The sequence below is a fragment of the Saccoglossus kowalevskii genome, chromosome 1 (genome assembly GCF_978046115.1).
Source record: "Saccoglossus kowalevskii chromosome 1, keSacKowa6.1, whole genome shotgun sequence".
Classification (NCBI taxonomy): domain Eukaryota; kingdom Metazoa; phylum Hemichordata; class Enteropneusta; family Harrimaniidae; genus Saccoglossus; species Saccoglossus kowalevskii.
This window is the reverse complement of record NC_140641.1, coordinates 32,248,681-32,370,576: the sequence shown is the minus strand read 5'-3', so window position 1 is coordinate 32,370,576 and position 121,896 is coordinate 32,248,681. Positions and strand designations below refer to the sequence as shown.

The 121,896-nt window shown below is 36.8% G+C and overlaps 11 protein-coding genes and 4 long non-coding RNA genes across 22 annotated transcripts; 9 read left to right on the top strand and 6 right to left on the bottom strand.

Moving 5' to 3' along the window:
- The first annotated feature begins 271 nt into the window (after positions 1 to 271).
- On the top strand, positions 272 to 9,948 carry LOC100377829 (protein phosphatase 1L-like). Its single transcript, XM_002736504.4, has 3 exons — positions 272 to 723; positions 5,099 to 5,267; positions 6,257 to 9,948. Exons 1-3 carry the CDS (start codon positions 352 to 354, stop codon positions 6,787 to 6,789), a joined length of 1,074 nt encoding a protein of 357 aa, XP_002736550.1. The 5' UTR covers positions 272 to 351; the 3' UTR covers positions 6,790 to 9,948.
- A 3,481-nt stretch (positions 9,949 to 13,429) lies between these two features.
- Positions 13,430 to 15,490, top strand: LOC100377679 (heparan sulfate glucosamine 3-O-sulfotransferase 5-like). The gene has a single exon (XM_078010773.2). It carries the CDS (start codon positions 13,437 to 13,439, stop codon positions 14,694 to 14,696), a length of 1,260 nt encoding a protein of 419 aa, XP_077866899.1. The 5' UTR covers positions 13,430 to 13,436; the 3' UTR covers positions 14,697 to 15,490.
- A 2,690-nt stretch (positions 15,491 to 18,180) lies between these two features.
- LOC146750844 (heparan sulfate glucosamine 3-O-sulfotransferase 5-like) lies at positions 18,181 to 19,849 on the top strand. Its single transcript, XM_085493032.1, has one exon. The coding sequence runs from the start codon at positions 18,221 to 18,223 to the stop codon at positions 19,442 to 19,444; it is 1,224 nt and encodes a 407-aa protein (XP_085349158.1). The 5' UTR covers positions 18,181 to 18,220; the 3' UTR covers positions 19,445 to 19,849.
- Positions 19,850 to 23,524: 3,675 nt separating this feature from the next.
- On the top strand, positions 23,525 to 33,899 carry LOC144355700 (uncharacterized). Its single transcript, XM_085500897.1, has 6 exons — positions 23,525 to 24,262; positions 25,494 to 27,186; positions 29,959 to 30,253; positions 31,204 to 31,285; positions 31,563 to 31,805; positions 31,910 to 33,899. Exons 1-6 carry the CDS (start codon positions 23,596 to 23,598, stop codon positions 32,059 to 32,061), a joined length of 3,132 nt encoding a protein of 1,043 aa, XP_085357023.1. The 5' UTR covers positions 23,525 to 23,595; the 3' UTR covers positions 32,062 to 33,899.
- Positions 33,900 to 39,310: 5,411 nt separating this feature from the next.
- LOC100377525 (uncharacterized) lies at positions 39,311 to 48,411 on the top strand. Its single transcript, XM_085500896.1, has 6 exons — positions 39,311 to 40,134; positions 41,415 to 43,107; positions 44,211 to 44,505; positions 46,371 to 46,452; positions 46,745 to 46,987; positions 47,081 to 48,411. The coding sequence occupies exons 1-6, from the start codon at positions 39,468 to 39,470 to the stop codon at positions 47,230 to 47,232; spliced, it is 3,132 nt and encodes a 1,043-aa protein (XP_085357022.1). The 5' UTR covers positions 39,311 to 39,467; the 3' UTR covers positions 47,233 to 48,411.
- A 4,134-nt stretch (positions 48,412 to 52,545) lies between these two features.
- LOC100376929 (uncharacterized) lies at positions 52,546 to 56,676 on the bottom strand. 3 transcript variants are annotated; one of them, XR_013421276.2, is made up of 3 exons: positions 56,524 to 56,676; positions 53,440 to 53,637; positions 52,546 to 53,166 (listed from the first exon to the last, which is right to left on the bottom strand). It is a non-coding gene; the product is annotated as an uncharacterized LOC100376929 (long non-coding RNA). The 3 variants fall into 3 exon arrangements; XR_013421275.2 differs by lacking the exon at positions 56,524 to 56,676 and adding an exon at positions 53,797 to 53,892; XR_438394.3 differs by lacking the exon at positions 56,524 to 56,676 and having other exon boundaries at positions 53,440 to 53,784.
- Positions 54,297 to 56,441, top strand: LOC102800970 (myomesin-3-like). 3 transcript variants are annotated; one of them, XM_085500883.1, is made up of 3 exons: positions 54,297 to 54,635; positions 54,837 to 55,131; positions 55,625 to 56,441. In XM_085500883.1, exons 2-3 carry the CDS (start codon positions 54,881 to 54,883, stop codon positions 55,707 to 55,709), a joined length of 336 nt encoding a protein of 111 aa, XP_085357009.1. In that variant the 5' UTR covers positions 54,297 to 54,635; positions 54,837 to 54,880; the 3' UTR covers positions 55,710 to 56,441. The 3 variants fall into 3 exon arrangements, with proteins under 3 accessions (XP_085357009.1, XP_085357013.1, XP_085357004.1); XM_085500887.1 differs by lacking the exon at positions 54,297 to 54,635 and adding an exon at positions 54,644 to 54,733 and having other exon boundaries at positions 56,058 to 56,441; XM_085500878.1 differs by lacking the exon at positions 54,297 to 54,635 and adding an exon at positions 54,644 to 54,733.
- A 746-nt stretch (positions 56,677 to 57,422) lies between the features above and the next one.
- LOC146750843 (uncharacterized) lies at positions 57,423 to 59,064 on the bottom strand. Of its 2 annotated transcripts, none has more exons than XR_014929871.1 (2): positions 58,607 to 59,064; positions 57,423 to 57,851 (listed from the first exon to the last, which is right to left on the bottom strand). It is a non-coding gene; the product is annotated as an uncharacterized LOC146750843 (long non-coding RNA). The 2 variants fall into 2 exon arrangements; XR_014929870.1 differs by having other exon boundaries at positions 57,423 to 57,854; positions 58,607 to 59,053.
- Positions 59,065 to 59,415: 351 nt separating this feature from the next.
- Positions 59,416 to 65,201, top strand: LOC100376779 (uncharacterized). The gene is made up of 3 exons (XM_002736497.4): positions 59,416 to 59,570; positions 60,676 to 60,947; positions 64,983 to 65,201. The coding sequence occupies exons 1-3, from the start codon at positions 59,552 to 59,554 to the stop codon at positions 65,010 to 65,012; spliced, it is 321 nt and encodes a 106-aa protein (XP_002736543.1). The 5' UTR covers positions 59,416 to 59,551; the 3' UTR covers positions 65,013 to 65,201.
- Positions 65,202 to 68,285: 3,084 nt separating this feature from the next.
- Positions 68,286 to 71,746, bottom strand: LOC144355699 (uncharacterized). Its single transcript, XM_078010771.2, has 3 exons — positions 71,403 to 71,746; positions 69,266 to 69,460; positions 68,286 to 68,837 (listed from the first exon to the last, which is right to left on the bottom strand). The coding sequence occupies exons 2-3, from the start codon at positions 69,423 to 69,425 to the stop codon at positions 68,770 to 68,772; spliced, it is 228 nt and encodes a 75-aa protein (XP_077866897.1). The 5' UTR covers positions 69,426 to 69,460; positions 71,403 to 71,746; the 3' UTR covers positions 68,286 to 68,769.
- Positions 69,599 to 71,321, top strand: LOC146750842 (uncharacterized). Its single transcript, XR_014927009.1, has 2 exons — positions 69,599 to 70,342; positions 71,058 to 71,321. It is a non-coding gene; the product is annotated as an uncharacterized LOC146750842 (long non-coding RNA).
- Positions 71,747 to 72,296: 550 nt separating the features above from the next.
- LOC146750841 (uncharacterized) lies at positions 72,297 to 73,948 on the bottom strand. Of its 2 annotated transcripts, none has more exons than XR_014926994.1 (2): positions 73,387 to 73,948; positions 72,297 to 72,725 (listed from the first exon to the last, which is right to left on the bottom strand). It is a non-coding gene; the product is annotated as an uncharacterized LOC146750841 (long non-coding RNA). The 2 variants fall into 2 exon arrangements; XR_014926979.1 differs by having other exon boundaries at positions 72,297 to 72,728; positions 73,387 to 73,930.
- A 251-nt stretch (positions 73,949 to 74,199) lies between these two features.
- Positions 74,200 to 84,855, top strand: LOC100377232 (uncharacterized). 2 transcript variants are annotated; one of them, XM_078010768.2, is made up of 4 exons: positions 74,200 to 74,336; positions 75,683 to 75,954; positions 81,854 to 81,907; positions 84,517 to 84,753. In XM_078010768.2, exons 1-3 carry the CDS (start codon positions 74,318 to 74,320, stop codon positions 81,860 to 81,862), a joined length of 300 nt encoding a protein of 99 aa, XP_077866894.1. In that variant the 5' UTR covers positions 74,200 to 74,317; the 3' UTR covers positions 81,863 to 81,907; positions 84,517 to 84,753. The 2 variants fall into 2 exon arrangements, with proteins under 2 accessions (XP_077866894.1, XP_002736546.1); XM_002736500.4 differs by lacking the exon at positions 81,854 to 81,907 and having other exon boundaries at positions 84,517 to 84,855.
- A 4,800-nt stretch (positions 84,856 to 89,655) lies between these two features.
- LOC100377081 (solute carrier family 25 member 44-like) lies at positions 89,656 to 92,436 on the bottom strand. Its single transcript, XM_085500863.1, has one exon. The coding sequence runs from the start codon at positions 92,213 to 92,215 to the stop codon at positions 91,268 to 91,270; it is 948 nt and encodes a 315-aa protein (XP_085356989.1). The 5' UTR covers positions 92,216 to 92,436; the 3' UTR covers positions 89,656 to 91,267.
- Positions 92,437 to 95,068: 2,632 nt separating this feature from the next.
- LOC100376629 (uncharacterized) lies at positions 95,069 to 101,024 on the bottom strand. Its single transcript, XM_006818659.3, has 7 exons — positions 100,900 to 101,024; positions 100,531 to 100,662; positions 100,371 to 100,443; positions 98,063 to 98,542; positions 96,600 to 96,956; positions 95,651 to 95,988; positions 95,069 to 95,262 (listed from the first exon to the last, which is right to left on the bottom strand). Exons 3-7 carry the CDS (start codon positions 100,441 to 100,443, stop codon positions 95,206 to 95,208), a joined length of 1,305 nt encoding a protein of 434 aa, XP_006818722.2. The 5' UTR covers positions 100,531 to 100,662; positions 100,900 to 101,024; the 3' UTR covers positions 95,069 to 95,205.
- Between the last annotated feature and the right edge of the window lie 20,872 nt (positions 101,025 to 121,896).

Genomic DNA, 121,896 nt, shown 5'->3' with positions numbered 1-121,896 from the left:
TAAATTCTGGTGTAAGCACCATATGAACTATGAACAATGCATGTGAAGCCAGCTGTGGGGTATATTCAATCCTATAGATTTCTCATTGTTTGGTAACTATTTGCTGCAAATGCAACAAAAATCAATATAAAAAATATTACCCACACAGTATCCTACAGGTTACTTGTTTATTGTATAATTTAATTTAATAATAAATAATATATATAGATTATATGTGAGTCATCTCCAAGTACTCGTCACCTTCCCCCCTGTATATAGTGGTATTACCCAAGATGGCTGTCCAATGCTAGAGGTTGTCGAGGTCGGATAGCTGTGTGAAATATTCACTGCTTATTTTGAAACAATTACAAGATGACTTTTGTGGCTTTACTTACGCGGTACATTCGTCAGTTGTGTCTTAAGTATGAAACATGGCTGCTTGTCATTTTATTCGTTTTAATTTATAGCTACATTTTTCACACTGATAGACTACGTTCTGTTATTCGCGGTGCCCAGGAGCAGTTGCACTTACGAGGCGATCGCCGAGAGGAATACGATACCATCGATGCCACGGACACCAGTACACCTAAAACACCGTCACACTGGGATATACGACAAAACAATGTTGCACTGTATGCTATTCAGGGGCGAAGGCCTCGTATGGAGGACCGATATGATATCGTCCATGATGCGGAACACACAGGGCTTTCTATGTACGGCATATTTGACGGTCATGGCGGAGAGGTAAGCCCTTAGTCTTCCGGTCTGTTCGTTTCATTGTAACGACGAACCACCCCAAACCCCCCAACCCCACCCCAGCTCCTGCCCCTATTAACTGAGTTAAATAGTTAGCATCGTATTGACGTATTACCAATGACGCACGTTGGTCAGCGTGTGATCCAGGCCGGGGTCCAGTCCTCACATGTATCATGACAATATGTACGTAAGAACCAAAGAATTTATGACTTCAACGGAGTTCCCAACGTCATTCGCAGTTAGTTACCTATTACGGTCCTGCTAGATAGTTATTATTATTCCATGTGATTAAGTTTTACAAATCAACTTTAGCCTTGGGGTTTTAATGATTGTAATTATATTGACAAATTAATTGTAGGGTTATTGGTCAATTTGACATTTGCTTTATGCAAACTTTGAATGACACCTATGAAGTTCTTGACCACGCCCACTGACCACGCCCACGTTGCTATCCAGAAATTACCAATACATGTAACTGCTAATTCTTAAATTTGAGAATAATACATTATCAGCCAAATTATTTCTTTAGAAATGCCCTTGTAAGTTAAAATAATAACAATTTCCCTGTGGCCAAGCACAAATGCGAATTTTGATGTGGTCACAATGTGCTTAAACCTGGCACAAATACAGATGCAGGACACTAAAACTTGAGTACCCAACATTAAAAATGGGGCTAAAATTTTTGTTTCGTTAAATGTAAAATAACTACCATTTTCTGTTACTAAAATCAAGAAATTATACCCTAAACAACTGTTGTATGAACAATATAACACAATATATTGATTTGTTTGATGCAGACTGTTATAGAGAAGCCTAGAAAAGAGGTGTTTTTTGTTCCTTTTCCAAGTTTCTCAGTCTTTAAATATTAAAACATGGTAACGTAACCATTGCTTTTGGAGTATATCATGCTCAGAGGTAGATCATAAATATTCATCTGTTGATCTTTGAGTATGCAACCTTGAATGTAGCATCCACCTGTCTTATTTTCAAAATGTAAATTTCATAAAACAATGAAAACAAACTCCATATCGAAAAAGTATCAGACTCACTCAAAATATCTATTTATAGATTGTTTTGGATTGCAGATTTACGTCAGATAGAGCAACTCATAGTACGTTGGCTCTTCTCGGTATAAAGTTTGATCTGATATAAAACGTCATAATCATACTCCAACCTGAGATAAAATGTCATGACTGTGCTCAGGTTTTATTCTATAATAACATTTTTGCCTTGCATGTGTGCTTCTATGGATTCACTTCTAATAAAGCACAGTCATGGTGAATCAATCATAAGTAACATTTTACGAACATGGTACAAATTTGGCTTTTTGTGCAAAATTGAATTTCTCTATCAAGTGACAATTTTAATGCGCTATCCTGGCATCAACCAGGCTCGGTCGAACACAAGCACACTGACTTTAGCTCCATGCCTTAACCAAGGTTCCCCCAAAGTCGCATTAGTTAGTGAATGAATCCCGGCCAGTGGAATAGACCTTCCCATTGAGTCTGTGGCACACTCACCCAGGGTAGGGGTCGACCCTTTTGATGTTCAGCCAAAGGTAGGATTTGAACTTGGGTCTACCGGTCATGAGTCTGATGCGACAACCACATTAAGCTACCAGTGACCAGTTTCATATTTTCATTCATACTAAGGGATCTCTCATTTGAAATCATGGGGTGATTAGTAAAATTTTTTTCACAGTGTCATATCTGTGCATTTTTATTTTTGTTGATTGCATGTGCAAAGAGTTTTTCCCCTTCAAAACCTTGCATATCATTTTTTTCTCATTCTCTAGTTTGCAAATTTTTGTTTTGTAGCAAATCTTTCAGCCACTCCCAATATTTGAAATGGTTGGTCCCTTATGTGATGTGATGACATCATGGCAGGAATTCTGTGTGAAATATAATCCATTCAACCTTATGCGATGAGTGCAAAACTAAATGTAACTGAGACAACAAGAACAGCTCCAAATAAAACATGTTAACAATAAATCTGCATTTACAATCTGTTTTTGTTTTTTTTTGCCAAACTTTATAGTCTCACAACACAAGATTACATTCATTGTATGCATGTAAGGTGTGAAAGGTTAAGGTACATGCTTGTCTGAATTACTTTGATGGGGTCTCATATTACTTGTTCTAGTTCTGTAAATGCATTATTATTCACTGAAATTCAAACACAGTAAATCAAAATAGTGAAATTAAATGTCAGTTAAAATAAATGGTTTTACAGTATTAGCTGCACTGTAACAATGCATGCTCACTGCAAATAAACTATTAGCAAGTGTAGTGTTTCTAGAATAGGGGTTTATAATTGGTTCAGCAGACATGTATTCTTGATACTTTTTCAACCCTGCTCAAGTAGAGTAACTGCATTTTACTCATTTACAGTTCAACAGCTGTTGAACTTTGTAAGTAGTGTTTTATTAATGTTTAGATCTGTCATCTCTCTTCAGCTAAAATATTATAGCTTATGAGTAGCCATAGTTGATTGGTGACTTAGTACTTATAAAGGTCACATATGTCGTTGTGTTGTCACAGGAAGCGCTGTTCCAGCGCAGACCTGTGTCATATGACGCCTTACTAGCCGATTTTGGCTAAAATTACGCTCCGCCGCCTCTTTACAACAGTGTTTATACGCGGAACTTGATATTGCTTTTTACAATTTGGGTTGCCTTTGAATCACATATTTTAGTGAAATATTGTTTATAGAGTGAAATATTATTGTCATACATAATTCAATCTTTGAAACAATAGAAACGAACATATAATAACGATAATCAAATTTGTGTTTGAAGTTCAAAAGTAGTTGCATTATTTCCGGTTTCAACTAGTTCGAAAATAGAACGTCCTTGAGCGCAATAAAATCCATCCGAACCAGACTCTAGCAGCGTAAACTTATTGCAATTTGCGCAATTTGGGTCCAGTTTGTTATTACAAGTGTTCTAAGTTTCATTTATCATTATTTAGTAAACAGGTCTCTGAAACGATTTAATATATCCGTAAAATACGTGGCAATCGACGATTGACTTTGAAACGTTCGAACAAACTCTCGGCACACCTTGCGCGATATGCGTCAGATCAGTGTAGAAGACTCCGAACTGCACCGTCAATGTAGAAGACGCCGAACTGCAGCGTCAATGTAGAAGACGCCGAACTGCAGCGTCAATGTCACATATGTACTACAATTAAATTTGCCATAGATAATCATGTAAAAGGGCTATTTTATACAAAGAACCAAAAAGTTAGGTACTAGTAAAAAGTTTTCTTTGTCAAGTTTATCTGTTGTTAGTACCAATTATTAAATTTCAATCACAAACCTTAATGGCTTTGAGGTATAACATTAAATAGAACAGTTGAAATACAACATGCCAGCCTTTGCAAATAATTATTTCCAAAGAACAGAGGATTACATTAACTATACAATTATACAGTTATGATATATATAGTACTACTTTTAATTAATAAAACATGCTGCCATTTTTCAAATCTATAATGACAACAGCATTGCACATATCCGTAATGTCAATCATTTCTTCTGGAAAATTATTCAATTCCCTGTGTGTACAATGCCATAAAAAAACATGCAGCTGCGTGTGTGTACAGTCGTATTAAAATAGCTACATGTATTGAAAAAAACGTTGTTCAAATGTCATGATGAAAGTAAAACAGAAATTTTATTAAATTATTTTGGCACTGTTATGTAAAATAATGAATATCTGTCATCAAAAATGAGTACATAATGGAAACTTTATAATTGTTCTGTATAAACTTCAGCCATGCTTTGAAAATGCCAATGATAAGATAAATTAATTAAACCAAATAGACATATTACTGGTAGTAATTGCATGTCATATTACTATATTGTAGATGATTTCATACTATTACCTGGGTCATGGAAAACTAATAATCTTCTGCAACAGGGGGATTATAATTAAATTAGATAACTTTATTAACAACAAATGTTGCATTTTAAATTAGCATTATGATATACTTTATTTATAAAGATGGTATTATATACAGTTGATTTTTTTTCAAGCTGATTGTTTTGGTTAGTCAAATGTCTTCTTATTTTATTCCTGCTGATTGGTTAAATCCATCCATTCCATCTGATTGGTCAAATCCATCCATTCCATTTGATTGGTCAAATCCATCTATTCCTGTTTGTTGGTCAAATCCATTCATTAATTCTGATTGGTCAAATCCATTCATTAATTCTGATTGGTCAAATCTATTCATTAATTCTGATTGGTCAAAGTTGCTTTATGTACGTACATGTACTCCAAAAATGTGTGTGGTTGTGAACATTTTACCCAATTTATTAATATTTCTTCTTTACATTTCTCTCTATATATATTTCTCAGTTTGCATCAGATTTTGTTGAAAAAATACTTTCCAAATCTGTGTTGGCACGGGAGATGGAAAACACCATGAATAAAGGGATACACGGCCACTCACAAATATTAACAGAAGAAATCCTTTCTACAGACCACCAGTTACTGAGTGTAGCCAAGATTAGCAACGATGTAGCAGGTATAATTGACATATCTTATGATGTAATATCATGCAAACAAACACACAAATTACAATATGCAATAATGTCATGGTATTTAAACATACTGATACTAAGTGAACCTTTTAAATTATTTTATTGAATTATTAATCATAATATGATATTTAACCTACTGATACTAGTTGCAATGCTCTGAAATATTCTATTGCACTACTACTTAATGCATATTATGATATTTAAACATACTGATACTACCATAATTGAAGCCTTTAAATTATTTTATTGGTTTATTGAAAACATAATATGATAACCTACTGATACTAATTGCATAACTCTGAAATATTCCGTTGCACTATTACCCAAAGGTTATCGCACAGAGCATGTTTGAATTTCATTTAAACAAACAATATATTTTACACATGTTGTGTACATCACTCATCGAACAGGATGTGACACGCCGACCACCCCGCTTTAATACATATAGTGATATTTAACATACTTATACTAATTAAAACACTCTGAAATATGTAATACCCTGATATTTGAAATGCTATATAATACAGTCATTATTATTATTACACTTTCTCTCAGTGTGAGAGATGGTTTTTCCATGCTTTAAGCCTCTACATATAACAGAGAATTAATTTTAATACTGTAGAATACTTTATTTTCGCTTGGAATTTATTTTCGCCATTTTCGCTGAAGGGAAGATTCCGTGAAAATAAAATCCAGCGAACATACTTTTTTTCCTATATTTCACATTAAACTCATCAAAAATCAGTGAAAATAAATTCCATACAAAAGGCCCAAAAAGCCTTTTCAGCGAAAATTAATTCCAGCGAAAATAAAGTATTCCACAGTATATTGCTAAATGTGCAATATTCCTGTGAAGTATGAGTACATCAGTACTGACATATACCCAACTATGGAGATATATTCTGTCTGATTTCAGTAAATCACACAATCATCCGTACTCATTATACTGTAAATGCATTGTTATTTTCTCCAGGAACTACTTGTCTCTTTGCCATGTTGGATGACAAAAACAAAAATTTGATTGTTGCAAATGTTGGGGACTCAAGAGGAGTGTTATGTGACCACGATGGGAAAGCTATTCCACTGTCATACGACCATAAACCACACCAGTTAAAAGAAAGAAAAAGAATTAAACGAGCTGGTGGATTTATTAGCTACAATGGAGTGTGGAGAGTGGCAGGAATTCTAGCAACATCAAGAGCACTTGGTGATTATCCTCTCAAAGAAAAAAACTTTTTAATAGCAGACCCTGATATCCTAACCTTTGACCTTGACGAATTAAATCCACAGTTTATGATACTTGCCACAGATGGATTATGGGATGCCTTCAGTAATGAAGAAGCAGTTATGTACATCAAAGAGAGGCTAGATGAGCCTCATTTTGGTGCTAAAAGTCTGGTGCTTCAAGCATATTACAGAGGTTCACTAGATAATATTACAGTCATGGTAGTGAACTTTTTGAAGACAAATGGCAAGAATTGGGTCAAAGAAGAGCGGAAGTTGTAATTTCAGCTATGTGTCCATATCAAAAAAGTTGTATGTTGACTGTAACTGTATGTCTACTGCATTGTGCAGCACCTGTGTATAGTTGTATAGTTAGATTTCACCCATAATTATGTTCTCCAATATGAAGGCATTAATGTATGAAATAGAAGTTATTTTGTCATCAACACAAATGGTTCTGCAGCTAGTCACGAAGTATGTCATTAATATTAGAAATCTGTCATGCAGAATTCAGAATTATTCTTAGATTTTTATAGAAAAAAAAGAGGACAAAATAGGCGCAGACATTAAAAGAAATCCCTAGCTGTATCTACATAGTGTCTCTTTTTGTCATGATGCTGCTCAACTTTGATTAATGGCTTGATGACGTTGGAAAGAAGCGGTCAGCAGGAACATAGAATCCGCTTTGACTTGAAGTTTGGTCAAGGAATAAAGGTGTCCTGAATAATTTTTAATTTGAATTGAATGACTGTTCAACATTAGCAAGTTTTGTAATAAATGTCACGGATGAGATACTCTTTTATTTTAGGCACTTTTTAATTAAAACATTTTGAAGTGTACAGTATTATGCTGTGAAAATTTTAACTCTATTTTCAGTAGAACAAAAAGTCAAAAATGTAATTTTTTAAGACATAATTTATACAACTTCATGTGTTTTACAAATATCCATCTACATGAGAAAAGTCTTCATAAAGTATATAATACATTACTTATGAATGGACATTAAAATAGTTGTTTCAATTTGTGTAATTATCATTTGAAAATGAAACTCCGGCACGAATAATGTGATAAGGCAAATTAGCATACTTTAAACTACTGAAAATTTTTACTTGGAATTTATTTTCATTTTTTTGCTGAAGTGATGAAAAATATCTTTTTTCCATATTTTACATTCAACGCATTAAAAATAATTGAAAAGAATCCTTAATACAAAACAGCCAAAAAGCATTTTCAGAAAAAATGCTAAAAGCTAAAATAAAGTATTTTACAGTATATCTCTGTAAATTTCTGTGCACACTCAACAATTTAAAATAGTTTCAACACCTCTTGTCCGATTGTTTTGAAATTTTGATTGATTGTATCAAAAGAATAACCAAGACAAACTTACCCTATCCCGTTTTTATCATCATGAATGGATGTTTCAAATGATATCAGACAGCACAATGGATAAAAAGTGTTAAGGCTAATTTTTTATGATTTTTGACTAGAATTGGTGTATTTGACACAAAAATCAAGCCCATTTCATGAATCACACATAATTACTGCATTTTTGATGAGCTGCCATATCCACCTTTCTGAATATACCGCTATATAACATGTCGTATCTCTATTAATTGCATCTGTATTTAAAAGTTTGGTTTGAAAGGTGCATCTCATCTTTAATTTGAGGTAAGCTAGGCAAGTGTACATTTAAAATTAGTTTTCATTAATTATAATACTGTAAAATACTTTATTTTCACTTGGAATTAATTTTCGCTATTTTCGCTGCGCTGAAGGGTTGATTCAGTGAAAAAAAAATCCAGCGAATATACCTTTTTTCCTATATTTTACATTCAACTTGACAAAAATCAGTGAAAATAAATTCCATACAAAAACACCCAAAAAGTCTTTTCAGCGAAAATTAATTCCAGCTAAAATAAACTTTTTTTTATTGTATTATAGTATTATTTTTTTATTTTTGTGTGCCAGGTGACAGTTCTGGACATTGAATGTCATTGTTGTCTTTCTCAAATTTTTTTTCAAGGCCAAAGTGTTGACACATAGTGCATTTTTGCCACAGAAGCCATATTCATGTTTGGGTCTACATGACAATGACAATTTAGTGCGTTAGTCCAGCGTCAACCAGACCTGTAACAAAGGCACCCCCAAAATTGCATTTGTTAGTGACTGAATCTCAACCAGTAGATTTAGCCTTCCCATTGAGTCTGTGACACACCTACTCAGGGTAGTGGTTGACCCCATTTGGTGATCATGAGTCATTTGATGATTTCTAGATGTGTGCACACTGTCTACTGGTTTATCCTGATCGCTCTAGCATACATTGCTGTAAAATTTACTTTGATTAATGTTCTATTATCAGCAGCTGGTATACTGGAATTCAGGTCATGGTTATTTATTTATCAAATAGATATGATTAGATGAATTTCTACAATTTAACTAACAATGGTTCATAATGATGATTCAGTTAAAATCATGTAATTGCAAAATTTTAGGTTAACTTTCATCTTCATATACTACTCAAATCTAAACAGGTTCACATTTTAGTTTGAATTGAATGAAATTATTTTAAAACTTATGATAAATAAAACTACAAATCTTGTTTAATTATCAGACACAAATTTCTCACGTAGACTTGAATCGTGAAAATCTTGTCAGATAATGCTGAAGTTGCTTGGTGTGGTATTTACAGTGATTGAACTATTAGTGTAAATTTTACTTGTGCATTGAATGATTACAGAGGCTGTAACATTCTGTAAGTAGAGTGTTCAAGGCAGTGCACTGATAAATAAATCAAACACCAGCTGCTGAGGTACATGCAGGTCACAAGTGATACGAGAAGAATTTATTGTGGGATAGAAATGAGCACAAAACTTTAATATTCTTTTAGATATACGTTATATTAATTTCATATTTCATACTTCAGCATCTTGCTTGAATCTACTTAGTTGTAATTGTTGTCAGAGATAATTTATTGTTTTCTTTTATTCACGTAATAAATTTACAAGAATGATGCAACACTCTATAAATCGTGTTAAATCATGGTATAAGGTCACATCATGAATGTGAATACATGTAACAGTTGAGTTTATTATCTGTCTTGGAGGCCAAATGGTGGGTTATATGCGTAGTGCCTTCAAGAGCTAACATACTGGTCAATGACTTATTTTGTGACAGTTGTACATCAGCCAATTGCACACAAACTGGTGTGTATTCCCTTAACTTATGCAAATGTCTTTATAATTATGTACTATACTCAAATATTTGTTTGTTTTATGATTCTTGTCTAGTTCAGTCATTGTGTGAATTCTTTGTTATCTGTGTTCAGATGTTCAGTTAGATTGGTGAAAAATTATTATTTGTATTATTTCACGAATTTTTGTAGCTATAGATATTGTCTGACTATACAGGTGTACATTAAACGAGCATTCTTCAAACATCTCATTTCATGTGTGTTCTTCCGTTTGCCCGCTTTCCCAATGCTGCCTGGGTAGGATGGGTGTAATTGGCAGCAACTTAATAAACAATACAAATTGCAGTCTTTCTGTAGTTTTTATAGATTATGGCATCGCTAGCCAACACCAATTTGGTTATTAAGATATCATCTAAATACCTGGTAGACAAATATGGGTAGGAATCCCACTGTTGAAGCAGACATGTAGGCATTTATGGAAACAGACATCTGTGTAAGACAAAGTATAAAACAATAATTTAATACCATAAACACCTTGAATCATAATCCTACAAAAGCAAATAGATATAGAAAAAGAGCACAGTCCTACTTTAAGGTAGCCTTGGCCCTAAATTTGTTACCTTTCGAATGTGATGCTTTTGAAATACATGTAATAACCAAAACGTGACTTTAATAAAAATGGCATCACATCTAAATAAGATAAATACATCCTTATATTGGTCCAATAATAGTAACTTAATTAACAATACCCCAGAACTAGTTTTGATTATTTGATTCGTAGCATGTCACAGCATTTACAGTAAAAGAAAATTTATACTTATTTACTGTATTTTGTTCGCTGGGTGTGTTTACAAATATATATGTAAAAACAGTATAATCCATTTTTGAGAAAACAAGAATTTATAAGCACTGTGATGACGCAATGTGTTGATGCGACTTTCAGTTTGTATTAAAGCTGTGAAAAATAATGACCATATAAATTTGAAAATAAAAATCTGGTTTATTATGAAGTACTACTCGACAAAGTATTTGGGTAAGAACATTAATATGGAATGATACTGTATCGTATAGGTATGCCGAAGGTCTCATCGCGTGCGCCCGCTGTGGTGGAAATGAAATAAACTTTCTTCACAGAGAACTAGGAAATCATCATTTGGTTAGGCATGTACATCGGCCTACAACACGGCGTTTGTACGCAAAATATTACGGCAAGCCTACAGAGAGATCATTCGCGGAGTCTCAAAGCAGAATTAAGCTCTGGCGGCGATAATATTCATGCAAAGTACAGTCCCTCAACACCTCTGTGCAAAGCAAACCGTTTTCGTTCGAGTTTCGCAAATGTGAAAACGCGCCCTCTATCAACATATACTGCGTAGCTCGCCAGAAAGTTGTGTTTCTCCACGTTGTTGTAATAGTTTAATTCAATATTATATCGCAGTTACCCAAACGACCAAGAGGATGGCAACAAAACACGACGTTCTAGAGTGACGTCAGCAAGATATCGATTTGTGCAAGTTTGTAAAGTTCTGATTCACAATGAGAAAGCCCGGCCTTTGAAAGCCGGGACTGCCTGCAAAGAATTCTTCACGAGTGCAGCCAGCGAACAAAAAGTTTAAAAACATGAACATTTGCAAACATATTCTAATCTAACTACTTGACAAACTAAATTAGAAAGGACAGATTTATTTGGGGGGAAAAAAGCTGTTCATTTCTGCCCTCCACTAACAATACACAGTTTCTCCCCCATTTCCTTTATCAATATAGGATCTTCGACCCGTCAATGTTTCTTCTAAACTACTGTAAAATACTTTTTTTGCTGAAGGAATTATAAAATTCAGCGTATATTCTTTTTCCTTATATTGACGTGCAGGTGCAACGTAAATCGACGTAAGGGGCGTACCATTCGTGCTTTCAAAGTTTTAACGTGAAAAAAGCAAGGTGTTAAAATTAGGGAAATAATGCAATTCCAGCTCATATAATGTTAAACCAATCTTCCCTACATCCTACTCGATTCCCCGCAATTGAGCTCTACCTGATGCCCACTAATCATATGAATATAAGGAAAATAAAATCAATCTGAAATGCCCACTGCCCTATTAAATAGTGTATTTTCCTCCTGCCCTGCCCACTATAAATTCTAAAAAATAACGCCCTACGCCCACCACCCTTGTGTTTTTTTTTGTTTTTTTATTGAGACCATTCGTCTTCTAGTGCGTTCGTACAGGTATTTAAAAACCCCACGTAGCCATATTGTTATTCATATCTGAATATCGTGGAGGTAGAATGGTCATGTAAAACAACACGGAGCTGTACACCAGGTGTGGCTTCTAACAGGCCACAATTCCTTATGAGAGAAAAAGGGCGCTCTCACATACGATTCCTCAACTGGCTATATGAAAATATTTTTGTATGTATTTTGTTCAAGAATTAAACATCTGACCCAAGACGGTCGCAGGGGATGCAAGTAATTTTAAGACTCTTTTTTTTTGTTTATTATTTTTTTTATGTTTTATTTTTAGAATAATCTAGTTGACATGAACACGTTAGATATTGTTCCCAGTGTAATTAAGCGAAATAAGGCTTGTTCTATATTCATGTGCCCATAGAGGGCGATGTTGCGGTTACAATGATGTACAAATGCACACTGGGTGGTGAACACGCCATTATTTATTTACTAACTATTCTCTTATTGTCACACGTCACTTTAATAAACAATACTACTACTACTACTACTACTACTACTAAAATGCAAAGCGTATTTGATGAATTTGTATCAATTTATTCGCGTGATACGCCAACATGGTGGCATGAACTTATACTTGTTTACGTGTAGTTTATAGTTGTATTTGCGTGGAAGATATCAAAATATGTACAAACCGTAACGGATGGACCATGATTTGTATGGGTTACAAGACCCAATTTGTATCTGTAGATGATATTTATATCGTCGAATTAATCAAATGTATATTATGTGTTTATTAGATTTAGCTAGCTTAAATATCATAGACAATATATATATATATATAGCTTAGCTATTTCTATTCGAAAGGCACTATTGTAGTGATTATCACACTATCAGTGTGATTGACCTGTCGACAGGCTTTTAAGGGTTGGGTTTTCTTAGAAATGTTGTTTTACTTCAGATGTGAATCTAGCCTGACAAGTTGGCGTAGGTGGCGCCCTGGACTGCTGCAATGTTGGTGGGGATCGCAACAGTCCAGGGCGCCACCTACGCCAACTTGTCAGGCTAATGTGAATCAATAATTATAGTTATGTAATACTATACTACTTTATTCGCGTTCTCATTATGCACGTGATGATGAGTGTGATGCTCTTAATTAAGTGATCAATACCAATTAGAAATACCAGTATGCCACACGAACATTCTTTTACATTATGCATTATTTCACCCACGTCAGTGTTTTAAATGTTCGAATAGGGAACCGCTAACATTATACTGTAACTAATCAGGCAGGATTCAAAATGTTGTTCATATAAGCAGTGGTTATTGGTTAGACACCCTAAATCGAAATCAATCATCATGTTTAGGATGTGTGTTTTATAAGGCGGCGCATTTTACCACGATGCTAAATCATCGTTGCGATGTGAACGGAACCATTGTTGGAACTTACAAATTGTAAATTGATTTATTCGTGGCACCACCTGTCACCATGGTAGTCGCTTTCTTTCATATTGAATGCCGGGAGCTGAAAATTCCAGCAACAGTGGACTCGGCAAAATGGTACCCAACACATCTGAGGAAGGTATTTCTCAATATTTCGACGCAGGATGTTTCACTGTGTTATTCGCAAAGCGGTTCTTCGTAGCTGTCTTTACTATTACAAGTATATTTTTTGTTTTGTTGTTCAACACATGGGCTTACCCGGACCTTGCGCCGCGGTCAGTAGTTGACACCGGAACGAACTGTCTGTGCCAAGAAAGGAGAGAGGTCTTCGAATCACCGCGCCTGGGTGAACTGAACGGAGAGATGGATGTGGATAGTAATATCACTAACCAACATATCAACTCTACTATGCCGTTAGATATCAAACCAACATGGGAAGCAAGTCATAACGCCACTGCTTACTACCAGGAAAGAAGAAAACATTCTTGTTATTACCCTATCAACCCAGTATCCATGTTTTCAAAAACAGTTCCTTCGAAAGAATTCAAAGAAAAAGGGTGCAAGAAACGGCTTCCCGAAGTAGTTATTGCTGGAATGAGAAAATGCGGAACTGGAACCTTGATGAATTTTCTCAATTTACATCCAAATATTGCAATTACCAATCATGAAATACATTACTTTGATAATAATTACGATCATCACGGCGACACAGAATGGTATCGTGAACAGATGCAATATTCTTCTAAAACACAAATCCCGATCGAGAAGACTCCAACCTACTTCTTCCGACCGTACGATGCTCCCATGCAAATGACAAGAACGCTAACGGATAAGGTCAAGATCATAGTCATACTATGTGATCCGGTAAGACGCGCAGTTTCTGATTATCTAGAGTTTGTTCGAAAGTTTGATCAATCATCCCTCGGTAATATTTACTCGAGAAAATACTTAGCAGAGACATTCGAGGAATCCGTGATCGACAACAGAAACGAAATCCAAGTTTATAACGAAATCGTTGACGTTGGAATTTACGTTAAATATGTGCACCGATGGCAGGAATATTTTTCATTTGAGCAATTACTGTTTCTTGATGGAGATCAGTTTAAAAAAGAACCCACCACAGAATTACGAAGAGTCGAAATATTTTTAGGACTGGAACCGTTCTTTCGCAGTGAACATTTTTATCTAGACGAAGACAAGGGATTCTTCTGCGCCAGTTTCCCACAACCAAGTTGTATGAATGCTTCAAAGGGACGTTCACATCCAGATGTTGATCCTGATGTACTGAAACAGTTGTGTGAGTTTTACAGGCCATTTGACGATGCTCTCGTGAGAACGACCAACCGCGAGTTTTCGTGGATTGGGAAATGTTGATAATAGGCCATACGCAGGTTTTTGATGCACGTCATCGACGTTTAAGTATTTGGTTCATCACACACATTGCTGTCCAGTCATACAAACAAATTAGGCAAATTTTGTTCAAGATATTGTGCTGTTTCAAACCAAAATTTCACCTACCATCACCTACCAGTGATTATTACAAACGAAACAACATATTGTGAAACGTACACTATCACGAGATACTGAAATCCGTAAGTCGTCTGCGAAAGAAGTCGACGTTCTCGGCAGCATGACAAAATAATTAATTAATTAATCAAGCTAACATTTCTAATTTCCTATTTCTCTTTTTCACCAATATTATTTTGGTATGTCATGTTATTAGACAGAGTTACAACTGAATGTGGTCGTTCTCTTTGTGGGTCTCTTGCGACGTGTACAATGAGTGTAATATACATTATTTGTTTGACCATAAATTCGATCGCGTGTTTCTCTGCGACCAGCTTCATTCAATCGAAGGCAACAGATCCTAAACTTTCAATTATTGCCTGATAGTTACATAAATTGTTTTATGGCCTAATAATGATTAATTAACACGTCGGCAAAGGAACAGACTCAGGCTGCCACATCGCTGGTTATTATTTTTGTGTTCACACCTTATTGACAAATAACACGTGAAATAAAATAAAATCATGCGCAATTCCCACGTGACACCATAGACACGATGCGGTTTAATTACACGCTGCTTCATGAAACTTTCTATTATTATTATTACATGTATTATTATTTTATTTTGTAAAGATGAATGAATAAAGTATAAATTACCAAAAGTCACAAGCCTGGTAATAAATGTATAACAACATCTGAAAATAGTCCCATTTCTGTTTTTATTTTCCAATGATATTGATTTCCCCCAAAATAAATAACTCTGAATGATTAGTCTCTATTTGTAATCTGATCACATTGAAAGAGGGCAGATAATCGGCTGGCTTCGTCATATTTGCACGACAGATTATCATGAACGATATGACAATTACAAGTTAGGACAAATCTACCATCTGTTGCCATGCCATTAATTGTAAAAAAAAAATGTATGATTAGTTGGTGCCACATTTTTCAGGACAATATAATGCGTAAATATCATATTTACCAAGCCCTGATTCATCGCCATAATGAAATAAGGCATACGTCATAATGAAAAAACAAAACAAATCATCTTAAGATTTTCTATTCGTGTCGCTATTATTTCGTGAATTCTGTATATAAAATACCTATTTCGGTGTTGTATAAATCACATGCTAAGATAAAGTGCATTTCATCTTCTTGTTGTTTACAATGTTTGCAAAGTTTATCTTGAATTTGTGTTTTTTGGCCTTTGGTGACGACCGATTCAATTTGTAGGTTGTGGCTACCAGTTGTGAAATAGACCATTTTCCGTACATTGCGAGAATCACGCGTTATGCGTGAAATCGAACGTAAAAACAGGACAAACAAAGGTCATAGCGTCGTAGTGGCGTCAAACATCGCGTGGGATTCGACAAACGCGAAAGTATTTTGGGGACATTTCCATGCTTAATAATGTGCTGTCCACATTTGATGATAGGCAATTTCGATTAAGTAAGGGTATTCGGAAGCAATATTCTTCTGTCGAAGATTGGCCGGTCGGTGTGAGCTACGAAATAAGGAAATTCGAGTTCAAAATCAAATCGTTCGATTTTTGCAGCAGACGTTCGACGCGCGTCTTTCATGCATCTCGCGAGATCTCGCAATTGTACGGAAAATCACCTATTAGTTTGTTATCATTCGTGATGTTCAATACATTTAGGCAGGATGAAATGTTGGTGTCAGTTTAAAAAAAAATATATTTTCTAATTGTGAGTCCTCTCTTCTAATATCAGCCATCCATATATTTTTGTAGTGTTCATTTTATAATGTAATATTTTGAAATTGTTGTAGTGTATCAGTGTTGTAGTGTTTCCTTAATTTGTGAAGCCCTTCCTATCATGAGCCAATATACCAACGTTGTTCAAGTTTCTTGATTTCATGGTAGTTAAAACTTATAGGATTGTTGTAAATATTTTGATAATCTTTAATTGCCAGAATTTGAAATCAACGAGAGTCTCCCAGTTTTATGTTGGCATACAATAGCATTTTTTCTATTGCTTGTTTTAAAAATATGTTTGCAGAACTTTAAATGAACTTTTCTGTTTTTGTTTTCTTCCACTCGTTTATATTTATGTGATACATTATGTTATGCGCTGGGGATATGACACCAAATTGATTATTTTTGTTTTTGCAATAAATGTTTTAATGTCATTACATTATACATATGTTATATAATAACTGGTGCCAATATCACGTGTGTCCGTATTGTGTTCACTGACTTTGTTATCATGGACAATTAAAACACACTGATTATGACAAATTCAAAGTATAATTGACTTGCATGACAGCTGATACCGTCACGGCCTCGTCAATGACCCCCCCCTCCTATATAAAAGCCTGCAACATTCGTAAATATCGTCATAAATACTCACAAATAAGTATAGTTTAAAATCATCGTTTGCAAATCACAAATATTTATTATGATGTCGAACCCAGTGGTGGACGGGCATATATAAGCATATTTCGTTCAGTGAAATCATTCAATTCAATTTAATGTTAATATATTCATCATGCAGCTGACAAACACATCTTGTTAGAAAGTATATTGACTGCCACAACAGCCGTAAACGTGGACATGTACGTGTTGTTCTTGACCAATATATCGATCAGATCACAGCGAATCTGACGGCACCAGGAAGTCATAATAATTGTTATCTGATAAGCGCATTATCGGCATCATTTAATGGATATTGTACTCGACCACAATGTTTGTGTCAAAGATTAGTACAATAACCGTACTATGTTTGTGTCAGGGATTAGCCAGTTTCATACCAATATGACCTTTACTGAAAAGAGAAATTGATTCCTAACATTGGTGGGTCTCAATCTATTAGCTACACATCTACAGGTGCCATGTTATAGACTGTTTTGTTGACGAACGACATCGACATAACTAAAAGTGCCATTTTCGTCGTAGGCGGTTGTCTAGATTTTTCGATGAGGGTATTTCAGTTTTAATAATATGAGCGAAATTGAAACAACACTCCAAGTTCGAGTCGTGCAATTGTAAAAGTGAAAATGCGTGGGATTGTTTCATCAGATTTGGTCATCATTCCGTGATTCATCAACCTCCTGGAGGAGCTTAAATGTTACAAAAAAATTACGAACAAAAATTAATCAAATTACACTGGCTAAGAGTTTAAAGAACAACAAATAACAGGCTCAATAACATTGGTAACAAAAACTAAAAATAACAAAACAAAGATTTTATCAAACTTACCCCCGAATTCCACCAGCCCCCGTCCTTTATGAAAATGGAAGCTCCCTTAAACTGATATATTCATAATACGTGTTTATTCTGCCATACAAAACGAAATTCGTGTGTGAGGGAAGGTAACGAAAGGTAAAACAGCGACTCGTCTAGCATATCAATAACTGTGCGGCTCATTACGAATATGTTACTTCCAAGGTCTTTCTACATATATATCTTCGCAATTGCCGGTATATTTATTGTTTTTTTGTTCAACACGTGGAACTACTCGGACCTTGCTCAGCGGTCTGTAGTTGAGACAACAGCGGATAAGAACAGTTTATGCCTAGAACCGCTGCATCAAGAAGGGGGAGAGGTCTTAGAATCACCGCGCCTGGGTGAACTTAACGAAGAGATGGGCGTGGATAGTGATATCACCGCTCAACATCTCGACTCGACTACTAGGCCGTTAGATATCAAACCAACGTGGGAAGCAAGTTATAACGCCACTGCTTACTACCAAGAAAGAAGCAAACATTCTTGTAATTACCCTATCAATCAAGTATCAATTTCCTCAAAAACTGTCCCTTTGAAAGAATTCAAAGAAAAAGGGTGCAAGAAACGGCTTCCCAAAGTAGTCATTGCTGGAATGAGAAAATGCGGAACTGGAACCTTGATGAATTTTCTCAATTTACATCCAATTAATGCAATTACCAATCATGAAATACATTACTTTGATAATAATTACGATCATCACGGCGACATAGAATGGTATCGTGAACAGATGCAATATTCCTCTAAAACACAAATCCCGATCGAGAAGACTCCAACCTACTTCTTCCGACCGTACGATGCTCCCTCGCAAATGATAAGAACGCTAACGGATAAGGTCAAGATCATAGTCATACTATGTGATCCGGTAAGACGCGCAGTTTCTGATTATCTAGAGTTTGTTCGAAAGTTTAATCAATCATCGCTCGGTAATATTTACTCGAGAAAATATTTAGCAGAGACATTCGAGGAATCCGTGATCGACAGCAGAAACGAAATCCAAGTTTATAACGAAATCGTCGACGTTGGAATTTACGTTAAATATGTGCACCGATGGCAGGAATATTTTTCATCTGAGCAATTACTGTTTCTTGATGGAGATCAGTTTAAAAAAGAACCCACCACAGAATTACGAAGAGTCGAAATATTTTTAGGACTGGAACCGTTCTTTCGAAGTGAACATTTTTATCTAGATAAAAATAAGGGATTCTTTTGCGCCAGCTTTCCACATCCAAGTTGCATGAATGCTTCAAAGGGACGTTCACATCCAGATGTTGATCCCGATGTACTGAAACAGTTGTGTGAGTTTTACAAACCATTTGACGATGCTCTCGTGAGAACGACCAACCGTGAGTTTTCGTGGATTGGGAAATGCTGATAACTAAGAATTGCATTTACTCGACGCCATCGCTTCACAGATCACAAGAACCCATATTCTACACTGGACATGGGTCGTACATGAACAGCCAATATTTATTATCATCACTCAGCTCACCAGGCAGTGGATACATAACTCATTTGACGCACATGTTGCTCAGTGTATTTGATAAGTGATGAACCACGCATTTTACGCAGTATTCAGGGTAAACATGTTATATTTTAAATCGATTGTAATATTATGCATATTTTCACGTGCCAGCCTGTGGCTGTTCATTGTCATACAATAAAAGCTCATCAAATATGGCGATATGGTGTACAATTATGTTTATTTCCGACAAATATCATTATTTGTCAAACTGATATACTAGTAATAAATGATAATGTTTGCTCTTCCTGTTTATAATTTGTTCAGACAATTCATTGTTTTAACTGTAATCTCCCACTTATTGTACATGTTATGTATAAACATTCAGTATCACCACCGTGTGTTTCATCCCACCGGGTTGGTTGCTGACGTCACTCTATGTGAGGGTTTCAGGTTCAAGTGGTATTTTGTTCGAATACGTCAAAAAATATGCTGTCTCGATCGCGGCCGGTCGTACAATTAGTGATTCATCGCCTATTATCGCCGGTAAATGTTAGATTTGAAGTACAGCCAAATACGATGATGTCATACTTTACCCATAATCCTTTGCTGAAGAATCAAGATGGCGGTCTACATATATTGATGAAAAATTGAATATCTAGAGAATGAAAAGTGATATAAAAAAACTGTAAATTGCATGTTCTTACATTTGCCGAGCTCTTTCATCGAGGGGTATTATGTTGTTAGCCGAGACGTGTGCGTAACGAGACAGGACACCACGCCCCCAGAAATCCGTAAACGATCTGTTAGCATACATTCTAGTGAAATATGTGATAGTTTTTATTTGCAGATTGCATGAGCAGGTGCGGACTGTGATTGTAAGAATTGTGTTCGATCACGGTTCGATTTGGTCAAAACTATCCGACAATTCAGTATAAATGGTATTGAGATTTGGTCTATGGTCATGTGTACCGGTTTCGGGTTCTAGGATTCTTTGCGCAACTATATACGCTATCCCAAATATACAAGTATCCGCCACCATATTTTCAACATAATCACATGATAACCATACATGATAATTACAATATAGTTCCGTGATAATGTTACCCCCTATTTTAGTCTTTGCCCTAGCCTGAGACAGAGAACCTTTCCTGGCGTATATGAAACTAAAATTAGCGGCGTTTGTAGTTGAAAGATAATTTCAGTTTTCAATCAAAAGCATTGGCGTTTTAGTATGTTTTGATGAAATTGAGCGCATAACACATGAGAATATCGTTTTTGTCGTAATAAAACACTCAGTGGGTAACAAATGTTTCGATGTTCAGTTGTGTTTTATAATAGGGCATTGAACTTAATTTTCACATGACAGATTGAAAAAATATTCCTGAAAAAAGCGAGAAATGAGAAAAAATAGAATGAAAAAAATCGCAATCACTCCCAACACTACACTATTTCTTATGTTAGGCATTTTCATTTGTTTTATTGTCGAAAACTCAACACATACTGTGACCTAATTTATTAATCGTTTCACTCTTACTTTGCGTAACCAACTAATTAGTACAACCGGAAATTGATTAAAATTAAAGTTGTTATCCATAAGAAACATGAAACCATCAAAATTGCCCTTATAAACAGCCATTTAATTCACATTGGCGTGGGAGGAATAAGACGGTACTTATGTTTATTCCTGTTGACAAGTTTGACCACCTAGTTTGCCTTTCACCATGACCATTTGCATACAAACAAAAGCTCTAGCAAATCCGATTTGACTACGTGTTCTAAGGTGTGGCACTTGGAAATAAGTGTTGTGAAATGTGGCAAATGTCCAAATGCTATGGGTAATAATATCGGCTAAATTTCCACTAGAAACGAGTATACATGTATACCCTTATGTACGAAACCTATGAATTTGATTCAAGATAAGGAAACTGCATTTATTCATATAAATACAGAGAAAAGAGAATAATTTCTTGGAACACTAAATATGACAATTGCCTCACTCTCCGATTTGGATGCTAATCCTCCAGCCACATAGCTCCCGACGAGGAGATGGATAGTCAAGAAAAACATTGATTGAAGCATTGCAAAGGACTGAACAGCTATCACGGTTTTACATCACAACCCCCAAAAGAACACAATATGCAAAGCAAGGAATATCCACAAACATATCGAAAAAGAGATTGCAAGACCCCCCTCCCCCAAAAAAATACAGGCATATACTAACTTTCTATGATCTTTATTTTCTCCAAGTGATCCATAGTAGAACGAGATGTTTATTTTAATATTCGATGCAGCCATAACTTGAGGGGAGTTAACACATGATTTGCAAAATGCCTTGATTAATAATTGCCTTGATTAGCGTCTAAGTTACAGGGCAACATTATTTTGATTTGTCAGTGGAACAATAAATAATATAAAATATAAAATATAAAATAAACAACAACAATTAAAACAGTTGTTAACACTTCCCTGTCAAATTAATGGTTCATGCTTATTCAAATCAGACATAACAGGCAGCAAGACGCTGAATTGTTACGGATATCGAGTTACGAACACCGAGCTATGAAAACATCGAGTTACAAAAATGACCACGCTTAAATTTTAAAAAACACTCCCACTTTTGAGAAACCATGTTCAAACTGTTACTCGGTGATCGATTAACAGTTAACAGACGTTCGAGTTACGGGCGACATGAATTTATGTTTTTGTTGAACGTCCACGTTTAGTAACTCAAACTTTTAATAACGAACTTCGACTTACGGGCGTCATAGATTTTTTATTTTGTTTAACGTTTTATGTTTTCCGTAATTCGAACAGTTAATTAAAATTGAAATACGAGTGACTAAATTTGAACGTTAAACAAAACGACAAATCTATGTTGCTGGTAATTCGTAAATAAAGTGGGCATGGTTTCAAAAGTATGGGCGTGGTTATTTTTGTAACTTAATGCTTTCGAAACTCGATGTCCGTAACTCGAACAATTCTGAGCATCTCCCTAAAACCATGGTTACTCATACTCAATAAGTTTTTTTTTTCTTGCAATTTTTGTAACAAAATTGTCATTCTTGTGTGATTTGGCTGAATCTGCTAATTTAAAATGATTTTTTTGTACCGCTACCTCCATAAACTAATTATAATAATAATATAGAATGAAGTATACATGCTTGCTCTCAAAAATTCCAGTAATATATCTAGGCAAAACTAGAAGAAAAATACTGGCCAGCGTTTTGAAAATATTGAGCTAGCATATCAGATTAATGCACTACTAGTATCTAACAACATATATTGGAAAGCATATTTCCAACATCTGGTTCTAATGATCAACAACCTGAGTATAAATGTCTTCATTTTATGTCTAGCAAGTGTTTACGCATATCGTGAAAATTCAAGTTGTATCATCAATTTCGAAAAAACTTTCCGTCATAAAACTGCCTGGACCTCGCTTAAAATTATGTTCCCCGCAACTGAAAAGTGAATCTAATTTGTTTCACGTAGAAGTATTAAACCAAGTCGGTGTGTATACTACTGTTTTCTGTGCCTAGATTGGTAAGTGTTTATAGACAGCTGTGCGAAATATCCGCGTTGTTCATCCCGACATAGAAAGGAAGTTCTCATGATGGTCTCATGCCAGCAATTAGCCTATCAACTTGAAATCTTATGGTTGTTGTTAACCAACGGGTTTTCTTTCACCATGTTTTGTCTGAAACGCGATGTATGAGGGCGTACTCCAAATACCGGTACGTCAGCTGTTAGACTTGTGTGTGCAGGTTTGTTTACCCAAACGCTAACAATGTCGTCTATGGAGATCTAATTTGTGGTATGAGACCTGTAATGACTTCACAACAACAACCACGCACGACATTGTGGGAAATGTTGACCCGGAAATAGCTTTTGTAATTGTAACAATGAGTCAAAAGTTATCAAAGACTGGCGAGTCGTTTACTATGCCGAGGTTTGAATGAAGGTCAATCAACGACTCGAGGTACGGAAACAACGGTTTGTCGAACGTGCGTAAACACGCATTTGTTTCGCTTTTAATAGCACAGTCGTCGTGTTCTCGCCTTATGCATACGACTGCCAATAAAACCACCATGGACGTCGATAAGGCAGCAGTCGGAGTGGATCAATACCGACAGTTATGTTTTGAAATCGCCGAGTCAATGGTAACATCAGAGGTACGCGATGACCTTCAGCGTGCGAAAACATTCGTGAAAGGTGACATTGGAGATGTGAGATACAGGAAAATCAAGACGCCATACGAACTACTGGACGCCCTGGAAGAAGTCAAACTAATACGCGAGGGCGACGTAGAATACCTAAGAGTATTGATGGATGCAATTGAACGCAATGACCTAGAACTCGAAGTTAAACGCTACATGGAAACATCCGACGTGATGAGAAAGAAATCAGCTTGGCCATCACTCCGGGAAGGACTCTTTATCGGTCGGGAGGTTACAATAAACAAGATTATCCATTCAATCAACAGTGGACCCCATATCAAGATGGTGTGCGTGAGTGGATTTCCCGGAATGGGTAAAACACGACTTTCGAGGGAGGTGTGTCTCAGGATAGGTCTTCAAAGACCGAATCCTTTCAATACGTATTTTGTAGAACTCAGGGGTTTGATGCATATTGAAAGCATATTTTTTGCAATCGCCAGTAAACTTGGACTAAACACAAAGGATTACGATCCACACGTATTATACAATTACATACGGGAGTATGAACAAGGTAAGAAAGGATACTTCAATATGACAAAAAATTAAAAATAAGTAAAATGCGCAAAAATGAAATATTAATAACGCTATACTGTTAGTAAATTTGTAGCCACATCGTATGCTTCGTAGAATGTGTTAGTTTGTTGACAAAAATGCGCCCTCTAGCGATGAGTGTGTAGATGCGATTTTATACGACACCCCTAGTTGATAATTGTAATGGTAAACAATTACCAATCAGTGACACTATTATTTAGTAAAATGACTTCGTGTCATATTCAGAACACTTCCTATTTGTTATTGTGATCACCATGATAAACAATAAAATGGTTGGTATAGCAACAAATCATGAAGTATTGGAAGTGAAGCTGACCTACATTTGATAGGAGTAAGGTCGTAGTGTCTAATTGTCGTAATCACTCACTTGCAATCAGGCCAAGTGCATGTGTGAATTTCAATGTTTGGATTGCTTACACTATTTTTTGAGGCAGCTTTTAAATTCATGTTCGGGATTATGTTGCCCTTGCGATTCTTACAGGTGTCAATGAGAGGATTACTGTAGATCATACAAAGTGTGAATGTGACCACGTGACTAAAGACCAAGCAATTTAAAAAAGGACCCTTAACCATTTCGCTGACGGTTTCCACGTTAACCATTTACCAAAAAAATAAAATAAAAAATGATTATACATTACGCATTACTGTAAAATTGTCACTGGCATTTACTATTACCATTACTATTTCACTAATCCCGATATTGCAGTTTTAGATTCACGAATTTGTCAGTGAAACAATGAGTTCTTTTGTTATTTCACAGGTTCACCTGTCACTTAAAGCGCGGTGTTCGTCGCGCAGCGCGTGTTCGAATTTCATGTAAATAAACAATGTATTTTACACGCGTTGTATACGTCGCTATGAGTCCCATATCGAACAGAACAAAAATAGCAACAATAAAAGTCAATGAATAATCGATGCATTTACATGGCCCATACACTGTACTGTTTATATTTATCTCACTGTCTCTTTGCAAACCCACATCTTGCATATCATGTCATTCATATATTATTTGAATAATGTCCAATCTGGGAATGAATATTTTGTATATTTTAATTACACACATAAGCTAAATAAAAAAAATAATATTAATAAAAACACAAACATATATTCCCAACAACTTGACTGCACACTATCGGCGATTCTATTTTTGCTGTTTATTTTTTTTACCAACATATCATTTGTATCTACAGGTCCAGCAGTGATTGTTCTTGATAGCGTTGACAGACCACTGGCGCCGGGATCTCCAAGTGCACCGAACATATGTCTCGAACCTTTCCTAGAAATGTTGGACACATTTAATAGAATCGAAAATCCGCTTGTGAAATTTATAATTACAACTAGATCCAATCTAAGTCACACCGAAATGAAGTCATGTGACGCAGTACAAATTGTAACGTTAGAGGAAGATGACCTCACGTCAGATGAAGCGATTCAAATCATCAGATATCATGCCGGCCGTGTTGAAATCGATGACGACGACGCCCACAAACTTGCAAGGAGTTGCGGCAAGTGCCCTTTAGCTCTTAAAGTTATTGCTCGTCGACTTCAGGATCCGGAACTAGGAATATCCGTCAGTGAGATGGTTCAAGCATTATCAGAACGATTTGGCAAACTTAGCAAAACAATGAAAACTCTTTGTCATTTCGGTCTAGCTCGAGATGAAAGAATTGATATTTGCCTCATGGATACATTTGATCAATTACCAGAACCAGAGAAAAAAAATATAACCATGCTCTCTGTGATCCCGGGAACATTTACTATAGAAGCAGCTAAGGCAATTCTAGGTCACAGAAAAAAACAGCTCTTTGATACGAAATGTGAGCTCCGCAATTTGAAGAGTAGAAATTTACTAGAGTCTGATGATATTCGGGAAGGGGTTGATCCCAAATATCTGAGGAGCAATCTCCACCTTCTGTTACGAACGTTCATACACGAAATAAAAGCAGAACAACAGAAGGAGGTACGTGATTGGTGTGAACAGGCCAAGAAGAGGTTTGTCCGTTATTATATGGACGAAATGGGGGACATCTCCAAACGGTTTGATGAGGATCACACAGATGCAATGCGTCAAAAAGAGAACGACCGCGTGAATTTCTTGTATCTCATTGAGCTGTTAAAACAGCGTAGTGGAGTTGAAGAAGATGTTCAAAATGTAAGGGGTATGGAGAGGGTATTACGCCTCCTCGTATCAGCCAAGGAGCGCCGGTCTTACTACAGAAAAAGGGCTGATGCATCAAAGCAAGAAGGCAACACAAGAATGTACGCCGAAATGAGGTGCCGTGAAGTTGTGCAACTTGTTCAAATGGGGCACAAAGTCACAACGTTGATGCCAGCTTTGAATGAAGCCCGTGATATATTGGAGCATCTGCCTGACATTGAGAGCTCGAATGTTCAAATTAGTCTTGCAACATGTTACCAATGTAAAGGTGATGTTTACTATGAAAGGATGCACTATTCAAAAGCGGAAAAGTGGATGTTAAAAGCTCTAAAACTAAGACAAACGTACTTGGGAAATCACTATAGCACAATTAACTCACTGGCTTCCCTAGCTGCTACAAACCTAGGGCTAGCCTTCAAAGATATAGAAGAAGTTCTACCCACTGGAGAAGTCACGCAGAAGTGTGAGTTTCTGTCAAGCAAAGTGTACAGGGCGCTGGGATTTGCCGAACAAGCATTGTCGATTGCTGGAACAAAGAAGCATCTCGATGTACCAGATATCATTTTGAACATGGCTTCTGGCTATCTGTATCTCGAAAAACACAGTAAAGCAATAGAACTCTATGAAGAAGCTTTGAAATTAGAACGAGAATTACAGACTGGTGGTTTTGAGGCTACCCAAGTTTTACTGAAGAATATCGCTATGTGTCACTTTGAAATGAAAAGGTAACGATTGCAAATTATTTTATAGCAGTATTCGTTTGTGGACGTGCTAAGATTTGAATCACATATACACATATTAGGTAAATCTAGACCGCATGGTTATTGAAGTTTTGTAGTATTTCATTGAACTATTACTACTACTGTACTGCCAAAACAACCTTTTTCATTTTATGATATATCACATGCTTTTATAGCATTTTATAGCAGTATTTGTTTGTTGAAGTGCTGCGATTTTAATCACATTTGCTTATATTAGGTAAATCTAGACCGCATGGGTATTGACGTATTTATTATTTAATTTCATTGAACGATTATCATATGATTATCATATCATATGAGTGATTGCCCGTCGGCGTCCATCGTCCGTCGTCCGCCGTCCGTGTCAACTTTTTACTTTTTCGATTTCTTCTTGGAAACTACAAGTCTGAATGCTTTGATACTTGGTGTATATGTATGTACCTTGGGAAGACCTCTCTTAGATTTGTTAATTTTATGATGATATCTGCAATTCTCTAATTTTGTGATATTTTCGACTTCTTGTTAAAAACCGCAAGTCCGATTGTTTTGATATTACATATATTGGTACTACATGTGGACCTCTTTCAAATTTGTTCATTTCATTATGATATCTTCAATTCTCTAATTTTGGTGAATATTTTTGTCATTTTTGGAAAAAAGTGATAATTTTGCGTTCTTGTTAAAAACACTAGGGTTCTCTCAGATTTGTTCATTTCGTGATGATATCTTCCATTCTCTAATTTTGGTAAATATTTTTTCATTTTTGGTAAAAGGTGATATTATATATATATAGGTACTACAGGTATATCTCTCTCAGATTTGTTCATTTGGTGATGATATCTTTAATTATCTAATTTTAATGATTATTTTTGTCATTTTTGGTAAAAAGTGATTCTTGTTGAAAACAGCAAGTCCGATTGCTGTGATACTATATATATTGTTCATTTTCTAATGATATCTTCAGTTCTTTAATTGAAATATGCATTGCTAAAAGCGGAGCTATCTCAGCCGACAGGCTGCTTGTTAAGATTCTTTTATAGACAATTTACTCAAATAAACTTCGAACCACATCAACATAATAATAAATAATAATAATAACTTTATTTAATTAAGCGCAACAATTCCAACATATGAAGATCAAAGGCGCTGATACAATAAACAATCAGTCAAGTATTAAAAGCACATTTAAATAAGTGCGTTTTCAGTCTTGATTTAAAAATGTCTACTGAAGGACTAGAACGAACAGACAGAGGTAATTCATTAAAAAGTTTAGGACCTAAATTTTCAAAAGCACGGTCTTTGTATAACACCTTGGACTTTTTACTACACATCTGACGAGTTTTAATAAGAAACTTCGATTCAGATCTTAAACTACGACTCGGTACATAAAATTCGATTAATTCACATAGATAATTTGGGGCAAAACCATACAAAGATTTATACACTAGTAAAAGTAATTTGAAATTGATTCTTTGTACAACTGGTAACCAATGAAGTTTAATAAACATGTCTGTAATGTGGTCATATTTTCGAGCACGAGTGACAAGGCGGGCTGCTGCATTTTGTACACGAATAAGAGGTTTTATCTTAGTTACAGGGAGACCAGACAATAATGAATTACATCTGTCTAAGCGAGAAGATATGAAAGCATGTACCAACTTTTCAGTATCAGATTGGGATAATGATTTACGAATACGATTAATATTTCTTAGATGGGAATATCCAGATCTACAAATAGTGGAAATGTGTGTTTCCATAGATAGCTGCGAATCAAACAAGACACCTAAGTTTCTAGCACTTGACGAAGCACTAACCAATTCTTCACCAATTGCGATACTAAACAAAGGATACGAGTCTTGTGAGAATCTCCGAGACGACATGCACACAAATTCAGTTTTCGACACATTCAAAAGTAGGAAATTACAAGACATCCAATCGCTAGCATCTTGAATACATGTCTGAAGTATCACCCGGGCGAACATGGTATGGAAGTGTAAGGGTATCCTTTCCCCTCGGAGACTGTATTGTTACTGATTCACTACTAATTTATTTTGGAATAACAAATAAATTTGTATGGTATACAATTATTAGCTGTTTATTTAGAAATAGTGGAAGCACCGAATAAACTAAACTATCAAGTACGAGTGTTACGTGCGTGCCCGACCAAAAGTTGCTGAACTGACCTCGTTTATGTTATTCGTTTTAATCTAGAATTATGTAAAAATAATATCCTTAATTTGGTCACGTTTCTCTGGAATTAAATTGTATTTAATCAAATGCAATTGTATGGTATATTCATCGATCGGTTTTAACATGTTAATTTATTGTATTATGTATCACGTAACTAAGAATGCAGGTATATAGGGATATAGGATATAGTGTTACGCTTACAAAAATCTTTAAATCTGACATTATTTTCTTGGTGTTTGTTTAAAATTTGATTATATTATTATTCGAATGTGGTGATTCTGAACTAACAGCCATTGTAGTATATCGTCATGATATGGTTCTACGCATGCGCATCATGGCAGAAAACCCCACAAAAGCAACACAGTAAAGTAATGACAGAAATGCGTTTTTTGTCATGCAAATCCGAAATTTGATTGTCACGAGATCTCGTCAGCAGCCTCATATTGAATGAAGTACAGTTCAAGATTGGGAGATTGGCACGTTAATCAATTAATTATGCAGGGTGTGATAAAGCACAGCTAACAATTATGTATCAGTAATATACTTTTACCATATTTTGCATTTCAGGTATGACGATGCTATAATTTATGCAAAGAGGGCTATGCATAATAGAAAGCAATTATTGGGGACACATCCTAATACTGCCCGTAGCATTTTCTTTGTTGGGAACATTTACTTAAACATGAAAAAATACGATGTAGCAAGAACGCACATGGTTGAGGCTCTTAACATGGAGGAGTGCTTAGTAAAATCTGGTAAATCTTTAAGTGCAGATTGGGTTAACTTGAAGACCTCACTTCCTAATGTGTGTCTCGTTTTAGGGAGAAATAGAGAGAGAAGCGAGTATTTTCGAAGATTTCAAGTAAGTACATTTAATGTTGGTTCATTTGTGTAAGCAGTGCTTTTCGCGTGTTATTTATGGAAATATAACTTCGGTTAAGGTAGAGCTATTGTCTCATGGCACCATCAAATTCTTTTGTGTGTTACAGTATTGTATTTTGAGAAACTTGTCCTATTTTCTTTCATAAATCGCCATTTTAAAAATAATTCCTTAGAACACAATGTAAAAAAAATTGTATTTTTTGATACTTTTTAAATCCCAGGTTTTTAAAATAAAACAAGACAACAAAAAGTATCACATCATTCACACTATAATTTAGAGATATGGCATAATATCTTTGCCATCGGAACCTGTTGTGAAAGCTTTTTAATACTCACAAAATGGCCACTACCCACTAAATATACAACCATCTTTTTCTCGAAAACTATGCTGCACCTTTTCATATTGCCCGGGAGTACAATTTATTGCAAATGGTATTGGTATTTGCATTTCTGAGAATTATGGAGAAAGTTGGTCATAAATCTCATGACAATATTCATTGATGTAATAATGTCCTAATAATTTTCAAAAATTGTTATTTTCATAGAACACAATGTTAAAGAAAAATTACAGCTTTTAGCACTTTTAAAACCAAGATTTCTGAACTAATTCAGAATAATAGGTATTGCCCCATCATTAACAATATATTATTTGTTCACCCTATGTTGCAGCCTACAATTTGAAATATAGCATAATATCTCTTGCATCGAAACCTATGGCAAAAACGTTATAATACTGACAAAATGGACACTATGTATATTTTAATATAATCCATAATTTTCTTGAAAAAAATCAGGCTGGTGACCCAGACTTTTTTAATGAGATATACTTATAAAGCCCTGTCATATACCTGTCATACAACACATGCTGAAGGTGTTGTATTAATGATTAAAGTACAATTCATTTCGTAATTTCATTATAATTTCATCTAGGAAATCGAAAAAATGAAAGATGAAAATTTGCCACCAGTTGAAGAAAAAAATAGCAGTGATGAAAAATTCTCAAATTCGGATGGTAAGTGTTATAATGAGATCCGTGACATTGTACGTTTTCACTGATTTTATGTCAAAATGCAGTATATCCTCCCAATAACAGTGCATAGATGGCAGACGGGATGACGTTGTCAGAACGTTATTTATTGTGACTTATTGGACAGCAGAGTTTACAATTTACCGTCTCAGGCTCTAAAACAAATCACTGGGAACATGTAGAAAATTTGAATGCTAGTTCGATACAGAGTTTGAGCAGATTGTAAATAATTGTGACTTGATATTTGTGTTTTTCTTCCAAGACGAAGAACAATCAACTGAATCAATCGAAGGTAGTAATTATAGCGAACAATCGAAAAACGCGAAAAGTTCTTCCGAGGTGCAATTAGTAAACAAACAGCGTGATGAAGAGTTACCTCATGGCGAAGACAGCCTAAGGAAGGAAGTAGTGAAGTCTTTGCTACGGAACCCATCTCAATCCTCAACTGAAACATCGGATGAAGAAATCATATTTGAAGATGAACACGAAGAACCTTTACTGCCAAGTAAGTAACCGGAGTACAATCACAGTCTCAGAAACGACTTTAAACAAATTTTATTTGCTATTATTGACCCCTATACACCGAATCTGATTTTTTTTTTACTGTAGGACCACACACGAGATCTCGTCTTTTGTTGTCGAGAATAATTTGTTGCCAGAGACTGTGTAGCTGCTGTAGATATCTGACTCGAAGACCTAGAAGTTTCAAGAAAGATGATTTCGATAATTGGTTTCCCATTGAGCCTATGGATACCGATTGATGACGTCACAATCACTTCATCTATACGTTAACTTCTCGTGTATTTAGGTGCTAGTTTTGCGTATTAAACGTCAAATGGACATGCATTTTCCACAGAATAATACGCATAACATAACCTTATAAATTATTCACCGATCAATTTTGACGATTGTTGACTACTTACTTTTACGAAAGCACGCAAATCGATAACAAGGACTTTCACCGTCCCAAATTTGTAAATTGTTTATATTAAAATTGCACCACATCCAATTATAAATTAATATATCCTTTAAATGTTTACAACAGTTTTCCCTTTTCCCCAAAAATTAGGTATATACCCAAGAAATTGCCAAATAAAACATAATATATAGATACATAATGTTTACATATGTGTTATAATATTGAAATAAATAAACGGCAAGTTTTTAAATAAGTTCCCTGGAAATTTAAACCAATTAACAATAACAAAATAGGAATTGGAATTGAATAGGAATTAACGAATAAAGTTCACACCACTACAGGTTTACTTGTTGTTCATATACCTTAAAATACAGGTCTATGATAGTTTCAACGACCATAATAACAATACATGGCCTATATAAAACCGCATGTGGATAATTTAAACGTATTAACAGGGAAAACGAGCTAAAATGTTTGTGATTCAGACATTTTCTACACGCCGTGACGTTACTCAGCATGCTACTGTAACAACCTATACACCATCTGAAAGCTTAGATATATGCGAACGCGGAAGTGCATAAGCCGCACGAATGTTTGTTTTAGGGATTTCCTGTCGGCTAATTTTACTATTGTGCCTTCTTAACCATCACGGCTATCGAAGACACCGCTTTTTACACATTAAATTGTGCGAATGACCTGTGAATTGCGCAGGACCTTCGCGGCGACGTCACGTGGACTAGACGATCGCCGTCACGGTTTATTTTTATCCGCACTTAATTTAGCTACGACAAAATAACTACAGACACGCTTCTGACAATCCGTTGGTTCCGTCGCTTACACACTTTGATTTGTGCAACATTCGAAGTTTTTTTCTGTGGGTTCTTTGTACAGATGTGTGCGCGTTACGTTTTGGTAAATTTGGTCAATCATCTCGTTCGTATGATACCCATATCTGTTGTATGCGTGGCGTGACGACCAGTGCCATGTAAGGACGTTCACGGGCATTCGCCTTTTTAGGTAAAAGTGAAAAAAGTATCACGTTTTCGTTTGAAAAGTAATACATAATTGTTAATTTAGTGTAGTTTTTATCATTTTGTTGGGAGTGAAAGTGTCTGAAAACACGCAGAAATGGAATATTTTGGAATTATTACCGTAGAAATTCATGTTAAAGCCATTGCTGGAGCAAATATAATTATAGAATGATTACCACGTGATCCACGTAAAGGTATTCAGTTCTTTGTCGTCAGTCGTCAATCGGTCGTCTTGGTTCGTCGTCGTTGTACAGCCAACTCAGATCGTGTTAGTTCATTTCCACATATTTTACTGCATCTATCGATTGATGTGTCCTACTAATAAATGACATACGTTATAACTAGACTGAATTGAATTCTCTAACACCAACTGAGTACAGTTCATACTGGTACAAAAGTTTACAACTGTGTTACAATTCAAAGAATATATTATTTGATGTTAGAAGAGTTAGCACGGAAGCTACATGTAGACATGTAGAAAATTGCCGATTAAGGAGCAAATCTACTCGTTCTTTTCCCTGAAACCGAATAGGTGGCATTGACATATTTAATCTTTGGCATTGTTGTTCAAATAATAAATCTTTTTTTTTCAATAAATCGATAAATTAATGTCTATTGTGTCATTAAATTACCGGTACGTAATATTAAATCAATGTGTTTGCGTATTGAAATACTGGTACGTGCTATTATATTTCATGTCAATGTGTATTAAAATATTGGTACGTACAAATAAATAAATGTGCATGCGTTTGGAAATAATGGTATGTAATATTAAATCAATGCGCATTGAATTACTGGTACGTACTATTAAATCAATGTGTTTGCGTATTGAAATGCTGGTACGTACTAGTAAATTAACGTGCACGCGTATTAAATGAATCAATCAATCAACTAGGCCCGTATATCAAGTCAATAATAAAACATCGTCGCAAACCACGCCCTCTTTCGGCAACTGATGGTTTTGAGTGGGCGGAAAATATACTCTGGCGGGCGAGAATGTAATAAAAAGAAAACGCGCTCATTCACAAAGCATGATTATAGACAATTGAACAGTGGTACATCATTTCGGTTTCTCTGTCATTCAACTCTACTCCTTCCAATTTCAACATACATGATACATTTATAACTAGTATACTGCGCATTTGTTTAGATAACATGACTTGGAAATAGATAACATGTGAATATTCTACAGATAAAATTCAAATTTGAATCAGTAACTAGTAGAATGGTTAACTAATGGTGTACTTCTGAAATGGTTGCTCCCAAATCAATATCTGACTAAAGGGCGCCATCAATGGTGGTCATATCCTGACGGTAATCGGAAATATATTGTAAATAATTATCGACGGCTTTGTAGTTGAGCGATAAATTCAGTTTTCAATCAAAAGCATTGGCGTTTTAGTATGTTTTGATGAAATTGAGCGCATAACACACGAGAATATCGTTTTTGTTTGTTAAAAACACTCAGTGGGTAACAAATGTTTCGATATTCAGTTGTGTTTTATAATATGACATTGAACTTAATTGGGGAGTATTTCAAGACATCAATAAATATTCTAATCACTCACCTAAACATTATTTTTAATAATATCTTTGACTCTGATAATTTTTCACATGATTTGGCTAGAGCAATTGTTGTACCCATTCACAAGAAATGAGATTCAGACGACCTAGGAAACTACAGGCCGATTTCGTTACTCAATGTTTTGGGAAAATTTTTACTTTCATCTTAAATAAACGGCTTTATTTCTGGGCAGAGGCCCTTCGAAATGTAGGCGAGGCACAGGCGGGATTTAAACGTGGTTATTCCACTTTTGACAATGTGTTTGTTTTTCAATCTATTGTCCAGAAATTTCTAACAAAAAAACGGGGTAAATTCTACTGTGCCTTAAGTTTGTAAACTTTTCGAAGGCATTCGACAGAGTAGAGAGACAAAGACTTTGGTATACCTTATTAAAAGGGGGAATAAGTGGTAAAATTTTGACAAGTAGGTATTATAATGTTATAATATATTATAAGTCATGTGTGAGGACCGTTGGTGGTTTTACAGATTATTTTGAGTGCTCAATTGGTGTTCGCTAAGACTGTATGCTGAGCCCTTTCTTATTCTCCCTTTTTATCAACGAGTTGGTAACTGAACTGGAAACAACGGAACAACATGGGATTCAACTTTCCCCGCATGATACGGAATTATTTTGCTTATTATTCGCGGATGATGTAACAATGTTCTCTGATTCAATAGTAGGGTTGCAACGTTTATTTAATAAACTGAATTTATATTGCGAAAAGTGAAAAATGGTAGTAAGCATAGAAAAGACAAAGGTTATAGATTTTAAAAATGGCGGTCATCTATTCAATTATGAGAAGTTGTACTATGGGGGCCAGCCCATAGAAGTAGTGTCATACTACAAATATCTAGGTATTGTGTTTTCCTGCAGGTTGCAGTGGTCTTCGGCAACTAACGTTTTGGCCCAACAAGCGAAAGAAAACTGTATTGCCATCTCAAAAAATACAAGTAAAATAGATCCCCTGCCCTATAAAACTTTTTTCAAAATTTTCGATTTAATGATCTTGCCAATATTAACATACGCGGCAGAGATATGGGGTTTTAGAAAATATGACACTTTAGAACGAGTCCAGTATTATGCATATTATTATTATGCAGACGATTTCTAGGCGGTTCAAACAGAGCTCCGAATAATAGTGTTTTGGTGAATGTGGGAGATATAATCCCATTTACTTTTATACAGCAAAGCGGTGTGTGAAATACTGGGCGAAATTGGTCAATATGCCACCTTCCAGGTATCCACGCAAATGTTACAATATGTTGTATAACATAGAAGAGTCAGGGTTGAGATCAAAGAATACATGGGTAGCTGAAGTAAAAAACTTATTTCTGATTAGTTATTTCTATGTAACTTAGATGAAACGTGGCATGCCCAGGAGGTTAAAAATATCAATATATTTATGGATGTTTTTTGCGAACGATTCAAATATTTCTTGCATTGTGAATGGGTTGGGGTCATATGTACAATGAATAAATTAGAAAATTACAGAGAATTCAAAACTACAATTACACCCGAGCATTATATATTTTCAGTTAATATCTTTAAACATAGAAGCTATTTATCAAGATTCCGTTGCTCAGCCCATTGTTTGCCTATTGAAGCTAACCGAGAAAAAACGGAAAGAGATCAAAAGGTTTGTGCTCTCTGTGACTTGAACCAAATGAATGAATATCATTTTCTTTTAGTCTGTACATTTTTTTTTTTACAAATCTCAGAGACAAGTACTTACCGTATTTCTTTTATAACCCACCTACTTTTAATAAGTTCATTGACTTAATGAAATCAGAAGATAAAAATATTTTGATGCGGCTTGCAGCTTTTGTATTTCAAGCCCTAAATTTAAGGAGCGAAATTACAGAATTGTTGTAATATTATTATGATGATTGTAAATGTACATGTATATTATTATTTTGTTTTCAAATAAGCAACCTGTACAACTTTTTTGGACTATGGCCTTGACTAAGTGAATAAAGACTCACTATAAAAAATGAACTTACATGACAGATTAGATTGAAAAAATAGAAAAAATATCCCTGAAAAAAGCGAGAAATAAGAAAAATGGAATGAAAAAAACCAACCAACACTACACTATTTCTTATGTTAGGCATTTTCATTTTTTTATTATCGAAAACTCAACACAACTGTGACCTATTGCGTAACAAACTAATTAGCACAACCAGAAATTGATTAAAAGTTGTTATCCAAATGAAACATGAAACCATCAAAAGTTGCCTTGTAAACAGCCATTTAATTCATAGAAACGAGTAAACCTGTATACCTGTATGTACGAAACCTATGAATTTAATTTAAGAAAAGGAAACTGCATCTATATTTATATAAATACAGAGAACAGAGAACATTGTCTTGGAACACTAAATGTGTCAATTGCCTCACTCTCTGTGATGATTTTAATGGTAAACCTCACTTTAAATAAGCCACTCCAGCCACATGGCGCCCGACGAGAAGATGGATAGTCAAGAAAAACATTGACTGAAGCATTGCAAAGGACTGAACAGCTATCATGGTTTTACATCACAACCCCCAAAGAACACAATATGCAAAGCAAGGAATATCTACAAACATATTGAACAAAAAGACATTGCAAGAACACTCCCTTCCCCCAAAGACAGACATATAAATACTAAATTTCTATGATCTTTAAGTAATCCACAGTAGAACGAGATGTTTATTTTAATATTGGATGCAACCATTATTATATGGGGGTCCACGGGTCATAACTTAATGGGAGTTAACACCTATGATTTAGAAAATGCCTTGATCAATAAGAGTCTAAGTTACATGGCAACATTATTATGATTTTTCAGTGGACCAATAAATGCATTTGACAGGGTAATATAAAAACTCTATTACGACAGCAATTAAAACAGCTTGTAACACTTCCTGTCAAATTAATGGTTCATGCTTATTCAAATCAGACATAACAGGCAAATTCTATAACGTCTTGCGAGGCTCAAACTTCTATTCAATTAGAACATTCCAGAATAAAGATGACTCCGCACAAATGCTAGAGGGCGCTAAAGCCAAACATTTGGCATTATTTATAATATTAAAACCCCTAAAACGAGACACTGAATCGTTACGGATATCGAGTTACGAACACCGAGTTACGAAAACATATATTAAAAAAAAACACGCCCACTTTTGAGAAACCATGTCCAAATTGTTACTCGATGATCGATTAACAGTTAACAGACGTTCGAGTTACGGGCGACATCATGAATTTCTGTTTTTGTTGAACGTCCACGTTTAGTAACTCAAAGTTTTATTAACGAACTTCGAGTTACAGGCGTCATAGATTTTTTTATTTTGTTTAACGTTTTATGTTTCCCGTAATTCGAGCAGTTAATTAAAATTAAAATTAAATACGAGTGACTAAATTTGAACGTTATTATTATTATTTCTCCTCATATATCCAATAATGCAATATGAAGATGACACCATTGTTTAGCTGTGTTTCTTTTAATAACTACTCGTGCATCCGTTCCTGTGATCTTAAAATGATTTGATTTATTAAAACGCTTACATTGTTTCTTTGAGCTACGATTCCCAACATTATATATCCACCATTTTTTATTATTGTTCATTATTGTTCACTCAAACCATGTTTTTTTTTCTTGCAATTTTTGTAACAAAATTGTCATTTTTGCGTGATTTGGCTAAATCTGCTAATTTAAAATGATTTTTTTTGTACCGCTACCTCCATAAAGCATACAAGTATACAAACGCTCACAACAAATCCAGTAATATATCTAAGCAAAACTACGAGAAAAATACTGGCCAGCGTTTTGAAAATAACGAGATTGCATATCAGATTAATGCACTACTAGTATCTAATAACAGATATTGGAAAGCATATTACCAACATCTGGTTCTCATGATCAACAACCTGAGTATAAATGTCTTCATTTTATATCTAGCAAGTGTTAACGCATATCGTGAAAATGCAAGTTGTATCATCAATTTCGAAAAAACTTTCCGTCATAAAACTGCCTGGACCTCGCTTAAAATTATGTTCCCCGCAACTGAAAAGTGAATCTAATTTGTTTCACGTAGAAGTATTAAACCAAGTCGGTGTGTATACTACTGTTTTCTGTGCCTAGATTGGTAAGTGTTTATAGACAGCTGTGCGAAATATCCGCGTTGTTCATCCCGACATGGAAAGGAAGTTCTCATGATGGTCTCATGCCAGCAATTAGCCTATCAACTTGAAATCTTATGGTTGTTGTTAACCAACGGGTTTTCTTTCACCATATTTTGTCTGAAACGCGATGTATGAGGGCGTACTCCAAATACCGGTACGTCAGCTGTTAGACTTGTGTGTGCAGGTCTGTTTACCCAAACGCTAACAATGTCGTCTATGGAGATCTAATTGGTGGTATGAGACCTGTAATGACTTCACAACAACAACCACGCACGGCATTGTGGGAAATGTTGACCCGGAAATAGCTTTTGTAATTGTAACAATGAGTCAAAGGTTATCAAAGACTGGCGAGTCGTTTACTACTGGTATGCCGAGGTTTGAATGAAGGTCAATCAACGACTCGAGGTACGGAAACAACGGTTTGTCGAACGTGCGTAAACACGCATTTTTTTCGCTTTTAATAGCACAGTCGTCGTGTTCTCGCCTTATGCATACGACTGCCAATAAAACCACCATGGACGTCGATAAGGCAGCAGTCGGAGTGGATCAATACCGACAGTTATGTTTTGAAATCGCCGAGTCGATGGTAACATCAGAGGTACGCGATGACCTTCAGCGTGCGAAAACATTCGTGAAAGGTGACATTGGAGATGTGAGATACAGGAAAATCAAGACGTCATACGAACTACTGGACGCCCTGGAAGAAGTCAAACTAATACGCGAGGGCGACGTAGAATACCTAAGAGTATTGATGGATGCAATTGAACGCAATGACCTAGAACTCGAAGTTAAACGCTACATGGAAACATCCGACGTGATGAGAAAGAAATCAGCTTGGCCATCACTCCGGGAAGGACTCTTTATCGGTCGGGAGGTTACAATAAACAAGATTATCAAGTCAATCAACAGTGGACCCCATATCAAGATGGTGTGCGTGAGTGGATTTCCCGGAATGGGTAAAACACGACTTTCGAGGGAGGTGTGTCTCAGGATAGGTCTTCAAAGACCGAATCCTTTCAATACGTATTTTGTAGAACTCAGGGGTTTGATGCATATTGAAAGCATATTTTTTGCAATCGCCAGTAAACTTGGACTAAACACAAAGGATTACGATCCACACGTATTATACAATTACATACGGGAGTATGAACAAGGTAAGAAAGGACACTCCAATATGACAAAAAATGAAAAATAAGTAAAATGCGCAAAAATGAAATATTAATAACGCTATACTGTTAGTAAATTTGTAGCCACATCGTATGCTTCGTAGAATGTGTTAGTTTGTTGACAAAAATGCGCCCTCTAGCGATGAGTGTGTAGATGCGATTTTATACGACACCCCTAGTTGATAAGTGTAATGGTAAACAATTACCAATCAGTGACACTATTATTTAGTAAAATGACTTCGTGTCATATTCAGAACACTTCCTATTTGTTATTGTGATCACCGTGATAAACAATAAAATGGTTGGTATAGCAACAAATCATGAAGTATTGGAAGTGAAGCTGACCTACATTTGATAGGAGCAAGGTCGTAGTGTATAATTGTCGTAATCACTCACTTGCAATCAGGCCAAGTGCATGTGTGAATTTCAATGTTTGGATTGCTTACACTATTTTTTGAGGCAGCTTTTAAATTCAAGTTCGGGATTATGTTGCCCTTGCGATTCTTACAGGTGTCAATGAGAGGATTACTGTAGATCATACAAAGTGTGAATGTAACCACGTGACTAAAGACCAAGCAATTTAAAAAAGGACCCTTAACCATTTCGCTGACGGTTTCCACGTTAACCATTTACCAAAAAATAAAATAAAAATTACATTACGCATTACTGTAAAATTGTCACTGGCATTTACTATTACCATTACTATTTCACTAATCCGATATTGCGGTTTTAGATTCACGAATTTGTCAGTGAAACAATGAGTTCTTTTGTTATTTAACAGGTTCACCTGTCACTTAAAGTGCGGTGTTCGTCGCGCAGCGCGTGTTCGAATTTCATGTAAATAAACAATGTATTTTACACGCGTTGTATACGTCGCTATGAGTCCCATATCGAACAGGACGCGGCGCGACGACTGTCGCCCTTTAATACAATTTAGCAGATTTCGAATATCAGTAAAAATAGCAACAATACAAGCCAATGAATAATCGATGCATTTACATGGCCCATACACTGTACTGTTTATATTTATCTCACTGTCTCTTTGCAAACCCACATCTTGCATATCATGTCATTCATATATTATTTGAATAATGTCCAATCTGGGAATGAATATTTTGTATATTTTAATTACACACATAAGCTAAATAAAAAAATAAATAATATTAATAAAAACACAAACATATATTCCCAACAACTTGACTGCACACTATCGGCGATTCTATTTTTGCTGTTTATTTTTTTTACCAACATATCATTTGTATCTACAGGTCCAGCAGTGATTGTTCTTGATAGCGTTGACAGACCACTGGCGCCGGGATCTCCAAGTGCACCGAACATATGTCTCGAACCTTTCCTAGAAATGTTGGACACATTTAATAGAATCGAAAATCCGCTTGTGAAATTTATAATTACAACTAGATCCAATCTAAGTCACACCGAAATGAAGTCATGTGACGCAGTACAAATTGTAACGTTAGAGGAAGATGACCTCACGTCAGATGAAGCGATTCAAATCATCAGATATCATGCCGGCCGTGTTAAAATCGATGACGACGACGCCCACAAACTTGCAAGGAGTTGCGGCAAGTGCCCTTTAGCTCTTAAAGTTATTGCTCGTCGACTTCAGGATCCGGAACTAGGAATATCCGTCAGTGAGATGGTTCAAGCATTATCAGAACGATTTGGCAAACTTAGCAAAACAATGAAAACTCTTTGTCATTTCGGTCTAGCTCGAGATGAAAGAATTGATATTTGCCTCATGGATACATTTGATCAATTACCAGAACCAGAGAAAAAAAATATAACCATGCTCTCTGTGATCCCGGGAACATTTACTATAGAAGCAGCTAAGGCAATTCTGGGTCACAGAAAAAAACAGCTCTTTGATACGAAATGTGAGCTCCGCAATTTGAAGAGTAGAAATTTACTAGAGTCTGATGATATTCGGGAAGGGGTTGATCCCAAGTATTTGAGGAGCAATCTCCACCTTCTGTTGCGAACGTTCATACACGAAATAAAAGCAGAGCAACAGAAGGAGGTACGTGATTGGTGTGAACAGGCCAAGAAGAGGTTTGTCCGTTATTATATGGACGAAATGGGGGACATCTCCAAACGGTTTGATGAGGATCACACAGATGCAATGCGTCAAAAAGAGGACGACCGCGTGAACTTCTTGTATCTCATCGAACTGTTAAAACAGCGTAGTGGAGTTGAAGAAGATGTTCAAGATGTAAGGGGTATGGAGAGGGTATTACGCCTTCTCGTATCAGCCAAGGAGCGCCGGTCTTACTACAGAAAAAGGGCTGATGCATCAAAGCAAGAAGGCAACACAAGAATGTACGCCGAAATGAGGTGCCGTGAAGTTGTGCAACTTGTTCAAATGGGGCACAAAGTCACAACGTTGATGCCAGCCTTAAATGAAGTCCGTTACATGTTGGAGCACCTGCCCGACATTGAGAGCTCGAATGTTCAAATTAGTCTTGCAACATGTTACCAATGTAAAGGTGATGTTTATTATGAAAGGATGCACTATGCAAAAGCGGAAAAGTGGATGTTAAAAGCTCTAAAACTAAGACAAACGTACTTGGGAAATCACTATAGCACTATTAACTCGCTGGCTTCCCTGGCTGCTACTAACCTAGGGCTAGCCTTCAAAGATATAGAAGAAGTTCTACCCACTGGAGAAGTCACACAGAGCTGTGAGTTTTTGCCAAGCAAAGTGTACAGGGCGCTGGGATTTGCCGAACAAGCATTGTCGATTGCTGGAACAAAGAAGCATCTCGATGTACCAGATATTATTTTGAACATGGCTTCTGGCTGGCTGTATCTCCAAAAACACAATAAAGCAATAAAACTCTACGAAGAAGCTTTGAAATTAGAACGAGATTTACAGACTGGTGGTTTTGAGGCTACCCAAGTTTTACTGAAGAATATCGCTATGTGTCACTTTGAAATGCTAAGGTAACGATTGCAAATTATTTTATAGCAGTATTCGTTTGTTGACGTGCTGAGATTTGAATCACATATACACATATTAGGTAAATCTAGACCGCATGGTTATTGAAGTTTTGTAGTATTTCATTGAACTATTACTACTACTGTACTGCCAAAACAACCTTTTTCATTTTATGATATATCACATGCTTTTTCCTCTCAACGCAGTTATTTAAATATGTTGGAAAATACACATTCACATTGCCTTGTTAGAATTCTTCTATAGACAATTTACCCGAATAAACTTGGAACCACATCAACATGGTATGGAAGTGTAAGGGTGTCCTTCCTCCTCGGAGACTGTATTGTTACTACTTCACTATTAATTTAATTTTGAAATAACAAATACATTTGTATGGTATACAATTAGAAATAGCGGAAGCAACGAATAAACTGTACGAGTGTTACGTCAAAAAAGTTCACGGTATTTGCCGTGTGCGTGCCCGACCAAACATCACTAAACTTGCCTCGTTTACGTTATTCTGATATGCGTCTTTGCATCTAGTATTATATAAATACTATAATATCTTTTTGCACTTAAATGCAATTGTATGGTATAAATATTTTCTACTCGAGCCTGAGTAAGAACGCAGTAGTATATCTTGAATATATATTATCATTGGCCAATCGTATCGGTTTTAACATGTTAATTTATTGTATTATGTATCACGTCACTAAGAATGCACGTGTTACGCTTTTAAAAACAAAAATCCTTAAATCTGACATTATTTTCTTGGTGTTTGTTTAAAATTTAATTATATATTTATTAAAATGTGGTGATTCTGAACGAACAGCCATTGTAGTATATAGCCATGATATGGTTCTATGCATGCGCATCATGGCAGAAAACCCCACTACACAGTAAGTAATGACAGAAATGCGTTCTTTGTCATCATGTAATTCCGAAATTTGATTGTCACGAGATCTCGTCAGCAGCTAGAAACCTCATATTGAAGTACAGTTCAAAATTGGGAGATTGGCACGTTAATCAATTAATCATGCAGGGTGAGATAAAGCACAGCTAACAAATATGTATCAGTAATATACTTTCAACATATTTTGCATTTCAGGTATGACGATGCTATATTTTATGCAGAGAGGGCTATGCATAATAGAAAGCAATTATTGGGGACACATCCTAATACTGCCCGTAGCATTTTCTTTGTTGGGAACATTTACTTCAACATGAAAAAATACGATGTAGCAAGAACGCACATGGTCGAGGCTCTTAACATGGAGGAGTGCTTAGTAAAATCTGGTAAATCTTTAAGTGCAGATTGGGTTAACTTGAAGACCTTACTTCCTAAAGTGTGTCTCGTTTTGGGCAGAAATAGAGAGAGGAACGATTATTTTCGAAGATTTCAAGTAAGTATATTTAATGTTGGTTCATGTGTAAGCAGTGCTTTTCGCGTATTATCAGTCCCCGTTCAAGCGAAGCCTGAATGGGGAGTACTAGATTTACTTTCTTTCTCATTTTCAAGTTATCTCTCACATTTTCTCAGAAACTCTGCAGCAGATGTCAATGAAACTTGGCAGGTTGATGAACAAGTCTGTGTTACATATGCACGTAATTTTTTTTCCAGATCTGAAAATCCTAAGTGGGTCTTTTTCAAGATTTTCAGAATAATTGATTCTGTTAAATTCAGATTCAGATTCATGAAGTCCTGATTTCTGATTCACAAGTTTTACCTAATGTATTCGAACCTAACTAAATGAAACTCAGAAACAGAAACTCAGTTTGCACTATATGTCAAAAATACAGAGCTGTCACTAAGAAACCAAAAACACTTTGTGTTACATAAAATATTCACAAAAATTATGAAATTACAGCATGCCTTATATTCATGAATTTAAAATTATTATTACATATTATGTACTGTTTAAAATAATAAAAACTTTTTTTTTTGAAAAACATAATTTTTTTTCCAGATCTGAAAATGAGTGAGTGAAAGTGAGTCTTTTTCAAGATTTGCATCCAAAATTCCCTCTCCCTACTCATAATAAATGATTAGCTTAGATTGTAATGCTATTGTTTTAGTGATGTCATGACCTTGATCTGAATCAGTGACAGATGGGTCGTAACATTACCAATCTCAGTGGAAAATGTTGAGGGGTGTCAGGGCTACATTTTGATGGGAATTATAGTGGTGATAATAAAAAAAAAACCAGGTCATGGTAATATTAAATTAATATTAAAGAATTGAAGTTGTTATTAAAAGTACATCAAGGTTTACTCAGATTTATGAATGCAGTTTCTTGAGCATTTATGAGACATAGTTTGGTTGCACTTGTGTGCTCTGAGATTTTGGACAGGGTACAATGAAAGTTTTCAGTTATCAGATTAAGGGAAATCACTTTATGAGGAGTTGCACCCACATAGAGTACACATTAATTCAATTGTTTGCAAATGTTCCATGTATTATTTTAACATGAGTATTTTATAATTAAATAACGGGGACTGTGACATTTATGTCTTGTTTATAGAAATATAACTTCGGTTAAGGTAGAGCTATTGTCTCATGGCACCATCAAATTCTTTTGTGTGTTACAGTATTGTATTTTGAGAAAATTGTCCTATTTTTGACACTTTTTAAATCCCAGGTTTTTAAAATAAAACAAGACAATAAAAAGTACCCCATTATTCACAGTATGATTTTGAGATATGTCATAGTACTAGTATCTTTGCCATCGGAACCTGTTAATACTCACAAAATACCCAGTAATATACAACCATCTTTGTCAGGAAAATTAGGCTGCAGCTTTTTATATTGCCCGGGAGTTATTGCAAAATATTTGGTATTGGTATTTGCATTTCTGTGAATTTTGGAGAAAGTTGGTCATAAATCTCATGACAATATTCATTGATGTAATAATGTCCTAATAAAATTACAGCTTTTAGCACTTTTAAAACCCAGATTTCTGAAATAATTCAGAATAATTGCCCCGTCATTAACAATATAGTATTTGTTCACCCTATGTTGCAGCCTATAGCATAATATCTCTTGCATCGAAACCTATGGCAAAAGCGTTATATTGACAAAATAGCCACTATGTGTATTTTAATATAATCCATCATTTTCTTTAAAAAAATCAGGCTGGTGACCCAAACTTTTTTAATGAGATATACTTATAAAGCCCTGTCATATACCAGTCATACAACACATGCTGAAGGTGTTGTATTAATGATTAAAGTACAATTCATTTCGTAATTTCATTATAATTTCATCTAGGAAATCGAAAAAATGAAGGATGAAAATCTGCCACCAGATGAAGAGAGAATTAGCAGTGATGAAAAATTCTCAAATTCGGATGGTAAGTGTTATAATAAGATCCGTGACATTGTACGTTTTCACTGATTTTATGTCAAAATGCAGTATATCCTCCCAATAACAGTGCATAGATGGCAGACGGGATGACATTGTCAGAACGTTATTTATTGTGACGTATTGGACCGCCAGTAATAAGACAGCAGAGTTTACAATTTACCGTCTCAGGCTCTAAAACAAATCACTGGGAACATGTAGAAAATTTGAATGCTAGTTCGATACAGAGTTTGAGCAGATTGTAAATAATTGTGACTTGATATTTGTGTTTTTCTTCCAAGACGAAGAACAATCAACTGAATCAATCGAAGGTAGTAATTATAGCGAAGAATCGAAAAACGCGACAAGTTTTTCCGAGGTGAAATTTGAAAACGAACAGCGTGATGAAGAGTTACCTAATGGCGAAGACAGGCTAAGGAAGGAAGTAGTGAAGTCTCTGCTACGGAACCCATCTCAATCCTCAACTGAAACATCGAATGAAGAAATCATATTTGAAGATGAACACGAAGAACCTTTACTGCCAAGTAAGTAACCGGAGTACAATCACAGTCTCAGAAACTTTAAACAAATTTCTTTGCCATTCATCTATATAGCGAATCTGATTTTTTTTACTCTAGGACCACACACGAGATCTCGTCTTTCGTTGTCGAGAATAATTTGTTGCCAGAGACTGTGTAGCTGCTGTAGATATCTGACTCGAAGACCTAGAAGTTTCAAGAAAGATGATTTCGATAATTGGTTTCCCATTGAGCCTATGGATACCGATTGATGACGTCACAATCACTTCATCTATACGTTAACTTCTCGTGTATTTAGGTGCTAGTTTTGCGTATTAAACGTCAAATGGACATGCATTTTCCACAGAATAATAATAACCTTAGAAATTATTCACCGATCAATTTTGACGATTGTTGACTACTTACTTTTACGAAAGCACGAGAATCGATCGCAGTGACTTTCACCGTCCCAAATTTGAAATGATCACGAAAATATGACTTGTTATATTAAAATTGCATCGCATCCAATTATAGATTAATATATCATTTAAATGTTTACAACAGTTTTCGTTTTTCCCAAAAATAATTAAGTATATACCCAAGAAAATGCCAAATAAAACATAATATATACATACATAATGTTTACATATATGTTATTTTTTAAATAAATAAACGGCAAGTTTTCAAATAAGTTCCCTGGAAGATTAAAAAAAAATCACACACAAAATATCATCGTGGGCATAAACAATACTGTTGATACTACAGATGGAGCTGTATGACGGATCTATTGTAAAGACATGATAATAACAAAGTTGAATAGGAATTAACGAATAAACTTCACACCGCTATAGGTCTACTTGTTGTTTATAACGTGACGCAATCCATATATAGATTCATAGACCTTAAAATACAGGTCTATGATAGTTTCAACGACCATAATAGCAATGCATGGCCTATATAAAACCGCATGTGGATAATTTAAACGTATTAACAGGGAAAACGAGCTAAATGTTTGTGATTCAGACATTTTCTACACGCCGTGACGTTACTGAGCATGCTACTGTAACAATCTATAAACCATCTGAAAGCTTAGATATAAGCGACTAGCATAAGCCGCACAAATGTTTGTTTTAGAGATTTACTGACGGCTAATTTTACTATTGCGCCATTTTGGCCATCACGGCTATCGAAAACGCCGCTTTTTACGCATTAAATTGTGGGGATGACCTGTGAATTGTGCAGGACTTTTATGGCGACGTGAACTGGTCCATGAGCCCCAGCCTTTAAAAGTAAAGGTGACCAGTTCTTTGTTGCCAGTCGTTAGTCGGTCGTCTTGGTTCTTCGTCGTTGTACAGCCACCTCAGATTAGTTAGTTAGTTCATTTCCACATATTTTACTGCATCTATCGATTGATGTGTGCTACTAATAAATCACGTACGTTATAACTACAATTACCGTGTGTCATCAGGTGAATTTAATTCCCCAACAATAACTGAGTACAGTTCATACTGGATGCTAGCAAGGAAGCTACTGGGAGACATGTAGAAAAATTACCGAAACAAATGTTCCCATTCCCCTGCTACCGAATAAGTGGCACTGGTATGGACATATTTAATCTTTGGCATCTACACAATCTTAATTTAATGTCCATGGTGTCCATCGAATTACTGGTACGTACTATTAAACCAATGTGTTTGCATATTGAAATGCTGGTACTTATTATTAAATCAGTGTCCATGCGTATTGAAATACTAGTACGTACTATTAAATTTATTGTGCATGTGTATTAAAATATGGTATGTACGAATAAATCAATGTACATGCGTTTGGAAATAATGATATGTACTATTAAATCAGTGCACATTGATTTACTGGTACGCACTATTAAATCAATGCACATTGATTTACTGGGACGTACTATTAAATCAATGTTCATGTGTTTTTAAATGCTGGTACGTACAAGTAAATCAATGTGCATACGCATTGAAATACTTGTACGTACTATTAAATCAATATGCATGCGAATTGAACTACTGGTACATACTATTATATCATTGTGCATGTGTATTGAAAAACTGTTACATAATGTTAAATCGATTTGCTTGCGCATTGAAATAATGGTACGTACTATTAAATCAATGTGTTTGCGTATTGAAATACTAGTACGTACTACTAAATCAATCTGTCAATGCACACTAGCATAGTATATATAATACTGTTTTAGTGTGCGGCGAATTGTTTAAGTTTCAGTAATAAATACGCATGTCTGGCAATATAGCGTCTATATTAATAACATGTAATTCATCGGTTTTATGTTTTTTCAGTGTTTTAGAAAAAGAAGGAAAGAAAAAAAAATCTCATGGAAAATCTAAAATTAAAAAGTAATGTTTTATGACAGTTTTAGAATAAAAAGAAACCCCCATTAATTTTTGGGAACAATTTGTTGGGTTACTGCGTTGTGATACAAATAAACGCATTATGATGAAAATATTTATTGTGTCATATTCAGTGTTTACTTGATTACAACGTAAACAGAATACTGTAAAACATGTTTAAATAGCTACATACCATTTTAGCGAATTTGACTCAATGTATCAATTAACTGAATCTTAATTTAGCTAAAGTGCCAACAATTTCATTGTGAGAATATACTCTATTTTAAATTAGCGACATCTTGAATTACCGAATTAAATTAATGAGATTAGCTAAAATAACATGCTAGCTAAAAAGACATGTATGTTGTTGAATGGATCACATCGTAACATAACGCATTATAATCAGAGCATTCATTGTATTGTTCTCAATTACAGCAGAACAAGACGCGATGAAAAAACAAAATCTGTCATATAAAAACGAAAGTATAACATACATACCTAATCTAACAGTGATATGGGGCGCCACCAACGATGAAAGAAAATTGTTTGTTGCTGTTACATCTCTGATGGTTCTTAGTGACAGCGTCAACTTGGCCCGTATATCAAGTCAATAATAAAATGAAAACACGAACATTCACGAAGCATGATTATAGACAATTGAACAGTGAGACACCATTTCGGCTTCTCTGTTATTCAGCTCTATCCCTTCCAATTTCAACATACATGATACATTTATATCTAGTATACTGCGCATTTGTTTAGATAACATGACTTGGAAATAGATAACACGTGAATAGTCTACTGATAAAATTCAAATTTAAATCAGTGACTAGTAGAATGGTCCACTAATGGCGTACTTCTGAAATGGTTGCCCCCCCCCAAATCAATATCTGGTTAAAGGGCGCCATCTATTGTGGTCATATCCTGACGGTACTCGGGAATAAATTGTGCATCGACAACTGATTCGGATAAACGCCTTCTATAATTGGCGAACATACATACATTAGTGCAACGTGCAATACGATAGGTGATATATATTGTTACCGGCAATGTCAAATCAATGCAGTAGACGAAATAACATTTATGTGTAGGCAGAGACTCGAAGGGACGCTCGCATAAATCTTGGATACGCAACTTTGTTTAAAAAAATGGGTAGTCATGTTGATCAGAATTTGTAAATTTTATTGTGACAAAAAAAAAACACGTTTAATGGAAGTTAGTTACTAACTCTAACCCTGACGCATCGTATGGGGTATTACACCTACGCATAGTTTAAACGAATAATGAATTAATTTGTACCCTCCTTCACAATCTGCATCAATGTGCAATTTACGATAACTGTATCGCTTTAGCTGCTATGGGTTATAGGAGTAGATTATCGATTACAAACAGATTTGCAACAATGGAGACATTTATCTCCGAATTCATTATAACTCCCGTGTTCATTGCAGAAACAGCATCAACACATTTTCATGTTGGTTACACTATATACCTTACACCAGATTGACCATGCCATACAATAATTAGCACACACTTATTCCAATGCAAATATCGATACAACTATTAGTAAGATATTGACTTACTTTTCAATAGTACACCCTTTAATCTATGTACAATTAATAATTTCATATTATAGAAATGTGTCTGGACAAATACATCATCTTTATTTCCTGGTCTTGTAATTATGCATATCTGTTACTACATTGCTCTCAGGGGGGGGGGGGGGTTGCATGACACGATTGGTTGAAATAATCGTCTTATTTGCATAAATTAATATTCATGAGAAATGAAAAACTCGTCTTTTCAGTAAAATTGTGCCAAAATGCTTTCCGATAGCATACATGTTAGTTCTAAATTGACTGATTCTATCGTTACGAGCTGAACAAAATAATCGGAAAAAAGATGTAAAGGTATTTTTTGAGACACGTTTTCGATCGGACTCCAGCTAACTGTTGAAAGTAAGCACAAGTTTTCTCTTTACCATGATCATAGCAAGTTACGAAATTAATGGAGGATGCAGAGGCACGTTTATATTTCACTTTAGTACTATTGCTCAAAATTGCTCAAAATGTTTTCGGTGACTTTTATCAGTGACAAGTTACCTAATTAGTATGCATTTCGAGAAACTACAGTGTGTGTGCTTGCGCAGTTTGAAATGGAACAGTTTTGAATGCAATAAAATCACGCTAGAACTCGGGCTCCAGCAAGAAATTGTGGCGTCAAACTGGTTGTCGGTTGAATTGTTTTGCGATAGACATAATTTTGGAGCCTGTATTTGTCTATAAAATGTTTCTAAGTTTTGTTGAGGATTATTCTGTAAAGAAATTGCTGAAATTATTTCATCTGTTCGTAAACGGAACGTTGTTGCTTTGACGGTGGGCTACGGACGACTGACGTCGAAACGTTTCATTCATATCGGATGGCGCCCTCTCGTGCCAATCCCCCCCCCTGATTGCTCTGATGAAATTTGGTATAAATGATTAGGGCGCCTCCTGAGTCTGCGCTTAACAATCTCCAATAATTGCAGCTTCTGATATTTGGGATAGGCGACTTTAAAGCGAAGAAATAGAACCATGGATAGCACGGATTATGTTGTCAGAATAATGCCATTGATTTAAATAATAGAATATGCTAGTAATTTTAGTTCTTATATCTACGATTTGAGGGAACTTTCATTAAAAGCCAAGTCTCGAAAATTACTCTCCAAAATCCGGTAGTTTGGTTTATTGTCCTTTTGTAAAAAAAGGGGTGACACGTAAACATCCCCATTCAGACACAACAGGTGGTGGCATTTAAATAACACAATGTTCTCCGTTCTTTGCTTCAAATACATATATCCTTGGATGGCATATTGTTATCATCCACCGTGAGTCATCTCATGCCATAGCAGGCTACTGCAAAATCCCCCTTTGCATAATCGGTGTATTCCTTCAGTTACTTTTTTTTAAAGAAGTAGATCTTTATTTGAGCTGTCGGGAATCTCACACATCAGATAATATCACGAACCTCGAAATAGTGTTGGGGGAGAAGCGGTGTTTCACAAACGTAACTTCACCATTTCAAGAACCTATTATTGAGTCCAAACACACAGTCAATGGGACGCGATTGAGGATTCAATGGAATTATCAGTGATTGGAATATGTTTGTTGATCATTAAAATGTTCTTTCATTGTCGTTAGACATAAGAACACTGAAATGAATGGATCTGTGTCTGTGTAAACTTTCACATTTATTGAATACTTTAAACTCGTGCTTTTATTCGTAACACTCATTTGAAAACTGTCCAGTCTAGTAGTAATTATCCTTCATTGGTGCAACTATTGAACAGAAAAATGAGAAATAGTAGCAATATTTGCTGTGTTACTTAAAACTTATTAGTATCCTCGGAGATACTAATATCATGACTAATATGACCGGGCTCCACACATACACAACTAGATAACGCAATAAGACTTGTCTTGTATTTCTTGTGCACATAGTTTTAATAATTAAGGTTGGTCCAGCAACAACGTACATAGAACAACACATTTTACTTGTGGGCACGATTGAAATATGTACAGTCAGTAACACGCCGCTAGTCGCTTCGACAAGGGAAGCTGCATTGGAATCTCCACACTAAAAGTTGTTCACATTGACATTACAAAAACTGTCTGTCACAAAAAGTTCATTACCAGCACTGGATAGTTATTAGATTAGTAGTCAATGGATTTGAGAGAAGTGGTCCAATATATATCATCAGTGTTCATATGTAATTGGAACAGCGTCAATAAGTTGGCAGTGGATGTACACGTACTGTATTGTTTCTTGGTATCGTATATACATTCAACAGTGCTGTGGAAAGAAATATAGAGGGTAAATATGCGTCTTTGATTGCGTAAATTTCGATGAGATTAATTATGAGAGGGTCACACTTTTTGCTCTGTAAACACAACCAGGGGAATGTACTATTAAATAAACGCAGTATTCAAACGATAGTATATATAAGGTATAATACGTTTCAGCAGTTTTCGGGATAAGGGATTGCAGCCTGCCTAAATGTCCACTGAGTTTATATATTTTAAATTACATGAAATTACATTTTGAGGGATATTGCTTTACACTAACCTCTTCTAATATCAGCTTCGACTTCGTGATTGTTGATAAGTTTCCGACATCTTACTTCATGACGGCGTGAACCACTCCTGAATTCTGCTGCACTTTCTTGAAGTCTATTAATAGCAGTGCGTCGACTGTTGTCCTTTGAGTTGAGTTGGTAATCGGCCATCTTGAACAACGTTCACGATAGATCTCAGCGAAGGTATGCTGTCGAATGAATACAATCAGAATATGATATACTTGCAATGCTAGTACCCTACCGACTGTTCTCAGTATTTCGTATCTACGGAATTTCCCAATCTATTCATGCCACATATGAGTGTTCTGGAAAGAACCGAATTACTAATTGATTAAAATAACTAGTACATGGAATATGATTGTGCAATTTTTATGACGAAGCTGTTGGGTTGTTGATCGGTCTGCTTTTGTGTGATTGGCTGGTTCCTTGTCAGTCATTCTGAATAGTAGGTGGGCGTTTTATCCTGCTTATTTTGGTGTACAGAGGGAGTGTGTACAGTGAGTTAACTTGCCATGTGTCATGTGATTTTACGAAGGATCTGCAGTTACACATGTTGGATACAACCTTGTGGATGATTATTAACTCCGGCCATTGGTATGAAACATGTCCGTATTACTACTATTACCGCGTTGTGTACGTGCGCACATAGTGTGAGGCCCAGTATGTGATTCTTTTCTTTTAAAAAGAAAGTTGGGTGTGACGAGCTAATCCATTTTTTAATTTATATATATATATTAAGATGTGAAAATAGTGAAATATACGAAAGTGGCCAAAATCTCAACAGGAACTATTTCTTGATAAGAACAATAGACGGATTAGACTATTTTTAATATAGGTAGGTAGTTCACCCAGGCGGACCATATGGGTTTACAGTCGGAATTTCACTCCGTGTGCGCAATTTTAAATTATCAACACTACTTTTACATTTTCAATTTGTTATGCAGTTTATCAAAAAAGAATCTGTCACCGCGATGGCTTTATAGAGTTAAATAAACGAAAATCTGAAAAAAAAAAAAATTTCATTTAACTCTAAATGTCATTACTTCTTATTTACAGGCGCCAGGGATCTTTTACCTGCAGCATAATGGACTCTGCTGGGACATTTGTGGGAAAGGAGTATTGGGAAGTGAAATCACAGTGCGTAGGGATGAGGAGGGTATTGGAGATATAAAACACGTCGCACCAGGTAAGTCCACTGTCACATTTACTTAAAAATTTGTCGACTACAAGTGATAATTAAAAACTAAAAAATGAGCGGATCGCGGTTATTTGAGATACCTTTGAGTAAGTTGATTCGTCGGACAATTCGTTGCTAAATACGTATTGAAATGATCCACACTGACTCTATGTGCATGTTCTGTAACATTCTTATTTCATTTGTTTACAGGAAAGCCAAATATTAGAAGAAAATTACCAGATGAATATTCTCCGATGCAAGGGCAGACGGTCGTACTCGAAGTAGAGTATGATGGAAGTCCGGAATTTGAAATAGATTGGTTTTGGAATGGTGACAGTAGGTATTTTAACGACCTTATCCGACGGATTGTATTGGAAAGCCCTCTTCGAAAGGCACGACTAACGATCAACAATTACCAACCAACGGATAATGGAATATTTTGGGTTCTGATAAAAAATCCTCATGGAAGCGACTATAGCGAGTGTCACATTCCATTACGAAGCAGGTAATGCATCCTTTTCAAATTAATGAATCTAATGGATACGGACGTAATCATTCCTTTGAAGTTTATCCTTCAATTGGTACTGATATGTCGCGGGTGGGGAGGGATTGTATAATTGCCATTGATGTTTATAATAACTTGTCCCACATATTATATTTGTTCATCGTGTGTCGCGTTTTGTACGAGTCGGCGTATATGCTGGCCCTATATTACACGGCAAACAAAAATCGGTTATTTTTAGAAACTTTACGTTTGTATTGAAGATAAGAATAAACGAAGTTGTTGGTATGTTTTCCCCTCTGATGACTGAAATATAGACTAGAAGTTCACGAGCAAAACTGGTATTGCCTTTTTAGATTGATGTATTTTGTCTGTTCTTGTAATTAAAAACTGTTTACATGAGTACTGTTAGACGAGTTTAATATTTTTACTTCCAGCTCCAAATATGAATTGTTGATTGTATTCACGGTGTGGTTTTCCTTTTGTTTTCAAATAGGACACCAAGTCGTGGGAGAACGATAGACAGGATTACCCTTACAATGCATAAATCTAAATCTGTAAACTTGACACACATTTTATAAACAGTGTAATTTGTCTTGCCGAAATAAATACCTAAATATGTGGTGCATACAGAGCGACCTTCCCCAGATCGAGTCTCAAAAAGTAGTGACGGGTAGTTTTTGTGTTCAGTCACTCAATATAGCTGAATTTATGCGCATGCGTATGAACGTATATTCTACAAATCGCCATTCGTCGGTTATTTCCTCAATTTTTGACGTTTTAAATTTTGTTTTTATTGAAACCGAAAAAGTGAAACTGAATAAACAGTAACGTATAGTAATGTTTAAGTCGAAATGCCTAATAGAAAACTGAGGATAATGTCTTTGAATGACAGCCAGTTTTACACTGTCCGTTCTGTTTTGTCTCAGTTAATCTTCAGCAGTAGACGGTAAACCTATCTATAATATCAGGACCATCTATCATCACGGGAAAAAGGAACATTATAACCCATAGTAGTGGGTGATGGACCAACTGAAGATTAAGATGTTTAAAACTCTCATTTATAGTTCCGGAGCTATTTTAAAAATTTAGAAAATATAACACAAAATAGACAAATGTTTGATATCATACTAATGGTGATGGACATTTTAATTTTAATTTACTGTAGCTTATTTTAAGTATTTTATCAGTTAAAGGTTACTTATTTATTTACAATTTTAGAAACAGATGTTTGTACTTTTATGCTCAGAATGACTCAAATACTATTGAGTATGTTATTCAACTTCAACATTAAATTACTTTTTTCTACGTAACTCGTGGTATTGTATTATGATGTCCCGGGACTCGTCATTGGTATTACGTAATAATGCATGTCAGACGTTGTCGAATACTTACCAGATCAGACCAGATTGGCAAGAAGCAGCAGATAATGTCATAGACAAAAATCAGTTACGCACTGCTTTTTGAGCCAGCTCTTATAATTGTGTGGTAACCTGGGATGGCATATATACGATACTGTTATCATCCACCGTGAGTCACCCAATGCCATAGCAGGATACTACAAAACCCCCTTTGCATAATCGGAGTATTCTTAGCTGCAGTACACTGCGGACGACAGTACCTGTGTGGCATCGAACATGCACCGACATATTCACGGAGGGAAATTTGTCCAAAATATAAATAGAATTCGCGTAATTCATATTTGTGTACGTTTTAAGTGATTCACAGGGACTGTTGTCCGCCATGCGTGTGTTTGTTTGCGATTTCTTTTTAACCACATAGCTACTGAAAATAAACTCATTCAGACCCCCTAAAACGAGATAAAAGAATCCGGAATGTCCCTGGAAATCATAATCGATAGCTGACTTATAGGGGAAATCCACAAAAAGGTCATTGAATCGGTATCGATTAGGTCATTTCGATTTACAGAATTCCCACAACATATATCTGTAAACTTTAACTAGGGGAATAAACGACTAACGATGGGTTTAGCAGAAGAGGTCAGCTCAGTTCAATACAATACGCTGGCTGACGATGACCAGGTGACTACATGGCTGCTAGATTATGTTCTAGCATTGTGTAACGAGATATATTAGTTCGAAGTGGCACAAATATATGTGTGGATACTTAACAAATTTGAAGTTTCGTATAATTTGGCCGAGCCGCCGCGTTATACATACACGGGGTCACGGGGTCAAGACTCATGAATATATATATATATATATAGGCAATACATATGCATGATCATCACTACTGGGAGGATTATACACTACAGGACAGAACATACTTAAAACTAAGTAAAAAAAAAACATTTCTGTTTTATTTTGTGAAAACACGTTCGATGGTACACAGAATGGTAACAACTATATCTCCATTCGGTAAGTTGATATTAATAATTCTTTATACATTATATATTAGTGTCAATTTCACAATTGTTTTTTTTAGTGTGCGTATGCTTTCGCTTCCTCGGCGGTAATAGTTAATTGTTTCATTTCTGGGTCGATTGAATACTTCCATCATAGCCAGGTGTAAGGTCATGGTCATACATAGCCTGAGAATAAGTATTCTTTAAAGTGACGAGTTTTCGTTTTAACAGAACGAACAGATGACACGCCATTTGTTTATCATCCAGTATTCGAATCACAGTCATTTCTTAAATGCAGACTACTAGGATTATTCACTGCACCCCTGCTGCTCCTTCAGACGCTTGGCTTCTTTTTCTTCTGCTACAAACAAATAGACAAGAAAAAATATCACAATTATTTTCTCACAAATCAGTTTGCCACATTTATATTGATATTTCGAGGTTACGAAAGTTCAATGGTTCCTCTCTCTGTTGCTTTTTTCCCCACAAACCACTACATTCCCTTCATGTTTATAAATATTTATAAAATTCACAATTCAAACTGAAACGAGAGGTTGGGCCCCGTGTTCTTTGAATTGCTGGTTTTATAAATAGTTATAAAGATAAAGGAATACCTTTGCTATGCCAAGAGTAAACAATGAACTGCCATGTGTTGTATATGATATGATGGTATTTATTACTAGTGATGTTTTACAACTTGAACATTGATGTCAAAACTCAAGACATAATTTTCCCAAATCGTTCAAATCAAAATATAGAAACCATATTCTGGCGTACACAAGTTAGAACAGAAAAATATAGAGTGTATGCCATGATTTACACACCAGCTTGTAAGCTACGAATTAGTAAATGTTCGGCTAACACACACAGACACACGCACCGCGACACCTACACACACCACGACACCTACACACACCGCGACACCTAAACACACCGCGACCATGAAAGGCACAAGCACATTATAGGCGCTAACACGGTACAACTTCGATAGTGAAAACAAATTATATAAATGTGTAAACTGAATACTAGTGGGATTGTTGCTGGTAAAAACACCGATAACTACATTTACAATTTAGAACATGGCAGACAGAATCATGATTGTAAAAAACTTACCTCTTTGGATATCTGCAAGGACCTCTGGATTATTGATAATCTTTCTTTGGCGAGCTTCACATACACGATTGCGAGTTCCCGCGTCTGCTGCTGCGGCAGCCAGTCTTTTCATGTTGTCAGACTCCCCCTTCTGTTGCTTTTTATCGTCCGCCATTTTTCGGAACTGAGTATAAATGGTTGTTATATACGTGTGAGCGTTGTCGCTGACGTCAAATTGAATCCACTGTCCTGCTTTCTCTTGGTGCCACAACAGTTATCGCAACAGTCGAATTGATGCAACCAGATCGTAGTGGGTTGAGACAGCAAATGAAAAATCTCGTATTTTTCACAATACGTGAGTCATGCGACGGCAAAAGTAGTCCGGCAATGCTATTTCTGGCGAAATGACTACAAACGTAAATTCCGGCTATCGCGTTCTGTCGAACCTGGGTAAAACCCGACACGCAACTGTTTACGCCGAGTAATAGGTGGAATTTACTATGGGTTTTACCTTCCTGACTCGGCATTAGGGCGCGTGATAATGAATAATATGTATACGATAGTACATAAATTAGAATATTCCACTTACAAACGTATACGTGTCAGTTCAGCGTTTGACAATTATATTAAAATAGGAACTACGTATATGGGGGATTCACTTTCTGCTTGTAGCTAATGACTCAGGGGGAATGCTGTATTGGGAGAGTTGCTATCTTGATCTATTGCAAAGTCGATCACGAGGTTACACAGGCCCTCTGTGACGTTCAGATTCTCCTTCGGTGGTAATAATAGGTCTGGAAAACTCCAGACATTTTAAGCGAGTCTATAAAGGGGCTAGCAAACCACATACATGATCATTGGGGTAGTTCGGACTCTCTCTTCCCATCAATATTGCTGATTGTGTGTCAACCACAGCTTTTCTGTTCGGTTATTTTATCTCAATTGCCGTAAGACACTTTCACAAAAATGGGTGAGCCGAGCCTGCGTAAGTATAAAGTGTTGTGTGGCGTTAACATTGAGTTCCGCAGCGACGGAATCGCTGCGTGTACTTTTTCATTTTTTCCCAGTCAGCGATTGTATATTACATCGAATATAGTTGTAGATATACACATAGAGGATTTAAAATTTGTGATCTGTGATATTTATTTTTTTCGTGTTGTATTTTTTATGTTTTAGGCCAGACTTTTATTATCCCTTGTTTCGCGAACCCACCGAATGAACAGAAGCCGAAAATGACTCGGAAATAAAAATAAATTTTATTACAGCGTAATTTCTTGCGCCCGCCGACTTGTAAGTGCAAAAAATTGCTAAAACAAACTTGATTTTATCTTTTTTTTATAAATCTGATATCATAGGCCACGAATTTTGACTTTCTGTCTATCACATGTATTCGATTCGCAACTATTTTCTGAAAAGAAAGTATAGTGACTTCTGTTATTTTTGTGTGCGCGTCCGATTAACTTGAAAAAATAATTCATTTAAAATAATATATTTCTAGTTATAGCAGTACAAGTTAGCAACCTTTCGCGCGCAATTTTGTGGTAATTCTATCAGTGGTATCACGCATTTTATGAGAGATAGGCAAACGGAACAGTTGAAGAAAGAAATCTCATGCGTTGCTGAGATTGAGAGAATTAGAAACGGCGATGTCCACAATTTCGATATTAAAACGCAAAATAGTCATTTGGCTGGTATCTGAAATCATATATGTATATAATCATGTATATTGCGAAAACATTCGAATTTACCGTATTTTAAACAGTCATGACCAAAATATATTCTGATCTCCTAGGGGATTGTTAGTCGATTACGTCATAGTTTCAAATTGCGTGCAAGGACCAATCAAATTGTCGATGAAATGTGTGATATTGATGGTGAATATATCTCATGGCTTAATCACATGGTTTTTTGCATGACACATGTGATAATTCTGTATTTAAAGCGCGGTGGTCGTCGCGCAGCGCGTGTTCAAATTTCATGTAAATAAACAATGTATTTTACACGCGTTGTATACGTCGCTATGAGTCCCATATCGAACAGGACGCGGCACGACGACTACCGCCCTTTAAATATATCTTGTATGTTTGCAGATGCTCCCTTCATAATAACTGATATTGATGCCTACAAATGGGTAAAACATGGAAGTAAATTCGAACTTAAAGTGCACTTCGGTGGGTCTCCACCATTAGATGTAACATGGGACAAACCAGATTCTCCCCATATAAAGATTGAAAAACCCAACCAATTCACATCAATATTACGGGTAAGCAAGGCGAAAGATACTCACACGGGGAATTATCAAGCCAACGCGAACAACCATTATGGGGAAAAGAAAAGTGAGCGGTGCTGTTTACAAGTTGAGGTATGATTAATTATTTTAAAATGAATGTATATATTAATGAGAAATTATACTGTCATATCAAAATGTGTTATTGAAATTCATACCATTTGCAATTCACAGACAGATAACACTGTTTGCCAATATGTTCACGTCAGTTGTCTAATCAACTAACGCAGATCGAGACAAAGTCTAAATTGCTTTAAGGGAAGCCATCATCGTTTAGGATAGTTTAGAAAGTATAACATCGGTCTTACATTAACGTTTATAATTTAACAGCTTCCCAATCCTTTTCGTGTTTGCCTTTTAAAGTTGAGGCTAGTGTACATTTTATTCCGTTAATTTAGAATAAAATGAAACGGAGGGTCGTCCTGAGCGACGATAACAAATGCTAAAAACGCAAAAGGCCGCGTGTAGACGCTTGTTTGTAAACAATGACATGCTATGGTCATGTGACGCATGCGCAGGTGACGACTCCCCGCTTTGAATAGTCACACACAGTTTTTCAATAGAAACAAATAGTAAATGACTCGAAAATCCCCATTTTTATGAGTCTTTTTGTGCAAAAATTAGTAGGTGACCATACAGTGTTGTGATAAGATTTAATGACAATCAACTACCTTGAGCACAATTATATCCGTGTTCGAAATAAAAACAGGATACTGAGTAGTTTTAACTGGGTTGTTTTTCGGTGCTAGGGCGCTATGTCACGCTACATGTAGTTTCACCAACCATATGTGATCGAAATCATATGCAGGCATTTTAATTCAATAGGAATTCTGTACAGATTGTTAAAATATTCTGTTTGCCAAAATCGAGTAGATTATGCCTTATTTAAAAGAAAACAAGTGTTCATAGTTATTACACAATCACCGTTGAGGGCAGCATACCGCAAGTCAGACAAAAGGCAAACATTTAGAACAACACAATGCAGAAACCAAAGATAATGCATGATAATCACACCCAATGTTCATTAAACTGTCGTACCATGATACGCCAAAGACTTCGTTTATGAACAAAACAAAAGCAGATTTCTAATATTCGATGAGTAGATATAGTTTCTTTCAATCATAGTTGTCAGTCATGCCTGTGTAGTGTATAAAATGGTGCATATTCACTGTATCAACACTTATATAACAGTTTATTTATGATGTAATCATATAACTAAAAACAAGATAATTTTGAATATTAATAATATCGATAATAACAGCTTTAATCTTCATGAGAATGTTCATTATTTGTGGTGCTGATTACGAATTTGACGTCGGTTAAAGTGAGTATCCATTTTTACTTTTCACAGAAAACACGATTTTCATCATAAGGGCGCCATTTTGGATTACGTCACACATGATAAATCTTATAGTCAACAAAATATTTGTATGATTTATGTATGTATATACATAAACAACTCATATATCTGTTTTTATATCAAATGTGGAGTATAAAATTACCTCTCGAATTCTTTGGACACGTGACGTGGCGAGCAAGCTACATAATGACCCTTCTTTCTTAACAAATAAATCAAATATCAATAATATAATATATTTGAAAAAGTATTTGTATTTCTCGGCTCGAGTTGTGCTCATAATTTTCTGTGTCAAAGAAATATTTGGGAAAACTTTATTTAAAAAAACAATTAATCTGGATATACCTCAGTACTGTGAAGCGCCAAAATGTTTATATGCAAATGAGGCAAGGGAAAATGTACTACATTGCTACTTGAAAGACATGTTTGAGGTCGAATGTTGAAGCCAATTCACTGACCTACCTTAGTTACTGGTGTTGTAGGCAACTACAGTTCATTTATTTATCTGGAATTACTACCGGGAATTCTTCATTTTAGTACACCAATGTCTAGAGAGTCTAGTCAACGAGCGCGTGCTACTGTTATTATATATTCACGCAGTTTCCCCTTGTGAACTCAAGAAAATCGTTGCGTTAGTGATAGCAGTAATTTGTGAATTATAAAATCTTGATTACATGTAAGAATTATTCCAAATGCCAATAAAATATGTTTTCTGTTTTTCAACTCAACTCTACGATGACGAAACAAAACTGCCACACCCGAAGCCAAACTTTGAATGTATGACATTTACTGTTCGTTAATTTGGAGCAACAAAACAGCCTACGAATGTGTTATTTAAGCTACCCTGCAGTGCATCTTGCAGTTGTATTATTTCTCTCTAAGGTGGAAAACGGAGCTAAAATAACTCGCAACAAACTTCTATGTCGTACATAAATATGAGGACATAAATGGATCGCACCAGGAATCATGAATATTTTCTCTCTTTTTTTTATGAAATTCCCAAGTCACTGTTAAAAAGTAAAGTAGCCATAATAGATAATAGCCATCTCAACTATAAAGGGCCTCTATCATAATAGAAAGACCTATTATGATCGGTACCTGTCTTGTTAGAACACAACGTGTCCCTTTCTGGTTGGATATAATAAAGTTATTGAAAAAGAAGACCACACTGTCAATATTTCACAAGCCCACGCAGAAAATAGTTGAAACAAAGAAAATATTTACTACATTCAGGATATTTACAAATTATATCCCAAAATAGAATTATTTATGAATTTATCACACTTAAATATGAACATCTCATAATATAAAACACCACAGTCGGTTCTATGCGTCCGTTCCTTCGACGTACAGCACGCATCCCGGCACGGTAACTCCGCCTGTGCCTACCGTGAATACAGTTGTTACGTTTTCAAACGTGCGACGGTTGAAAATCTATGTATCTATAATAATAATAATAATAATAATAATTTATCCACTACTAATAATAAGTACAAGAAGTGCTAGTAAAGATTACAAAAGAGAAGAAAAACACATTTTTAAATACTATCTCATATGTATATTATATGCCAGTATTGAATAGCATGCTATGTTTCTCTGTAAATGTTTATTTACATATAATCACCATATCCTATTTACAGGAATTATATACCGATATATATCGGTATATAATTCATATATATATATATATATATATATATATATATATATATATATATATATATATATATATATATATATATATATATATATGCGCATGTTGCAACTATACTTACAAATAAAGGAAGCATCGTATATATGTGTTTTTTTATTAATTTAAAACTGTTTTTGATTTTGTTTTCATTCATTTTATTTTTGAAACATGCTCTGTACATGCCCACTTTTGTATGTGAGGACAATGGGAAACAATTAGTTGTCAGTTATGGATATTCAGTTCCTACTAACGTATCACTTATATTTTACGACTCGGTACCAAGAAATCATACTGAATGTTACGTTGCGTATGGTCATATTTTAATAGTTCGGGTTTGGACTGAGTTATTATTGCTTATAATAAAATGTTTAGACGTATACATAACGTGTCTCGTTATTCTAATATATATTAGAGCTGTGTCAAGCTTAATGTGAATTAATTTACTGTCAAGTTGCACACGATTTTTTTACCTTCTCGCAAGGAATCGGAAATAAAAGTATCAAATACTCATAGTGTATTTTGAATAGTGACTTGTTTTATAATTCCAGTATCTGGACAATGTGGAAGAGACGCTTTTATTGTGCTTGTTAAGTTATCTCCTTGTATCAGTTATTGTTATATTAGGACTGTCTGAAAAAAGTAAATTTATTCTATAATAATAAAGTAAAATACATTTTAAATTTATCAATTTACAGTGTATTCTTTAAAATGTGTTTCTAAACTTAAACAAATGTGCAGTTACTTAAAATATAAAATTGTTGTGCACTTTGTTACATATAAAATATGATATATACTAAATTAATCCACAGACGACAGCACCATATGCAAACTATGCGATTTTCATTTCAAGCCAGAAACAAATACTGTGTACGGTGAAAATAATATTTTATCCTTTTTCTTGAACCGATAACTAACATAACTTATTGTCTACTTGATATTAATGTTTGAGTGTTTTGATTTATCAAGTATGTTGAAAGCTGTAAATTGTATATTTAAAATGATAATTGAAAAACTAGATTTGTGTCAACTTTTTTTTTATTTCATTTTTTTTATTTCACAGCCACAGCCAGAGCCATGCATATTGTGCTGAAGAACTTAAGCATGGAAACAATCACGACGATTGCTGAATTGCAGTGATTTTATTTCTAATGTATTTCATAATTCTGTCTGATTTTACTGTGTTCCTGTAATTGATCTGTATTTTATACGTGCTGGAGGTTCTGGTGGGTGACAATTACAACAGGTTCTATATATATATATATGACATTCTCACATTGAACGTTGCTAGTCTGGTCATTCACATGCTGGCACCTAAGTCATGCTATCTTGAAATACTCACTTTTAATTGTGCAGTTTTTATTTTCCTCACACTGAAACTATTCCAATCACAAGCCCAATCAGGCAAGACTACAATCACAAAAAGTGGACACGTCGGTTTGAAACATATATTCAAATTTATCACGATATGGTTTTCACATTATCCACACCTGCAATATGAATTAGTATGCTTCTTTAAATTGTTATAAATGAGTTTAAAATGCAAATATCCTCATACGGACGATTCTAAATTATCCAATCATATCATTAGTGAGACTGAAACCACTTTCAAACACATTTTCTTACAACTGTTTATGACCACTAATCGACAACTTTATCATTTGTATACTTGGTATCTTCTTCAAACTGGTGTCCCAATGTGACGGGGACTGCCCTCATTTCTGGTCACTGCCACATAAATACAATAGGTACATCGATTCATGCAAACACTCTCTGTACACTTGAAATACCTAATATTTTTATTTAAATGTATTTATAACACATACCGTAGAAGAATTTCTTCTCGATGTTCCCAAGAACTTCTATTTTAACCTATTTCTGGTATTTTTTTTATTAACATTGTTAATGATTTCAGTAACTTCATTGACTTTAGTGATTCTGTTTGTCATGTATTTATTTTCTCTGATAGCTCTTATAATTAGGCTTTTGCCTGTTGTAACTGTTACGAATACAATAAAATGAAATATGTTTGATCACAATGGTAATTCTTAACAATTCTTTGGTAACTATGGTAACACTATGGTGAGAAACTGTTGAAATTGGCTGTGTCCCATTCATATTAAATATGAAATGCAGAATACACATTAATTTACCGTGAAATAAAACAATTCAAAACAGGTCAAGTATTTTATAATACGCGGGTGCTGCCAATCAATCACTCGTCTTGTTTTATCTAACAATTGGGAGTTCAGAGCAGAAAGACTGTAGTACGATGGCAATTTTTTTCGATTTCGCAGAGAATCGGTTGATATCTTCCCCCACAAAAATTCGATAACCGTCATATATATTCACAAATATTCGTTATTGCAACGTGTATTATGTATCACATGACGCCCTCTTCCCCACAAAGGCCCTAGGCCCAGTAAAAAAAATACTGTCCAAGCATATTGTCAATACAAGAAATATATAGAGGTATCCAAGTACCCCCGGGAAGGGGCATTCTTTAGTACCTCTTTACAACGAGTGACTTGAAGTGGCCGACTTATTTAAGCAAACAATTACAATTATCTTGAATAAACCTGAAATTCAAGTTGAATTGAATAAATATAAGATTTTGGGCAAGGATTTCCTTACACCCTTTTTTCGATTAGAACAATTATTATTTTGATACATAAAAACTGCCGAACAATACAATTTTAATATATACACAATGTATAATATCGCAAAATATATCTGATCAAATTATTATTTATTGGTATTTTATATGTGAGGAAAAGTTCATGTGGTAGTATATGGCATATTTGCTGTGCATGAGGTTCTTCGATTGTCTGTTTTTGAAATGTAACGTCTGGCACTTAGGAGGGCATGTTGTTACACGTATTGCCTGTTCTGAGTCATCTCATGCCATAGCAGGCTACTATAATACCCAATTTGTGTAATCGGAGTGTTAATAGCTGACACATCTGTCTGTTAGAAAAACTGAAGCTTTATTGTGAGATCTAAATAATTCTAGGACACACAAAGCAAACGAACAATGCTCATTTATGTCAAAAACAATAGGTGATAAATTGCAATTAGGATTTTTCATGGGAAATATATAAAAATATATTACTTGTCCCCTCTTTTTTCCCTCTCCGGGTGCCAAAATGAAGAATAATTTCTCATCATCATACGTATTTTATACATGAATAGTGAGACAACTTAACAATTTATATGCTATATTTATATGCACCTATTGCCATGGTATCGAAGTGACACGTCTTATTTAAACACGTGCGTACGGCAATGAGTTCCCCAACAAAGTAGACAGTTTGCATTTCATGATTTAATTTTTTATGTTGTTTAATTCATTTATAATTGTGCCTTATACCTTGTATTGAGTGGAATGAAGTTATACTCATACAACCAATCAGGCTGGCTTCAAAAAATTAGGTCAATGATGTTATCTATGTCGACAATGCAGATACAATGTCGGGAACAACAGACTAGCTCAAACTGAAATGAAAGCAGCTCGCCAAATATATTTACATGACATGTAGATCATTTATTTTTTAGAAGGTACACCATCATGACTATTAAATATATGACAAGAAAAGGATATGTCCGTGTGTTGTACGTAATGTGGGGGTTTCTAAGTAATCCAAGTTTCTATGTCACTAATTAATACTTCCACAACAGCTTGGGTGCCCCTTTTTCCATTTATTGAGTCCAGTAAATCGGGGTTTCTCACATACTGTTACTTCCAGACTAGCTAATTAGTAAGTGCATATAACCAGAGTTTGATGGCATTTTACCAGTTTTGTATGACTGTAATATTTACTAGGATCATACTACAAAACAAGTTTCAGTAATCCATGAACTTTTCCAGGAAACATAGCGTTCAAAATTATTCTGGTTCGAAACAAATCGTTCCCAATGTGTACACGACTACATTGACATAAGCCACAAGCTTGAGTGTACATTGAAAAGGCGATTCAAATATGCTTTTCGATCATTACAATGTCATATTATACCATCAGATAGAGGAACACTGCAATGAATAGTGTCCGTCAGTGTGAACCTTCACATTTATTGTATATTTTGAACTGCCCAGCCTGATAGCATATCTCCATATTGATGGAAATGGTGAGCAGAGATATGAAGTCAAATTATAAACAACACTGGGCAATTCACAGATATAAACCCGGTGGACAGAATTTGATGTATTACAAAAATATGACACAATTTGTTTGCAGGGGTTAATGATATATTTGGGAGTTATGTCATGGTTTCAGAGGTTAATAGTTATTTTTGGGGTATATCATGAGTAACAGACTGGGCTATACCATTACGCTAATAAATAACTAAAAAAGATTACAGTAGAATCTTGTATTTCCTGGGCACATAGCTTTAATGAATAAAGTTGGTCCATCAACCACGTACATAAAACAACACATTTTACTTGTGGGCACGATTCAAATATGTAAGTACAACCAGTAACACGCTGCTGATCTCTTCTGCGTTGAATTCTCCACTCTAAAAGTTGTTCACATTGACATCACAAAAACTGTCTGTTACAAAAAGTTCATCGCCAGCAAAGTACTGGACAGTTATTAGATTAGTACTGTAAAATCTGTATTAGAAACCGCGGCTTCTATTAAAATGGTACAATGCAATAGAGGGGATGCGGCTTCTATTAGAGCACCTAAACATATGAGAAATGATGAATTTTTCGTTCTCAATTATTCAAAAAGGATGGGTGCGACTTCTATTAGGGATGCGGCTTCTAATACAGATTTTACGGTAGTCAATGGATTTGAGAGAAGTGGTCCAATATATATCATCAATGTTCATATGTAATTGGAACAGCATCAATAAGTTGGCAGTGGATGTACACGTACTGTATTGTTTCTTGGTATCGTATATACATTCAACAGTGCTGTGGAAAGAAATATAGAGGGTAAATATGTGTCTTTGATTGCGTAATATTTGGTAAATTTCGGTGTGATTAATTATGAGAGGGTCAAACTTTTTGCTCTGTAAACACAACCAGGGGAATGTACTATTAAATAAACGCAGTATTCAAACGATAGTATATGTTAGGTATAATACCAGTTTGGAAACACAATTTGGAAACACGTTTCACACATGTTTTCGGGATAAGTGATTGTAGCCGGCCTAATATCCTAATAGAGTTTATATTTTAAATTACTTGAAATCTACATGTGTATATGTATATGCGTGTATGTGTACCATATAGTATATGGTCTCCCTTAGTCTGATTTGCCTTGGTAAATTAATATGTCGTGTATTTCAGCCAGGTATTGCATTCGGTTGAGAATTTGCGAGATATTGCTTTATACTAACCTCTTCTAATATCAGCTTCGACTTCGTGATTGTTGATAAGTTTCCGACATCTTACTTCATGACGGCGTGAACCACTTCTAAATTCTGCTGCAGTCTCTTGAAGTCTATTAATAGCAGTGCGTCGACTGTTGTCCTTTGAGTTGAGTTGGTAATCGGCCATCTTGAACGTTCACGATGGATATCAGCGAAAGTATGCTGTCGAATGAACACAATCAGAATATGATATACTTGCAATGCTAGTACCCTAACGACTGTTCTCAGTATTTCGTATCTCTGGAATTTTCCAATCTATTCATGCCACATGCGAGTGTTCTGGAAAGAACCGAATTACTAATCGCTTAAAATAACTAGTACATGGAAAGATTATGCAATTTTATATGACGAGGCTGTTGGGTTGTTGATCGATCTGTTTTTGTGTGATTGGCTGGTTCCTTGTCAGTCATTCTGGACAGTCATAGTGTGAGACTGAGTATGTGATTCTTTTCTTTTAAAAAGAAAGTTGGGTGTGACAAGCTGATCCGTTTCTTTATTTATGTATATATTAAGATGTGAAAATAATGAAAATATACGAACATATTTACAGTAAATATGAACATTGTGACAGCCTATAACCAGCCACTGTACTATGGGCATTCAGTGCTAAAGTCAACTTGCAAAGAATATACTTTGACACACAAACTATTTCTTGATAAGAACAATAGACTGATTAGACTATTTTTAATATAGGTAGGTAGTTCTGCCAGAAGGACCATATGGGTTTACAATCGGAATGTCACCCCGTGCGCACAATTTTAAATCATCAGCACTACTTTTACATTTTCAATTTGTTATGCAGTTTATCAAAAAACAACTTGTCACCGCGATGGCTTCATAGAGTCAAATAAACGAAAATCTGAAAAAATATATTTCATTTAACTCTAAACGTTATTACTTCTACTTACACGCACCAGGGATACTTTTACCTACAGTATATAATGGACTCTGCTGGGACATTTATGGGAAAGGAGTATTGGGAGGTGAAAGCACAGTGTGTAGGAATAAGGAGGGTATTGGAGATTTAAAAACACGTCGCACCAGGTAAGTCCACTGTCACATTTACTTTAAAATTTGTCGACTACAATTTAAAACTAAAAAATGAGCGAAGTGTGGTTATTTGAGATACCTTTGAGTAAGTTGACTTTTATTCGTCGGACAATTTGTTGCAAAATACGTATTGAAATGGTTCACACTGACACTATATGTATTTTCTGTAACATTTTTATTTCATTTGTTTACAGGAAAGCTAAATATTACAAAGAAATTACCATGTAGTTTTCCAATTTTATCTCAAAAAGAACCATCAGAAATAATCTCAATTTATAAACCAGTATATTGCTTACATTTTATCCCAAAATGTACAAACTAATAAGATGTCTAGTCGATTGGTAATGTTTGTGTTCAATCACTCAACAACAGAGCTTGACAAGTTCGTCTTTTTCCCACCTGACATTGAAGGGACATTGAAAGCTGTCAGTTATTTCATCACAATTGATTACATTTAACATTTTTTTCCCGATTAAAACTGCAAATAACATGACAGTAAACCGAATTGGTGGGCCTTTTCAAACAAATGAATTTGAAAATCACTTTGCAAACATCTGTGAACATGTACAATTGTAATTTGTCATGACTGTTTACAATAACTTTTAACCAATGCCCGATGGTGTACTATCATGAACACACTAACTCAGAAACATTTCTTTGCAATGCACCCAGTGTTATACATTACACTGTTCTTTCTGTTTTGTTCCAGGTAAGCTTAAGCCGTGGAAAGTAAACCTACCAGTAATGTCAAGATCCAGTGAATAATTTATTCAAGAATATTGCAATACGAAATTTTAAACGTTTTTACTATGCTGTTATTTATTCCGAGGCACTGTGTTTCCATACTAATAATGGTAATTTAAACCTTGTTTAATTCAGCTTTTAAGTATTTTATCACGATCAATTTGTTTGCTCATGTAAGGGTAGCTCTAATACGTTATCAACTGAAATATTAAACGACTTTCCAACGTAACTTGTGGTATTGTGTTATGATGTCCCGGGACTCATCATTGGTATACGTAATAATGCATGTCAGACTTTGTCGAATACTTACCAGATCAGACCAAATCGGGATAAAAGCAGCAGATAATGTCACAGATAAAAATAAGTTACGCACTGCTTTTTGAGTCAGCTCTTATAATTGTGTGGTAACCTGGGATGGCATATATACGATACTGTTATCATCCACCGTGAGTCACCCAATGCCATAGCAGGATACTACAAAACCCCCTTTGCATAATCGGAGTATTCTTAGCTGCAGCACACTGCGGACGACAGTACTTGTGTGGCATCGAACATGCACCGACATATTCACGGAGGGAAATTTGTCCAAAATATAAATAGAATTCGCGTAATTCATATTTGTGTACATTTTCAGTGATTCACAGGGACTGTTGTCCGCCATGCATGTGTTTGTTTGCGATTTCTTTTTAACCACCTAGCTACTGAAAATGAACTCATTCAGACCCCCTAAAACGAGATAAAAGAATCCGGAATGTCCCTGGAAGTCATAATCGATAGCTGACTTATAGGGAAAATCCACAAAAAGGTCATTGAATCGGTATCGATTAGGTCATTTCGATTTACAGAATTCCCACAACATATATCTGTAAACTTTAACTAGGGGAATAAACGACTAACGATGGGTTTAGCAGAAGAGGTCAGCTCAGTTCAATACAATACGCTGGCTGACGATGACCAGGTGACTACATGGCTGCTAGATTATGTTCTAGCATTGTGTAACGAGATATATTAGTTCGAAGTGGCACAAATATATGTGTGGATACTTAACAAATTTGAAGTTTCGTATAATTTGGCCGAGCCGCCACGTTATACATACACGGGGTCACGGGGTCAAGACTCATGAATATATATATATAGGCAATACATATGCATGATCATCGCTACTGGGAGGATTATACACTACAGCACAGAACATACTTAAAACTAAGTAAAAAAAAAACATTTCTGTTTTATTTTGTGAAAACACGTTCGATGGTACACAGAATGGTAACAACTATATCTCCATTCGGTAAGTTGCTATTAATAATTCTTTATACATTATATATTAGTGTCAATTTCACAATTGTTTTTTTTAGTGTGCGTATGCTTTCGCTTCCTCGGCGGTAATAGTTAATTGTTTCATTTCTGGGTCGATTGAATACTTCCAGCATAGCCAGGTGTAAGGTCATGGTCATACATAGCCTGAGAATAAGTATTCTTTAAAGTGACGAGTTTTCGTTTTAACAGAACGAACAGATGACACGCCATTTGTTTATCATCCAGTGTTCGAATCACAGTCGTTTCTTAAATGCAGACTACTAGGATTATTCACTGCACCCCTGCTGCTCCTTCAGACGCTTGGCTTCTTTTTCTTCTGCTACAAACAAATAGACAAGAAAAAATATCACAATTATTTTCTCACAAATCAGTGTTCCGCATTTATATTGACGATGTTACGAAAGTTCAATGGTCCCTGTCTCTATTAAATTTCTATTTTCATAAAGATGAAGGAATACCTTTGCTATGCCAAGAATAAACAGTGAACTGTCCTGTGTTGTATATGATATGCTAGTAATTATTACTAGTGATGTTTTACAACTTGAACATTGGTGTCAAAATACAAACAAACCAAGTTCGTTTTACTTTGATAATTTCCCCCAAATCGTTCAAATCAAAATATAGAAACCATATTTTGGCGTACACAAGTTAGAACACAAAATATAGAGTGTATGCCATGAATTGCACTTTGTACCTCAGCCAACTTGTATGCTACGAATTAGTAAATGTTCGGCTAACACAGAGACACACAGACACACGCACCGCGACACCTACACACACCGCGACACCTACACACACCGCGACCATGAAAGGCACAAGCACATTACAGGCGCTAACACGGTACAACTTCGACAGTGAAAACAAATTATATAAAAGTGTAAACTGAATACTAGTGGGATTGTTGCTGGTAAAAACACCAATAACTACATTTACAATTTAGAACATGGCAGACAGAATCATGATTGTAAAAAACTTACCTCTTTGGATATCTGCAAGGACCTCTGGATTATTGATAAGCTTTCTTTGGCGAGCTTCACATACACGATTGCGAGTTCCCGCGTCTGCTGCTGCGGCAGCCAGTCTTTTCATGTTGTCAGACTCCCCCTTCTGTTGCTTTTTATCGTCCGCCATTTTTCGGAACTGAGTATAAATGGTTGTTGTATATGTGTGAGCGTTGTCGCTGACGACAAATTGAATCCACTATCTTGCTTTCTCTTGGTACCACAACAGTTATCGCAACAGTCGAATTGGTGCAACCAGATCGTAGTGGGTTGAGACAGCATATGAAAAATCTCGTATTTTTCACAATACGTGAGTCACGCGACGGCAAAAGTAGTCCGGCAATGCTATTTCTGGCGAAATGACTACAAACGTAAATTCCCGCTATCGCTTTCTAGTCAAACCTGGGTAAAACCCGACACGAAACTGTCGCCGAGTAATAGGTGGCATTTACCTGGGGTTTTACCTTCCTGACACGGCATTAGGGCGCGTGATAATGAATATTATGTATACGATAGTACATACATTAGAATATTCCAGTTACAAACGTATACGTGTCAGTTCAGCGTTTGACAATTATATTAAAATAGGAACTACGTATACGGGGGATTCACTTTCTGCTTGTAGCTAATGACTCAGGGGGAATGCTGTATTGGGAGAGTTGCTATCTTGATCTATTGCAAAGTCGATCACAAGGTTACACAGGCCCTCTGTGACGTTCAGATTCTCCTTCGGTGGTAATAATAGGTCTGGAAAACTCCAGACATTTTAAGCGAGTCAATAAAAGCGACAACAAACCACATACGCGATTAGTTTTACGTCTTGCATCCTTTTTTCACAACGATTCTTCTGGTTCAATCGCGGATTTTCTGCTGTAATTTTATTTCAACTGCCGCCACATCTATAAACATGACTGAAGCAATATCGCGTAAGTACGATAACTGACAATGGCGTTATTTTATTTCCTCTTCTTCGTGTACACAGAAATCATCGGAGGTCTGACGTCCGAAAACCAAAAATCATCAATTTTAGACGTACCAGATTTAATCGTGGGTAGTCCATTTTATTTACTCTACGTCGTACACGGAAATTATCAGTGGTCTGACGTCTACGAACCACAACGTATTAATTTTAGACTACCAGATATAACTGTAGGTAGTCAATTTTTTTTTTAATTTCTCCACATCTTACACAGAAATTATTGGTGGTTATAGAAATACCGTCGCCTATTAATTTTAGACTACCAGATTTAATTGAAGGCAGTAATTTTTTTTTAATTTCTCTACATATTACTCATTATTGGTGGTCATGGAAAACCCCCACCTATTAATTTTGGACTACTAGATTTAATTGTACTCGTAGGTAGCAGTGGCGGATCCAGAGGGGGCCACCCCCCTAAACGCATGACGATTCATATCATCTGGATTACGCATAGCTTCTCTGCGATTTACGCTCCGTAATTTTAAGCGAAGCTTGGCCCCCAATACATTTTGCTGGATCCGCCACTGGTAGGGAGTCCACTTGTTTATCTTTTACATCACGTACCATGTGTACCGTGTTCCTGGTCTTACGTCAAAAACATCGCATATTAGTTTACCAGACAATGTGTCAATGGTCCATTCATTCTAAAACATCCACAACCTAATAAATATAAACAGTCTTATGATCTCTGTTTGCTGTTTTTAAGCCATGAGTTGTCAGTTTAAATTGGCTTATTAGTAAACTAAAGCTAAGGAATTATCGATTGTGTTCTATATTATTATCACATACCAACGCGATTATTGCTGTTCAATTACATTATATGTCCAAGACAAGATAACACGTGCTGTTACTTGGCAATCATGATAGTTTGCAATCAAAAATAATATCAAGTAAAATGGATTGAAAGAACACTTAATACAAGTTTGTGACAAGTTATATTTTATTTGTTATTGGGCCATGCTCTGGTTCTGGTGTGTGCCGCCACATTTAACCCCGAACCCCGTGGAGTGGTAGCGTCGACTTTAGCTTTTTGCAAATTCTCAAAACAGTCCTGTTTTTAGTCTGGTTTGGAACAAAAATAGCCAACTTTTTTTAGTACAAACTGAAAATTGACTCAAATTTTACATTGGCTCCAAAATTAGGGTTCATTTCCAGAAATATGGAAAAATATAAGAAAAAAGTGCGCAATAATTTGGGCAAGAAAGTCTGGTGGTGAAAAAGCTAATATATTGTCATTGTCTTGTCTTGTCATTGTTCATTGTTTGTGTATAACACAATTTTGTTCAAATGCAGATGCTCCACAAATAAGACAAAATCTTCCTCGTGATAAAACCGTAAGTTACGGGGATGATTTCTCCCTTGTGGTACGTTTTGCTGGGGCTCCGGAATTTGTTACATGGTGGGAAAAACCAAGCAACGCACGAGTACAGATTGAGCGTCCGAACAGTTATACATCGGTGTTAAGGGTCTACAATGCGAGCTTTTCACATTCAGGAGATTATCAGTTCATAGTGTCAAATGACTATGGCAAAAAGACCAGTAAACGTTGCAGTGTACAAGTACAGGTAAGAGTAATTTCTATAGAATATGTACACATCGCATAACGACAGTATGCCTCGTGATGGCACAAATATGTTAATGCCTTAATGTATGACCCCATCCCCTTAATTATGCAGTTTTCAAGTCCCTTCTTGTCTTGAGTGCAGTATAACTCATACTTAGATTCAGCTTACAATGACACAAATACCCATACCACATAGAGCGTGTGTTTGTAGTTCCCAAAATAACAATTGTAAATCATGCAATGCGACATGGCGACAATACTGATTCCAGTAATAAACTGTATACCATGGTAACTGTTAATATTTTGACATTCATCGTAATAAATGGCAAGATATATGAATTATCTGTCATTTGGCCATGATTTGTCATGCCCCTTTAAAAAATCCCAATATTGATATGGAGTTTACCATAACAGAAGTGAACAAGATGCTTACCATATGACCTGTTATCGATGCCCATCTCATACCTGTTACATTTTCCAGTGTTAAAATATAAAATCTGTTTTTGTGTCAACAAATAAATGATTGTTAGTAGGTTTGTTTTTAATGGACAAGCATATCCATATTCGGGAATATTTGACATTTTCGGGTAGACAATTAAAATTTATTTTAAGTGGTGTAAATCTGTTCGATGTCTCAATGCATTGGGACAGAATTATATCATGTCATATTCTTGTTTAGATATTTCACTCCTCTGTACGAGGGCGCCATCACCCCAAGGATCGAAAGTGTTAGTGAGATGTTGTGTTTAGCAGGAATTTAGTACACATGGTTAATTGTTACAATTGTTGCTAGTATTTTTCTATGGACTTTTCATTGTGCCCTGAAATATCTGGCACGAGGAGGATGAATTGAACCACTGAATATCTTGATTAATTAGCTCGAGTCCGACTATAACGAGACGCGACATATGATATAATATGAAATATTTTATCTATTTTATATTTTTATTATTTCCGACCGTGGACTGATTTCACACGTTTCAAAGTTCATCGTAAAGCGGGACAAAATTGTCTTGTGAAACACGAATGACAAATTTTACTTTAGTCTATGACAATGTTGTGCCTTCAAATTTTACAATATGGACGAAAATAGTTGTTTACATTGTTTTGGAACGTTGTTATCTGAGATAAACAGCGAGTTTGAAAATATCATTACATAACAAATAACATTTCGTTCGTTGTCATGATAACAACCGGATGCTCCGCGGTCGAGGATACAATGTTTAGATCAGTCAACCCCCTTGTACGAGGGCGCTGTGACTTCCAAACTTTTGACTCATCATGATCATTTCAAATTCTGTTTTGAATTCAATAAGACTTCATTTCACACATTAATAATTTGTAGTGATACTTTTCCGACTCGTACCTGCGTGGTCGTTTGAGTTCAGTGACGTAATTCTATTTACACAACTGTAATTAAAGTTGTATCCTAATATTCTTAATTAATTTATGGTGTAGCAATTTTTGTTTAACATTATGCTCTATGGTATTGTTCTAAAAATGGCGATTTTTGAAAAATATTAGGACAAGATTCTCAAAATATGTCACGGTAACACACAAAAGAATGCTATTTTATGGTACCATAATCTTACACAATGATTTTACACAATAAACCAATGAACATTGTCATGCAATTTGTGAGTATTTTTCTAAAAAAATACTAGTAAATTTTTACCTTAGGATTCTTTGGACGCGTACGCGTTATATCCGGTTCGATGAAAGGCGCCCCCATGATTTTTACTTCAAGTAAAAATGCCAAATAAAACTGCATTCGTGAAGGGGATGACCGAGCAGTATGCAGATATGGTATCAAGTTGTAATCACAATCTCATTTATAATATATTCATGTTTAAAAAAAACACAGCACATTGAGCAGCTCTCTGAGACACAAACACATTTATGATGTTCGAAATTTGCAGTCAGTTATGACACCTGATGGAATACTAATTTACCACTCAGCATGGGGCATGGAAGTTGTCGATATTCGGCCAGTTAAATCAACTGCCAAAAACGCCCGAAGGAATGCTATTCCATTTAATATGACATGCTCATCCCTGAAGTGTTCACCAGGCATGTCTATTGTGAGAGATTCGATAGGATGGGGAGGTGTGTGTGTGTAACTTTAGTAACTCGAATTTGTATTATCAGTTAACCGACCTTCGAATTAGGGATAATATACACAGTTAAATGAAGCTTAAACTCTATGTTGCTAGCTACTCGAAGTTTGGTTAACTGAATTGAATATCGATATCCATGAATAATATTTGAACTTGAAAGTGAAAGTATTAAAAAAGCTTTTATAGTATCAATCACTGGAATCGCGTATATTCGGTCTTGACCCTCACTCTGTCTATTGTGGTAATTTGAAGATTATAAACGCTTTCTATCATGATAAACTGGTCACCAAATTTAACAACTGCTTCTGCGGTTTACGCTCAAATCTAAATGAGCTACGGCAAAGTCTCGATTGTATACAGCGCCACCAGTGGATGTTCCCGGCTCTATGCACCGAGTTACAATTTGGGTGTGGTTTCTAAAATATGGTCATTTTTGTAACTCGATGTTCGTAACATTTCAGCATCTAAAGAGAAATAAACCAAAGAATGAGAACGTGGTGGTCTAATCAGTCAGTCACAATACCGTAATCATAGTTACCATCCTCTTGTGGCGTGATGCGCCACGACACTTGAGGCGGGAACCAGCCAAGTTTGTATGAGAGCACACAGTTCGTTTGGTATTAGACGTAAATGGTCACCGAAAGCAAGATCAGAGTAGTAGTTACATGTGTTATACATTTTATTTCAGTAATAATTATAAACTAATACTATCATACATTATTCGACTTGTCACTATTTTAACCAGCTGTCATCACTGCCTATATCCCTTTGACTTCACATAGTGTTGTTAGGATCACCAATAATTGATTGATTGTTTGTAATAAAACTCCTGAGTGGTGAAAGAAATAGTTAATAAAATGACACAGTCTTCGGAATTCATTGCAATATGTCATAGAGATATCAATATGAAACAAATGTAAAGTACACAACAAATACAATTATGATAATTTTCTTATTTTATTAGAATAACTTAAAATCATTGTAACAATGTTTTAAATACATGTTACATTATGGTTAACTAAAAATCGTTTATTGTTTTGTAATAGTTCTAAAATTGCAAATCTCTTTTATTTGTTCAAGCGGGGAGTCGTCACCTGCGTATGCGTCAGATGGCCATAGTGTGTCGTTGTTTACAAACGAGCGTCTACCCTTTGCATTTTTTGCGTGTATTGTTATCGTCGGTTGGGACTCGTGACGACCCTCCCGCTTTCAATTAAAATCTGTTCATCGTTGTTCTTCCATCTAAAGTAGAATTTTCTTTTATCTACTGCCATGAGTCTTCGTTGAAATTCCACTTTCTGCTGCAGTAAATGCTCCGTCAGTTAGTACCTTACAGCCATTTGGATGGAGCTGGTGTTTGTCTGAGTCACTGTTAGATTCTGCAATTAACAACAAATATAATGTATAGCCATTGTTATTTCGCCTTTATTGTCCCCACTTTTCCAATCTAATCTAATATTTATTTTCTAATTATTTCAATAATATTACCCCTTTTTTTCTCTAGGAGGACTCAGGCTATAATCTTTTGAAAAACAAAATTATAAAATAAAACTAGTTTATTTCTTGGTCGGATCAATTAAAAATAATGCTTCGTTTATTTGATCTAAACACCAGCAAACAATATTAATAAACACAAATAAACTAATTTATAATCTGTGACTGGTTATAAATCGGAGACTGAATCTGAGAGTAGCGTACCCTCTTACTTCTAAAAGTCGTATTTTAAAAATAATATAAATATTTTTGTAATGAAATATGGGTAGATTAAACACAATTTCACATACTTATGTATACATATATGTATTTATTTATTAGTTGTCTATTTGAGCCAGAAACAGAATAGCCCACAACCGGAAAATACAATAATTTATTATTAATATTTTGCAAATTACATCATAGTATTATTTGAACTACATACCGTTATAGAGTGCATTCCACACATTGACTATGATAGTAGTAGTAGTAGATTAATAGTGCGTTCACACCAATGCCTTGCGTCAACGATCATCTCCGAGTGTCATTGCACGCCGCTTCAGACCATACTCGCTACACTGCCCGGCCACTCTTTTTTGCCATAAAAATTCACCGCCACCTCTTATTTTACCATGCCAGTCTTGCTTACCGTATTAAACCTCACAATCTTCTTTATTTCTGCAATTCTGGGAATGTAATTATTATTCGTATTTTGAAAAAAGAGCAGTGTCTTCAAATACAGTAAACAATAGATGAAGTTTGAAATTTCGGAAATGAGAAAGGCAATCCAATCCAGCAAACAACAAAGTTTGGCTATCACCAATCGATCATATATCATTGCTTTTACATAATCATTTGATCGTGAAATTGAAACGATAAAAAGTTGTAATTTAGACGATTCAATTACTACATATGAAATTTTGTGCTTACAACTGGTTTTTAATCCGTGTCGAAAACGTGCACAGAATGGTCGTTTTGTGCACGTTTTCGACACGGCTTATCAGCCACCTCAAGTGTCAAATCCATGAAATAAACAACCAATGTAAATATAAATACATGTAACCGTTTGACAAATTTGTAATGGAAATATAATCTAGGATACTCTCAAAACAATTTTGACACTTTTTTTTTATAAATTCAAATAAGTTTGGGGTCTTCAAACGAGCAAAAATCCTAGACCTTTGTCACCTACATGTCATGAATGCCGGCGCTGGAACATCTCGGACTGGAGATCACATGAACACATAAATTGATAACGTCAAAATCTTAACCTCTCTAATTTTTGAACACTCATAATTTGGATATCAAAAGTTGTAGAGTGATTAATGAAATCCTTCATTAAACCCCAACAGTACAAAATATTATGCTGCCAACATAGGACGTAAATTAAGGAAATAACGCCGAATATGGCGCAATATAATGAAATAAATACGAGAAATCGCTTTGCGTTAGTATCCAATGCCGGTATGCTGAGTTTACACCTTTCCCTCATTTCGATGTTTGTGTATTTCGCGGTAACCCGGTATTCGCCATTTATACACTCACATCTTTTATTTTATTGAAAACAAACAAAACAAAACAAGAGACTTTATGCAAGGTAACCTTTCCCATAGATTGCGCCCTCTAGTGACGAAGCGCGTCTATGACCTAAAGGGTGTCACGAAGGCTGTTCAAATCGTCGTTATCAATGCAAATTATGTTTTCGATAGATTTTACTGTATTCGAGATAACGAACTACCTCACAACAAAATATAAAGGTCGTTTTGAACGACTCTGCCTTCACCCATATACTAGTACGTCATTTTGCTGTCACAGAATCGCGATTTATTTTAACTAATGTGTTGTAAGTACTATGTGACATTATTTGCCACGGTATTTATTTCTTGACAACCAGCGTGCGACTGTCTCTCACTGATCGACACTTGCACCCGATCAGCTGTGAGAACATTGCCCATGAGATATTTTATTAAATGGAACAAAAACATGCACATCGTTTGCAGGTATTCATCTTAGAGCCTTAAATAACAGCGGAACCGACTTAAAGAAAATATTTTAGTTTTAAATGTTTCACAACTGTTCATTTTACCCACTGCAAAATATGACTGGAAACATGCAAAAATGGGCCTTTTTAGAACTATTTTGTATTCGAATTCATGTTAAAGCATTATTTCATAGCCTGGGATTACACTAGCAAATTATCTAAACTACGGACTTACGCTGAACCTTTCTAACCTTTCCGCTGTCTTTCACTTTTATTGCATCTCTGCATCTATTCACTAATTTATATTTTTTTCGCTCTGTTTGCTATAGTTCCTTTAGTAGGCTGTCACTGATTGGTGCTGAGAGAATCACATTTCCATTTAGGTGAGTGTGTGATATAAGTTTTGATTTATTTTGATTTTAGCGAACAAATTTGAAACGCAAATTGTCTTGGAAATTGAATCTGTAAAAAAGTGATACACGTATTCGAACGACACCGCCAATGTAACATGATATTATTATTGGCTATTGACAGATCACGCATTATAAGTATACCTCTTGTTTTCATGTAAATTAGCTTTTGTTCAGCTGTGTACGCAATGCAAATCAATCATAACTACGAGCCTGACCTCAGACTAGTAATTACTAGTCTGAGGCCTGACACATTGTAGCCGTGGGTTGCTGCGCCATCGCCGACCGGAGTAATTCGGACGCAGGGTCGGAGTAACACACACCGGCCAATATCATGCCTCGAGTGATGCCGGCCCATCTTAACATACAGTTGCCGAACAAACTTGTGTCCGAGTCATTTATAATCGTAAACACACATGTTAGCTACACGTACAACCCTGCAATTATGCAATACCGAGAAGCTCTATGTTAATTTCGAATATCAGCACCGAGTATATATTTCAGTTTAGTTGTAGTTCACCCAACCAATCAATTGTTGTGATATTTCGTCAAGGACCCTCAGTAAATTACAAGCCAGTCAAACGAACATTAAACCATGATATTATTTCTTTCCTTTACATCGTATATTGCCCCCAAGGGTACAAGATAATCTCTGCTCCGTGATTCTGTTTTCTTGAGTTCAAGGAAATAACTGCTCATTTTGCGTTTATTTATTAACTGTACTTGTGTAGTGTCCTTCTAGTGTATTTTTTTTCAATATTTGGGGAACTGTGTTACATGCATCTCCCACATTTTACCGTTTACCCTGTATCATGTTACCATCATGAAATGATTATATGAATATTCATTCCAGGTTTATGTTGCATGCAAATAAAACTCTGATCGGGAGATCAATATGTACAGAAGAACCCCTATTGATAGTATGGTGTGCTACCGATTAAGAATTTTTCAGGGTCGCATTGTCACGATGCTTGTTCAAACTATTTACAAAATTTGATGAATTAATAATAAATCGAAATTTTATTTCAGAGAACAGAGACGAACAATCTAGCCTTAATACATTCTATGTCACGTCATAATTAAAGGGGAACCGCTCAATCCCATGGATTGCACCAAAGAATCATGGGACACTATTGTTTATGTTGTTTACAATGTTAATCTATCTTTTGTTATCCATTGTTATTTTAATCCAGAAAGTAAATTTGTTGTGAGATTAGGCTTAACTAGAAGGTGTCCCTTTAAGGTGACATCACGGTGAATGTTAATTAACTCCCCACAAGGTGTACATAGTTTTCAGAGAATTCTAATGATGAGAATTGTTTCACTGTAGTCTCTAAATTATTAAAGGTCGGCAGTCGTCGCACCGCGTTCTGTTCGATATGGGACTCATAGCGACGTATACAACGCATGTAAAATACATTGTTTATTTACATAAAATTTTAACACGCGCTGCGCGACGACCATCGCTCTTTAAATTTGTGTACGCACGCCATACACATTATTAACAGTGGACAATCAGTACCAGTATCTTCATACTAGTATAGTATCTGCTTAAAAACAGGCGACCATTGATATTTAACATGTGCCGTTGAGGGCAGTATGTCGTATTGACAAAATGCGAGGCAAAAACCATGGCATTGTTTACGGTGACCAGAAAAGGTCTAATGCTACTCATACACACTTACCTTCAAATTTAGACCTAGATACGAGTTACACTCAAAGATGGTACTATATGTTACGGAACTTTCGGATTTTTTGTGTGACGTAATTGATGGCATGAATATGCGATGATTTGCGGAAAATGTGTCCTATACGCCAACATTTTAACGAATGTTGGCTCGTCCGCATGTTTCCAGTCTTGTTTTCACGTTCGGATTCCATTTGTTACGTGTAGTCTTAGCGTTCGACCTCCGTGTTCCCAACATGTACGAGACAGGCCAGCAGGGGCGCCCTACATGTGACTTCAGATCAGGGTAACATAATTCTGAACATGTAGTTTTTTCGTTGTCATAACTGAGCAGATTATGTTTATTATGCACTAAATTAGCACCGTATTTTGACTACTAAAATAACATAATTAATTATAAAATCGTTTTTTTTAAAACATCGCCACCTTTGCGCTAAATCATAAGCCTACAACAAATACTAGAATGTTTTGCGTTCATTTTTTCTGATCATATACGTAGGCGGCCACAGCAACTACTAAAATGGAGGAATAAAAACAATTATAACAGAAACATTCCATAAAAACATGTGTTTAAAAACGACAATCCATACCAACCATCGAATAGTAGTTTAGCTTCCATACCTTTGGAGCTTTTCAGCACCATCGTTCTCTTGACTCGCAGTTATACGTCGCTTACGTCAGTCGTGTTTGTCTCCAAATTGAACAAAGACAAATACTATGGAAAAATAATACTGTTACGTCATTGTAGTTCATGTATATGTCACCGCTAACTAATACTAATATTTAATATAACTAGTCGTTTGTGTGAGGGCTTATGTTTGAAGTTTGTGTGTATAGTGAACGCTGTAGATGAAATATTCTAATGCCAAACGATTGTTGTTTTTTAATTTCACAGGAAGAATCACGGTGTGTATTATTGTAGAAGAAATAACATGGAACCAAACAGGTTGCAGATCTGACATTTCGATGTAATACTAATAGAACATATGCACAACATTTCACTAAAATATTTCATTGTATATTGATTTAAAAATGGACACACTTTTATGGGAATTTTATGAGATTTCGATAGATTATTTTCTGTGATTCCGTTTTTTTGAAAGTAAAAAAAAACACACTTGTGGTGCCCGAACTAGATTTGTATTATGACCCCGCTTCGATTGATCTTTCCAACAATTTTCGATGAAACGCTTTTGTGAGAATCGTGATTATCGTTCAAATTAAACAACTCTGTTGAGTTGCGCAGTCGTTCAGTCTTTCTTTGGAGCAAATCTATGAAAATAAAATTGTTGACGGACAACCCCATATCAAAACAATATCGTGAACCTGATGGTGTCTTCAGATCCACATACAAATTGCAAGAATTTTGACAATTTTTTTTTAAATTTCGAAATGGCCGACCTAACGCTATGAGGAAAAAAAAGGAATCATTGTTTCCATTACAACTGGTTCGGGTACCACCACTTTTTATTTATGCTTTGTAATATTTAATCTTTTACTGAGAAAAAAAAATCAAGATTTTTTAAAGATTTAACATTTTTGGCGTTTCTAGTTATAGCCGCACATCTCGATGTATTATGATAGCATGCTCACCAAATCCTAGACAGCCTATAATTGTATTGCTTGTCTGAGACCACATGTAGTTAATTCCCTTCAATGATGACTGCCATCCCGGTAAATTCAAAACGACAGAGGCTGTACATGTTCAGGGATATACATTTTTTGTACTAGTAAGTTATTTACTGTCACAGTGACTATAATTTTGTTTATAGCTCTAGTTGTGTTTCAAACACTGCACTGCATTATTAATATCAATCGTTAATAGATATAATATAGATGGTTTTGAAAGGAAATGTGTATTATGCAATAGCGGAATAATTGAAGATGAATTACATCTAATTTTCGAATGTCCCATATACAAGGCCTACAGAGACGAGCTATTAGTACCACGTTGGCCACATGACCAGGGACACCACACCTTCATAAAATTAATATCAAGTGAGGTACCCATTATACGTTGTAATTTGTCAAATTTCCTGTATCAAGCTTTTAAGTTAAGATCAGAGGCACTAAAATTAACTTCTTGATGGGCAGTATTTTTATATAACAGTTAATTTTTGTATTTATGTATTATTATTGTTTTCAAGAAATATAAACTTGAGATTGTGATGGGCCTAGTATGGCAATATAGTTATAATATCAATGTATTATCGAAATAATAAATGCTTGAATCAATAACGATAAAATAATTGTACGCAATTTTAACTATCACGATACATGCTTGTCACGAGCATTGTCCAAGCCATTAAGTTGGTTTAGAATGTTGATACAGAAACTATAGTATAAGGGAAGAAAACTGCCAATAATCATATGGGTACCTCATATATCATATGTCATACCTAACTACGCTTATATGTACGCATGCAAAAAAGACTCCCCAGGACTTCTGTACCATTCTGTACCAAGATACCATTTTCTGTACACTGCGTGATCCTTCGTGAAATCGAACATAAAAACAGGTCGATTTGCACTACTTATCATCACTACACAAAGCAGATGCGTACGGCTCAATTGCATATTCGAAAATGTTTGAACTACAAGTCCCTGTTGTTTAACAGAGTGTTCAAGTCTTACGTGCTAACTCTGAATAAAATGTCCGGTAATTAGATTAAAATATGCATATTTGCGCTTGAAAAGTGTAGTATTTCCAAGGTTGCCACAGAATTATATGAGATTACACAATAAACGACTAACTTTAACCAGCATTCACCAACAACTAACATTTACCAACAACTAACATTTACCAACAACTAACTTAGAGCAAGTTAGGGCATTAAAATATCTTGGTGTTTCTATGGATACCCACCTCAACTTTCATGAACACTTTAACAGTATAATTAAAAAAATAAATAGAGATCTGGGCATTTTAAAACGCTGCTCTCCATTCTTTTTTTTCCAAACATGTAAATCACTTTTTTATAGTCTAATCTTACCTCATATGGATTACTATTCAACCGTGTGGTCTGTATCTTCTGGTAAGAACATCTCCAGATTACAGAGACTACAAAATCGCGTCCTTGGACCCATATTGCGGATATGTTGTCTAACTTACGATGGACGAGTGTTAAACAACAAATCCATTTTAATAGGATGGTTTTAATGTGGAGAGTGTCCCATAGTTTGGCACCTGAGTATCTTATTTCAAAATTTAAATATCTTAAAGAAGTGCACTCATATAACACAGTTTCAAGTGTACGGGGTGACTTTAGGGTCCCATCTGGCTGGGACTCTCTCCCCCAGCAAGTGCGTAATCACGATACGTTTGCTGGTTTTAAGAAGTCATGTTCTCAGTATATTTTACAAAATACTGGTAAATTTAAAAAATATTCTAATGTAATTTTTGCTTGTATATTTGTATATATTTTTATAGCCTTTTTCTGTATTGTATTTTAATGTAATATTTTAAATGGCTCCCTGTAAAACAGCATTTAGCTGACAGAATTCCTATTAAACTTTGAACTTTATAATCTGGCAAGGTGCTTTGTGTTCGGTGGCTGTTCGAATAATTCGAATATTATTCATATTATTCCCCAGAAAACTAAACAAACGGAGATTGTAGGACATTTATTTGATTGAAATCAGTGTTTAATGTTTCGTTTCCAGCTAGATACTTAAATAAAATGACGTTTTCCTCAGTTTTAGTGCATCACATGTGACACTTCACTCCAGTAACATTAGCTTGCAAAACGTAGTCCCCGATAAAAGTGTTTGTATTTACGTTTTCACAGAAGTTTGTCACAAACAATTTATTTTATGTTTTGTAGTACGTTTTCACGAAACAAATGTTGAAAAATAGCCATGCGTAATGAGGTGACTGGCCACAAAATTGAATGCCTCCTGTGGCAGAGGTACTATTGCGTGAAGCAAGGAGATTGCAAACAAAGGTCATAGCGTCACAGTGACGTCAAAACATCGCATGGGATTCGACAAACGCGAAACTACTTTTTGGGCATTTCCAATGTGTCATAATAATGTGTCATACACATTTGATGTATGTTAATTTGACTGCAGTTAGTGTATTTCAACGACATATTCCCCTCTGAAAGGTCGGCGTTTCGACATTCAAGTTGAAATTCGACTACTTTGCAAATGCTCATTATTAAATTACACTTACACCAGCCTTTCCTGAATTACGACAACTAACTAGGTACCATACCTTAAGAAAACCCTTTTCAGGGAAAAGGTCGATTTGCATTGTAGCTTTAATAATTTAAATTAATAATTTAATAATAATTTTAATAATGTGTTTAAATCAATGATGAACGAAATAAAATGTTTTAATTACAATGACCACGTCTTGTGACTAATGTCGAACAATTATGGAAGGCGATATAAATGACTCTAACCAATTTCTCTTGGGAAAAACTTTTAGTTGAATTCCACTAATCCCATGTATATACTAGCTGTCAAAGTCGCGTGAGTTGCACCCTCTGCGCTGATCCAAACCCAACTGTAGTTAGTAGGGTCTGATGCAGTTCGGTGGGCGAGGGCTCCACTCACACCTACATGTCAGGCATTTGTACGATATTCAAATGTATAAGTTTGTTTTTGAGTCCGGACTGTATGCAAGCCGAAAAGTTGGGGTATATCATTATTTATACAGGGGTCGACAGGAATACATAATGTGGAAACTCATAACGTTGTATCCATACAACTTTGGGTTGGGACACTTTCGAGGACAAGCATCTCTTTGTGGAGAGAATATGTATCGTATGTTTACATTTACTGGCCAAATAATCGCGAAATGCGATTTATGCTAGCAAACGCATTTTGTTGTTGTTGTTGTTGTTGTTGTTGTTGTCTGCTTGGGAGTCTTTGATATTTGATATGAAAAATGTTCGGTATCTAGATTAAAAGAATTCGTATTGTATTTTCATTATAAAACAGCACCTGTTAAAATTACTTTACAAAGTGAAAATGTTAATGATATGTCTTACGATTGTGTCACGAGGTCCACACTTATATACCTAATAACAATTATTTCATCAACTTTTCGAATTTCAGCATGAAATATTTGTTAGAGAAAATGAACAGTTTTGGAATGATTCTCATAGGAATCCATAATAATGAGGTATGGTGAGAACTGATCACCATAGGAACCTATGGTAAATGGCCATGCATACTGTATTACATACTGTAAACGCCAGTGAAATCCGATCATGTATTTCAAAGTTGGCTCACCACCTTAAGTGACATTTTTTTCTACCAAGTTAAAGATTATTTGACAGATTTTTGGAGAGAAAAAAACAGTATTACCAACAAAAAAAATGTGCATACATTAGTAATACTGAAATAATTGAGGTAGAGATGCAGGTTCATGGACACTTGGGAGTGATTTTTTTTTTGCTTTTTATTATCCAAACAGTCTTGGCTATACACTGTTAAAATTTTGTAGAATATTGCTCTTACATACAGACATGCTTCAAAGATACACCCTCACGTTATGATTATAAAGGTATTTGATTACATGTATCTAAATAAACACAAATGATAGCGTGTGTAATGAAAACGGATGTGTATATCAATGTTACAAATCAAGTGTTGTCAGTATGAGGGCGATATTACATACGGTGCAGATGCACAGATGCACAGATGACAAGTAATTAATGCTACCATGTAGGTGGTGGTGGTGGGATGCCGCGTCCAGGATCCATATCACATGGCAATATTGTTTCACATTCTGACTGATACTTGTGTTAACATACACCCAGGTAAGTGCCCATACTGCAAACCGGCGAACAACAGTATTGTCAGATTCCATAATAGACTGGACCTTAGGGTCTATAATCACATCAACTATTGATGATTTGACAGCATTAATGTACATACGATATTTGAAAACGGCAACCGTACGCGTTCAAATCGTACAAGGATTTTATATTTATTGAAATACAATCAAAAACGTGTAAAATACTTTTGTATTTGATCCGAAAAACAAGTTTAAAAAAAAAAACACGGTCAGAAAGCCAATATGTAACACAAGCATATATTATAGCATTTATTCTGTAAAAATATAAAATATAACGTGCATATACTCTAAGATATTCCCAATTTGTCGCTTAACGTTCGCCAGAAAGAAAATGACTTTTCATGATGTAACACATGAAAATAGGATAACATCATTATGTCTTACTTCAAAATTCGAAGTTCGAAACAAGACACATTCTCAAATAGCGTTGTTTTGCGAACTATGACTGAATGGGAACATGTAACACATTCACATACCACTATAGCGTTATAATATATAAAGGTATACTATATTCTATATACATAATCGTCCATTCTAAAATCCGACATTGTAAAATACATAATAGTGTAAAACATCTAAAGTACTGAAAATAAAATAGTAGAAAGTCGAGCTAGCGTGTTTTGTGGTAAATATTATAGATAACGTAGCTAAGACTTTGTATGAACATCACAGGAGATATCTTTTGTTGTGGCAGCTGAACAATATATACATATCACATTATAATTAATGTCAAACTAAGTGTATCCACTGAGCCATTAACTCGAATTATATCGGGGTATTGCTTGTTGTATACTGAGATTATGAGATGTTATGTTTAATTGACCATTGCACACGTGTCATGTAGGTTCAGTCAAAAGTGGTACGTTGTAAATAAAGTCATGACAACGACTTAACCTATAATAATAACTCTAAAGTGGGCAGAAATGCACAGCTGCTTCAGAAAGTGACCGCTGTAAGGCCAATAATGTATAAAATGCACGGCATATAACTATATAAAAGTTTATCAAATAACGTAATGATGAAATGCGCCATTTGAGGTAAAATATTCACACGACCTGATAAAACATATGAAGACGTGTCTTTCTAGTGACCCTTGACCTAGCCACACGTCATTATTACATACTATGCAGGAACCAGCCTATACCATAGCAACTATCACTGCGCCTGTCACGTGGTGCTGTACAATTAATATTGATTTTAACGAGATTATACAACCACAAATGCAAATATACGAAAAAATGAAAGCGTAATTCGAATACAATATCAGATTTTACCACAGTCGTAAAGCAGTAAACAACTTGAAGCAATGTTTCGTGTAAACAAAATTTTTTTTACGGTTACATGTCGCATGGAACTCGATCGAACACGACGCGACACGACGACTGTGACATTTTAAAGCATGATACATCATAACTGTAAATGTTATGCAATAATTTATATGCATTAGCATAATCCAGTGTTTTCATTCCGTGACGTCGCAATTTTCATATTTTGATATTGAAGTGTGTTTTTTAAAACAAAAACAATAATATAATCTCAAAGATGTATGTGGGTATACGTGACTGCGATAGGATTCTAATCAGGGGTCTTGGCAAGTATTGCGATAAGTGTCTTTAATATTTTGTTCCGTTGAACAATATTAAGATGGCAACAAAAGCTGATTTTATCCTTGCTACTGTCATCTTAAGTCATCATTCTTACCTGTGTTTTAGAGTCATGTCTTTTGTTTAATTTTCTATGAAATACGGATCAGATGAGAATGACACTTTTAAGCCAGGTGTATAATAAGGTGAGACTGGTATACGAAAAATACACATAAATATTAGTAGTATAACGGTCATTGAAGTGTTGTTCCATCATTCCACTGGTCGACGTAACCTTTTTTCACACTCAGCTGTTTAACAGTTTCATAACACAGTAGCATGATGATGGATGAGTGGGTTATTGCTATTGCACGGGGTACCAGACCACGCGTGAATCCGGCAAGACCCTGGCTCTGGTAAATATCTGCACAGGCCATTCGAACGTTCGGGCTCTGCATGAGTTGAATACGTACTCGAACAAGATCCATTGGGTGGGATAATGGTGCGGCACATATGGCTGCAAGTGGGCCCGCACATGCTTGCACGGCGAACAGCGGTACCGTTGACGGGGCGTGCGACAGAAGAAAATGTGTATAGAAACTGTAGAACCCCCATAGTATCGCACTGCTGGGTACAAACGTAAGCACAGACGCGTTGAACCCGTTGTAGAAAGCTCTCGCTCCTCCACGGGCGTATATATCCCTACACACAACAGGCAAGGACTTGACCTCTTCAAAAAACAATGGTCTTGAATGAAGCTTCGCGGCTGCGCGATTAATCATTATGAACTGGGAAACGACATCGACGGGGACGCCGATCGACTGCGACACGAGTGCGGCGATGCCACCGGCAAGGAAGGAGACTGTAAAATCGCTGCCTTGGGGGTACGAGTCTTTTACAAGGTTTCGTGTATAGGCGTATGATGTGATGTACATGAGGCTTGTTCCGATGTGACAGCATTGTACAGAGAATCCTTTATACATAGCGACAAATCCCTCTTGCTTGATTACCTTGAAGAGACAATCCATCGTCCCTCTATAGAATTTAAGACTGTTCCTGTCCATTAACCTGGTTTTGATGACATTATACGGGTGTGTTGTTGCTCTGACACCTAACAACAAACCCCCGTAATATGGAACGAACCTCTTTTTGTCCATGTCGCTCCATTCGACGGTTTTCTTTTTCTTACCTAGCAATGCCATGATCGGTAAAAATGATTCGTAACGACGCTGATCTACACCATTTTTTAACGGAATTCACTGTTTACGGCACCGGAAATTAACATCTGGTCAGAGCCGATAGAAATAACTGCCTTATTTTACTTCTGCGCAAGCGCAAATGTTTGACCTTAAGATGTTCGCATACCTATGACGGAAATCTGCCGGTGTATCAACAACCTGCGTCATTCAATTCGACGTCAAACTAGGATAAACCAGTAAAATGAAATAAACAAGTAAATACTAAAATATGTAGCACAGACCAGATGCAGCCAGTATTTAATTTACACCTGACATCCTTTTGTTGTGTGACTTTCGTGTATATTACGCTGCTATTTATAATATTTCTGAAGGTCGACCAATGACATGCGGTCTATTTCCGTTCATAGAGGGCGCCCGCCACATATCCCTTGTCTCTCTACTGATCTCATGTACCCACCACTACTTATGCCGGATAATATGATTTGTGCATGTAAGGCGGCTGGTAATGGGCGGCGTATGACTACGAGTAATATTATGCAATTGTTGAGGTCAATACTTCTGAGGCCGCTGTCTCTTTTGTACCGAATATTTCTATTTGCTCCCGGGATCGATGATGTCACGCACCACGTCACATGAGTTTTCTGACACCTTGCTGTACAACCGTATTAGTGGGACTGGGAGACCATTTGTTGTTATCTGACCACGACATTATATTTGAATATAGCAAATCCATTAAATGGTCGTTTTAACTTTACCTGACATTTACTAATTGCCACTATTTTGCGAGAGTATTACGACAATTCTTTCAATGTTACGGCAACTATTTAAAACATTTACGTGATGTTAAAAGGCGGCAGTCGTCGTGCCGCGTCCTGTATACTCATAGCGACGTATAAAACATGTAAAATACATTGCTTACATGAAATTCGAACACGCTCTGCGCGACGACCACCGCGCTTTAAATATATGTACCTACTACCGAAGAACACCCGATACATATAGCAATAGCTACACAAATTGATTTTTCTGTGGTCACGTGACTTTTGCTGTTAGCGCTAGATTTTGCTGTTAGATTCTAAAGCAATCATGATTGCCGCGAGACACATACATGTATATTATATCTGTCTGACATTTTCTGAAAGTAAAATTTGAGTTTTTTTGCGTATACAACCGTAGACGAAAATATCGTGTATGATCGGTTCAGCACCGGCGCAAGTCAGTCACTGACTTTCCCTTGCAATGTCAAGCAACAAATTATAATACGCTAAACTATACACATTAAAGGGTGGCATTCGTCGCGCTGCGCATGTGCGAAACTTCTGTAGATAAACATTGATTTTCCCGCAATCCATTGCACTCTTCTAATGGAAATCACATGTATGCGGGTTGTCCTGGGCGCGACTTGCACTAATTACTGCTGGTGACTCCTTCGGATGCCATGCAATCACCTAAAAATACTAATTAAAGCTTGGTAACGTTTCATTTCGTACTCAAAGTCGCCATCTTTGTTTATATGAGACCCATATACCTCGCGCATGCCAGTACGTGGCGCGAAGACTACCGCCCTTTAAGTGATTCAGTAGTGCCTTTGTTCGTTTCGAGACGGTGTCACAAATAAAGACGTGTTACGTAAATACATTTTCGACAGTAAACATATTAGTAATACAAATGCCTAAAACTGCGTGTTACTGTTGACCGGGAGTGAAACCAAGTCGATTTGACTCCCGCCCTTCGCGCACATCATGTTAGCTTCACTTAGCCAGGGAATTTTGGGAACCACAAACAGGTCATTCTCCTTCCTATAGGTCTTTGCGCTTTACGCAATAGTACCTCTGCCACAGACAAACTTCAATTTTGTGGTCAATCACCTCACTACGAATGGTCATTTTTTCGCATTTGTTTTACCTGAAAACGTACTACAAAAAGTCGAAAAAGATGTTTGTGACAATCGAACTACTAACCATTTTATCTCGGATTACGTTTTGCAAGGTATTGTTATTGTAGTGAAATGGCGATCCGTTCATCTTGCTTTCTTGAGACAGGTCAACATTTACGTCGAATTTGCAGAATTACAATAACTGTCATCAAGAGATATGATATGGTACGAACAATACCAATCACTGCGCATGTTTTAAGAAAAGCATGCTAAGAAAATAATATCCCCCGCATTCGAGGGGGCTGTCCAAGCATGGTTAGCTCATTCGATAGCATTTTCTATTTTAGCCATTCACGTACTCATCTACATCATGCATACACAAGTCGCAAATGCCGATATTCGGAAGACAGAAATTTTGAATCTTCAACTAATCTCAGACCGGTGACAATACGAATGAGAATGAAATTTAAAAAAGTTTTTTTCTTTAAACCACTAAGAAGTGTTTTTTTTATTTCACTCTTATCAAAATATACATAGTTTGAAAAACAAACGAATTTGTTTGTTTGTTTGTTGGTGGTAGCAAGCGTAACAGAGAATATAATATAGCAAATGGTACGTGGTACTCACAATAACACAATTATGATAAACTAAATTCACAATAAACTTTAACAAAACAGATGGATTCATTATGTTTACAGATATAGAACGCTACACACCCGGTGATTTTGTTGCATTAGAGTATTAAGTTCAACTATTATGACAGTCAAATAAAAAAAAAGTCCTGTGAAACAGCATTCTGAAAAGTAGTCCCCACAACCTCTATAATTTGTGTTCGTTATATAACCAACAGTATAAAACATCAAAGTATGTACAATAAAGTGTAAGCTGCGCATGCGTGACATATCTATAACGCCCTCTAGGGAGACTTAATATTTTAAAACCACCGCAATATCGGTAATGAATTCGTCCATATCGATTCGTCTTTTCTCTCTCAAATTAAAAAAAAAATGTATCTTTTTCCTAGTGTTAAGTTGTTGAAATCACAATACAAACTTGAAGATCCTTTATTAATTTAATTTCACTGAGCATTTTTGTCACAATTTCTGCTGCTGGGATACTAAGCATGTTCGGTAAACCAGGGTCCACGGGCATTGGGAGATCTTAACCCAGGGTTCTAAAAAAACACAATAGGTAAATATATTAGGACACCAAGAAGCTGGCGGAATATGGGTTTAGATATAACCGAATACAACAGCAGATAAGTTACATTCTTTGCGTCTCTGAAATTTGGACGTAATTACCGAGAAATGAGAAAAAAAAACATGTATTTCGTCTATCCATTATGTATGAAGAAAACTCCCCAGACTTCAGTCAGTACACTTTAGAAATTTCTTTTCAGTTGGTCAGTCAGGCAGACCGTAATAAAGTTCAAACTTCCTGAACACAATGGAGTGTTCAATAAAAAGACACCGTTGTAATGCCGATATAATTGCTTAAACAATAGTTCCGAGTAAATGAGCACATTGACGTTATGGCTTAGAATCGCCATTCATCGCACTCACAGCATTTTTCTTTAATTCCTTGGCTTTAGCAAACTTGGCAACGGAATATTGTATTAGTAACGCCGCCGCCGCTCCGACAACCAGTCCCCCGATGGCGATACCTACAATGACGGCTATGTGAACGCTGACGATAGAACTGTCCACTGTAGGTTCGTCTTCGACAGGAGTCGTGCTGATCTGGCCTTGTGTAGTTGCGACTTTGGTCACTGCTTGGGTTACCGATACTGTTGTTGTTATGATGGGGCAGATCACCTCACCTATTCCACCAATGACAAACGATCCAAATTCCTCACAGTACAAATTATTAGAAGTATCGTCGTCAGCTGTAGAGTTGATTCCTTAAAAAAGATAATTATGACAATTATAGTAGGTGAAAAGCACAATTTTCCAAACACAGAGAGCAGTAAACAGTGCGTTTAACAAACTACAATAGAATAACTATCATCTTTACATAAGTTGTAGCCTGACGACAGCCCCTCTGGACAGATGTTGATATTTGTATCAGCGACTGTCGCGGTGGGGTTGAATTGAGAATGATTAAAGCGAGAGGGTGTCACCTGCGCACGCGCGGGAATTGAGTCCCATGCGATGATAACAACACACGCCAAAAAAACGCAAAGGCTCATTGGCAGACACCGCGCTTGTTTGTAAACAATGACACGCTATGGCCATCTGACGCATGCGCAGGTGACGACTCCACCACTTTAAAACAAAGTTCTCGATCACGGAGACACATACACTGGGAGACGATTTCCGAAACACACACTGACACAGACGCCTCCTTGAAACCATAATTCGATAATCCTTCATAGACAACACCGTTTTTTACGTCGAGTCATATGTTTCACGTACAGGTGGAAATCGTCCCACAATCTTCTGTGTAAATCCCAGAGAAAATAAAAAGAACACAAGTGGTGTAGTAACATACATACATAAATATGTCACTTACCCAAATCAAATACAATGCACAGATATACATAATCTGCGCAGTCCACTTCCGGTATTGTTATTGAAGCAGTGATTCCACTATACTCCGTATTACCCCATTCATCGATGCCATCACTGACGTCATTCCACGTATACTGCAACGTGTCGCTGAAGTCAACCATAGTGGAGGCACTCTCACTTTGAGTATTTGCGATGAAGATCTTACTGAATGCCAAGTTGTCTTCGTTGGCTGTTGAACCGACCACCGCTGTACCGCCCTGGTTTTCTATAGTGACGCTCAATGTTACGTTTACTTCACTGCCGTAAACAAACGATGGTGGCGACGGATCGGTTACGTTCAATGCAATAGGTACAATATCTGAAAAAAAACGAGTTTAGTAAAACAAAAATGAATTGAATATATCATAGGGGTACACTGCAAACTGTTTAATTTCCATTGCCAGAGTACAGCCAGCCAGAGTTTACGATTTCGAGACTGTCACGGTACGGCATTCGTAATGACAAAATATCACAAAGTCACTGAAGCTCAGTGTTGTGGGGGCCTAGGAAAAGTTCTACTCCTACAAAATGTTGCGATTGTCACCGTAACCCGCAAAATTAAAGCGATTCATAGCAGTTGTGGTTATCTAGACCAGACAAAGAAATACGCAATGTGTTCATTAGAGCCCCGAAGTAAAACTTGTGCACGCACCCTTAAAACGTGTAACTAGGTGTGAATATGGTGTTTATACGATGCATTTGTGCATAGACAAACGTTCGAAGAAGCGTCCCATCAGTCACGTTAAATAAGTTGTTCACACATTAAGGCTTCAACCCTAAATACATGGTCGTTCGTTTGCAATTAAATTGGGTCAATGGGCGTACTTTGACACCATGGCAACTTTTTAAGGTAGTTCGCTACATGAAAACTTGGAACAAACTGATCACAGCAAATCATTCAAAAAATGTATGTGTGGTGATTTACATACATGCACGTCATTCATATTTAAAATTTGTACGCAGAGAGAAGGATGTGTTTTTATGAAAACATATACAAAATTATCTAAAATACGGCCATTTTGGAACATTTTCCATAGGTTTCCATGAGAACACATTATTCCATGGATTACTTATATTCAAAATTCTCAAAATTTTCGTAATAATAGCCATATGTAGCTCTCAAAACACTACACAATATTCACAAATATCACCGAACAAAATGTTGAGATACCGTGACGATGGAATGTTTCTGCCATAGGAACCAAGTGTAAACCATTCAAAAAACACATTTTTGAGGTCGTTTTGTGGAAAACTTAGTTCGGTGACTTTATATTTCTTTTATTTCAGAAATTTGATCATTACAGTCTCCAACCCTTTTTGCTGGATTTCAAGGATTTCTGAGTACTTTTTTTAATTGCAAACTACCTTAATCATAGCTGTCTTTGGAATCTTTATCCATATGACATATTCTTATTTTCATCTTACCTGATGGACAGTCTGTCAATCCAGCAGCTGATCCAGTGGTTCCCTGAATGAAGGGCAGACAATTGAAGTCATTGGTCGCATCAGTGTCGTCATAAGTGGCACCGGCGTCTTTTTCAACTTTTGCACACACGTGGGTGTACGAAGCGCAGAGATTACTTGGATAAGTCAGTGCGAAACTAGTTGCCATGTAAAATACGTTGGCTCCGTTCGCCAATGCCCCGGATAGCCCGCTATCGTCAGACAAAGTGAACGTCGATACTTCGTCAGAGGCAACTATAGCAGTTTCATCGCTGTTAAGTTCAGCAATATAAACTTTAACTTCATAGTTGTTTCCAGATGCCGCTGCTTCCAAATTATCGGGTCCGTCGTTGTTGACGTAGAACGTCATGAGAGCCACAGTGGTGGCAGTATCGACTAAGTAGACCGGTGTATTCTGGTTGGGATTGGGGTTGTTTATGGATAGGCCGGATACCCTCAAATCTGTGGACGAGAAGACGATTGTCGTGAATACAATGATGCGATGTAATTTATCGATTACTAGTATTAATTGAACCTGATTAAAGCGTCGTGTCTGGTGTGAGTCCCATGTTACGTACAACGCGTGTATACAGTATTGTTTATTTACACGCACGCGCTTTACCATGGTAGCGATTTACTTATTTATATTTGATATCCAGCATGATGTTTTGGATTTTGAATACCATGTTAACAAAACTGTTGACAAAGCTCTTTCATGATACGCTTTCCGCCGAGGTATCGCAGTCGTTAACGGTTAGTTATCGTGCACAATACAGCCACAATGTTCGACCTTGGCGCTACCCTGCTACTACAAAGTATCGCAATTAACATCGTTTACATATTCTTTCATTGTACGTCTTAAAACCGAGAACCTGTACACTAAGGCATAGAACACGGAAATCGCAAACTTTGTACACCCCAGCAATCTTGCCTGTATTCTTTGTTGAACGTAACAAGTTAATACTTGCCCACTTGGATTAAACTATGTCTGTATTGATTGATTGATTGATTGATCAATATGAATCGCAGGAAACGTAACTGAATAAAATTGAGTTCGTGTTTGTATATATAATCTGATTCTAGTACCTAAAAGCGTGGTTAAACCACGTTATTGATACATGTATTGATACGTTCATTTATGCACATATGACGTTTTCCGCTGTTGCTAGGCTGCGGAGGTAAGCAATGGCGTTCATATTTTTCGCGCATGCACAGTGCCATTTTCTGTGACGTCATACATGATAAAGATTCGCTGTTACAATATTATACGCATTTTAAAATGCCAATCTAACATGCAACGGTGTATATAATATAGGCGGACTGTGAACTAAATCGTCCAAGGATGTGCCTTATTATAGCAGTAAATGTCCACAGTAAGGCCGCGTAAAATTTAATGAGTGAAGATTTACTGTCCTTTCATTCATATCATGAGTTACCTCGACTACACAACGCACTGTTACACTAGGCGCTGACAAAGTAAAAGTGCATAGAAAGGGACAATTGCGATGTAAGCAAACTTTATGATTATTGCTGAGGTCAAAGGTGAACCGAGAACGGGTTGTTAGTTACGGTAGCATCCGAGTGTGAAATGAAGTTTCATATTCATTATATTCATGGCTTATGTTCCCCAACAATTCTTAATCTATCCATACAACATGCACAATGAAAACATAACACCCGATATGATGAGTAAACGTCATCACATTCCTTACATGGCAAGTACCTCACCAAGAAACAATTAAATGAAAACGAATAATTCGATTTGTATGATAATAGACATACAAATCGAACGATTTGAACGTGAGTTATATGTTTACATAATTACACTATGCAACCGAGCTTAACAACAAACAACTATGATCCGATATTTACTTGAATTGTCGTTATCGTGTACTCATCGAAAGTGAATATTTTTTATTCAGCGGTGAGTTTAAAACCCGCGTACATCTATCTAGGATATCCATTGAAGTCTACTTTTCCCACGTATGCGTGATGGTCGTATTCAGTTTTTAATTTAGTGGAATTCTATGCCACTCGCGTTACTGGAAAAGAAACTTACCGCGCTAGCATATACATCTAATCTATCCGTGGCTGATGCATTAATATGCGACTTGTTTTTAACCGAAATTTGTAAAAAGTGTTTAAGGCTTAACAATTCATACACCACATCGTGTTCGGTATGGGTCTTATGCGACGAATTCATAAATGTGTGTAGACTACGATTTTTTTACATGAAATTCGAACGTGATGTGGCATTATATAAGCTGATACTATTTTAAGAATATCTTACCGGCATTCTCGCCCGTGCACTTAGATGCAAAAACTACTAGGACCAAAAGCGTGTAAAAAGCCTCTCCACACATCTAATAAAAAAATAACGCAAACAGTTAGAATTTGAAATAGTATCGCAAGTGAAAACAGTTACAAGGCATCTTAATAGTGAGTTTTACCTTAATAAATGGCTTTGGCAATACAGGGGTAGTTAAAAGTAGTGTAACTCGGCGCAGTTAACTTTAAAGTGACGTAGTTCACTGTGGCCCTTTACATACCATATCTTGTTACTAAGGATACGACAACAATGTCTGTAAAAAAATCGGTAAACATGGTAAGATGTTTCAACTTATGGTAGATTCAATATCTCGTTGAACGTTTGTTGCATATTTAACGTATAGTACGTGATGTAGATTCCCTCAAAACGTACACCGTCACAAATTAATCGAGAAAAACATTGACGCGTATGCGAAAACCTATACAGACATCGTAACAACTTCCAAATACAAATACAGAGTTGAAATTCACATTAAACAAAAAAAACTTACTTAGATGTTTGTAACAGTTTTATCCGTAATCGTACACAAAGATTATATCACAAAAAAAATCAACCTGGTGCAGCGGGCGCCAAGTAATGTCCACCCCTGAAGGAACCGAAGTTAAACTGATGTCTCTACAATGACGAAGGCAAGATTTTATTGTTCTTCGATCGGTAAAGAGGATCTGCCCAGTCTTTGTCAGCAATGAAACTTTAATCATATCTTTTGGCTCGCTAGTGTTTATGGTTGTTTTTATCTTCTTCTCCGATCGACTGGCTTGTGTCATTTTATTGCCCATGTTCTATGGATCTCTTTGTGCCTGCTCATTTCAATTCGACGTCCTTTTCACGATCGATAAGCTGCGTTGCTATGCTCCGCTTGTACATGTTTTGGTGTCACCAGGGCAGCCCAATTTGTAATGCGTGTATGGTAGACAGGTGCTTCTACCACTATGACAGGTAAATTTATAATTCCAAACTATAATCTATTTCGTCTGTGCCCGACTGTTACGAAATTGTGTCGGCTGCTACTATGCAGGGCACAATACATCGAAAAGTGTTTTTTTTTTATCATTGCGCATAAATAAATAAAACACATTATTTAATTTAACCTCATCGCACATTGATACAGTCACTGGTAGCTTTAAGTTACTCGCAGTTTTTAATTGTGCTAGCTACATGTCGAAATTTTGTAATACACGCGTCCATTTTCCGGTTCCAGTCACGAAGCGTTGTCGAGTACATCTTTTCATATTAATTTGAGATAATGAAATGTAATCTTATGATGGTGATTAAGATAATGACGACGCCCATCTCCAAGTAGGGCTGACGTCATAAATATATATACAACATCATCATAATTTTAGATGACGTCGATCGATCTAAAAACTAATAAAGTCACAATACGTGTCACGTACTACAATTAGTTGTTCCCTTTCCAATTATCGCATTTACCATCGTAATTGATGATAGTATAATTGATAAATAATTTAAAAATGCATGTAACACATTGTATACAGTTTAGTTGTATATATAATCAAGTTTCATAGATCACAAATATATACATGTCAGAACCACGTTGAAAACACCCTGTCATTATTATGTACACTATTACGTAACGTTTGCTCGCTTCGGACAATCGACCACGGAATGTAACATTGGTCTCGATTTTATTGGCACGTGAACAAATCGATAAATGTCAAATTATGTTGTATGATAAGATTCTACCTGCTGTGAGAAGAGGCTGTCATTGGGTAGGGGAAGCGGAACTAAAATGTTCAACTATGTCAAATTTTCTTTTATACAAATCACTAACAGTGACATTTCGTGAAAGTCACATTCAAGTACTGACATTTAAACAAAATACTTGATGTTCATTTGTGTTATATGTTTGTCGCATGAACCTCCAATATTTTTTGTTTTATTCTGCAGCAAAATGTGTCTATACACCATTCATAAAAGCCGCGCTTGTTTGTGTCAGAGCATATATAAGTGAAAACAATGTTGTTCAAATCAACAACTATGTTTGGTTATGTAGTCATGTGTCATCCAAAATATGGTAAAATCTCTCAAAAACCTAAAAAAGCTTCATTGATTGACGACTACAGATCTGAACGATATCGACACTTCAAACGACCTTCGTGACACCGATATACGTCATAGAACGCTTCGTCGCTAATTTACGGTGACGTCACATACGTTTTATTGTATTGACCATACATGTACATGAATTATGATGACTTGAGTCGAAACAAATAAACAGATTCGAATATCGATAGTTTCGGGCGACTGTGGTTAAAACCAGTCGTTTTCCGATAAATATCACGGTATCGGTAACTGATAGATTAGGTCATAAAACCGCGTCGATATCAGACGATACGCTGTAGAATACTCTAGTATATGTTTGTTATGCAAATTTGTCGAAAATTATAAACGAAAATCGTGCAATTCGGCGATGAACAAACCCAAATTTGAAAATGTAGCTGTAACATACAATCGGCGACATAACTGCGTGAAATTTGCTCTCTCTAGATGGTGGCAATTTTGGGTGCTTTATTTGTAAAACTTTCGCGTTTTAAGATAACGGTTTTCTGATCAGTGAAATGGCTGCATACAAACTACATTGTTTTCGAGATGTGAAAACGTTCACGTGTCCATGCTGGTAATTACTGAGTTATCAATTGATTGATTATTATTACGGAAAATACGGTGCACATAAATATCCGCAAAATGCATAAGACCTCATTTATAATGAATATGAAAATAATTTTTAGTTGTGGCATTAACACTTCGAAGGTGTTCTCGTCTCCTTCGCTCGCAGTTTTATGCCTTCCTAGTCACAAGTAATTTTCACAAGTTGGAGTATTATTCTGTTCATAACATCAGCAACTGCGCATAAATAACTCTACAGGCGTTCAGGTTAAGAAGCGGTACAGCGTTATTGGTGACATATACACTTCCAAGCACACACACCAATAGACCAGTTGCGGGTTCAGATGGGGCGAGGGGACGCACACTAATTCATACTCAGAATTTTGATATAACATGTCGTCGTCCTTAGCCGCATATTGCAAACATTTTGCAAACATATTGCAAACATGATACTATAATGAGTCGTCGCATCAGTGTATCTTCTCACATTAACGCTACAATAAAAACTTTCCGTTTTCGAAGTTGTTAAATTCTTTCGGTTTTACGGAGAAAAATACAGTATTTTTACCAAGTAAATCTTATTAAAGTTATTAGTCATACATGAATTGTTGAAAAATACATATTTTGTAATTTCATTCAGCTGTCGTTCAGACAAATAAAATGTAACTTAAAATGTCGAGAATATAACAAATTGTGTTTTTTCTTTAATATTCAGTGTATATTAAAGACAAAACACAACGTGTTATATTCTCGTGTGTAATCGGTAATTATAAAATTATTGGTGTTCATATGGAATTTGGCTACATTTGCCTGTGAAATGTGTTTTAATACATATCTGAATTCACTTGTAGCAAATGTAGCATAAAGACAAACCAACAACACGAGTAAGAGGCACGTCATTTGCACTGACTCTGGTTTATGTCGAACCTCAACCCTAGACACTTTCCGACAGTTTTTTTTGGCAATCTAATCCGTGTGCGACGATGTACTGTAAAGGGGGGTAATTATTCACTGGGTTTTAATTTAGCTTATTCCGCTGACTGGAAAAATGCGCTAAATTGAAACACAGTGAATATGTAAAATTTAGCATAGAACACATTATCTAAATGACGAAACCGTGAATTTAAAACCCACTGAATATGCCTGAAATGGTAAATCAGTGAAATTTAAACCCAGTGAAAATTAGTCATTTTGCAGTATAGAAAACAAACACCAGGGTGGGGCTGCACTTATGCACTGTTGTGTTATCATAGCGTGTATCCATGATGTAATTAATTACCTGTGTATAATAATAAATACTACACATACAAAAAAAATGTTTAACGAAAGTCAGTATGCGCATGTCTGTTTGCTCACATCACAGACTGTGTTATACGTCACAGTGAATACCACATGTTCGGACGCCGGATCACAAAACTGAATCCATCATATTATAAACTATAACTTTGGTCTGAAATAACTTTAATACGGGTAATCACTGAGTTTGTTTTATATCATCAGTACATACATGGATTAACTATTGAACGGATCGCGAAATTACAATCAATTAAAATATTACAGTATCTATCATCTACAATCTCGCCGCTCTGTCGCCAATCTGACAAATCTTCAACACAATTGAGAAAGTTTCAGAATACAATGTGTTCTTCCGGTTCAGTTCTCCAATATCGAATACATGTCTGTATACTGTAACCACCATGATAATGTCCGTTATTTGCTATAGAGTTCCATATCAGCGTCACTAATGTGTCTGACATACTTAGTACACTATAACAATAATGAACGACCCATATGACCGATTGAAGACAATAGAGTAATGCTATCGTCTGACAATATGCAGCAATGATGTAACGTAATGTCCAAATATGGGCAACAGTAAGTTATTATATTGAATATGTACTAGTAACCAGGCTGAGTTTAGAATAAGAAACCCAAAACAACGACAAAGGAAAGGCATGCATTCTTGCTTGGTTACACTGGACGCTCTGACTAATCTGAACATATAGAGACTGTCAATTCTAAATTTTAACATTGTCATTTGGATTATGGTCGATACGTTGTTGCACTTTCATTCTGAAACCCTCATTGTCTATACCGATACTGTTGCTTTAAAATAAGTTTTTAATTAAATCCATATAATATTTAATACACACCGCAAAACAGTTCAAATACATGCAAAATATACACTTCATGTGTCTGTATATAATTCCGGTTTAGCCTGCACAGCAACTGTCGCAATAACGAAAGACATATATCTTTATTTTGTTTACTTCTGTTGTCGTAACTAAAATGTCTACATTATATGGAGAATTCGCGTCAGTTTTCAGGTAATCAGATCTATCGTGCTAATATAACCGCTGGCGAGCACAGACGACAATGTCAAACACATCGGCACAAAAGGGCCACCATCGTCACGGTCGCCCGCTGTAAGTTCAATATGGGACCCTTGCGACGCATACAACTTGTGTAAAATACATTGTTTGCATTAAAGCGGGAGGGTCGTCACCTGCGCACGCGCGGGATTTGAGTCCCACGCGACGATAACAACACACGCTAAAACGCAAAGGCTTATGGGTAGACGCTTTTTTGTAAACAATGACACGCTATGGCCATCTGACGCATGCGCAGGCGACGACTCCCTCGCTTTAAATTCGAGCCTGTGCTCCATGACGACTGTGGACCTTTAATCTGTATCACGTGATGTTTATAATTTCGCTGTGTTTGGAGCATCAGCCACTGGAGGTTTTTACTGTGATCAAATATCCCAATTCTCGCCATCGTTAACAGTGTCTACTTTCGTTTTGTTTCCTAGTTTATTCAGTATTTTCTTGACTATAATTGAACTAACTACACCTAAACCCCCACCCACAGCAGCGCAGCCAAGTCCTATGCCTGCAGCCACATCAATGGACATGCACAGTTCGTTATTATTCTCTTCTATAACTTCTATCGTGACAATAGAACTCACATGCGTGAGTGAGTCACGATCGGTGGTGGGCAAATTTGAAACTCCCTCAGAAACAATGGTGAAGGTTGTGGTGTATAGAGTAGAAGTCGGGTCCCATGATTGCGTTGTTCCAACATATTGAGTAGTTGTAGCTGCATTCGTGGTACAGCCTTCAACTGCAATAACACCCATGTCAGTAAAGGAACTGCATACCACATTATTCGTGTCGTCATCGTCAAAAGTCGCCTTCACACCTGGGAATTAAAAAAAATGACAAAACAAAAAGTTATAATCACTTCAACAGGAACTGTTTGAGATATACGCAAAGTTATTTTATGAGAGTGAGCTACCTTCTTTAAATAAATGCATTTTAAGGATTTATAGAAAACCAAATTGCTTTAAAAGTTTGGTTGTTAATCGAACAGGTTGAAGGACGGAGGTGGTCGTGAGTGCATATCATACCTCTATCTCATTCCACACATTTGTGGAAAACTGTACAGATCATTTACATAATATAGCATAATTTTATCATGCGCAGTACCGAACCCAATACTGTTAATAACTCACTATGTTTTTCAAAATCATAATTCCTTATGTCGGAATTTGTTATTTTCAACGCTAAGACTACCGAGACAAATAGTGTGTCTCTTCGATAATCACCATGGAAATATATAAAACTATTTCCATGCACGAGGTTACTGTAGTAGTAACTTCAATTATTAGCGAACTATTCCGACAGCATATCCGCGAAACCTAGTGTAAACGTTGCAGCTAGTGGTTGAACCGTTCTCAGAATTACATTGCGAACACATGACGTGTGTGTACATAAACACAAGGATTTTAGTACACTCTCTTACCTTTATCAAATTGTACACAAAAATATCGATATTGGTCACAGTTCATAGTCGGTATCAAAATCATCACGTGTAAGTTATCATACGTGACTTTGCCCCATTCATCCATACCATCGCTGACGTCATCGTATGTGTACGCCAATGAGTCTGTGAGGTCGCTCTTCACCGAGGCAGTCTCATCCATTGCATTGGCTATGAAGGCGGAAAATGCGATGTTGTCTAAAGTCGCTGTTGATCCCGGCACCTTCCCACCGCCGGCATTTTCAAGGTCAATACTAAAGGTCACATTCGCTGGTACATCCACACTAAAATTTGCCGGAGTTAGATCAGATACCATCACAGAGTTTGGAACCACATCTATGAAGACAATGAAGTTACTATCAGAGGGGAGAATCTTCTACTCTCGGGTTCTCCACACGTGTCAGGGGGGAAACTCGTCTCGTCTCTCTATCTCGTCCCCTTGAGGTACGGGATCGGGAAAGACACTTTAACTTTACAGTCAAATAAGACACACACAACGAAATACGTTTCAACTCTCGTCTTAGTCGATCTTTTGGAGCACTCTATAAGACACAGCGCCCTGGGGAAAAGTCCCCAAGACTCTCACAAGGCTGAACCAAGACTCGCCCAAGACTGGACTGCCTCAAGGCTCGCCCCTGGACTCTCTCGGACCGGCCTCGACTCTCGACTGCGTCTATCGTGCTGTGCTCCCCAAGACCAACTCAAACTCTCTTTATTCATTTTCACAACTCTAACCAATTACAAAGCAGTAAAAAGACTCTAAGGCGTAACCTTCAATCATAAAGCCAATCACACTAAGTACTGAATACGTCATATCTTTTGATTAATCGTTCACTACATTAATAACTATGAATATAAACTGTCAGAATGGCGACGATTATCTCGTAATTAGTTCCAAATCACTGAGCCAAGTTCCGTCCAAAACTTCAAATAGGCCTGAACGACGACAGACATAACACAGCAATTCGCTAATAATCAGTTAATTAAGTCGGTTAACAGATACGCAAAAACAAATTCATGACATTACATTTAAGTTAAACATGATCTAATCATGTTAATTGGACAAAATAAACCAGCTTACCCCTCCGAAGGCCGGCCATCAATAGTTTGTGAAATAAACTCACAATCTGGTATATCAAACCCCCCAGAACCAACTACTAAAATACTGTTTTCAGAAAAACATGGATACGTAATCTACTCCTTAAGAAATTCAAGTTGTACCTCAAAGCATAGTAATTGTTGTATGTGCGCTGTGTGCACCATGAGATAAAATATCTAGTACGCAACACATCCTTTACATCAAAATATGCCACTTATGATTCACAAAGGTCACTCTCCCAAAATTGAACCTGTGTGCATATCATTGCCAACAACACTCAATATAGATAAAGAAATATTTGAATTTATTCATTTCCCCCCGATGATGAATATGCGAGAAAAATGCAGTTAGTTAAGAAAAACTGAATAATACCAAAGACTGTCTACTAAATAAGGATATCCTGGCAAGCCTTTTAAAAGCAGGAACGGGTTAGATTGAAATAGTGTGTTAATATTGTTTCATTTACATACTCTTGCAGTATACTGATATACTTTGTTCATGGTTTAGTGTTGTCACCAACTTTCAAGTACGCCCTCGCTGGAGCAATATTTTCACTGCGATATGTTTCTAACTCAGGGTTTGCAAGTCTGCAAGTTGTCTAATTAACTAATTTATTTAGGATACTATAGCGGCGGAGAGAAGGAAGATATTTCCCATTTTGTACTAGCCTAGTACTAATAAATTTATATTTCTGAAATCGTTCACCTGAATAGATTAGTATTAAACTCGGTAATCAGTAATCAACATATTTAATACGAGACATTTTGTCGTCCATTGACATTTGACAATTGAGTTTAGACTAAGAGAGAATTTAGTCAGTCGTAATTTTGATGACACCAGAAATATGATTATACGCTGAGCCACTTATATCAATATCACGAATGTGAAACCATGGGAGATGACATATTCGCTCCCTGGAATAACTAAGAAGTCAAACATGTTTTCGAAACTCCTTTGTACATCAGCGCGAGGCATACCATTTCAGTGCAATCCAATCTTTGCTCGGTCTCTAAAGAAGGCCACACAACGAAAGTTACGCATAGACACCATAGCAACGGAAGTACATACCTGAAGGACAGTCAGTCAATCCGACAGCAGCTGTAGATACCCCTCTTTTGAACGGTAAACACACAAAGTCATTTGTAGGATCGTTATCCGTGTAAGTCCCTAGTTTATCAATCATAAGACATAAATGACTGTGAGTGGGACACAGTGATGATGGATATTTTATGGGATAATTAATGGTGATGTAATCATGGTCACCTGCAACAGCAAGTTCTGTGCCCTGTGATCCAGTATATGGTAATGACGTCACTTCATACGGATCAACCATAACGTCTGTGTCCAATACTGATATGTACATCTTTATCTCAAAGTGTTCGCCTACATTACCAGCTGGGAGTATGTTAGGTCCGTTATTTGTGAGCGAAAACGTCAACAATGACACGCTTGTAGCGACACCCGCTGTAAACATAATGTCATCGGTATCTGGATTTGGAAATACGAAAGTCATGCTACGAACATTTAAATCTACAAAAGAAACAGATAAATCAAATCAAAATGACTATTTGCAATTGAAATATGTCCACACAAGAGTTAAACAACGGACCTTTTACATATTCGGTGCTTTGAAAGCAATTGGCTAGATATTGGCGTCAGATTGGTGCATTTTCTATAGTTTCCATAATTTTAGAACATCTCGCGATAGAGCACTTTTGAAATATCACTCGCAAAGGGTATATAAAACCCTAAAGTACATGATACAACTACAAGTATATTTATATTTATATGTCAATGACTCCATTTTAACACCCCGGCAAATTATCCTACCATGCCCTATAGTGTCTTTACTGTTCTCAATGAGTGTCTTCCAATGAGGAAATGACATATAAATGCGCCTCCAATACAAATCGCACATGTACCAATAATATAAGTTTATTACGAGGATACCTCGACGTATGCACGAAGACAGTACAGCGGGGGTATCGACCAACGTCGCTTACGCGCGTAATCATTCCATATTTGGAATATGCATTTCCTTATATAGTAGGATTAAAATACCCCGTAAAATACGGCAAAATTACGGCACGCCATAACTTATGACGTTATGGTGACAGATGTATAATAATAGCATTTATATTGTATGTTTTATTAAAATATCCTACAGTGTACGCGGGAAAGGCGCCGCATAAATCGAACGATTTGATTTTGAATTTGAATTTTATTTTTTAATTGTTATTATTTCGTTGAGATAATCTTACTTTATCAAAATGGGCCATTATCAAATCTGTATAGCACATTATTGAGCGTTCACTTGGCTGAAGCGTGAAAATACCCAACAAATACTTTCACGTTTGTCGAATCCCATCGGAAATATTATAACACCACTACGACGATATGACCTTTGTCTGCCCTGTTTTACGTTCGGTCACCCGTGGTCTATTTAAAAAAATCACCAACCGTAATCCAAAATGGACTAAAAATAAGATCTGACCACGCAAATGATGATTTATGAAAAATGTATCAAACATATACCAATGAGTTTTGAAACACTACAAAAAAGACTTTCCGTTTTTTATGGAGGCAAATATAGTAAAATCATATTTATTAAAATTATTGTTCATACATGAGTTGTTGAACAGGCTACACATTTTGTAATAATATTGTCTTCAATATTCACATGTAATCGGTAATTATGACAAATATTATTGGTGTGCATATGGAATATATCTTGTTACTCATCTGTTTTCTAAAAAAACAAAAGAATTTCACAATGTCGGAAACGAATTTTTTTTATCGCATTGTTTTTCCCTTTTCTTTAGACAGTTCATTAAAATATTAAGTTCATGAAAATCAGTTTCTCATTATGGCTGACACATCTTACTTACATCTTACTTTACAAGCAACCATGTCATTAAAATTGAGAAAGGCAGACATAATAATGTGCCGCTGGATAAAAGAAAATGTGATATGTGCAGCGAAAATATAATTGAGGATGAGCAACAGCTTACAGTCACCATAGGGACAAATTATTCCTGACTGCCCAAAATAAAGTTCCAAATTTTGATAAAGAAAATAGTCAGAATAAATTCATTTTGATTATGGCAAACCATACTCTAGCACCAGCCTTAGCTGTCTTCTTAAACTAACAGCTATGGAACAAAACAGCAACAACTATCAGTGTATTAGGCTACATTTTGTGTTCATTCTATATTCTGTATTCACCATTGGCTGCAAATTGTCTTTATTGTTTTTTATTTTTTTTAGAAAATTTCAATTTTTTGTTTTCTTTTTTAGATTGTAGTTTGTTTTAATTTCTTTCTGTAAGACTCTTGTTATCCTTTCCTAAGGATTTTATGCGTCTAATAAAAAATATATACGATCCAATGAATAAGTAAAATTACAATCTGACGATTTATAACGTATTATATATAACCCATAGTAGCGATGCTAACCATAATTGACAGATTAGTTTGAGATTATTTTAGACTATTATAACCTGCTAAAATTCCTTTTCCCGGGCATGCTTATTATACATAATATTATACTACATACTTAGAGAACATTAAACAATAAACAAGTATCATACGTTTCTTTTAATGTAAAAGCTTGGTCAATTTAACTCTCCGAGAAATATCAATGCTAGTTAACACTACATAGCTTCTTTAGATGTGAAATCATGACAAGTGATTTCATATTTGCATCATACTCAGTACTTTGACATATGTTTATCTTTTCACAAAATGTGATAGTATCATACACATCATACACACTGATTTTGGACAGATTTGAGTAAAAAGTTCTTAAGCGATGATGTTGCAATCTGTTAATTCGCACACATGAATACATCCGCCATATTGATTTTTGACCCTTAACAGTACGCGAACATCAAACACTGAGTTCGAATCGTGTGAATGACGTATTTGCAGCGCCTTCACTCGGCAGAACGGAGTGTTTGAGTGATCTCGAAAAGGTCAATTGGTTAGCACGAGTTATCACGTGACAATAAGGCCAACATATATATAGGTCCGTGACCCATTTTTTTGAAATGTAAAAAGAATTTTTGCACAAATTTGTTATGACACTGCATTTTTGAATCATACGCTTACCACAATCCTGTGCCGTCGTTGTCATTAGAAACATCACCAGACATATGGATATATAAAGTGTTTCGGCCATCTAAAAAATATATACCATCAATGAGTTAATGAACATTGTATTATTAAAATTACGCAAGTTGTAAGATGTCTGATAATTTAGTTATTTATGCAATGTGACATTCGGTGCGAATATATATATTTTACACATGTAATAAACAAAACTAGTAGCATAGATTCTTACACGCATTATGACATTTAAACGATCCAAGTACAGCTGATAATACAATATTGAATTCTCGTTCATCTGTCAAATATTAAAGACATTATGCTAAATTTATATTCATAATATTCTACGTTTTTCCCTTAAATTTCACGTTGAATTTGAAATCCAATCTTAGTAGTCCAACGTAAAAATCAGACAGTGGTAACCATTTGAAGAGATCAAAGCAGTTTATTGTCGACTATTAACCATGAACGAAGTACTCATACAAATAATTGTCAAATTTCAACGCCATTTCGGGCATGCCCGTCTACGCTGCATATACTTAAAGACGTGTAAACTAACTTAAGTCATATCCTCTTTATATATAACATACAAATATACTCACAGTACTTACCTCGAGTGTCTTCCGAGTTTTACTTCTGAAACAGGAACGAATCGATGAGCACACGGTAAAGTAAGTATTGTACAACACCCTATTAGATTGTGTAGACGCGTATTTACATTTGACAACATCTGTTTATTTCACTGTTCACTTCTTGTCATGGGACTAAATAAGTAACATAAATTACGTAGTTTGTATTGAAAGCACGGGGAAAAGTGTCGTCCAACACAATGCCCGCAACAATTATTTGAGCGTCACGCAACACTTACTATTGTGTCATCTGTATAACACACTGTGCGTTGCTATAGAAATTAGGTATGTATACGTCACAGTCGATATAAATTCAACACCCACAGGCATTTTCTGTACAACATCGTAAACTTAGCATATCCCAGGGCATAGACAGATAAGATCAATCTGAACTAATTTGTCGTGACACTCAAATGAGAAGTGAATAAAGAGTGCTATGCCAAACAGTTTTTATGGTAACAGCACACAAAATAGTATTTAGGTATAATACATGAACTGCGTAATTGCGCATGCGCTCTGATTTACTTGTACGAACCAGTATTTCAATACTCACGCTCATTGAATTAATAATACGTACCAGTATTTCAATACCCATACCCAAATGCCATGATTACATAGAAACAGTGGACGCAATGACGGAATAAAATGAAAGGACTTTAAGCATGAGTATGCATTGACGTGCGCCCTCTTTGGCAAATTGAAATACTGTCATCTTGTTTTATTGTCCACTGAGTCATAATAATTGTCACAATTGTGTAATAATTGTCACCGCCATGTGTGAGGTGCGAAGTCTATCATGAAACTAATTAATATTACACGCTTTTAAGATCTCATCGGGTTTTAAAACCGATCTAACGGTTAGTTCGAGCTAAGGCCCACTATGACTGATCTAACGGTTAGTTTGAGCTAAGGACCACTACGACGGATCTAACGGTTAGTTCGAGCTAAGGCCCACTACGACTGATCTAACGGTTAGTTCCAGCTAAGGCCCACTACGACTGATCTAACGGTTAGTTCGAGCTAAGGCCCACTACGACTGATCTAACGGTTAGTTCGAGCTAAGGCCCACTACGACTGATCTAATGGTTAGTTCGAGCTAAGGCCCACTACGACTGATCTAACGGTTAGTTCGAGCTAAGGCCCACTACGACTGATCTAACGGTTAGTTTGAGCTAAGACCCACTACGACTGATCTAACGGTTAGTTTGAGCTAAGGCCCACTACGACTGATTTAACGGTTAGTTCGAGCTAAGGCCCACTACGACTGATCTAACGGTTAGTTCGAGCTAAGGCCCACTATGACTGATCTAACGGTTAGTTCGAGCTAAGGCCCACTACGACTGATCTAACGGTTAGTTCGAGCTAAGCCCCACTGCAACTGATCTAACGGTTAGTTCGAGCTAAGGCCCACTACGACTGATTTAACGGTTAGTTCGAGCTAAGCCTCACTACGACTGATCTAACGGTTAGTTCGAGCTAAGGCCCACTACGACTGATCTAACGGTTAGTTCGAGCTAAGGCCGCTACAACTGATCTAACGGTTAGTTCGAGCTAAGGCCCACTACGACCGATCTAACGGTTAGTTCGAGCTAAGGCCTGCTACGACTGATCTAACGGTTAGTTCGAGCTAAGGCCCACTACAACTGATCTAACGGTTAGTTCGAGCTAAGCCCCACTGCGACTGATCTAACGGTTAGTTCGAGCTAAGGCCCACTACGACTGATTTAACGGTTAGTTCGAGCTAAGCCTCATTACGACTGATCTAATGGTTAGTTCGAGCTAAGGCCCACTACGACTGATATAATGGTTAGTTCGAGCTAAGCCCCACTGCGACTGATCTAACGGTTAGTTCGAGCTAAGGCCCACTACGACTGATCTAACGGTTAGTTCGAGCTAAGGCCCGCTACGACTGATCTAACGGTTAGTTCGAGCTAAGGCCCACTACGACTGATTTAACGGTTAGTTCGAGCTAAGGCCCACTACGACTGATTTAACGGTTAGTTCGAGCTAAGGCCCACTACGTCTGATCTAACGGTTAGTTCGAGCTAAGGCCCGCTACGACTGATTTAACGGTTAGTTCGAGCTAAGCCTCACTACGACTGATCTAACGGTTAGTTCGAGCTAAGCCTCACTACGACTGATCTAAACGGTTAGTTCGAGCTAAGGCCCACTGCGACTGATCTAACTGTTAGTTCGAGCTAAGGCTCGCTACGACTGATTTAACGGTTAGTTCGAGCTAAGGCCCACTGCGACTGATCTAACTGTTAGTTCGAGCTTAGGCCCGCTACAACTGATCTAACGGTTAGTTCGAGCTAAGGCCCACTGCGACTGATCTAACTGTTAGTTTGAGCTAAGGCCCGCTACGACTGATCTAACGGTTAGTTCGAGCTAAGGCCCACTACGACTGATCTAACGGTTAGTTCGAGCTAAGCCCCACTGCAACTGATCTAACGGTTAGTTCAAGCTAAGGCCCACTACGACTGATTTAACGGTTAGTTCGAGCTAAGCCTCACTATGACTGATCTAACGGTTAGTTCGAGCTAAGGCCCGCTACGACTGATCTAACGGTTCGTTCGAGCTAAGGCCCACTACGACTGATCTAACGGTTAGTTCGAGCTAAGGCCTGCTACAACTGATCTAACGGTTAGTTCGAGCTAAGGCCCACTATGACTGATCTAACGGTTAGTTCGAGCTAAGCCCCACTGCGACTGATCTAACGGTTCGTTCGAGCTAAGGCCCATTACGACTGATTTAACGGTTAGTTCGAGCTAAGGCCGCTACAACTGATCTAACGGTTAGTTCAAGCTAAGGCCCACTACAACTGATCTAACGGTTAGTTCGAGCTAAGGCCGCTACAACTGATCTAACGGTTAGTTCGAGCTAAGGCCCACTACAACTGATCTAACGGTTAGTTCGAGCTAAGGCCGCTACAACTGATCTAACGGTTAGTTCGAGCTAAGGCCCACTATGACCGATCTAACGGTTAGTTCGAGCTAAGGCCTGCTACGACTGATCTAACGGTTAGTTCGAGCTAAGGCCCGCTACGACTGATCTAACGGTTAGTTCGAGCTAAGGCCCACTACGACTGATTTAACGGTTAGTTCGAGCTAAGGCCCACTACGACTGATTTAACGGTTAGTTCGAGCTAAGGCCCACTACGTCTGATCTAACGGTTAGTTCGAGCTAAGGCCCGCTACGACTGATTTAACGGTTAGTTCGAGCTAAGCCTCACTACGACTGATCTAACGGTTAGTTCGAGCTAAGCCTCACTACGACTGATCTAACGGTTAGTTCGAGCTAAGGCCCACTGCGACTGATCTAACTGTTAGTTCGAGCTAAGGCTCGCTACGACTGATTTAACGGTTAGTTCGAGCTAAGGCCCACTGCGACTGATCTAACTGTTAGTTCGAGCTAAGGCCGCTACAACTGATCTAACGGTTAGTTCGAGCTAAGGCCCACTACAACTGATCTAACGGTTAGTTCGAGCTAAGGCCGCTACAACTGATCTAACGGTTAGTTCGAGCTAAGGCCCACTACGACCGATCTAACGGTTAGTTCGAGCTAAGGCCTGCTACGACTGATCTAACGGTTAGTTCGAGCTAAGGCCCATTACAACTGATCTAACGGTTAGTTCAAGCTAAGCCCCACTGTGACTGATCTAACGGTTAGTTCGAGCTAAGGCCCACTACGACTGATTTAACGGTTAGTTCGAGCTAAGCCTCATTACGACTGATCTAATGGTTAGTTCGAGCTAAGGCCCACTACGACTGATCTAATGGTTAGTTCGAGCTAAGCCCCACTGCGACTGATCTAACGGTTAGTTCGAGCTAAGGCCCACTACGACTGATCTAACGGTTAGTTCGAGCTAAGGCCCGCTACGACTGATCTAACGGTTAGTTCGAGCTAAGGCCCACTACGACTGATTTAACGGTTAGTTCGAGCTAAGGCCCACTACGACTGATTTAACGGTTAGTTCGAGCTAAGGCCCACTACGACTGATCTAACGGTTAGTTCGAGCTAAGGCCCGCTACGACTGATTTAACGGTTAGTTCGAGCTAAGCCTCACTACGACTGATCTAACGGTTAGTTCGAGCTAAGCCTCACTACGACTGATCTAACGGTTAGTTCGAGCTAAGGCCCACTGCGACTGATCTAACTGTTAGTTCGAGCTAAGGCTCGCTACGACTGATTTAACGGTTAGTTCGAGCTAAGGCCCACTGCGACTGATCTAACTGTTAGTTCGAGCTTAGGCCCGCTACAACTGATCTAACGGTTAGTTCGAGCTAAGGCCCACTGCGACTGATCTAACTGTTAGTTTGAGCTAAGGCCCGCTACGACTGATCTAACGGTTAGTTCGAGCTAAGGCCCACTACAACTGATTTAACGGTTAGTTCGAGCTAAGGCCCACTACGACTGATTTAACGGTTAGTTCGAGCTAAGCCTCACTACAACTGATCTAACGGTTAGTTCAAGCTAAGGCCCACTACGACTGATTTAACGGTTAGTTCGAGCTAAGCCTCACTATGACTGATCTAACGGTTAGTTCGAGCTAAGGCCTGCTACGACTGATCTAACGGTTCGTTCGAGCTAAGGCCCACTACGACTGATCTAACGGTTAGTTCGAGCTAAGGCCTGCTACAACTGATCTAACGGTTAGTTCGAGCTAAGGCCCACTATGACTGATCTAACGGTTAGTTCGAGCTAAGCCCCACTGCGACTGATCTAACGGTTAGTTCGAGCTAAGGCCCATTACGACTGATTTAACGGTTAGTTCGAGCTAAGCCTCACTATGACTGATCTAACGGTTAGTTCGAGCTAAGGCCCACTACGACTGATCTAACGGTTAGTTCGAGCTAAGCCCCACTGCGACTGATCTAACGGTTAGTTCGAGCTAAGGCCCACTACGACTGATCTAACGGTTAGTTTGAGCTAAGGCCCACTACGACTGATCTAACGGTTAGTTCGAGCTAAGGCCTGCTACAACTGATCTAACGGTTAGTTCGAGCTAAGGCCCACTATGACTGATCTAACGGTTAGTTCGAGCTAAGCCCCACTGCGACTGATCTAACGGTTAGTTCAAGCTAAGGCCCACTACGACTGATTTAACGGTTAGTTCGAGCTAAGCCTCACTATGACTGATCTAACGGTTAGTTCGAGCTAAGGCCCGCTACGACTGATCTAACAGTTCGTTCGAGCTGAGGCCCACTACGACTGATCTAACGGTTAGTTCGAGCTAAGGCCTGCTACAACTGATCTAACGGTTAGTTCGAGCTAAGGCCCACTATGACTGATCTAACGGTTAGTTCGAGCTAAGCCCCACTGCGACTGATCTAACGGTTAGTTCGAGCTAAGGCCCATTACGACTGATTTAACGGTTAGTTCGAGCTAAGGCCGCTACAACTGATCTAACGGTTAGTTCGAGCTAAGGCCCACTACAACTGATCTAACGGTTAGTTCGAGCTAAGGCCCACTGCGACTGATCTAACGGTTAGTTCGAGCTAAGGCCCACTACGACTGATCTAACGGTTAGTTCGAGCTAAGGCCTGCTATGACTGATCTAACGGTTAGTTTGAGCTAAGGCCCACTACGACTGATCTAACGGTTAGTTCGAGCTAAGGCCTGCTACAACTGATCTAACGGTTAGTTCGAGCTAAGGCCCACTATGACTGATCTAACGGTTAGTTCGAGCTAAGCCCCACTGCGACTGATCTAACGGTTAGTTCAAGCTAAGGCCCACTACGACTGATTTAACGGTTAGTTCGAGCTAAGCCTCACTATGACTGATCTAACGGTTAGTTCGAGCTAAGGCCCGCTACGACTGATCTAACGGTTCGTTCGAGCTGAGGCCCACTACGACTGATCTAATGGTTAGTTCGAGCTAAGGCCTGCTACAACTGATCTAACGGTTAGTTCGAGCTAAGGCCCACTATGACTGATCTAACGGTTAGTTCGAGCTAAGCCCCACTGCAACTGATCTAACGGTTAGTTCGAGCTAAGGCCCATTACGACTGATTTAACGGTTAGTTCGAGCTAAGGCCGCTACAACTGATCTAACGGTTAGTTCGAGCTAAGGCCCACTACAACTGATCTAACGGTTAGTTCGAGCTAAGGCCGCTACAACTGATCTAACGGTTAGTTCGAGCTAAGGCCCACTACGACCGATCTAACGGTTAGTTCGAGCTAAGGCCTGCTACGACTGATCTAACGGTTAGTTCGAGCTAAGGCCCACTACAACTGATCTAACGGTTAGTTCAAGCTAAGCCCCACTGCGACTGATCTAACGGTTAGTTCGAGCTAAGGCCCACTACGACTGATTTAACGGTTAGTTCGAGCTAAGCCTCATTACGACTGATCTAATGGTCAGTTCGAGCTAAGGCCCACTACGACTGATCTAATGGTTAGTTCGAGCTAAGCCCCACTGCGACTGATCTAACGGTTAGTTCGAGCTAAGGCCCACTACGACTGATCTAACGGTTAGTTCGAGCTAAGGCCCGCTACGACTGATCTAACGGTTAGTTCGAGCTAAGGCCCACTACGACTGATTTAACGGTTAGTTCGAGCTAAGGCCCACTACGACTGATTTAACGGTTAGTTCGAGCTAAGGCCCACTACGACTGATCTAAAGGTTAGTTCGAGCTAAGGCCCGCTACGACTGATTTAACGGTTAGTTCGAGCTAAGCCTCACTACGACTGATCTAACGGTTAGTTCGAGCTAAGCCTCACTACGACTGATCTAACGGTTAGTTCGAGCTAAGGCCCACTGCGACTGATCTAACTGTTAGTTCGAGCTAAGGCTCGCTACGACTGATTTAACGGTTAGTTCGAGCTAAGGCCCACTGCGACTGATCTAACTGTTAGTTCGAGCTTAGGCCCGCTACAACTGATCTAACGGTTAGTTCGAGCTAAGGCCCACTGTGACTGATCTAACTGTTAGTTTGAGCTAAGGCCCGCTACGACTGATCTAACGGTTAGTTCGAGCTAAGGCCCACTACAACTGATTTAACGGTTAGTTCGAGCTAAGGCCCACTACGACTGATTTAACGGTTAGTTCGAGCTAAGCCTCACTACAACTGATCTAACGGTTAGTTCGAGCTAAGGCCCACTACGACTGATCTAACGGTTAGTTCGAGCTAAGCCCCACTGCAACTGATCTAACGGTTAGTTCAAGCTAAGGCCCACTACGACTGATTTAACGGTTAGTTCGAGCTAAGCCTCACTATGACTGATCTAACGGTTAGTTCGAGCTAAGGCCTGCTACGACTGATCTAACGGTTCGTTCGAGCTAAGGCCCACTACGACTGATCTAACGGTTAGTTCGAGCTAAGGCCTGCTACAACTGATCTAACGGTTAGTTCGAGCTAAGGCCCACTATGACTGATCTAACGGTTAGTGCGAGCTAAGCCCCACTGCGACTGATCTAACGGTTAGTTCGAGCTAAGGCCCATTACGACTGATTTAACGGTTAGTTCGAGCTAAGCCTCACTATGACTGATCTAACGGTTAGTTCGAGCTAAGGCCCACTACGACTGATCTAACGGTTAGTTCGAGCTAAGCCCCACTGCGACTGATCTAACGGTTAGTTCGAGCTAAGGCCCACTACGACTGATCTAACGGTTAGTTCGAGCTAAGGAATGCTACGACTGATCTAACGGTTAGTTTGAGCTAAGGCCCACTACGACTGATCTAACGGTTAGTTCGAGCTAAGGCCTGCTACAACTGATCTAACGGTTAGTTCGAGCTAAGGCCCACTATGACTGATCTAACGGTTAGTTCGAGCTAAGCCCCACTGCGACTGATCTAACGGTTAGTTCGAGCTAAGGCCCATTACGACTGATTTAACGGTTAGTTCGAGTTAAGGCCGCTACAACTGATCTAACGGTTAGTTCGAGCTAAGGCCCACTACAACTGATCTAACGGTTAGTTTGAGCTAAGGCCCACTACGACTGATCTAACGGTTAGTTCGAGCTAAGGCCTGCTACAACTGATCTAACGGTTAGTTCGAGCTAAGGCCCACTATGACTGATCTAACGGTTAGTTCGAGCTAAGCCCCACTGCGACTGATCTAACGGTTAGTTCAAGCTAAGGCCCACTACGACTGATTTAACTGTTAGTTCGAGCTAAGCCTCACTATGACTGATCTAACGGTTAGTTCGAGCTAAGGCCCGCTACGACTGATCTAACGGTTCGTTCGAGCTGAGGCCCACTACGACTGATCTAACGGTTAGTTCGAGCTAAGGCCTGCTACAACTGATCTAACGGTTAGTTCGAGCTAAGGCCCACTATGACTGATCTAACGGTTAGTTCGAGCTAAGCCCCACTGCGACTGATCTAACGGTTAGTTCGAGCTAAGGCCCATTACGACTGATTTAACGGTTAGTTCGAGCTAAGGCCGCTACAACTGATCTAACGGTTAGTTCGAGCTAAGGCCCACTACAACTGATCTAACGGTTAGTTCGAGCTAAGGCCCACTGCGACTGATCTAACGGTTAGTTCGAGCTAAGGCCCACTACGACTGATCTAACGGTTAGTTCGAGCTAAGGCCTGCTACGACTGATCTAACGGTTAGTTTGAGCTAAGGCCCACTACGACTGATCTAACGGTTAGTTCGAGCTAAGGCCTGCTACAACTGATCTAACGGTTAGTTCGAGCTAAGGCCCACTATGACTGATCTAACGGTTAGTTCGAGCTAAGCCCCACTGCGACTGATCTAACGGTTAGTTCAAGCTAAGGCCCACTACGACTGATTTAACGGTTAGTTCGAGCTAAGCCTCACTATGACTGATCTAACGGTTAGTTCGAGCTAAGGCCCGCTACGACTGATCTAACGGTTCATTCGAGCTGAGGCCCACTACGACTGATCTAACGGTTAGTTCGAGCTAAGGCCTGCTACAACTGATCTAACGGTTAGTTCGAGCTAAGGCCCACTATGACTGATCTAACGGTTAGTTCGAGCTAAGCCCCACTGCGACTGATCTAACGGTTAGTTCGAGCTAAGGCCCATTACGACTGATTTAACGGTTAGTTCGAGCTAAGGCCGCTACAACTGATCTAACGGTTAGTTCGAGCTAAGGCCCACTACAACTGATCTAACGGTTAGTTCGAGCTAAGGCCGCTACAACTGATCTAACGGTTAGTTCGAGCTAAGGCCCACTACGACCGATCTAACGGTTAGTTCGAGCTAAGGCCTGCTACGACTGATC

Excerpts from the sequence above, each read along its gene's own strand:
- LOC100377829 (XM_002736504.4), top strand. The coding sequence starts at position 352 with ATGACTTTTGTGGCTTTACTTACGCGGTACATTCGTCAGTTGTGTCTT. Across the intron at positions 724-5,098 it reads TTGACGGTCATGGCGGAGAG|TTTGCATCAGATTTTGTTGA; the intron begins GTAAGCCCTTAG and ends TATATTTCTCAG. Across the intron at positions 5,268-6,256 it reads GATTAGCAACGATGTAGCAG|GAACTACTTGTCTCTTTGCC; the intron begins GTATAATTGACA and ends TATTTTCTCCAG.
- LOC100377679 (XM_078010773.2), top strand. The coding sequence starts at position 13,437 with ATGGTACCCAACACATCTGAGGAAGGTATTTCTCAATATTTCGACGCA.
- LOC146750844 (XM_085493032.1), top strand. The coding sequence starts at position 18,221 with ATGTTACTTCCAAGGTCTTTCTACATATATATCTTCGCAATTGCCGGT.
- LOC144355700 (XM_085500897.1), top strand. The coding sequence starts at position 23,596 with ATGCATACGACTGCCAATAAAACCACCATGGACGTCGATAAGGCAGCA. Across the intron at positions 30,254-31,203 it reads AGTATTTTCGAAGATTTCAA|GAAATCGAAAAAATGAAAGA; the intron begins GTAAGTACATTT and ends AATTTCATCTAG. Across the intron at positions 31,806-31,909 it reads CGAAGAACCTTTACTGCCAA|GACCACACACGAGATCTCGT; the intron begins GTAAGTAACCGG and ends TTTTTACTGTAG.
- LOC100377525 (XM_085500896.1), top strand. The coding sequence starts at position 39,468 with ATGCATACGACTGCCAATAAAACCACCATGGACGTCGATAAGGCAGCA. Across the intron at positions 43,108-44,210 it reads TGTCACTTTGAAATGCTAAG|GTATGACGATGCTATATTTT; the intron begins GTAACGATTGCA and ends TTTGCATTTCAG. Across the intron at positions 46,453-46,744 it reads AAAATTCTCAAATTCGGATG|ACGAAGAACAATCAACTGAA; the intron begins GTAAGTGTTATA and ends TTTTCTTCCAAG.
- LOC102800970 (XM_085500878.1), top strand. The coding sequence starts at position 54,700 with ATGAGCGGATCGCGGTTATTTGAGATACCTTTGA. Across the intron at positions 54,734-54,836 it reads GTTATTTGAGATACCTTTGA|GAAAGCCAAATATTAGAAGA; the intron begins GTAAGTTGATTC and ends ATTTGTTTACAG. Across the intron at positions 55,132-55,624 it reads CACATTCCATTACGAAGCAG|GACACCAAGTCGTGGGAGAA; the intron begins GTAATGCATCCT and ends GTTTTCAAATAG.
- LOC100376779 (XM_002736497.4), top strand. Across the intron at positions 60,948-64,982 it reads GGTGCTGTTTACAAGTTGAG|CCACAGCCAGAGCCATGCAT; the intron begins GTATGATTAATT and ends TTTATTTCACAG.
- LOC144355699 (XM_078010771.2), bottom strand. The coding sequence starts at position 69,425 with ATGGCCGATTACCAACTCAACTCAAAGGACAACAGTCGACGCACTGCT. Across the intron at positions 68,838-69,265 it reads CGAAGCTGATATTAGAAGAG|CACTGTTGAATGTATATACG; the intron begins GTTAGTATAAAG and ends TTCTTTCCACAG.
- LOC100377232 (XM_002736500.4), top strand. Across the intron at positions 75,955-84,516 it reads GTTGCAGTGTACAAGTACAG|GAAGAATCACGGTGTGTATT; the intron begins GTAAGAGTAATT and ends TTAATTTCACAG.
- LOC100377081 (XM_085500863.1), bottom strand. The coding sequence starts at position 92,215 with ATGGCATTGCTAGGTAAGAAAAAGAAAACCGTCGAATGGAGCGACATG.
- LOC100376629 (XM_006818659.3), bottom strand. The coding sequence starts at position 100,443 with ATGTGTGGAGAGGCTTTTTACACGCTTTTGGTCCTAGTAGTTTTTGCA. Across the intron at positions 98,543-100,370 it reads GTGCACGGGCGAGAATGCCG|ATTTGAGGGTATCCGGCCTA; the intron begins GTAAGATATTCT and ends TCTCGTCCACAG. Across the intron at positions 95,989-96,599 it reads GTGCATTGTATTTGATTTGG|GAATCAACTCTACAGCTGAC; the intron begins GTAAGTGACATA and ends ATCTTTTTTAAG.